The following is a 141,054-nucleotide window of genomic DNA, read 5'->3' on the forward strand; positions in this document are numbered from 1 at the left end:
AAGCTCTTTTTGGCAGTGCCCAATGACAGGACAAGGGGCAATGGGTGGAAGTTGAGGCATAGAAACTTCCATGGAAACAGGAGGAAGAATTTTTTCACTGTGAGGGTGACAGAACACTGGAACAGGCTGCCCAGGGGAGTTGTGGAGTCTCCTTCTCTGGAGATATTCAAGACCCACATGGATGTGTCCCTGTGTGATCTGGTATAGGTGATCCTGCTATGGCGGTGGGGTTGGATTAGATGATCTCTCGAGGTCCCTTCCAGCCCCTAACGTTCTGTGATTCTGTGATCTTCCCCTCGTCCCCTTTACCTTGCCCAGGAGGAGAGCTTGAAGTGCCCTGGGAGAAGGAAGAGGAAGGTGAAGGTGAGGAAGAAGAGCTCAGGGCACCCAAGCCCAGCCGAAGAGCCGGAGGGATCAGGAGGAGGGGTTGACAGCCGAGCCGGGGCTGCCAGGGGGCTCCTGCCTCCCAACAGGGTTGGGCAGGAGGAGCCTGTGCCCACTGTAACAGCCACCCTTCACCCAGGTGAGATGCAGCTGTGGGGGTCTACTGGCACCACACCTCCCAGAACCCCCCAGGACACTCTGCAGGGTGGTTTGGGGAGCCAGCAACACAGTGATATGCCAAACTGCTGGTCGTCATCCCTGTTAGTGTTGCTTGCAGATCAGCTGAGCAAGGTCATGGAAGTCTAATCAGGGAAGAGCACAGACAACTCAGAACATCTCCATGGAGGTGCTGGAGGGCTGTGGATCCCCCTGCAGCAGTCCTCTCAGTGATTTTGGTTACAAGAGCATCCTTGCCCAGAGGTGATGCTTCAAATTTTTTATTTCTCCATCCAGCACAGGGCACAAAAAAGAAAAAGAAGAAGAAAATCAAGAATAAAATCAAATCACAGGAACCTGCCGTGCAGCAGCAGCCCGAGGAGGTCTCAAGCACCTTTGGTTGGTATTTTACAGGAGAGATTTTGCTGAGAAATACTGTGAGGTCTGGCCTGTTGGCAGCAAGGCATGAACTGTGCAGGAGCCTTTGGCCATGGGCTGCTTGGTGCAGAGATAATGGTAGAAACAAGTGCTGTTGCTGGGCAAGGTGGAGGCTGTTGTGGAGTCTGGGATGTCCTTGTAGACCTCACTCAGCAGAGGCTGCCCACCTGGGCCCCAAAACTGGCCTCTGTATTGGTGCCTGACTGTTTCCCTTCCTCCTAGATTTATACCGCCGGGCGATGCTTGCTCTGAAGATGAGGCAGGATCAGAGGAAGCAGCAATTCGCCATTGTCCCCTGAGCAGGAGGGCATGTCCCAGAAGATGTGTGGCCTAGGGGACCCCAGACTTCAGTGGCAGGGGGCTTCTGCAGTGCTTGGCCAGGGTTGGCAGCCCTGGGCAGTGGGTCCTGGGGCATGAACAGCATCGTTGTCCTCTGCATGGATTGAAAACCAGCAATCTGTAGGAGTGAGCCAAAAGTACTTTTGTAAGATGCTTCTCTGGCAGCCAGGCTACAAACCCATTTGCAAAGGAAACAGTGGCCACTTGCCTACCCTGTATTAGCATTCCGTGGAAGTCTGAACCCAGCTGAGTCTGTGGAAGAGAGGAAGAGCAGAGCAAATATCCCAGGGGAAAAGCCTGTTTCTTGAGCTGGCTATTGCCCACGTGAAGCTGTCTTCACAGGTCAGGGGCTGACTCAGCCCCTCCTTCAGTTCCTGGCTGCTGCTGCGTGGACAAGTCTTATTTCCTGCTGGTGAAGGTGAAAGAGCACTCACGGAGGGTCTGCAGAAGAGCTTCACTCAGCCCCTCGTCCTCAGTCATGTCGGACAGGGCAGTCAGGAGCCCCCCCTCATGGTGGAGGAGGGCAATGCCCGTGTGCCTTGTGCAGCCCATCAGGGAGGATTTAGTTCAACAGCAGCTGCTGGTGGAGGCTCTGCAGGCTCCTTTCCCAGAATCGTTCCTCCTGATCTTGCCACCCCCCCAGAGTGGACAGTGATGACCTGCAGGTGAAGCAAAATCCTCTTGTGCCATTGACAGCCCAGCATTCTGCAGTCCTCACCAAGTCCTAATCTATGCTCAGCTCAGTGATGGGAGAAGGAGCAGCGTCCCCACCTCAACACAACCTGTCTGTGGCATACACCATGTCTGGCAGAGCCACTTTGTCACAGGGACTGGGATGTGCTGGAGAGCTTGTGCTGCCCAGCTCTGTCTGGGTCCATGTGCAGGGACACCACCTGCTAGAGCTGGAAATGTTTTACATAAAGGCAGGGGTGCAGCAGCTTTCCCCTCATGTCTGAAACAGTGCTGAGACTTGAGCAGCAGACTCTGCAGCAGAGCCTGAGTCACCTCTGCTCCCATCACTGCTGGTGAACTGGCAATGCCTGCGTGGTCCAGGGGAATTAAAACCAGTAGACTCCTTCCCTCAGTGGGGCTGAGAAGAGGAAAGAAGAGAAACTCCAGCCGCTCTGCCTTGTCAGTCTGCTGTAAAGCTCTGTCTAACTCTGCCAGGTTCAGCTGTCAGTGACTACAGGGGTTCATTGTGAGTGAGTTGTAAACAATGAGAGTGCAAACGAACACTCATCCGGAAATACAGTGCTTGAGAAACCCTTTGTCTCTGGCTGTGGGGATCCCAGCAGGTGCAGTGTGGTGGGCAAGGTGAGAGGGCAAAGTGGGGACCTGTGCCTGCAGCAAATCCTCCTGGGGTGGGCTGGCACTACACATGCCCCTGCAGGGACTGGTCCAGGCTGCCAGCCAGGCTCCTTTCACTGGGGTCATGGATGGACATGGGGAGAGAAAAGTAAAAGTTCATCCCCTCTAATGGATGCTTCTCATGCACCCACCAGATTTGGGAGGAGGCCAAGCCCCTCCTGAAACTCCCCAAACCAGCTCATGGCCATGCTGAGGCTAAGCCTTGCTTGCCAGACCTCTGAAATCATGCAGAGAGAGGGAGCTGAGTGGATTTGGGAACATTTGGCATAGCTGGCTGGCAGCCACCTCCCTCAGGTGCTCTCTGAGGTTCATGGCAGAAAGGCTTCTCAGCACCAGTGCTGGCAGCTATGCAGGGACACAGCATGCCCTGTGTGACACTCAAAGCCAGAGGAGATATCCATCAAGACAAGTCCAGAGGCAGAACTGGCCTGACTGGTACTGCTGGGCAGCTGAGTGAAACTTTCCCTGGAAGCCAGCTGTAAGAAACCAGTTAGATTGATCTAAGGCACTTTGCCCTAATGAAATGACCTGCAGTGAGTGGTACAGGCAGGCAGCTCAAACATGTTCCAACATCTAACCCCTTGTCCTGGTGTTTCCATGGCTGCAGAGAACCTAAATCCTACTACAATCAGGAGACAGTCCTGGTCTGCACCAACAAGGAATATGACTTTTATCTTCTTTAGAAGGTGAGCAGCAACAACTCCATCTTAAAAATTGTCTCTATGAAAGCCAGAAACATCCAGAAATGAGCTCTTGAGATCAATGTGAGCAAAGATAAACTGAAATATATTAAATAATGGCCACTCAGTGCCATGGGCTGGGCTGCTCCTGCTATGCATGAAAAGCAGCAGCTTCATCAGCAGGGTGCACACTTGGGACAGGCAGAGTGACCAGATGCTCCTTTTCCATCGTTCTCTTCCTGCTATTTGTATTACAGCCTCACAGCTAGATAACCAGGAGGGCAGGGGGTCTCTGGGAGGTATGGTCCTCAGTGTCAATGTCTGCTGCCAGTGGGGCAAGGTGCAGCTTTGCCCAGGCTGGTCCCAGCCTGCCCAATCTGCTGGCAGGTGTGCTGAGGCCAGGCATAGTGCCCAGCAGCAGTGCTTGCCTTGAGGAGATGCCCCCAAGAATGAGATGGTGATGAATGACATCCTCCCATGAGTCTTGGGTCTGTTGGAAAGTGCTGGAGCTTCAAACATGCTGAGAAGCATGAAGCAATGCAACTGCAACTGCCCTGAGGTGACCCTGTGGTTGACCTGGATGATCTTAAAGGTCTTTTCCCACCTCAATGATTCTAGGATTCTATGATCTTCTGTCTACTGATGCAGAAAGTAAATGGTGTTGACAGCATTTTTGTTCAGGGAGAACTGGAGCAACCTGGATGATACAACCATGCTTTACATTTAGACATTTTTATGTTATCTGGCACAACCTTCTTTTCAGGTTTCCAGAGGAGCTGTCTCAGGAGGGTCAGGTTAGGCAAAACCTGGTTTCTGCTTGCAGGAGCATTTTTGTTGTCTCTAAGCCTGGCATGCAGCAGCATTGCTGTAAAATGCTGATGCAGAAGTATGTGTGAATTTTGCAGGTCTGCAGCCCAGTCCTCCTTGAGAGTGCTCGTTTAGGGAACCTATGGTGCCAGCATGGCCACCAGCAGCTCTCCCCAAAGCATGGGTCCTTCTAAGACTGAGGGATGGAGGGAGGCTGCACTTGTTTGGGCTTTATGAAGTTGGTGATGATTTGTATGGTACTAGGAGGAGGTGAAGAGAGGTTTCAGCAAGTGCCTGTGGGCACACACCTACACCAGGGCATGACTGGACCCACCTTCTCATACCAACCTTGCCTTGCACAATGGATTTTCTCCAGGTGCTTGTTATTGCTATCAAAATTCAACTGAGTGAACCGAAACTGGGAGGCTAGGAGAGAGATCACTGCTCTTTTGAGACAAGGGGTGGGAAGAGCACTGCTTGGACCGCACTACAACCACTGCTGTGTACACACATCTCCAAGTTCTCCAGGCAGTGAGAAGGCCTGAAGGAGACCTGGCAGATGGACTATGTGGCAAGGCTGCTGGCCTCCTGGCTGCACCCACAGCTCTGCTGTGCTTTCACCCACTTCTTTACACTTTGCTTTCTGCCCACTGTCAGGGCTTAGCCAGTGATTACACTTCGTTTTCTACCTCCTCCTTGCTGCTCTCTGACTCCAGAAGAGGACTAGGAAGGTGATATTGACTCTGACAGCTCCTCTGAGAATCCTTGACTTGTCCCAAGTAAGTGGACAAAGCAGGAGGTCCTCCCATAGCAAGCTGGTGTCAGATGCACACTATCTCTCATGTTATGTTTTATTAACAAAAACTCAGTGCATTTTTCCCCCTTTATGAGACTTCCCAAGGCAATGTGACCCACCATGGGTAACTTCCAGTTTTTGTATGTAGAGATCCTTTGGGACTCAGCCTTCCTGACACTGACAGTGAGGATAGCCCATGATCTGAGGGCAGAAGGGGGAAGGTGAACCCAGTCCTGGGGTGCTTTGAACATTGATTTAAGGCTGTAAAGGCAATTCGGTGCAAGTGTGACTGATCCTCTTTAATGGGTGTTTTGCAAGGCAAATGCAAGGGGCTACATCCTGCAGGTTGCTGCACATGCTCCTCATTCCCCACCAGCCTCCCTGTGAATCACCTCAGGTGTTGTAGGGCATATAAACAGCCAGGACAAAGGTGAGACTTCCTTGGGAACAGAAACTAGGGCTTCTGATGGGTGAGGTTTTTCATGTGCAGCTCCTCCCTCCTCTGTTCCAAATTGAAGGTAATTAAAAAAACAAAACAAAAAAAAAACCAAAATAATTAAAAAATTCTTGTCCTGCAGCAGCAATGACTGTTTGGGAGGTGAGCAGCCTCTGCTCCCTGGCTTTGCTATCCCTTGGAATAGAGCTGTCCAAGAAGGCCAGTGGTATCCTGGGGTGAAGAAGAGTGGGATCAGCAGGTTGAGGGACATTCTCTTCCCCCTCTCCTTTGCTCTGGTAAGGCCTCACTTAGAGTATTGTGTCCAGTTCTGGGCTCCCCAGTTCAAGAGGGACAGGGAACTACTGGAGCAAGTCCAACAGTAGATCCACAAAGATTCTGAGGAGAATGCAACCTCTCTCAAAAGGAGAGGCTGAGAGACCTAGGGCTGTTTAGTCTGGAAATGAACAGCCTGAGAGGAGTCTTATAAATGCATATAGATATCTAAAGGGTGGAGGTCAAGAGGATGGGGTTGGACTTTTTACAGTGGTGCCTGGAGATAGGACAAGGGGCAGTGGGTACAAACTAGAACACAGGAGGTTTCAGTTGAACTTAAGGAGGAACTTTGCTGTGAGGTTGCGGAAGCACTGGAGCAGGCTGGTGAGAGCTTGTGGAGTCTTCTTCTCTGGAGAGATTCCAAACCCACCTGGGCTCAATCCTCTGCACCCTGCTCTAGGTGAACCTCCTCTGGTGGTGGGGTTGGACTTGATGATCTTCAGAGGTCTCTTCCAATGCCCACCATTCTGTGGTACTGTATCAAAACTGAGCCCATCAGGCAGAACTAAGGTGTGGGGCTCTCTCTCTCAGGTTACACTGTTGCTGCAAGCTGGTTACAGTATGTACATATTTAAATAAACACACAAGTAGAGGTAATGGACTTTAAACCTTGGAAAGGGTGTTTGGGTTGATAAAAGCCATGAGTGGACTTTTTTAAGCTTGAGAAGTCTGTTGTTATGTACACTTTCTCATATTTGCAGCTCCTACCCTCTGATTCAGGTGAGCTTGGTGCCAGCATGCTGTTGTGGCAGTTTCCTAGCTGAATCAGAAGGAAGTGTTGGGAAATATTTTTGTTGGGGAGTAACTAGAGCTAATTTTTTTTTTTTTTTTCAGATTGCTCAAAATACTGAGCTGAAAAAATGGCAGCATGTGGTACTGGGCTGCTTTCACCCCATGCCAGCTCTCAGGGGCTGAGTACATTGGGTAACACAGGGTTTCTTTCAGGTTTTTGTTATTAGTGATAGATCCTCTGTGTTACTACATGAGAAATGAGAGCTGGCGTGTTTCATGTCATATATTCTGTGGAACTGTTAGAAAAAAAACGAGGCTTAATTAGGTGAGAGTAACTCCCTGAGATTCTCTTGATTGTTATGAAGGAGGCTATTAAGACTTTGCAGGGAAAGAGAAGATAGTGAGGACTGGAAATTAAGAAATATGAAAACTTTCCCTTTCTAGGTTAAATGAGCCTTGTTGGAAACAATATTGCTGGCAGGAGGAAGGATATAATCAAATTTACTTAATGAACGTGTTTGTCTTGGGGCACAAGGGAATGTGATGTGATTTGAGGTATAGAGATTTGTCATATCATGTACCAAATATACTTGCTTCCCCTCCCCCTATAAAAAGCTTGTTTTGAAGTAGGGAAATTTTGTTAAGCAGAACTGGTGGTAGTTCTCTTTCATAAATTATCACTCTGTAGGTTGCTGCGTATTTGAATAGGTCATTTCAGACTATAAGGGGAAAGTACCTCATGAGAAAGACTATCAGTGTACTAATTAGAAGGGCTCTTGCTACAGAATATCACTGGCTTGTGGGATCAAGAGCCAATTTATTAACCAAGAGTTTGGATCTTAAAGTCTTCTGCAGCAATCTGAGCTCAGGCCTCATCTGAGGGAGAACTTTCACCTTATTAAACTGCTTTCATATCCCAGTGCAGCTGAGTTTAGCAAGATTCTAGCCCAGACCCCTGACCTGGGATGTAAATCTTTTTCTTGCTTCCAAGCTGTGCTCTGCATTAGACTTTACAACTCATCTTTCAGGCATAGTGCAGCTGCAGGAAGAGGTCTGGGGGAGGGTGGGGGTGTGTGTGATTTTATAGGTCTTTGGTTGATTGTTTGTTTGGGCTTGTTTGGGTGGGGGTTTTTTGTTTGTTTGTTTTCTGGGCTCGTGTTGATAGATTGCAAGGTACAAATGCTGCACAGGTTTGCAGCTACCATCGTTAGAATCCTGTGCCCTGTTCCAGCTGCTTGTGGAGTGACAAGTTGATTTAAAATGGACTTGGGATGGAGGAAAGCATGTGCAGATCCCCTTCCTTGATGGACACTGCAGTGTGGATGCTGCTGAGTCAACTCCATAGTGCTCAGTGCATACTCTGAATTTGCCTCTTCCTTCCTTTTTTCCAGGAAAGCTCTGGAAAGCCCAGAGCACTCCCTGAGGTCTGTGCTGAAGGTTGTGACTTCCCAGAGGAAGTCATAAGTTTGAAGGAAATGGTTTTGGCACAGGCTGTGACGAGAGAGTTTTGAATCTGGCACAGTGTGGTGCTCTCCACTGGTGCTTGTCATGCTGAGCTGATCCAGGGGGAGGAGATTGGATGTGCAAGCTCTGAGGGGAGCACTGAAGCATGTCTCCATGTAAATCCCTCTGCAGACAGTTATGAGCTTCTGTCTCTTGTGTGTGTTTTGCAAGTATGCTGCAATCCCTCCTTGTAAGACCCTTGACATCATTCTCTCTGGGTCATCCTGGCTGAGAGCTGCTTTTTGCAGGCACATGGGTGTTAGAAGAGCATGCAGCCTACTTATTGCAATCCTGAGAGCAATGAAGAATATCCAGAAGTGTCAGCAGCTGGGAGCCATAGGTAAGACTCTCAGATGCAGTGTTTGTGCAGCTTTGGCTGCTTTCAGGAAGCAAACTCCTGGTCTTATGCCTGTTGGCCAGCCCGTGCAGCCAGGGTAAGCAAGGTGGGTTTGAAAGTCTCACATGTGAACAGAGAGTGATTCTGCCTAGGATCTGCTGTCAGATCTTCTAATTTCTTGGGAAGCAACAGCTGTCACTGAAACAATGAAAGATCTACAAGAGGAGGGGAAAAAAAAAAGGTATTGTGTGTTCCTCCTTGACATCCCCCCCCCCAAGGAAGATAAAGAAGGGCTCCCAGCACGTGTTCATGTACCTGTGGGTAAAGACAGAGCCCTGCCAGTCTCTGCTGGGACTGCAGCAGCCCTGAACATGACTACAGACTTTCCTAGATGGAGATGGCCCTGAGATGGTCCTCATGAGGAAAGGAAAAAAAAAAAAAAAGCTTTAAAGCAGAGAGCTGTGGCTGTAGTCATGGTCAGCAGCAAATGCACTTTCCCTGATCCTCCTGCCCAATGTGAGCAGGAGCTCCACAAGCAGCAAGTCAATAAGGTGGCTGTGCCCTTAAAATAAATTACCTGCAAATCTAGATAGTTGGATTAACAAGATCTATTTCAAGCCATCACAATATTAAAGAAAAAAGTCTGCAGTTATGTCAAGAGGTGGGTGGGCCTTGCAGAGAAGTAATACATTTACATTGACTTCATACTTCGTTGGATATTACAAAAAAAATAAACCAGCCTGAAGACCTGGCAACTGTATGTTCTTCCGGAGACGGCTCTCATCCTCTCACTTGGCCACACGATGGCAGAAGAAGCAAAGAACAGCGCACAAAAAAGCGTTGGAGGCACAAAAAAACCAAAACCACCTCCAGTGAGGGTTTGCATGTGTCCTAAGCTTAGTGGGGAGACTGGCTCTTGCCTCCTGTTGAGCTACCAGCCGGAGAGTGAGGTTCAAAAGCCTCCCTCGCTGTGAATGTGAAAAAACAAAGGTTACAGGGCATGAATACTATTTTGTGAAAGGGCTTTCTGGACATTCCCAGGTTGTGAATAGTTCACAACAATCTGTTGGGTCACTTCATTCATGTCCTGGTTGGCAGTCTGCTGAGAGCTTGGCTGGTTTACAGTATATTGAGGTTTGGATGCTGGTTGAAGTGGTGATGGCTCTCAGCTGAGCTGTATTGTGTAAAATTCCCCCTGGGACCTGCCCCTCGTGGTCCACTTGCTGTAGGCAGGGCATGCCTGGGTACAGGATGAAGGCCCTTTTGGTGCTGCCTGTGCCATGTGTGTTATTTGCACTGGGGGTGGGGGTTTGTGGCATAAAAATGCATTAAAACCAGATTCCCTTGTAAAAGGCCTTTGAGCTGATAGAGTTGCTACCAGGTCAGCAGCTGAATCATGCAGACTGTTTCAGGGTGTGAAAAAGCTCAGTCAGGGTTGTTTTGCTTCCTCTATGGGGATGGTTTTGGCTGAGATAGGGATTTTTCTGATCTGATGCCACTGCATCAGCAGCCAGAGTGGGGTGGAATGACAGCTGCCTTGATTTCTCCAGTGAAATCTTGCCTTTGCAGGGTCTTTAGGGAGAGGACTGGATTTCAACAGTCTGGTTTGTGACAGGAGACCATGGTTCTGCTCTGACTGAGTATGGGAAGCCAAGTCCTTGCCTGTACCTGCTTCCTACTTGTGCTGACTTGCTTGGACTTGATTCATCTGGAAACTACCTGGAGAAGTCTCTCTCCAACACCTTAGCCACAATCACTGATGGCAATATATTAAAGATCAGTGCTGATCTAATGCTTCATTCAATATCACAGTTTGTCTTGCCTTTTAGTTCTAAGGCCAAAGAACTTTTAAAAACTGAAACCAGTTGCATCTCAAATTAAACTGGAGAGGGGCTGTGATCCGTACAGCATGAAAAATATAGCTGGTGAGACCAACTTCCTTTCTTACCAGTTAATGCAGGTGAAAGATGAGGACTATCAATAGCTGTGGCAATTAATGATGGAAGAGAAGAATACAGTGCTGCTTTTTTTTTTTTTTTTCTTTTTCTTCCTGCTGGGACAGGTCAGTCAGGCCACCTTGACTTTCAGAAACACACAGGTGCCTGACCCTGAAGCTTTGTGGTTCCCTGGGCATCACTTCATCACCTATGACAGGACACTGAAGCAGGAAAGATGTCTGCAAACAGCAACTCTTCTAGCCAACACAAACAGGCCAGAAAGACATCAGACCAGTATCCAAAGAGCAGTGTGAAAGCTGAATACAGCATGGATCCAAGTTTAATTCTGTTTAGTTGGGGAGGGAAGTCTAGAGCAAAACTGGTTAGGCATTGTAGTAACATTATACAATTTCCATTCATTATTATAAATGTTTCAATCTGCCTAGCATTGTTCCCTGGTTTCCTCTGTTGTGGTTAGGCTTTTGTGTGGAAATGTAACAGCACAGCTGCATGGAGGGTAGTGGGAAGGTTGCACTTAGGATTCAGATGAGTGCTGGCCGTCCCTTGGAAATGCTGCCTTGCTCAGTGGGGATGTGGGAGCTGTCAACAGCTCCCCTACTGCTGCCCTGGGATAACTAGGGTTAAAAATACCCTTCTGAGTAGGCTCCTGTTTGTCCAACACCTGACTGCTATTTTTGTGTTACCCAGGGCAGGCTTTCTGTGTGAGCTTAGATATATCACACTGTGTAAAACTGTCAGACAGTTGGTGCTTAAGCAGAGCAAATGTGACTGGTTTTAGCCTTAGTAAAATCAATATGATACTATTCTTGCTTTCAAAATGTCAAGTGAAATATCTCTGTGTGTTTTCCAGGTCTCTAGAAGCCCACAGCTGTTCCCTGAGCCCAGTCATGATACAACAAGGTGAGTTTTGCTCAGCTTCCATGGAGAAGCCTACTTCAAAATAGGAGCAATGCAGTATGCCAAAATGACAGCAACTTCTGGGCATCATGATGGAGCAATCCACCTACTCCTGGAGGTCCTCAGGGCTTCTGGCAAGGGACAGCACCAGGAAAACTCCCTGCCATGTGCTTTGCATTGGATAATACCAATGTCAAAAACACAACAGGAAAATGTAGATTTTTGTTAGGTTACATCTTGTCTTTCTCAATTTTGGTGGTTCATGTGGAAACAAATATTCTCATGCCCTGTGCCTGCTGGACTGGGGAGATATTCCCTTGAGAAAGCCCTTGCAGATGATTCTTGTTCCCACTCAGACCTGGAGGAAGAGCATGGTGGTTGGGTTATGTGCGGCTGAAAAGCTGGAGGCACCAGGGAGGGCTGGGCAGTTCTGGGCCCAGGGACTGGAAAACTGCTCCAGGGAATAGGCTGGCAAGGTCAGCCCCCCTAAACTGACTGAGGGTTGTTGTCTTGGAGCATGCACTGGCAACAGCTTGCAGTGAGGAAAAATGCTGAGGGACTCTCGACACCTTCCACAGAAAGTCAAGACTTGAGGAAGGTGGTCCAAGGATTGGCTATGGTATTTGCTTGAGCATGAAGGGTCTAGAGCACAGGTCTTATGAGGAGTGGCTGAGGGAACTGGGGCTGTTCAGCCCAGAAAAGAGGACGCTGAAGGGAAACCACCTTCCTGTAAGGTGGTTGGAGACAGGTGGGGGCTGGTGTTTTCTCCAAGGAAGCAGTGACAAGAGGAAACAACTTCAGCTTCCGCCAATGGAGGTTTAGGTTGGATATGAGGAACAGTTTCTTCCCCAGATGAGTTGTCAAGCCCTGGGACAGGCTGCCCAGGGCAGTGGTGGAGTCCTGATCCCTGGAGGGGTTTTTAAGCTGTGTAGATGTGGTGCTGAGGGATGGGGTTTAGTGGTGAGCTGGCTGTGCTGGGTTAATGGTTGGACTCGGGTCTCCTAAAGGTCTGTTCCAACCCAAGTGGTCCTATGGTTCTATCGGGGCAGTGAGTGGCCTTATGTGCCAGAGGATTGCTAGGCAGGCTGTGACCCCGCGGGCAGGGGACCTGCCTTAGGGACAAAACTGCACTTGGTGTTTAACCACAGCTCCAGCAACCGGCTCAGAGGTGGACAGAAGGTGTCCTATCCAGACTCTAGGGGCTGCAGCCCTTTCCCTCCATCAGCTCAGTCACGTTCACGCCATGCACCGGGCCAGCCCCAGACCATCGAGTGCTCCTGATCCACAAAGCTTGTCCCCGGGGCCGCTCCTCCTCCGCTTTCCCGGCCCGCCATGCTTCGGCAGGCCGCTGCGGTGGGCTGTCCCCCCGAGCCGGTGGGCTGTCCCCGGGAGCCGCACTACAGCTCCCAGGCTGCTCCGGGGCGGGCGGTTCCCGTCTGCTGGGCGGCGGGACAAAAGCGGGGGCGCGGGGGAAGTGCCGCCAGCCGAGCGGAGCGCGGCCGTGCCGTGCCGGGCCCCGCAGCGGCATGGTGCGCGGCCGGCGGCGCGGCCCGCGGGCAGCCTAGGAGCCGAGCCGGGCGATGCGGGGCCGGGCCGGGTGCCGCCGCCTCCGCGATGCTCCGCCGCAGCCTCAGTCGCCTGGTGAGTGCGGGGTCGGGGCGCGGGTGTGTACAGGGAAAAGTCCATTAATGTGATTGTTAATTGCCTTGTATCGGGCTTGGTTTCGCGGAGGGGGGGTGGGTGGACGCGGCGCTCCCGGGCCGCTCCCGCCAGAGCTGCAGCTGCAGCTCCCTCCCTTGCGAAACCTCCCGGCTAGGGCCCTGCCCGCGCTGCGGCTCTTCGCCACAAGTTGCTTTTGCTGCGAGAGTCCAAATCTTTCTGGGTTTTTCTTTCCTTTTATTTTTTTTATTTTCTTTTTTTGTTTGTTTGTTTGGGTTTTTGTTGTTGTTGTTGTTTTGGTTTTTTACCTGCCCTCCCCCCCAAAAAAAACCCCAAAGCTCAGCAGCCCCCCAGACCTAGAGGAGGGCACTTCCCAGTCCCTGGCAGCATGCACCCAACATCGCCTGGCTCTAGGCCGGGCGAGGTGCGGGGTCGCGCTCAGGGTGCTGCTGCTCCGCCGCTTCTCCACCCGCTTCGTCTCCCCAAACACGTTCAAAACCCTCCGGGTGCCACATAAGCTACTTGGGAGATTTCTCCGTGACCTCATTGCTTGGCCTGAACTCTGTAATTACTCATTTTTTCCCCTGCCCCGGCAAGTTCGTGGTAAAAAGCAGCGTTTTAACACCCTTCGGGAGCTCCTGTGTCTTTAGCAGAGCCGTTTCTTGCGCAGTGCGTAGGTAACAAAGTTCCTAGAGTTGGAGCATCAGGCAGATGCTGTGGGTACAGCATTTACACCCTTGGAGGCTCACCAGCTGCTTCCCGAGGCACCGTGCACCTCTTAGCACCTACTTACCTCCCAGTTACTGGGTTTTGCCTTCTGCTGGCCTATGCTGGGGGATGTATTTTCACATTCGCTTCTGGTTTTGAGCATTCTATTTGTGCTGGATCTTCAGGCGTCCAGCACAAAGGGACTCTAACCTTTTTAAGTCTGGAGGTAGCTCTGCAGAAGTTCTAAGGGGAAAGAAAACGGATAATTTCCCCATTTGTAGGTTGTATTTCTGTTGCAGGCTTTAGGTTAGCCCTGTAGAGTACACACCTACTGTAACTATTGTTTTGCAGCCCCAGGGAAAATGCATCAAATCTAGTCTCAGTGCACTGAGTTTTTTAATTGATGACTTTGAATTTAACTCTGTCTTGTGCTATGTGCTTCCTACCCTGCCCTGACTCAAGACTTTTTCTAAGTTGCGTCAGGAGGCATTTAGGGTACAGAGCATCTATCCTGTGTTCAGTTACAAGTGTTCTCAAATAGGCTGCCTCCTGTCAGCAGGTACCCACAGAGGTGCCAGCTCTCTCTCCCCTCACAGTCCTTCTGCACGGGGAGGGGATGTGCACTGCTGCTGGGGCGTGGTGTCCACCAGAGTGAAAAGAAACAATCCTGTGCATTGAACCCAGGTATTTCACAGAATGGTGGTGTTTGGATGGGACCTCTGAAGATCATCTAGTCCAACCTCACTGCTAGAGCAGGATCATCTAGAGTCAACCACTCAGGGACACATTCAGGTGAATTTGGAATGCCTCCAGAGATGAAGACTCCCCAGACTCTCTGGGTAGCCTGTTCTGGTGCCCTCAAAGTGAAGAGTATTTTCCTTATGTTTATGTCAAACCTCCTGCGTTCCGATTTGTGACAATTTCTAACTGCTTTGTTTTAGGCCAAACTGCTGCAGCATGTTTGGAAGGTTAGAGGTAGTTTTCTGGTTAGAGGAACAACTTTGCTTAAGGCTCAGGGCATCTACAGTGTTGTTGAGGGGTTTTAGACATTTTTCCACCTACTGGCTTTGTAAGTGGTGTTTGAGGAGCAACGAGCTGCTTGCTACCAAGCTGCTGCAGGTGGTGTGGGTCCCTCAGCCTTGGCAGATGGCAGCACCCACTGTACTGCTGCATCTCTGTCCTATCCCCAGCTCTGTGGGTCTCCCAGGAGGTTTGGGTCAATCCTCACTCCTGCTCTATGGGAGGAGAGAACAGCCCATGCTGATTTCCACGGAGGTATTCCCAATATGCCACCCTGCTGTTGGTCCATAGGAATGGCACGGGGCTTGTCTTGTGGCAATGGCATTGCAGAAAATTCACTGCAGTTATTAAAGGCTGTAGATTATCTGACACTTAAGGTCCCATAGGGCTGCTCAGACGTCACCTCTCCACTGCATGGTCTCTGCCAGAGGCTCATAGATACCAGCAGATATTAAAAGTCCTGTTTATAGGTGTACTTCACAGCTTATGCATGATGAGTGTGCCTTGCCCTATCAACATGACTACATGGCTCTGTTTCCCCCTTCCATAAACTTTTATCCTGGATAGGGTACAAAACAGGATGGTAGAAAGAGCAAGAAGAGCAGGGTGATGCATGTGGGCCTGCTTTGCTACTCTGGGGTACAGACCAACACTCTGCAGAAAAAAAAAAAAAGAGGATTCTGAGCTTCAGTTTACACCCACAGGGTGATGCATGAGGATTCTGAGTTTCAGTTTACTTCTCTGAAATCATCCCTGCCAAAAGAAGAGGAGCTGAGATCGTTGTAGGGAGGCAAGATTGAATTGCCACAGTTAATCCACTTGCAGGACATACTGTCAATTTGAAATATAACTTTAATTCTTTTTTGGAAATAGATTCTGGCATTGGAGCCTTTATTTTTAGTCTGGATGCTGCTTGTACAGCTGTTGTGGAGGGGATGCAGGAGTAGAGCAGGGAAGTGTGTCAGTGATCAGGGGGGGGTTTGGGTCTGTCTCCTTGTGCTGGGCTTCTTGCAGGAATGAAGCAAGTGCTGCTCGCTTCCAGACTTGCTTGCAGACACCTGGGAAGTGCTTCTCCTTGTGTGAAGCATTAGAGATAATGTGCATTTTTTCCCAGAATTACTTTTCCTGGGTTCATCCAAAGCATGGAGACTGCTGTGCCTCCAGGCCACAGCTGCACCTCACAGCTCTGCTGATGCTGCTAGGCTACTGCTGATCCAGACTGGTGTAGGAATGGAGAAATACAGAAAGAGAAGCTGCTGGTTTCAGTTATTTTCCCCCCATATTTGCTTTTATTTAAGCCCATCCTGGAAGTGAGCCCCAGGGGGTGTTGCTCTGCTCTTGGTGCAGAAGGGATGAGGTGGAGGGTGTAGGGGAAGCACCCTGAGGTGCACACCTTCCTCTCAGGGTGCCCACTTCTTGCTTGTGATGATGTTCCCACCTGGGCCTCTTGGCTTTGTGGTTAGTAGGGGTCCTTGCTCTGGCATTTTTCTTGTTGAAAGCCCAGGATAAGTAAGAAAATAACAATTGGTCTGTAACTGAGAGTGAAAGTCTTTGGTTTGTGTTTGTGCTATGTCTAACAACAGGACCTTAGTTGTGTTACTCCCTTTTAATTAAATACTTTGGGGCCTGATCCTCTTTGCAGCCTGTGCCCTGGTAAATCCCTGGTGTTTAGCGAGTCCTGGGCTGATCCTGAGCTGCTGGCTCCCGAGAACATTGCTTGACGTTGGAGGAAAGAAGATACCTCTTAGATGAGTGTGCAGGACTTGTCCCTGGGCTGGACCTGCGTTGTGACTTGGTGCCTTTGCCTTGCAGGCTGCTGCTGATGTTCTTTTGCTGGTCGTCTCCTGAGGGCTCCATCTGGCCTGACTGCCAGCAATGGGGGGTAGCCCCTTTGGCATTCACTCTCTCCTAGGACTTGTCCCTTGGTGTCCCTGCTGGAACACCTTGGGCTTACCCACTTCACAGTCCTGGGGGAAGGTAAGGAAAGAGAAGAGGGTTTGTTTTGTGCAGCCCTAAACCAGCTGCTGCTCTGAATTTACGTGGTGGTGCTGCTTTCTCATGGAGCTTTTCTATTTGAGGCTCATTTTTATTTATTTTTTTTAAGGGCATGCAAAGTACCAGGCAGGGTTGCAGCAGGACAGGCACTTGAAGTAAAGCTTTAATGTCACATGGAACTTGTCACCTCTGTGGGGGGCTGCCCCAGCCAGTTCCCCAGGCACTGCTTCACCTCTTGACTTTGCATCCCCTGGCTGTGCCTGCTGTGCTGCTGATGTTCTCGAAACAGCAGGGAAGGGTTTCTCTCACTGAAGTGCTTGCAAGTGTCACAAGTTTCCTTACTCTTCCCAAAGCAGTGAGGGGGATTGGTCCTGTCTCTGGGGGTGAGGACTCACCTGCATACAAAGCAGTGCCTGGTGTGAGATTTTGCTCTCTGCTTTAGTTTTTCAAAGCCCCTTTAGATTTTTTTTTTTTTTTTCCCAAAGGTCATCTGACCGTAAGTGCCCTCCAGCTCCACACACTGCAGGAGGGAAAGCTGGTGCTGCCAATGGAAGGAAGTTTGGGTCTAGCTGCCCCACCACAGGCAGAGGCATCAGTAGGACTGGCATGTGGTGATTTGCCTCCTTGTGTCCCCAAAGCCCTGCCTGGGGAGGAAGAGAGGCAGGAGGAAGGCCTCAGAGAAGGCGTGTGTTGACTCAAGAGCATGTGTGGAGGTTGGGGAAGTGATTCAAGCCTCAGAAGGAGCAGAGCAGATGGTGATGCTGAACCCTGTGGGGCAGGTCCTACTTAGTACACTGCAGGAAAATACCTCTATTGAGACCTATTCACATGGCAGAAAAAGAGAAACGGCCCAAAGTCACTTTCCAGAAGGGAAATAAATTCCCTGTTGGCAATGGGAAGTAGGCAAGGAGGAGGGGCAGAGGTTGGTGGGAATTGTCTCTGAGGTGCCTGGGAGCTGCACATTACTGGCTGCCACCCACTTGAACCCTGCCCAGCTCCTGGTGGGGGAAAGCTGGAGTATGTCTTGTGGGAGATGTCTGAGTCTGGAGTGAGGGACGCTGATTTACGCTCCCGTCTTTAGTTTTCACAGCAAATGTGTAGCGGAGTCTATTTTGGGACGCGGAGCACATCTGCGACTCTTTCACACTTGCTTTTCTGTCTTTTTTTTTGGTGAGCGTGAACCAAACATTACAGTGTGTGACTGCAGTTTCTATTCTAATAAAGAAGAGCATAGGTAGGAGTTGGAAGCCTTGAGAATTGCACTTTTTTTTTTTTTTCCCCCCTCCTAGTCCAGCCGCGTTCACACCTGGAGGGTGAGGTTGCGTGTCGAATACCTCACGCCTGACTGCCAACTTCTGCTAGTAGCATTTTGCTTTCATTAAACATGACAGAAACCTGCATGCAGCAAAGAGTGGAGCAGTGGCAGTTCTGCTTGGAGAAATCCCACACTTCAAAAGAGTGTGGATTTTAATGAAGTGGCTTGAATTTTTCATGACCGTTGCTGGAGTTTGTTTTGTAACTGAACGTGAGAGCAGAGTTCTGTGTGCTCAGAGCCAGTTCCCCTATAGCAGCCACAGGGCACCCTATGACTGACCACAGAGAAGACAACAGAGGCTCAAATTGGGAACCTGGAGCTGCAAAAGAGGCTTCCTGAGGGGCTGCAGACTTGGTGATGCTCCTACCCTGGAAAATGGGGACAGAGGACTTTCTCAAGTTCCTTTAACTGTTTAACATTTCAAAGCAACCTCCTAACCATAGCCTTACTCCCAGGAATAGCTCAACCATTTGGCTAAAAATAAATAAAAATCAAACAAAAATCAGCCAAGCAGCTGCATGGAAAAATATTCATGCATGCAGTGTGAGTTTGGAGAGGTCAGAAATGGCTGTAAGGAGGGATTGGAAAGCATTGGTCAAACATTAATGATACATGGTGCTGCCAGTTAAACCTGTGGCAGACAGAAACTTCTCTGTGGAGTGTAACAAGTGTTTGGAGGCTGTGTTTTATTCTTAACTCAAACCCGTTTTTGTCTGCAGTTGGTATTTTGCTTGGAATAATAATGATTGTCTGGGATGTGTGGGGAAGATGTGGAGCTGAGTTGCAGCTGAAGGCATGGTGCTTTGCTTTTAACAATAAAAATTGTAAAAGCAAACAAGCTGTCTATTAATAGTAGGCTTTTCAGCCTTGCTTTAATTTCATCCTGTTACCCTTGGTTTATGCACTTCCTTTCCCATTAAAACTGCTGTTTTCTGGCTGTGACCGTTGATGTGGGTAGATTTAGACTAGATATTAGAAAAATTCTTTACAGTGAGAGTGATGAGACACTGGAACAGGAAGGTTGTGGATACCCCTTCCCTGGAGGTGTTTAAGGCCAGGTTGGACAGGCTCTTGAGCAACCTGATCCAGTGGAAGGTGTCCCTGCCCATGAGCTAAAGGGTTGGAAGTAGGTAATCTTTAAGGTGCCTTGCAACTCAAATTATCCTATGAATTTATCTATGTCACCTCTAGTGGAGACATTTTTTTTTTTAACTGCTAGTTAAAAGCAAAGCTGGTGGAGAACATTACTGGAGTCTATCAGCCAGAAGAAACCTTCACACCCAAACTGGTTCTTGTTCAGCCAGTGATGATGTTTCTAGCCATGCAGGTTGTGTCCCTGTGAGCGTCTGCCTCCTGCAGTACCCATGCTTGTATCTTAACTGCATCAGAAAAAACAGCCTTTGGCTGCCAATTCCTCAAGGTGTGGGACTCCTCTTGGGGGGACCTTAACCTGCTGTCCTTGCTGAGAAAATGTGGGGTGGGCAAGCGGGAGGACACCCCTTGTGATACCTGCAACTGAGACCTGCCCGCTGGAGGAGCTGGCATCTCCATGGCAGTGGTAAGGGAGTCACTGAGCTGCCTCCTGGGTGTCTGGGAAGGCTGAGTTTTCCAAGCAGCTTGAACATGGGATGGCTGGGTGCACTGCTAAGCCATTTGCTTTGCCCTGAAAATGTTTGCTCACGGGACTTTTTGAGGGAGTTTCCTGTATTTAGTTGTGTGTAGGAAGCAGGCAGGGCAGAGGTTTTGCTGCTCAGCTGGTCACTTTGGTGGCCTTCTGCCCAAAAGTGCCCCCAGGTTCCCCACTAAGCTCTGCCTGGGGGAGCAAGTTAGGTTAAGGTGGGGAGCTCTTGCCCTGGATAGGCTATCCCAAGGTGATCTCAGAAAATGCTTTACTTATAGTTTGTGGTTTTTGTTTTTTTGTTTTTTTTAAATCTGCCTCTCATGGCTCATCTCAGAAATATTTCTGTATTTGCTGAGGTCTGCTGTTGGGAAGGATGGGCTGGTGTTTGCTGAGCAGGTTTTGCCAGTGTTGTATGCAGGGTGTTGTGGACTTGACACCTGCCTGTGCTCTCCCCAGCACCCAGACCTAGGCTTTGAGCTTTGCAGGTGTTGCCTAAACTGCACAGGAGCTGTAGAACCCTGCTCTCATGTCCTGCTGCCTCTGACACCACCAGCTCCTTTATCTCTTGCAAGTGGTGTCTGTTTCTTTTCCTTCCTATCCTAACACCAAGCAATATTGAGGTTTGGTCTGTTTCACTCTTTTCCCTCATTCAGCTGGAGATCTGCCGCTTTCTCTCTAACTGGGGGGCACCATGCAGATGCCAGGTTGCAGGCAGAACTGATCCCCCCAGCAACTCAGGGTGCCATGCTGTGGCTATCTGCTGCCTGCTGTTGGTTGAGCAGTGCTGCTGAGGAGCCTCACACTGCTGGGTGGTTGCTGGCAGCCAGTGCTGTGTGAAGGACACGTTGGTGTGGTGTGCTGTGCTCAGACCACTTCTTGCTTTGAGGGACACTGTGCCAGTCACAAAGTGTGTCCTGCTCATTAGAAATGGGTAATGAGGACACTGCTACTCATATTGATGATGATTGTCGGCCATTTCTGTTGTTTGGTTGGGGTTTTGTTATTTCTTTTTATTTTTACTTTAATTATTCCATAATAATCTCTCTCCTGTAGCTTTGCTCTCTGACTCCCTACACCCTTTCTACAGAGCTGGCTCCACAAGCACAAGGCTGCTCCCTGTGTAACCATCACACTGCAGGTTGCTGAATTATTTAGGGTTACCCAACATCCAGCCAGTAAGTTATTCACTAGCATCTGTCTGAAATTGGTTAAGTTTGATTTGTGTAGCTAGAATTTTGCTTTTTGTCTTAAACTCATCTCCAAGACTGGTGCATGGAGCTGTGCATGGACTTGCCACGACCCTTCCATGGCAGCAGAGTGATACCAGTACTGCCTGTATGCTGGAATAAATGGGAGGCTGCTTTAGGCATAGTTTACTAACTTGTAGCCTGGGGAAACTCTGAAACTTTCCTGTTTTAGATGATCTCCTACAGCCCTTGCCCTCACCTGGCTGCTGGGTCAGGAACAGCCTGTTCTGCCTGGAGGCTGCAGCAACTTAAATATATATATATATGCATTAAATATGCATGTATGCAATATGTACACATTAAATATGCATAGCAGCAATATATATACAGGTGCATTTAAAAAAAATTATTTTTGCTTAGAAGATTTCTCAGCCTTTGCCAAAATCCAGGGAGCTACCAGCCAGTGACTGGCACAAAGTCCTGCTGTGATGGCCTCCAAGTGCATTTGGATATGCAGGTAGGACAGTCTGGCTGGATAGGGAGAGGACCTGGCTGGCACAGCAAGAGACTTGCTGGTGGAAGGGCAGCAGTCCTGGGGTGTGCTTTCCCTGCTCTCCCTTGGTTTTGATGCTGTTGTAGGGATGCTCACTGCTGCTGCTCAAAACCAATGCTGTGAGAAAATATTTTTTTTTTTTTTTAGCTCCTTATGCAAACCCTTCCACACATGATCTGCAGTATGGCCATCTCACTTAGAATCAGAGATGTGTGGACTGCAAGACACCTCTCAGATCATCAAATCCAATCATTAACCCAGCACTGGTGCTAGGTCACCACTAAACCTTGTCCCTCAGCACCACATCTACATGGCTTTGAAACCCCTCCAGGGATGGGGACTCCACCACTGCCCTGGGCAGCCTAGGCTAGACCTTGACAACTCTCGGGAAAGAAATTGTTCCTTGTGTCCAACTTAAACCTCCCCTGCTCTTTCCTTTTGTCCTTGTCACTTGTTCCTTGGGAGAAGAGACCAACCCCTACCTATCTCCAACCTCCTTTCAGGGAGTTGTAGAGATCCAGAAGGTCTCCCCTCAGCTTCCTTTTCTCCAGCTTCAGCACCAACAATTCTGATCCAGTTTAAGGGCCAATTTAAATAGGATCACCATCAGCCTGTGCCCAGGGTTCCAGAAATGCTAAGGGCTCTCAAAGCCAGACAAAGCCCCAGTTTCCTTGTTAGTAAGAACCCCTGGCCAAGATCTTAGCTGTAGTGACAGCTCAGGGAGGGGATAGGACTCATTTTTGGGCACTTGTTGCATCTTGCTGACTGTAGTTGCTATTTTCCTCCCCAAAACTTTTGAGTCTTTTTTTTTTTTTTTTTTTTTGAGATAGAATTCCAGTTGAAGCCAGTTTAGGTTAAAAGCATGCCTGCTCTTGACCTCCAGCTGTAACTGATAGTGTTTGTAGTCCTGCTCTCCTTAATGAAAGCTTAATGCACTTATTTTTGATCTGGCTGTTTGTAAAGGGCTTTTTGTTTCCCTCCTGCAGCAGAAGGGAGGGGCGAGCTGTGGTGGTGGGGGGTTCTGCGAGCAAATCTGCCTTAGTTTTGTTAACAGCTTGAAGATTCCTGTTAACCTCCTTCTTGGGCTTGGATGAGTAATGGTTTGCTGAGGGCTTTTTGCTCAGTGAGTTCAGCTGAATTGTGCAGGATCTGTAGGTGGAAGGACCCTTGCTCTGGCCCCAGCCTTGCTTTCGTCGGGTGTATGCTGACAGCTTGGTAACTTCTAGCTGTGTGTTTTCAAAGGGGCAGCAGGCAGCCCTTTTGTCTGGCCTTATCTTAAAGTAAGCTGTACTCCTTAGCAAGATTTTACAAGACTGTTGAGGTGGGAAACAGAGGCAACATTCACTTCATAGCTGTAATTTTGGTTGCGATATCGTGGCGACCGCACTGGTTTGCAAAACAGGGATCCTATTGTTCTTGTGCCATAAGGGAACTAGAAAAGCTGAGTAAGATGTGCAACAAGCAAGACTAGACAATTTGAAGGGTTTCTTTGGTATTGCCATCCAAGATCTTTTCAGCAGTAATAAAAATTAAGTGCTGCTAGGCTGCAGTGACACTGTGCTTGGTCGCCTGGGTCTCAACTGGTTTAAGAGGGGAAAGAAAAAAAAATCTCACTGCTGGGAAGTTAAATGTAGGAGGGAAAAAAATCCCCTCTGTGAGCAGCCCTGCCATCTTTCATTATGATTTCTGTGTAATTCCTGCCCAGTGTTCTCACAAAGCCAGGTGACTGCTGCCTGTAGGGACAAGGGGTGATATGAGGTCCTGGGCACTGCTTGGAGCTGGGGGGGGGGGGGGGTCTCAGACCACACTGAGGGCACCCACTTGTCAGCAGCTTCACTCTTCCAAGGGCTACAAAGCCAAGCTTAAAAGGCAATACTGATTTATTGTTACTATTTTGGCTTGGAGGATGTTGCTTTGCATGCCAGTTTTGTTCCCTGAGTTGTGAAAGTTTTTATTATTTCTGGGGTTTTTTGTTTGCTTGCTTGCTTGTTTGGTTTGGGTTTCTTTTGTTTGTTTGCTTGTTTGAGAGGGTTTTTATGGGGTGTTTTCGTGTGTTTTTTGTGTTTGTTTTTTTTTTCTTTTTTTATACTTTTGCCTCTCTTCTCCTTCCTTGCAGCTCACCTTTTGTTTGCTCAGGGAGGGAGGCAGGCAGTAAAATGGGCTCCCATGCCCAGAGGGCTGTGGTGCAGTATGTCATTTCCAAGAGCTGGTTTCTTCCAGTGCAGTTGAATGGATGGAAGTGGGACTTTCCACTTGACAAGTACCATTCCAGTAAGTGCAGAGTGGGAAGATCAGATGAGTAGAGAGGAAACCTTGGGAGAAGGCACTTGTCTTGATAACTATGAGAGCAGGAACGCCCTTATCCCGGTGCCTGTCTAGGGAAAGTGGCGGATGGGATGGATGTGAGTCAGCTCCCAGGGTGCTGGCAGGATGGGCTCACTTCTGCAGCTGGCAGTACTGGGATGGACCACACCAAAACCACTTGAGCACCAAGCCCAGCATCCCAGGGCCAGCTCAGACCTCATCTCTCTGTCCCTGTGGATAAGCAGATTTCCCTCCTGGTGCCAAACGTGCTGCTGGTGTTGCTTGGTCAGCTCTGGGCAGTGTGTGCTTTGCAGCTACGTTACCCAGCCCAGTAAGAACATGAGCCAAAAGGATTTCCTGAAGATAAACAATTTTAGGCCACATGTCGAGGATTTTTCTCCTGACTGGGTGGATTGCACTGCTCTGATATCCTAGTATAACTGTGCTTGTAGCCCCAAGGGTAAAGCTGTTGGTTACTGTGGGATCCAGGGATGAAAGTACTCCCAATGGCATCTGGGGCATGTGGAGCTGATTTTGATTGTGGAGCAGGGGGTGAAGTAGATGATTTCTCTCTCTTATCTCCCTTTTATCTCCTGTTACTTCTATGGAAACATTTCTCTGCAGTACAGCAAGGGGAGTTAGAAAACCACAACTTTTACTTCATTGGAGTCAAAAAACTGAATCTGAACCAGCCTGAATGAGCAGCATGGTTGGACTGAGACCTCAGGTACCCATTGCAGGAGGTGAGGGCACCCTGTGATGCTGGTATGGAGGTTGGCCATGCCTGGCAGCCTGAATCTGCCCCCTCATCCCTCCCAATGGCACAACAGCCTTAGGGGCCAGCTTGACTGGCGTGTGTGTGTGTATGTGATGCAGACTGGGCTGACCTGGGTACCAGCCCTTGCTTCTAGGGGTTGCAGCAGTGCATCTTGGCAAGGGATTTGGCAGCCTCTGCCCTGGTGGGTGGGCGGCTGGGTCTGCTTACTTCCCAGGGGGAGACTGCTCTGGGAAATGGGCTCCTTGCTGGTCAGCCAAAGTCCAGCTCTAAAATGCTGAGGAAAAACTTTAATAAGGGCAAAATGTTTGTAGGTGGCAGAGGTCAGAGGGATGTCTGGCTGTGCTGCCATGCATAACCTAGTATTTAGGTTTTTTTTTTTTTTATTTGTTTCCATAACTGAAGAGCTCAGGATTTCAGAGAACCAGAAAGCAGTGGGAAAACCAACAAATTACAGCTTTGCTGGCTGATGCAAGCATGGACAATTGCTAACTTGGAGTGGTTTTTTTGTTTGTTTTTGTTTTTTTGGTTTTTTTTCCCCCTGTTTTCACTTACTTTAATTTTTGCCAGGGCAAATCACTGCTCTGAAGAGCTCTATGCCCTGCAAAAATAGCTGCTGATGAGCAGACATATGTGCACAGCTTGAGGTGGGGACAGGAGGGAGGTGGAGGGTTGAAGATGGGAAGACCTCATCGTATTTGCTTTGTGACCTCTGTAAAACATTTGGCTCTTATTCAAAGTCCTTTTTCCTGTTCTCAAGTCTGAAGTGTTCCTACAAGCCTGAATTTTATATGCCGGCAGCATGCTGGTCGAACTCTGCTTTTGGACTGCCAAAAATAAAAATGTGCTGCCTGCCTTTGAAGCTTGAGTGATGGTTTCATAACCCTGGCTGCCAACAGGGCAGGGAGAAAGAGTTGAGATCCTGAAAACTTCCAAAGATGGATGGTTGTGTTTGAACAGGACCAACAGCACGAAGCAGCAGTGCTGAAGTAATGTTATCTCAGTCAACGTCTGCTGCCTCTGGTCTGGGTTTGGCTTTCTGCATCATATGTGGATATGGCTTTCTGCAGGAAGCTACTGGGCTGAGGCTGTGGTGAGGGACAATGTGGCAGATTTGGGGGAAGATGCAGTACTGTGTGACTTGAGGGCGGACTGTCATTAGATGAAAAAAGCAAAACTCAACCAAACCAAGACCCACACCAAAAAAGCTCTTTTCAGCTGTCACCACTGTTTGTGACACTCCCTGAGTCCAGGAGAGGGCTGGACCCTCCTGTAAATTTATTATCTGGTTTAAAAAAAAAAAGCCTTGTATTTCCTCTCTCCACCCTTCTTAAATCTTTCAAGTAGCCCTTTTCCTGATTCTCCCCGCCCCACGGTGTCTCTGCTTTTATCGGTGGCTTTGTTGGTCAAGTCAGCTTTTCCAGGAGACTCAGCCTGCTTGGGCTCTGCTGTTCTCCAGTCTGTCGTCCTTGGTGAAGGTGATCCTCATGCAAGCCCATATGGTGAGACAGCATGTCCCCCTGGGACAGGGTACGTAGGGAAGTGCTCTGGCTGGGGCCCCTTGTGTCGCTGGGCACACCTTTGACTTGCATTAAGGATGTTGTGATCTGGGTTGATGCTGCTCTGCTGCACATCATCTGCGGCTTTGTCCCTAATGGGGACTAGGGATGAGGTCTGGGTGTTGAGCCCCGTCTTGTGTTGATCATAATGTAAAAAAAAAAAAAAAAAAGGCATTAGTCCTTTTGGAGGTTGGAAAGGACAGCCTTTAAGTGTTCCTTCCAAGGGTTCAGTGGTTTTCCCATGGCTCCTCTGTTGCTTTTGCTTGTTGTTCTGCTTGGTCTAGAGGCTTGCATGGTTACCTCCTGCTTAGCTCAGCTGGAGCTGGCTTTTCCCCAATGGTCAGTGCTTGGTGGTCCTGTTCTCTCTCTCTCCTTGAATATCAGTAGGATTTATCAGTAGGAGCTTCAGGCTCAAACGGGGCAGAAGGGATGCTAGTTGAAATTTCAACCTTTTGCTCTCCCAAGATATCAGCCCTTCCCTCTTCCACTTAGGGGTGAGCAGCGAAAGTCCCCTCCGGCGGGGAGCGAGCTCAGAGCTGTGCTCACCTTCAGCCCCTTATCTTGGACCTATGGGCTGTCAGTGTTTGAAATGCAATGTTGAGTTTTGTCCTCAAGGACTGTGTCATCGACCCTATCCCACGGGCACAGTGGGGTCAATCCTAATCAGTGGAGCTCTCTCTCTCCATCAGGAGATCTGCCTAAGAAATGTGGTCGGTGAGTGTGAGCATAGCCTGAGCTGCTAAATCATTAAGGGTTTTCTCCAAGCACTGCTTGGTCTTGCATAGAAATGATTTAAGGTCAAAGTCATAGAAAAATTGGCAAGAAAGTCTTCAATTAAAAATGTATCACTTGGGCTGCTGGATGCTTTGGGGAGGTTATGGTAAACTTGAGGAGGCTTTTTAACATTGTGGATACAGGTTTGTGGTTTGTTGTGTTTTTTTTTTTTTTTTTTTTCTGTGATGGTTCTGGGAATAACTGAAACAGGAGCTAGAACAGGCTGTTTTGGGAGGTGATGGTGGTATTTTTTGCAGGCTTTTTCTGTAAATCAGGTCGGCTCCTCCACTACTTTTGTGATAAATGAAACAATGCAGGAGTGATTAGACTTTAAACTATTCATGAGATCTAAGCCAAGTAATGTGATTTAATCTTTCTTCTGCATATATTTAATATAAGATATGATTTCATTCAAATGTTTGAGCTTTGTACTTGTACTGTATAATCATCTCTGGTTTTATCAGATTTTTTTTTTCAAATGCCTGTATTTTTTATTAATTTTTTTCCCCCTGTGAGTTATTTGTGTTTCCTTTGTGGCTTGGAGATATCTTCAGCAAACGTGAAAGGAGTATTTTTTGGTTAGTTAGCTCTGGTTTAGGTGCTTTTTGAAACTAGTAAATCAAATGGTAGGATGTTTTCTGTCTGCCACTATTTTTTTGCTGGAAATGGGGCCAGCAGGTAGCACAGACACTTGTTTTCCATATGGAGGATATAATTAATCACTATGTTTTGCAGCTGCCCTAGAAATAGCCCACTTAGAGCACCTCCTCATAAACAGTGGCTGCAGAGCACAGGGTCACCTCTCCTGTTGAACTCAGTCAAACTCCATTAATTTTTACTCAGGCTGGCTAATTTTTACCTAGTTTTGCAACTTTTATGAAGAGCTGCCTGGGTCCCGTTTGTGGTGCTGTGATGGATTCCCAGAAATATGGGAGGGTGGGTGAAGAGAAGCCTCTCTGAAAGGATGTTGTCCTGGGGCAGGACGTGTTTGTAGGGGAAGGATGCAGATGGAAAGGGAAAGAGGCATGAAGGGAGCCTTGCCCACAGTCAGGTGAAAAATTCAGGGGGTGCTATGGGCTGCAGGCATAATTTCACCACCTCTATGTAATGCTTCAAGAACTTCAAGTCATAAATGGTGTTGGGTCATTAGTTGCACCCATGTGCTTTTTTAGCCCTGGTCTGATGCCTTCAAATTGTACTTGTTCCTAACTCCTTAAAGAAAGATTTATAGCAAAGCCCAAGCCTTGCCTCACCTTCTTGATGTTTGTAGATGTCCAAGTTAATATTTGGACAACGTAGGAAAACGATGATCCCTAATGTCTCCTTTTTGGAGCTGCTGCTGGCAATAAGTGGGCTTTGTACAAAGCTGAAAGTGCAAGAAGATTGGGTTACACAAAAATATTTAGCAGAAATGTGTTCTGTCTGCATTTCTCCATGGCATGAGGATGGCTGTATCCCAGCAGCAGCACTTTGCCCTGCCATGCCTGCAGTGGTGCTGACCCTGTGGTTATTTATTACTGCAGCCTGGGCGCCTGGTCCTGCCCCAGCTGAGAAGCAAAGACAGATCGTGAGCTGCCAGCTCAGAAAGATGTTCCTGGCAGAACAGCTTCCCTAGCCTCATCTTTATCTCCTGTGATTTGTGTTTGATCTCTGGCTGCTGTCTTCCAACTGAGCTCCTTCAGGAGAAAGCTGGGTTGGATACTCTGCTGAGAGATTGAGTCGCTGATGGCCTTGGTTAAAGGCAGGGGGAGCCGAGCAGGAGCTCTGAAATGAAGCTTGAAACGTGGCAGGGCTGGAGCACCTCCTCTGTGGGGACAGGCTGGGAGAGTTGGGGTTCTCTTCTCATCCTGGGGAAGAGAAAGCTCTGGGGAGACCTTCTAGCAGCCTTCCAGTACCTGAAGGAGGCTACAGGAAAGCTGGGGTGGGATTTTTTACAAGGGTTTGTAGTGATAGGATGAGGGGGAATTAATTTAAGCTGGAAGAGGGGAGATTTAAGCTGGATGTTAGGACGAAATTCCTTACAGTGAGGGTGGTGAAACACTGGAACAGGTTACCCAGGATGGCTGTGGATGCCCCTTCTCTAGAAGTGTTCAAGGCCAGGACAGACAGGACCTTGAGCAACCTGGTCTAGTGGGAGGTATCCCAGGGGGGTTGGAACTAGATGATCTTCAAGGTCCCTTGCAACCCAAACCATTCTATGGTAACAAGAGACTTGCATCTTTGAGGCTGGTCTTCCCATGGTGCAAGCATGGTGCAATCAAAACTACCTCTTCCTGCTCTTGATTCCTGGTTTGTGTGCTGTCTCTCAGGCTGCTGCTTAGCATCTGCCAGCTGCTGGGAGCACTTCTGAGTTGCTGGGGTGTGGTATGGCAGGGAGGGGACTGGAGTCACCTACCAGCATCTCCACAGCCTCAGGGTTTGGTGGGAGGATGCAGTGTGGCTTCCCACGACATGGTCCTGAGGCTGTGGGCAGTCTAACTCCACTCATCTTTGGTGCCTCTGGTTCTCCCAGCGCTCCTGCAAGCACAATGCCTCGAGCAGAGAGGTGATGAAGTACATGTTGGGGGAATGAATTGTTTGTTCTTAAATAATCATTTTGTCAGGCTTAGCTCTAAACAGCAGAGAACAAACCTTTGTTTTTTGCTTGCACCAGCTGGCTCCTGCACCATGGGCTTGATGAAGCCCCACCAGGCAAGGGGGCAACTGTTTGAATTGTATCCAAGGAATATTTTCTTCCTTTTTTTTTTTTTTTACCATCAGAATTACAATTTTGAAGAAAGGCTGTTGGGGGAAAAGTCATCTAAATACTCTCCCTGCTAATCAGCATCTTTTATAATTTTCCCAAAAGCCTGGGTTGCCACCTAAGCCTCCTAAGTCTCTCCATTCAGAGCTGTTATTAAGATGCAGCAATCTATTAGTGACCCAGTGAGCTGCTCCAGGTGGGCTCATCAAAATAACATCTTTTAATTGCCAAGCTGAGCCCATGCCTCTCACCATGGGTGTTATTGTGGGAAGTGGGAAAAGTGGAGAGATGTGACTTGAAGCCTTTCAGCTGCTTGTATGGCTATGTGACACCAAGGGCTCGCCAAGGGAATGGGAAATGGAGTGCCAGGAGTGGTGGGAGTCTGGTTAGACCATGGAGGGAGGACTTCTGCTGCTGCTACCACAGAGGGTTTTGATGTCCCATGGAGGGGGTTACCATTATCTTTATAGGTGGTGCTTCAAATGACTGAAGGGGAGTTGAGGGGTAAAAACCCACGGAGGAGCTGGTGGTGATAACCTGGTAGTAGAGCAGAGTAGTGGCCTTGGTGTGAGCTAAGACACCACACCTGGGATTTGGCTTCTTCTCTTCACATGGTCCATGTTTTCCATGGCTAACTGTGGATAGTCTTGCAGAGTAGATACTTGGGGCTGTATTTCCTGGAGTATTTTAGCCAGGGCTTTGTTGCTTCCATGCCAATGTGTGTGTTGGCAAGCCCTCACCCCGGCTCCTTCCCATTGCTTGGCCGGCAGTGTGGGCAGGGGAAGTTCTTGTTTCCTCCCAGGGCTGGAGGGATGCTTGCCAGGCACACCCAGCTCCAGCTCCTGCCTGGGGACATGACAGGGCCTTCAGACTTGGGGACAATCTGTCTCTGCTCCCTGCTGCTGCTCTGGCATGGGTTGAATGGCTCTGCCTCCTGCTTCTGAGATGCAGGTTGGTGAGACCCACAGCTGCCACCTCCATAACACAGCAAATACATCAGGGACTCTTTTTTTGGGTCTGGTTTGTAGTTCAGATGATGTACTGTTCACTGCTGCAGGTGATGAGGCCGAGAAGGTAGCCAGCCCGAGCTGGCAGGTGGCACTCCCTGAATGGGAGCATGAACCTACCCAGCCTGTGTTTGGGGAGCTGGTTGCACCTGGTAGAGGTGGGGTGCTGGTGGCATCCAGGACGTGCTTGATAAAGGTAGTGGTTGGATTTGAATCACATAGAATCAACCAGGTTGGAAGAGACCTCAAGATCATAAAGTCCAATCAATCACCCAACCCTTAACTAATTAATTAGACCATGACACTGAGTGCCTCATCCAGGCTCTTCTTAAACACCTCCAGGGACGTCAATCCCACCACTTCCCTGAGCAGCCCATCCCAATGGCCAATCTCTCTTTCTGTGAAGAACTTTTTTCCTAAGATCTAAGCCTAAACTTTCCCCTGCACAGCTTGAGACTGTGTCCTCTTGTTCTGTTGCTGGTTCCCCAGGAGAAGAGACCAACCCCCACCTGGCTACAACCTCTCTTCAGGTGTGGATGGCAATAAGGTCTCCCCGGAGCCTCCTTCTCCAGTCTAAACACCCCCAACTCCCTCAGCCTCTCCTCATAGGGTTTGTATTCCAGACCTCTCCCAAGCTTTGTTGCCCTTCTCTGGACACGTTCCAGCATCTCAACATCTTTCTTGAACTGAGGAGCCCAGAACTGGACACAGGACTCAAGGTGTGGTCTAACCAATGTTGAGCACAGGGCAGGATGACTTCCCTGCTCCTGCTGGCCACACTATTCCTGATGCAGGTCAGGATGCCATTGGCCTTCTTGGCCACCTGGGCACACTGCTGGCTCATGTTCAGCTGCTGTCAACCAGTACCCCCAGGTCCCTTTCTGCCTGGCTGCTCTCCAGCCACTCTGTCCCAGCCTGTAGGGCTGCATGGGGTTGTTGTGGCCAATGTGTAGAACCCAGCATTTAGAAGTGTTAAATCTCATGCTGTTGGACTCTGACCATCTATCCAGCCTGGCAAGGTCCCTCTGCAGAGCCCTCCTACCCTCTAACAGATGGACACCTGCTCCCAGCTTGGTGTCATCTGCAAACTTACTGATGGACTCAATCCCCTTGTCCAGATCATGAATAATCTTAAAGGTCTTTTTCAGTTGAAACAATTTTATGATTCTATAACAAGGCACAGGGGTGTGAGAAGCTTTCTTACTCTGCTCTGAGCATCAGCTGCTGGAGGTCTGAGGCTGGTTGTAGCAAGAGCAGTCAGCACACCACACTTGGTTTGGGCATGGTGTAAAAACACATAGAATCATAGAATCAAGAAGGCTGGAAGAGACCTCAAAGATCATCGAGTCCAACCTGTCACCCTACACCTCATGCCTATCTAAACCATGGCACCAAGTGCCACGTCCAGTCCCCTCTTGAACACCTCCAGGGATGGTGACTCCACCACCTCCCTGGGCAGCACATTCCAATGGTCAACCACTCTCTCTGTGAAGAACTTTCTCCTCATTAAAGATGCTGAAGGCATGGGTGGGAGCAGGGGAAGGAAGAGCTGCTGCTTCCTTTGGGCATCAGGATCCATTGAATGGAAGAGCATGGCTTAGATTTTAATTGTGTATTTGATTTTTATACTTTGCTCTAGCAGCAGTTACTCCTAGGCCTTGCAGTCTTAGTGTGGTTGTTTCCAAAACATCTTTTCTCCAGCTGGGTTTTGCTTGCAGCTTGATAAGCTGCCTGCAATGGGCCCTTCAGACAACTGGGGTGCTGAGCCAGACATAGGGCACACCAGGACATCCACCCATGGCAGTCTGCCCCCATCCTGGGCAGCTAACACATGGTAGGGATTTGGCATTTTTGGCACCTGCCTTGGTGGGATTTCAAAGCAAACAAACTCTAGGGCTGAGGATTAATAAGGCTAAGTGGAGTATGAGTAGTATCTGCCAGTGCTCAAGCAGCTATGCTGCCTGCTAATGGCCTTCAACCATGAACAGTGCCAAATGTCTTCCCTGTTCATGTTTTAAAGCCCAAAACCTTAACTGTAAGATAACCTTAGCCTGCCCTAAGACCATTCTTTTTCCCCTGCCCCACTCTATCTGCTCTTAGTGGGTGTTTTAAATTCACTTAAAATTATCAAGTTCAACCTTGCAGAATGTTTCCTGCTGCTAGCCAGGTGTCCTCTCTTGGCTGCAAGTGTCTGTGACAGTGACACTTTATGTACAAAGTGGAACCTAGACAGAATGAAAAGCCAACATTTAAACTATTGCACAGGTTTGGTGCATTTGAAAATAGACTTTCCTGATCCACAGAGAACCTTGTGTACTGCCCAGCCTGCAGCTGAAAGCTGATGGAAATGGAGCCCACAGCTTTTCACCATCCACCCAAGAGCCTTCTTGGCAGAGTTGCTGGCCCAGGGCCCAAGTCATGAGTTTGTCAAGGGTTTTTAAATGGACTTATAGGATGCTGGAAATCTGATATTGAAGAGTTGAGTTGAAGTAGAGCCCTGTGGATTTCAGTGCATTCAGATCCCTTGTTTAGGATGTGTTGTTCTAGCACACTCTCCAGTGGATTGGAAGGAGGACCTGCCTTTAGTTTGCTGGGCATCATGTGTTCCCCTGGGAAGCCTGCAAGGGCTGTGGGGATGGCTGGGTCTCTGCTAGAGCCCAGTGTGGCTGTTCATGGGCTTCTGTTAGGATTTTGTGCAGGGGATGCTTTCCTCCTGCGGAGCCATTCTGAGTTTATTCTTGCTTCATTTCCCTTCATCCTTCCTCTGGCTGCTGCAGAGTAGGATGGCTGCCATCAAACCCAGGCTATCTGCACTTGTGCTAACTCTGACACTAAGCCATCTCTACTTGTGCCATCTCATTCTGCTTTAACTCCCAGCAAAACAAGTCCCCAGCACCCTGTGTGTCTTTGAGGAGTTTGTGATTCAAAACTGTCTGCTTTGTTTTATCTGAGTTTATCTGAGATTTTAAAATTGCAGAAGTGTATGTATTTTTAAGTCTGTGGTGGTGAGACACTTTGGGTGGACTTGAGGGTCTGACAACAGGAGAACAAGCATAAATGAGAGTGTAGTTTCCATCATCCTCTGTGGGGTCCTGGAATAAAGCCTGGAGCTGCTTTGGGAAGCTGGGGCAAGCTAAAGGACTCTCCAGGTTGGGACTAGGAATAGATGTATTGAAGATGAATTATATTCCTAATGGTTTGAAGTGCTTGGTGAATGTATATTCTCCTTCAAGAAGGAAAAATTGCCTGGCAGATGGGCACAGGCTGCAAGGAGAGATGGCAGCTGGTCTGCATAGGGCAGCAGCATGGTGAACAGAAGCGGTGACCTGTCCTGCTGGAGTGTAGGACATGCTGTGGTCCTGGGTAGTTGGTGGCTAAGCAGCAGTGGGGACCCCATGCTGCAAGCTCAATGTTGCCTTGGTTTTGCTCAATGACCTTGTGAGCCTCTTCCTTCTCTGTACTGGGGTGGAGAAGTGAAGTTTTCACGGATCCAGCTGTCTTTTATATAACAGAATGGTGCATTTGGAAACTGGAAGCTATTACATACAAATACTCGATGTTTTTTGAGCTAGTAGCTAATTTTTCCCTTTCCTGGTTGCCCAACAGTGTGCTGGGGAAGAGAAGCGAGTTGGGACACGTACTGTGGTGGTCGGGCACCGTCCTGTTTCGGAAACAGATGCGTACGTGGCACAGAAGTTCTGTGACAACAGGATCGTCTCCTCCAAGGTGAGCCTGCTCTGCTCTGCTGCTCTGGGAGCATCTCCCCTGTGTGCTCCCTGCTGGTGTGTTCACCCTGATGGTATGTGATGGAGGCACACTGAATTAGTCATGGAATCATAGAATCAAGGATTGTCTCCTCCAAGGTGAGCCTTCTCTGCTCTGCTGCCCTGGGTGCATCTCCCCTGTGTGCTCCCTGCTGGTGTGTTCACCCTGATGGTATATGATGGAGACACACTGAATTAGCTTCATAGAATCATTAAAGTTGGAAAAGACCTTTAAGATCAAGTCCAACCATAGCCTGACTACCATGACCACTAAGCTACATCCTGAAGCACCACATCTACATGCTTCTTGAACACCTCCAAAGATGGCAACTCCACCACCTCCCTGGGCAGCCTGTTCCAATGCCTGACCACTCTCTCAGTAAAGAGGTTTTTCCAAATAGCCAACCTAAACCTCCTTTGGCACAACTTAAACCCATTTCCTCTTGTCCTAGTGCTGATTACCTGGGAAAAGAGGCCAACACTGGCCTCACTACAACCTCCTTTCAGGTAGTTGTAGAGAGCAATAAAATTTCCCTTTAGTCTTTTCTTCTCCAGACTAAACCCTAGCTCCCTTAGCTGCTTCTCATATGATATGCTCTCCAAACCCCTCACCAGCCTAGTTGCTCTTTTCTGGACACGCTCAGTGCCTTTCCTATACTGTGGTGCCCAGAATTGAACACAGTACTCAAGCTGTGGCCTCACCAAGGCTGTGTATAGAATTCCTCAAGGATGGATATAAAAGTCCCTTAGCAAGTGGAGGAGCCTGGTATGTACTTTACCCCACAGTTCCAGCCTCTCCAATAGTATTTTTCCTTCTTGTCTGTCCCCTTGGGGGGTGCATTCCTGTTCCTTTGCCTGGATGAGAGCAAAACACATGGACACATTTGGTTTGTGGGTTTGCTTTTTTTGGGGTGTTTTTTTGGTTGTGGGTTTTGTTTTGTTTGCTTTTTTTTCTTTTTGCATGTTCACTGGCATCCTGTTTGGAAGGACAGGTTGAGTGTCGTGCAGCATTAGACAACAGCAACTCAGATTTGCAAAAAAGAGTGGGAATTATTTTATAAATGAATAGAAAAATATGATTCCTTTTTTTTTTTTTTTCCCTTTGGGTTTTTCCTCTCTTGAGATAGAACGAAAATAACCAGCTCTGTTTATCCCTTTGGATGAAAGGGGAAACATTCATAGGGTATTAATGCAGCTTTTGTTTATGGTGGAAAACTGTGATGACGCTCATCTGCCTTCTGCTTCACTTTTTTCCATGACATTCATGAAGCTGTTTCAAATGATTGGAAGCCAATTGGAGTAAAATATCAAACAAGTGGCATCTGATATTGTCAACACAGCTGGATACATATTGCTTAGGATTCAGGATGCTCAGCATACAGTTAGGCTTCAGTTTTACTCTCCTTGAGCTGTAAGGGGGGGGGGGGTGGGGGGTTTCCTCTCCTTTTTATACAGCTTAGACCTTATTTATTTTTATGTCTCTCTGCTGTCTGAGTTTATGCTGAGGAAGTTTGAAGTCTGCCCATATTTAACTCCTGTAATGTTCTCCTTGACGTTTCCCTGGCGTGCAAGAGGGTCCTTCAGAGAGAGGACACCTTCCCCTGTTTCAGTTCTCTCTGACAAATGATTTGTTTTAGCACTAATTTTAGTTCTTCCCTGATTTATTTTGATTGTTGTGTCCTTGCTCTTTTTTTTTTTTTCATTTTTATTTACTAGTCATGAACTTTTCTTACCTGACCAGTTTCTTTTTATAATTCAGTGGGCATCAGTCTTGAGACTTGGCTGCTCACTATTCTTTCTTGGAGGCAGATTGAAAGATCAGCTATTAGACCCATTTTTTTTTCCCCTGTCATTCTTAAATTCCACGTGTTTTCCAAAGCAAATGATTTGGCAGCCTTCTTAATGATAATGAAGCACAACCTAATAACAAATTAGTACGAACAACATGGCTTTTTTTTTTTTTTTAAATGCACACTCTAAGGTGGATTTTGGAATTTGAGAATACAAATCTCTGCGCTGTGCATTACCTCTTCATGAAATCAGACCTCTCCAAATGCCTGTCTAGAAGTTGTTTGATGAAGCAGAATCTGTTGGTTTAATTTTTTTTTTTTTTTTTTTTAAACCTTCGACCATCTCCAGGTCAGGCCAGGGCTGCTCAAGGCAGCTTGCTGTGATGCTCATGCTGGGTTAAAGGGAAAACTCCTTTCCTATTTGGTGCAGATCCTTCTCATTTTGTAGCCAAAGTCTGACAGTCAGCCCTGTGCCTTGGTCTGTTTGTGAGCCCTCCTCTCTCCCTGCAGTACACCCTCTGGAACTTCCTCCCGAAGAACCTTTTTGAGCAGTTCAGAAGAATTGCCAACTTCTACTTCCTCATCATTTTCCTGGTGCAGGTAAGGGCTTTGATGGCAAGGGTGGGGTTTATTTGCCTTCTGATGGTAACCACAGGTTGAACAAAAGGTTCCAAAGCGACTCTGGTGCTTCCAAGTGGTTTGTTTTTTTGCAGCTGGAAGCTGTTGCAATTCTAGCACACAATCCATGGCAACAATTAAAATGTTGAGAGATGATGTTTGAATGACTGATGAAACAATTAAAAAAAAAAATTCTTAATTCTTTAACCATTAAGATCAGTCAACTGGTGACAATATATTTGATCCTATGGAATTAAAATCCAACTTTTTTGTCACTTTTATTACTTCTGCTGCATAACAGTGCATTTTCCCAAGCTACATGATACTAGTTTATCTTAGCTCTAGTGAGTGTGAAGGCAAGCAGGAGAGAGAGGCTGTACTCAGTAAAAATCAGGAAATACATAGCATGAGTTTTGGGAATGTGTAGAAAGCTGCTCTGCACAGGCGATATTTATACCCAGCCAAACGTTTTCTGCTCTGTACCTTTGGTTAAGGGGCAAATCCTGAGCAGCTCTGAATACTCCTTTTCTGTTCTGTCAACCAAGAAAAGCAGGCTGTCAAAATGCATTTGGGAGAATCACTGCAGTGCATTTCCTCACCTTTTAAATCCTCAGGCCTGGGGCTCAGCAGATAAACCTGCTCTAGGGCTAAAAATGGGCATCAAAACTCTACCCCAGCAACTGAAATGGCACCATGCAGCTACTACACACAGCCTCCTGTTGGGTGGCTTCTGTGGGTTTTGGTGGTTCAGGTCTGGGGTATTGCTGTCTTCTAGGCTGCATGCTTAAAAGAGGAAGTGTCTAAAATGTTTTATCCTTTCAGTAGCAGGCTGTGGCTTATTACCACTGTGGTGGCTGTTGCAGAAATGAGGGATCCCAAGCTTAGGGCTGAGCATGACTGCTGGCAGTGTTGTATGAAGGGCCATCAGCTGGCTCCCCTCCATCTCTTCATTTCACTGGCACTGCTCCATTTTGTCAGAGTGCATTTGTAATTTGCCTTGAACTGCAGTGATGCCCTGGAGTCAGGCTGTCCTTTTTGTGTAGCTGGCCATTTAGTGATGCAGCATTACATTTTGTCTCCTGACCTTCTGGCTAGGAGGGAACCTGACACGTTCTTGATTGTTCTCTACAAAATCAGTTGCAGTTCAGCTGCTTACCTATTTTAGCACAGGTGTATGCAGATGAATGAAGAACCTGGCTGTACCTCCTTGTTTTTACTCCATGAGCATCTCTAAAATAAGGAAGCAGCCCTCATGTGCTATTAGAGATGAAACAAACCCAACCAAACAAAACCCAACCTGACAGCACTAATAGACTTGCTGCCCTATAGAGCAACCAACTAGCCCTGGGCACTGGTTGCTCTGGAGTTCAGACTTGCCTGAAAAGAAGCACTCAGGGCCACTCCATTCATTTGAAATACCAAGGGTTATGCCTTGATAAATGGCATCTATAGCTTAAATGCTGCTGCTTATCTTTAAATTCTTTTAAAATGATGGAATTGCCCTGCATGCTGTGAGGAGCGAAGTGTCAGGGTGCCTGGGGAATTGCCTGGTGCATCTGCTCTACCTGCTGCTGAAAGCCTTCCTTAAAATGTCTGTGACTCTCTGTGATTTCAAATTCAGCTCCTGTTCTTGAGAGAGCACATGCTTTAAACATAAAACCCCAGTTAGTGCCCTGATAGGGTTGCAAGTAGCTGTGTCTTAGGTTCACCTCTTGGAATGCTCAAAGGAAACTGCAGGTAAACTCCTGGTGGAAATGTCTGGCCTGGAGTAACCACAATCCAAGTGTGTTAGTAGACAGATCAAGCTGATAGCAGTAAGCTAATTTAGGAGGTGTCAGAAATGAAAAATGTCCCTTTTGATTGATGGAGATGACTTCTGGACTGTGATCTTGGTCTCGGAAACAATGAGTTAGGAAGAAACTTATTAAATAACAGGAGGGTCTTGCCTTGTCACTTTTAAGTGGATCCAAATGAAGCTGCTGAAGTTCCAAAAGAGCTAAAAATATCTTCAAAGGAGTCTTACTTTCCACCACCCACAAAAGGGAAGAGCAGTATCCAGCCGTGGGCTGAGCACTGCGTGCAGTTTCCAAATAGATAAATGAGTTATTTTGGGGACTTTATCTAGCATTTGTGTTTCTGTGTCTGTCATACAGTATTTGCATGGACAGAAATTGTATTGCTTGTTTAAACAAATGCAGCTGCATCTACCTAGTGCAAAGAATTTTCCCCCTGTGCAGCAAGAGGTCCTCTCCCTTGCCCTTCTCAGTTAAGAGTCTTTTCTATCTCCAGGGCCTGTCCAGTTTATCCAACTTTTGGTTGACTGGCCTGAACTTCAGTGATGCCACCTAGATGAGTGTTCATCATGTGCTGTATGCAGTGTGCCCATGTAATACTTGACCCCATCCTCACTCAAGATTAGTTCTCCAGTGTCTGGTTTGTACCAGACTTTGGACTTTGTGCTTCTGGAAATGTTTGTTGTGTTTATCTTGGCTTACCCTCACATGACTTCTACACCACTTACCTGGCTGCTTCTTGTGGTACATCTTTTCCGCTTCAGTATCCTCTGGTTCCCTTTTGATGCAATAGTGCAGGGTAAAGCTGCAGTGCACAGCATTTCAGAGAGTTAAAACTGTCCACGTAGCTTCCTCCTAGCTTATAAGAGCAGTCCTGTCCTTAATACAGCATTTTCCAGGCAGCCTAAAACAATAAATATCCAGATGCTGCTGTTTGTGAGCGTGCCAGGGAAGCACAAACAAGAGAAGGGAGACAAAGTCCCTTTGTGGGGACGCAAAGCCTTTCTGCTGAGCTTCCCCATCCCTTTCATCACAGCCTTCACCATCTGTCTCTCGTGCTCCTGTCCTCTCTGGAGAGGGCAGGAAAAATGGCCAATTCTATGTGGCCTGGTTTGAAGGGTAGGGTGAAGGTGCAATTTTTTTCTCCTCCTCCTATGTTATTGTTTTGTAGTTATGAACCTGTTCTGCCGTTCTTACTCTTCAGGCTAAGTTGTGCTAGAGTGAAGAAGAAAGCACTTTCCTGCAGCCTGAAGGTTTAATTAATGATGAAGGATCTTGGTCTTTGCTGTGGAGGTGGCTCAAACATCACTCCAGGCTGGGAAGGGTCCAGCCGTCTACCCTGAGGCTCTTGTCTGGTCACTCTGCTCAAATCATTCTCTGAAGTCTAAATTTGAGACCCTAGAGGCAAAATGTGGTTTTCTGGTTTGCTTCAATATTCATGTTCCATTCTGCAGTATATTTCCTTGGTAGTTTGGGCTGTTTTTCCTGGGTAAATAATTTGGGTTTAACCTCTGAGAGTCAAGATGGTCAAGATGATGTCCTCCCTCTCATAACCAGTCATGTTTTAGGGCTGAGATGTGCCCTGTTTCTGCTGCCCAATAGGAAGAACATCACTTCTTTGTCTCAGTGAAAAACTGAGGGTGTTTCTCATGTCATGTATTGCTGCTGCCTCTGCTCCATCCTCCTTCATAGCCTCAGTCCTCTCTAGTGCATGGCATGATGGGAGCAGGCTCCTTGGCATCTGCATTTTGAGTAGTATTTATGTAGCTCATCCCCAGCAGCCCATTCATCCAGGCTTTTAAGCAAGGTCAAATTTAGGTTTAAGTTATTTCTGATAGGGTTTTTCCTATGTGAGAATATCCCATGGCCTTCAGGAGGAGGTATTGCACTCTCATCAAGATGGAGAGCACTCCTAGGGACGCCTGTGCTTGTTCTTCTCATGTGCCCCTTCCTTCCCTTCCTCATCTGCTGGACTGCAATTTACCATAGTGGGATGAGGATCCTTTTCCCCACTTACTAGAATTTTTGTTTCTTCCTGCCTGAAAACCAGCTGTCAGCAATACTTTGTTTTTTCCCTCCTCTCTGCAGGTAATAGTGGACACCCCAACCAGTCCAGTGACCAGCGGCCTCCCACTCTTCTTTGTCATCACTGTCACAGCTATCAAACAGGTAAAAATGTCATTTTGAGGAGACGAAGATGCTGCTTGGAACATGTAATGGAGAAAAACTATGAGCTTGGTTTGGAATATACTTGGAAGTCACCAAAATGGGCTGGTGGGCTTGGTGAACCCCTTTGAGAAGGCAAGCTGTGTACACTGGTGCTTTTCAAGAGAGGCTGCATGTTGAGTATGGTTGTTGGTCTCTCTTGTTTTAGAAACGCAGAGCATCTCTCTGTACTGTTGAGAGCAAGCCGTGAGGGTCAGTAAAGGTCACTGCTGTAGTTTTGGCTTTACTTGGTTTTTTCTTCTCTTTTTAGAAATGTTCTCCGAGTCTTTGGAGGATGCAGACATGTGCTCCAAATATAGCCCACACTCTGCTCCTGTGTTGATCAGCGGGAAAGGACTGGTTCTGTTCCACCACTCAGTCCTGAAAATATGTAGGCCTTATCTTTATGTGGCATTAAAAGCCCTTTTTCCTCCCACCATGCACACGTGCAGTTTAAAATTTCCTCTCCAGAAGGAGTGAATGATAAAAGAAGCTTCTCCTTCAGGAGCCAAAAAGGGAGAGCTAGAGTAAAATCCATCTGCTTCAAACCTGAGTGTTTAATTCTTTCAGTAAAGACTGAAGAAGAGGAGTCTTATCCTCTGTTACCACAGGGAAGAGTTGTGGGGTGCTAAGTGTATTATTCACATTATCAGCCTGTTCTTGCCAATGCTGAGAAGAATAAAAACATGTTACAGTAATTTAGCTGCTCATTGCATGCACTGCATATGGATTATTTGTGTGTATTATTTTAACCTGTTCTGAATCTGTCAAATATGCATATGAAGGTTTTGAAAGAAATTGTTTCAGTCTGAGCTCCTCTGACTGATGTTTTGTCACGCATGTGAAGGAGGTCTGAGAACTACTTGGTTATTTTTTTTTTTAAGCTCTCCTCCTCTCTCCATCCCACTTACCCCCTCTCATAGTTCCCTTGCTTCATTAACAAGTTTGTGTTTGCTGTTTTTGTGTGCCTAGGGATACGAGGACTGGCTGAGGCACAGAGCTGACAACGAAGTGAACAAAAGCACTGTCTTCATTGTGGAAAATGCAAAGCAAGTGCAGAAAGAGAGTGAAAAAATCAAGGTAACCGTTAGCAGAACTTGCGTGTGGTTCTCGCTGAAGCTGCTGGGAACACGTGGGTGTGCGATGAGGCAGGCACAAGGGATGAGGGATGTGCTGTGGTTAGATCTGCCCTGCTATGCTCGCTCTCAGATGAAAGGCTTCGAGAGCCGTTCCCAGTTAAGAAGTGAAACTGCTTTTGTTTGATTGCTTTTGAAAAGCTGTCTCACAAAAGCTGTACCAGGGCTGACAAGTGACAGATCTGTCAGCGTTTTGCACTTCTCCAGGACAGGCAGTCCTCTTCTATTTCCAACTCTCCCAAGGACACCAGGAAAGTACACTTAGCTTTGACGTTAATTTATCACACCACACTTCAGACAAGTACAGTCTCTTACTCCACCTAGATTTAGCAGAGAAATGAATGCTAATGGTGCCACGTGGGCACTCTGGCTCAGTGCTGGGCTGGAGCAACTCTGAGCTCTGGAGTGATGCGTGGGGACTTGCACACTTCTTGAACCCTAATTTCCCTTTTAGCCAAGGTGATTTCTTCTAGGCTTCGAGAGAAGCTAAATCTATAGCCATCTAATGACAACCAAGAGGGCTTTCCACATATGTGTTTCCTTGCTTCCAGGTTGGAGATATAGTAGAAGTGAAAGCAGATGAGACCTTCCCCTGTGACTTGGTATTTCTGGCCTCGAGCAGCATAGATGGGACCTGCTACGTCACTACGGCGAGTCTCGATGGCGAGTCCAATTTCAAGGTGATGATGGGGATGGATTGGGCAGTGTTCAGGAGCCAGTGCTGTGGGGACTACTCAAGTGCCCAGAGCTGCCACTGAAGACAGTGCTTACACAGGAGTGGGATGTGCTTAACTGGAGGGTGCTCCAATGGAGCCCATCCCCATGGCTGCAGGGCTGTGTTTAACAGCTCTTCCCTCCATCTGCTCCCAGTGCATCAGCCCTGCAGCCCCTGGGGATTGTTTGTTTTCCGTTTGGTCTCCAACTGCCATTTCTGCTGGCGCTGCCCCAAATTGAATCTGTCTTTATTGGGATGATTTTGCTGCCTTACTGCCCATCACAGGCAGTGTGTTAGCGTTTCCCTGCTCCTGCTCTTTTGTGTCGATAAAACAGTGCCTGTAGCTGTTTTGACTCCCTTTCCTCTACCTGCCAATGCGTTTGTTATTTAACTGAGCTTTTTCCAGCAAGATCTGGGACTTTTTGAGGCAGTATGTCTGGATTTGTTCAGTCAATTTTTCACCAGTGTGAGGAAAACCATTGCTTTTTTCTCCCCTTCCTGGAATCAAGCAGTGAAACTTAATTCTAGCCTTGCTGAGGAGGAATCTTCTCTCCAGTTTTTCCTCGTTTATTCATCCCCCTCATCTCTAAACTAGAGGAAGAAGCAACAATAACAACAGACAAACTTCCATACCTCAGAAGAGACCAGCATTTGGTTGCACTCGTGTTTAATAAATGTTTATACAGATACTAGCAACTGCAGTAGTAGAACTGGAAGATACATTTGAAATGACATGATGCATTCTGGCACACTCTGAAGTCAGAGGGAATGCCACTGTCAATCTGATCTGTGTTGTATGGGCTCTGTGGCTCATCTCTTTATGGATGGCTCCTAATTGGTACTGGAAATGGTGTGTGGTAGCTGATGCAGTGCTGGTGCACTATACTGGTTCTGCTGATGAAGAGGGGTGAGACTTCGAAGTGGCTTGAGGGTAAAAATAGATAACCACATTAAATAAGCAATTGCTTCTTTGTCTCAGGTGTATTATATGCGTGAGTTGACATAACTTCTGCAGAATCTTGGCTCTTCCTTACTTTCAAGACTCAAGTGCAATGCTGAATTTCTCTATTAAGCACTGGGGTGCTGGGTTTTTCTCTGGCTTACGCATTCCTGTAGGTGCCTGGGAGCTGTCAGCTGTATGTTGATGATGATATGAGATGAAGATGAGTTTGAAAGGGAAGAGGGAATAGAAAAGCAAGTGCTGTTTGGGGAAATAGGTCAAACATTAGGAAGCAGAGCATACTGCTATCTGGTGCTATCACAAAGCTATCTGCTGCCTACCTGGTGGGGATTTTTGTGGTGTTTGGGGCCTGTCAGGTTGAGGTATGGGAAAGGTGGCTGGTTAAGTGAAACTGGAGCTGAACTATAAAAGGGATTTTGCAAGGGCTGCGTCTTTGAAGCACAGGTCTCCAGTCGTATGTTATCTAAAAGAACATGTGTTTGCTAAAGGCACTAAGGACTGAGGATGTGAGGATTGTGGAATTGATTAGGAGGCAGCTTTGAAGCATCACTCAGTAATTGCACAGCATCCATGGTGACAGGAGCAGCAGATGCAAAACTCCACCCAAGGGTTGGGTTTGGTACTGGGCACTGCAGGAACACTTTGGGGCTGAGTTTCACAATTGAGTCGAGGGATGGGTGTGTGTCTGTGCACCTGCTTCCAATAGGAAAAGCCAGGCAGGTTACCAAAATGGCTGGAAGGTGCCTATTTATAATGTCATGACTACAGCATGTGTAACAACGGTTCCGCCCGGGATGTACAAGGAGGGGAAGGCAAATGTGAGGAGAGGAGGAAGCTTTTTAATGAATTTGTTTATGAAGATGGATTAAGGCAGCCTGCCGTGACTTGGAGCTCTGAGTAGCTCCTATAAATAGAGCCTGGAAGGCAGCGAGTGGATCCTTCGTGGGCTTTCCAGTTAATTGTGAGAGATGAACCCTCTCAGCAGCAGCTGCTAAAAATAGCTTGGAGTCTGCCAGTGCACTGCCTGGTCCCTGGGCACTGGAGCTGGAGTCTAATTACCTTTAGGAGTGGGAGGATGCATGGTCCCCCAGAGCCCCTTCACCCCAGGGGTACCTGCAGCCACCTCCTCCCACCCCAACTGGGGAGGCAGCAGGTCTCTGGGGAGAAAGCAGTGATGATCTGCTTTTGGTGCATGCTTGACTGAGCAGATACCCAGCAGCTCCTTCTCCCTACAGTTTCTCTTAAGCTTGTTGAATTCAATTTTTATCTGAGACATGCTTTAGCCACTTTGTGGGAGTGGAGTGAAGGCTTCAGTGAGCTACTGGTGGTGACAAGCCTTTGCATGGTGGCATTTTAATTAACAGGCTATACAATGGGTGGTGTTGCTGGGGGGTTGTGCTGAATTTGCCTGTGCTCTTCTGCCCAGACTCACTACGCGGTGCGGGATACCACCGTGCTCTGTACGGATGAAGCCATTGATGCCCTCACTGCCACCATTGAATGTGAACAGCCACAGCCTGACCTCTACAAGTGAGTCTGCTCCTCCTGCCCTTTCACTGCCTGGTGCCATCTCCCTTCAGGCACCTGATCACCTGAGCACGTTGGTTAGGGGATATAATACATTACAGCTCAGCAAAACAAAGGACATTTTATTTTCATCAAACTGAAAGGTTTCTCGAGGCAGCAATAAGCTGTCACGCTTCTTCCATATGAAGAGGCAAAAATCAACACCCCAGATCATCAGAACTTGGTTTCTTTCCAGCAAAATCTTCCAGGTGCAACATTTGCCATGGTGCAGTAAACTATTTTTTTGTTAGCCCAGTTCTACCAATGGTCCATGTGCCTGTTTCTAGGCCATTCTGCTTCTCAGGTAAAATGCTTTTGGGCTGAGTGGCTTCCAGATGTAAGCAGTCTTTATGATGAAATCCCTTGAAGGAGGTTTGCTGGGGTGTGTTGCACCCTAATGGGTGTGTGGTAGATGTGTAAGCATGGTTGGGTACTGCTGCTCCACTACTGGATGGCAGCTGAGAAGACTTCCCCAGCCATGGGAGGTTCCTGGCTTCTCCCTGTTCTGAGTGTAGCTGCCCCTCTGAAGCACTGAACTACCAGCTGCACTCATTTACATGTTTGCTTTCATCTCTTTTCAGGGCCTTTATTTTTTAGTATGTCTGTAGTAGCTCTTTATAATGTTAATGTATTTGTAATAGAAGTTTCTCATGTTTTTACTGCAGATTTGTTGGAAGAATTATCATCTACAAAAGCAACCAAGAGCCTGTAGCCAGGTTGGTCTTGCAGCCATATATATTGCTGGCCCTTCTCAAAGAGGTTGGGCATCTCATTCAGATTTGAAGGATCTCATTCTTGAGAGGCCCACAGTTAATCTCTCCACTCTTCATTCTTCTACCATCCTGTGATTTTGTCAGAGCCCCTCTTGGGGAAGCAGAACTAAGCTGGTAACATCTTGATGATGGGGAAACAACTTTACCAGGCAATTGTAAAATACTGGGTTTTGAGGGAAAGCAGAAACTTAGTCAGAGTGGTTTTGGGGGGAAAAAAATAACATTTTTAAGTCATGAAAATCAGATGGCTGTCACTGGAGCTGTGTTGCCCATCTTTCATGCTCTGGTGGATCTACTTGGACCATAGAAGGAAGAGAGTCATGGATGGGGCTTTTGAGGAAGAATATAAGTATGAATGGGAACAAAATAAGCCATTGGCTTTGGTGCCATTGATTGTGCTGGAATGGACAGGTTTTCAGTGCTTTTAAAAGCAGATTTTATATAACTACTGGAATATACTCAGTCTGAACATATTGCACTTACTCCTCCAAAGCTTTACTGTTAATTCCCCATGATATGTGGAACTCTGAGCACCAGGAATGGCCTGTGTAAGATGAAATGGAAGTGTATATCAAGAGAACCAAACTCAAATAATGCCCAATTTCACACAAATCAATTAATCATATCTTGAAGAAGCATAAAAGCATGAATGGGAGCAAAATAAGCCATTGGCTTTGGTGCCATTGATTGTGCTGGAATGGGCAGGTTTTCAGTGCTTTTAAAAGCAGGTTTTATATAAGCATCTATTTAGCTTTATAAGCTATCTCCGGGTCTAAATGGTAAAGCAGTTTGAATGTTGATTGAGTGATGTAATCTTACAACTTTTTTATTTAGGTCTTTGGGTCCTGAAAACCTGTTACTGAAAGGTGCTACTCTCAAAAATACCAAGAAGATTTATGGTGAGCAGTTTTTTATCATTATATTTTTTGGGTTTTGTTTAAATAGTTCTGATAAATGATGACAAATGTAGATGTTCATCACTAAATCTGGAGAGGGAAAATATTTCTGTGCAGCCTGTCTGCCTGGGCTGCAGTTATATTCAGTATGCAAGCTGACAGGGTGAAATGAGGAGATGCTGGTTATATCTGCAGTGCTGCCAGGCTGTGCAGGTTGTGTTAATACACCTCAGCAAGCTTTTCTTTTTGCCTGAGATATGAAGTGTAGGGAGTTGTTCCCAAATCCTGTGCTGAAAACTTGTGCTAGAATCATAGTCCCAGCCACTTGTGCTTGAGGGTGTGATGGCTGTGGTGGAAGACTGATGTTCTCCCTGACCATATGTGATCTGTAGGCTCCGGCTCAGTGCTCTGGGATATCTACAATTAAATTACTTAGGTTTCTGTAGTTGAACAGTCCTTGGATGATGCCTCTTTCAGGTTTCATGTAAACTCTATTGCCCCTTATAGCTAAGTACAAGCTGGGTCCCTCTGGGGCTGCCAGACCTTTGAGCTCTGCTTTAATACCCTGTAGGAGTTGCAGTCTATACTGGAATGGAAACAAAAATGGCTTTGAACTATCAAGGGAAATCTCAGAAGCGGTCTGCTGTAGAAAAGTGAGTATTTGTGGGCAGAAAATCCATAAAAGCTGTTTGGTTTTTTTTTTTTTGTGGAGGACTTTTGCAGAAATAATCCTCTAATCTGCTGCCTTTTGCTTCAGATGCTCTCTGATTGCATGGAAAAATCTGTATATTTGATTAAGAATATCTTTCAAGAACCTACATTACTTGGTAGCTTTTTTTTCAATTTGAAAAAAAAAAAAAAAACGCAACAAGAAATAGTTAAAATACCTGACCCGACCCTAAAAACCAGCACTGTCGAAAGCACTTGTTCTGTAATTCCCTACTTAAAAGTAAGGAAGTCTTGTTGCTGTTATTTGCCTGATTTTTCCAGATCAAAATACCTGGAAGAATTTACAAAAGAAACTTGTTTTCCAGATCTATCAATGCTTTCTTGATTGTGTACTTGTGCATCCTGCTGAGCAAGGCTACCGTCTGCACCACTCTGAAATACGTCTGGCAGAGTAATCCATTTAATGATGAGCCTTGGTACAATGAAAAGACTAAAAAAGAGAGAGACACGTTCAAAGTAAGTGGATTTGTGTTCTGGCACCTCCTCTTTAGCTTCATTTATTCTGAATGGTTTTGTTTAATCTGATGGGGTCTGTTGCCAGCCCTGTTTGCTCACTGGAGGTGCCGTCATTCCCCCTTCAACCTCTCTTGCTGCTTGCTATTTCCTTCCTGCTTTTCTCATGGTTGTCCAGGGTGGTGCTTGCATGGAGCAAGGCAAAGCATAAATACTGTGTATTACAGAAATGCAGCAGCTGATTCAGTCTGGATCCTTATCTGAACTCAAGCTATCTTTCAGCTTTGAATAGCTAAACCTAAATTGAGGCCATGTCAGTCGGCTTCTTAACTCGCTGAGACACAGGCAGTCAAGCCTGAAAGAGCTGAGTGTAAGTGCGTAGAACTTGGCTGTTTGATGGATTATTGAGTAGGACTTGCAGGGTTGTCACTGCACCAGTTGTATCTTCTCCATAGCCTGACTGGTCTCAAGCCTTTTGCTCCCTGTTCCTAGTTACTTGAGACCAGAGTGAGCCTGTACCAATATATTTTTAGAGGAACACACTTGAATAAAACATTGTTTTGGCCACTGTGAAGCAGTCAGATGTAGTCTGGTACAGTACCCTCATAGAGCTGCAGAAGACAATGAGGTGTTCAGCATCAAAGGAAAATGGGATTTGGCCCTGCACCTTAGCTGTATTTGTGTGGGTTTTTTGGTTTGGGTTTTTTTTTTTGTTGTTTTTTGTTCGTTTGTTTTTTTCTTTTTTTTTTTTTTCCTGTTTAATGAATGTTAAAAGCAAAGCTGCCTAAAACCCCAGAGGTGTTGCTATAGACTGCCCCCCAGTTACACCTGGCAGGCATCCCATCATCACCTGCTCTTTCCATTGCAGGTCTTGCGGATGTTCACGGACTTCTTGTCGTTCATGGTCCTCTTCAATTTCATTATCCCAGTCTCTATGTACGTCACAGTAGAGATGCAGAAGTTCTTGGGCTCCTTCTTCATCTCTTGGGACAAGGAGATGTACGACGAAGAAATAAAAGAGGGAGCGTTGGTGAACACCTCGGACCTGAATGAAGAGCTTGGGCAGGTCAGACCATGCTCTGTTTGGACGAAAATGTGGATGGAAATGTCCTCCCTGATAGGAACCCTTGTTGTGGCAGTCCCTCGTGGTCCCCTCAGGGCAGAGCTTCAGCTGGTTTGGTGGCACTTTCCATTTAATGTGATTCTCCTCTCTGTGAAAGGGATAAGGTTATAAATAGTGCATGAAAGAACAGGAATTGGGTCATGCCAATTGTTTCCATATTGGGCAATATCAGGCTCAGTGCTCTGCACATCAGGGTGGTTTGCTTGCACTGCTTCAATTAAAAATTAAAACCCCTTTGTCTCTTCAAGGATTAACAAAAATGTCTGCCTACTCCTCTCTCTGGGCACATGCAGCCACAGCTCAGGCTTCCCTTTCTTCTCAGACTGAGCAGAGGATATGGATAGTGTCTTCTGCTTATATTTTGCTTTTTAAAGAAAATAAAAACACATTTGGAGTAGCAAATCCCTAATTTAAATAAGGGGCCAAGATGATAATCCCTCAAAGGAGGCAGCGGCCCAGCAGCAGCTGTATAAGCACTAGAAGCCTATAGCAAAGGACCCAGTAAAAAGGATCAGAAGAAAACAAAAAAGCCCAGAAATAGACTTTTTTTTTTAATGTTCAGGATTCTGCATCCAGCCACCTGTGCATAGGTCTGAAAAAGAAAGGAGCTGCTCTGAGGAGCTAAGTAGAACTGCCCAGTGTTGTAAACCCTGTGGGACACTTCCATCTTTTTGCAGGGCCAGATAAGGATAGAATCATTTTGGTTAGAAGAGACCCTTAAGATCATTAAGTCTAACTGTTAACCCAGCACTGCTAGGTCACCCCTAAACCACATTCCTCAGCACCCCATCTCCATGGATTTTAAGTATCCTCAGGGAGTGTGACTCCCACCACTGCCCTGGGCAGCCTGTTGCAGGGCTTGATAGTCCTTTCTGTAAAGAAATTTTTCATCTTCTACAACCTAAACTTCCCCTGGCACAGCTTGAGGCTGTTGCCACTTGTCCTGTCACTTTTTACTAGGGACAAGGGACCAGCACTCACCTCATTCCAACCTCCTTTCAAGGAGTTGTAGAAAGCCAAAAGGTCTCCCCTCAGCCTCCTGTTCTCCAGACTAAACAACCCCTGTTCCTACAGCCTCTCCTCACTAGCTCTGTTCTCCAGACCCTTCATCAGCTTTGTTGCCCTTCTCTGGGCTCCCTCCAGCACCTCACTGTCCTTCTTTGAGTGAGAGGCTCAAAACTGAACCCAGTATCTGAGGTGCAGCCTCCCTAGTGCTTAGCCCAGCAGCAGAGTGCTGTGGAGCTGGGGTGTAGCAAGGCAGCCTGGCTGTGTGCTTCTAGGTGGAGTACGTCTTCACGGACAAAACCGGCACGCTGACGGAGAACAGCATGGAGTTCATCGAGTGCTGCATAGATGGGCACAAATACAAAGACTGCATTTCAGAGGTGGATGGCTTCTCTCAGACTGATGGACCCCTAAAATATTATGGCAAAGCAGAAAAGGTAAGAAAAATCTGCCTGTTGATAACTGTTAGGATTTTGTGGTGAGTTCTTGCCTGGTTAAATGCAGCAGAAACTGGGAGGGAGGTGTTGGTTTGGGTTTGGGGTTTTGTGATTGGTTTTTTTGTTTGTTTTTTTTTTTAAACACACACAAAAATCCCAACCCTACTAGTATTGCGAGGTGGGCTCAGTGTGTGGCATCAAGCTGGTTAACCAGCTCTCCCTTCCTTCCTCTTGCCTAGAGCCGTGAGGAGCTGTTCTTGCGAGCCCTGTGCCTGTGCCACACTGTGCAGATCAAGGAGGCAGACCAGGTGGATGGGCTGATAGGACATCCAGAACGCAAATGCAGCTACATCTCCTCTTCCCCAGATGAAATTGCTTTGGTGAAAGGCGCAGAGAAGTAAGAATATGAAGATACTATTATTAATTTCTTTTATTTTTAATTCCCTCTCTGGTGAGGAGGAAATGAAGGATATCTGAAAGTGATAGACCCTTTTCTCCAGTCAAGACTGCAGCCTTCTCTGGGGACCATGTTGTGATCCCAGTGCTGGGCCTGACTCACAGCCTTGTGAAGCCATGTGAGGCTGTGTTTAAATGAGCTTTCTGCAAAAGGGATACTCTGCAGTGGGTCTTCCCTGAGCATCTTCTAGGGAGGCTGTGGCTTGCATTTACTGCTGAGAGCAGCCCTGAGGTGCTGCAGTGCCTGCCTGGGGCAGAGGCTCCTTTGCCAGAGCCCCTATGGCTATGTGTTTTAATCTCCAAGAAATGGAGACCACTTACTGTGTGCCTGTTGCACAGTCAAATTTCTTCCTTGGCATGCAGTAGCAAAATAATAGGGTGGGTTACTTTTATCAAACCCACGTTTAAATCTTGCTGAAGGTGGTCAAGGCCAGGTTAGATGGAGCTTTGAGCAGCCTGGCCTAGTGGAAAGTAACCCTGCCTATGGCAAGGGGGTTGGGACTAGATGGTCTTTAAGATCACTTCCAACCCAACCCATTCTGTGCCATTACCAGCCCCTAGGTTTTCTGTGGAGGCTGTTGCAGCTCTATATGCTTGCACATGGCTTGTAAATCTGCTGGAGACCCAGGGGACAGCATCCAGAGGCTCTCAGTGTCTGTGCTGCAGCACCCAGCTCTCCAGGTCATGGGAGTGGTGTCAGAACATCTCATCAGGTTCTTCATGGAACAAGCAAACGTTCAGCCAGCTTTTTAGCTCGGGCTGGCTAACTTCTTTGCTCTCCTCTGCAGTACAGAAGGTGAAATGAGAACACTGTGAATGTGTACTATGTGCCAATGGGTGTTTTCAATGTTGTTCTGTCCTTTTGTTTATTGACAGGTATGGTTTCACTTTTCTAGGACTTGAAAATGATTTCATGAAAATAAGAAACCAAAAGAATGAAACTGAAATGTAAGTGCTGCAGGGGCTGCTGAGGAACAGGGCTGCTGATGCTGCAGCTTGGTGGAGTTTGGTCAATGTGGCCAACGCAGCAAGCCCAAAGCTGGTCCCCAAGAGCTGTTGGGACTCTGCAGACCTGGCTGAAAACTTCTGTCCTCATCACAAAGCACAGCAAGGTGCAGACTGGGAGGCTTACATGCAAAATTCTGCTGGCAGTTTTAGTGACATCTAAATTCAGGTCAATTAGGTGCCTGCAGTCTCTTGCATGTATCCTTCATCCATGCCTAGCTGTGCAGTTGGCTCCAGGGATTCATGGAGTGGTTGCTCACCTCATGGACAGTGGCTAGGTCTCACAGTAGGGTACTGTAAGCCTAAACTGCATGTTAAGGCTTCCTTCCCTGTAACTTTTTTCTCCCTTCTGAGATAAAAATAAGTGGATTTTGCCCTGTGCTCACAGCCTGGGGCACATCTGAGAGTTGGTGACCTGATCCCAGTGTTCCTGTGAACTTGCCTTCATCAGCAAGTTTCACTTCTTGCTTCCCTTATGGTGAAACTCCTTATTTAAAAGCCAGAGCTGCTGCTGCTGCCTGTGACACATGGTACCCTGCTGGCTGCTGAGCTGCTGCCCAGCCTAGGAGTTCACCATGCTGGTAGATGCTCACACCCACAGCCCCGTGCTCAAAGCAGCACTGGAGGTGGCTTTTTCATTTAGTTTTCTTGTGCAGCAGCTGTGAAAAGTACATTGCCCAGTGGGTGTTGCCATTTGTATTGATTTCTGCAGCTTGTTGTTAGTGATTTTCTGTCTTAAATAGCTACTTTTCTCTTACTGATATTAAGCTCCCTTTTTTTTTTTTTTTCAGGTACCAGCTTCTCCATGTGTTGAACTTTGATCCTGTCCGTCGCCGTATGAGTGTCATTGTCAGAACCACCACAGGTACAGTTAATATTCATTTCTGGGTCCCCGTACACATGTGCACAAAAACAAAACACATCACCTTTATTCCTGTAACCCCGAAAAGCTAAGCTCTTAGGCTTCCTAAGTTAGGTTCATTAAATCCTCTTCTGGATCTGGTTGGGATAGAGTTGTTTTTCTCTATAGCAGTCCTTGGGGACCAGCAGCAGATAAGAGAATGGGACAGGGATGGGACAGCAACCCATGGAGAGCTTGCTGCTGCCTTGTTCCAGCCTGGAGGTACAAGTACAATGGAGAAGATGTGAGACCTTCCCATGAGCAGGATGGGTTTTCATGGGGGCAGCAGACAAACTTAGAGGTCACCATCCTTGTCGAGTGTCAGTCCCACAAGGTGTGAGATGCTGGGTTTACTCTCCCTGAAATAGTTGCCAAGTCTTCTAAACAGGAAAAAACCAAACTGCTTTGTCTAGCCTGTTGAAGGAATCATTCTCAGAGGCAGGTGGGGGATGCCCAGTGTCCCAGCCTGAGGTCAAACAAGGTTTTGCACAGTTTAATGTAAGGCTACATCTGGTAGGCAGCCAGGCTTTGTGCAGTTCCATCTTTAGTCCCACCACATTTCCTCCCTCTACATCGTTTAAGTCTTTCTGTAGCTTGTGATTGCTATAAACTGTTTATAATTTGCTTTTAGGGAAGTTGCTTCTCTTCTGTAAAGGAGCAGACTCCTCTATTTTTCCAAGGGTGCAGCAAGAAGAAATCCAACAAACAAAAGTCCATGTGGACCGAAATGCTATGGTGAGCATGCAGATGGAATTTGGCTGTCTCCTGGTGTTAGAGAGACATACTCCAAAAATAGGGATGTGACCTTGCTTTGGAGGGAAGTGTTGAAAATCTGAGTGTCATTTCACATTGTTTTGAAGCCAGGTTTCTTTGGCTTCCACCTTTATTCTACTTTGGATATACTTACACAGTCTTCATCACCGTTGTGTCCCAGCATCTTGTAAGCAAGTTAAGAACAGAAATAGCAGCAGGCTGCTTTCTTTGGTGGGAGAAGTGCCTGGTGCCAGTTTTGGCTGGATGCATGCTCTCAGCTCCTGTCTTTAGTTTGTCTGCCATATTATACACACATAATAAACATAACCATAGTTAACCCTGATGGGAAGAAGTTACTGGATCAACACAGAGAAGTTCATCTTTTGGCTCAAGTCAGTAAATGTCATTGCCATCAGGGTCAGTACTGACAGAGAGCACTGACAGTGGAGAAAAGCACTTAACCCTGAAGTGAGGAGCTGTAGGGTGGCAGTTTGAGGCTGTGGGTGCCTTTAAGAACCATAAATTTCAGACCCCCTGAGGGGCTAGGAGGTGGACAGGAAGATGTATATCATACCCATAAATCCTGCATCCCTATAAAACTGGCTGCAAAATCAATTTTCTTCCCTTACAGGGAGGTTTGTGTAAAGCTTTGACTTAGAGGGCTTCTGTGTTAAGCCCAGGCTATGGATTTTGGTGTGTTTTATGTGCTTTGCTATGCTTTGTACCGTTGTATGTAGTTGTAAATAGCATTTCCATTTAAACTTTCCATGTTATCTAATCCTTTGAGTGGTTTTCCTTTGCCCCTTTTGAAAGAGGTAAGAGAGCAATCTGTCTCTCCCTAAACCACATGTAGAAAAGCAGGGTTATGGCACTTGTCCAGTTGGTTTTTTTCCTTCTCTCCCCTTACTAGGATGGCTACCGGACGCTCTGCGTGGCCTTCAAAGAGCTGACTCAAAAGGAGTATGACAAAATTGACAGGCAGCTTAACGAAGCTAAGATGGCTTTGCAGGACAGGGAGGAGAAGATGGCAAAGGTTTTTGAAGACACAGAAGCAGACATGCACTTGATTGGGGCTACTGCTGTGGAAGACAGGTAAAGAGGTGGCCACCAGCAGCAACCCTGCTGTTCCCACGGTTTCTCCCTGATGTTGCGTCATGACCCTGACTTTGCTGTGGTGGAGCTGAGCAGTCAGGCAGATGCTGGAATTGTCCAGAGCCATTAATTACTCTGTGACACAGCCCACTACACAGTGCCCTAGTTGCTAAAATTGGCTAGTGTAGTAGGAATTAGGATTTATTAATGAAACCATGGAATTACTTGCACTTTGGAGACCGAACTAAGCACGCGGCGTTAATTTGCACATCAAAACAAAGCCAGTTTCGGGTGCAGTTATAGTAACTGCATGTGGAAATTAAACTCTTGATTCTTTAGCTCTCACAGTGTCAAGCAGTTATGTTTTGGGGTTTTTGGCTGAAAAATTGCAGTTGCTGACTTCTAATCCTGATTTCTCCATCTCTGGAAGTATTCAAAACCCACCTGGATGTGTCGCTGAGTGGTATGCTCCTGGGTGATCCTGCTATAGCAGAGGTGTTGGTGATCACCTGGAGTGCTGTGTGCAGGTCTGGAGCCCTCAAATATAGGAAGGGCATGGACCTGATGGAGAGGGTCCAGAGGAGGGCCATGAAAAAGATCACAGGATTGGAGTACCTCTGCAACGAGGACAGGCTGAGGGAGCTGGGGGTGTTCAGCCTGGAGAAGAGGAGGCTCTGGTGGGAGACCTAATAGCAGCCTGCCAGTACCTGAAGGGAGCCTACAGGAAGGATGGGGAGAGACTATTTACAAGGGCCTGCAGTGACAGGACAAGGGGCAATGGTTTCAAGCTAGAGAAGGGCAGATTTAGATTAGATATCAGGAAGAAGTTCTTCACTGTGGGGGTGGTGGAACACTGGAACTGGTTGCCCAGGGAGGTGATTGAGGCCTCATCTCTGGAGATATTCAAGGTGAGAGTCGATGAGGCTCTGGGCAACCTGATCTAGTTGAGGATGTCCCTGCTGACTGTGGGGAGGTCAGACTGGATGACCTTTGGAGGTCCCTTCCAGCCTGGACCATTCTATGATCTTCAAAGGTCCCTTCCTACCACTACCATTCTGTGGCAGTGGACTCTGCAGCATGGAGAAGATAGACTCCCTTCCCATGAGCTGGTATTTCCTACCTGAAAAACAAGGGTTGTACAGATGAAGTGTGAGCCAACCTGAGAAGTGATCTTCTGCTTCTGCTTGCAGGCTGCAGGAGCAGTCAGCAGAGACAATCGAAGCTCTACACGCAGCTGGCATGAAGGTTTGGGTGCTGACAGGAGACAAGATGGAGACTGCCAAATCCACCTGCTATGCCTGCAGGCTCTTCCAGACCAGCACCGAGCTGCTGGAGCTGACGGCAAAAATGGTGGGCGAGAGCGAAAGGAAGGAGGATCGGCTCCATGAGCTGCTGATGGAGTACCACAAAAAGCTGATTCAGGATGTTCCCAGAAACCGAGGAGGCTTGAAGAGGTAAGTGAGCAAGAAGACTTGCATTTTGGATGCAGATGCCAAGTTTACAGAGAAACAGAACCATGTGGTGGCTCTTGGGGGCAGGCTGCTTGCAGGCACTGTGGCTTGCTCCTTCGCTTGCTCCTCGTCTATGGTATGGGTTGGTTTGGAACTTAATTACACAGTTCCTTTAGTGAAGGGCATGTGTTAAATCCAAGCTTTTTAAGATTGTGAAGCCCCCCCAAAAAAAGGAATGGGAAACAGATTAATTCCAAATCAGTTTCTTTCCCACTAAGATGATACAAGTGGCTAGATTGACTTCTTAGTCTGATTTGATTTCAAACGTGTTCCTTGTGTCACAGAAGCTGGACTCTGAGTCAAGAATATGGCCTGATTATAGATGGCTCAACGTTGTCACTGATCCTCAACCCTTCTCAGGACTCCAGCTCTAGCAATTACAAAAACATATTCCTACAAATCTGCTTGAAGTGTACTGCAGTCCTCTGCTGCCGGATGGCCCCTCTGCAGAAAGCACAGGTATTCTGAACTGTCTGAAGCACACTGCTAGATGTGCTTTTAATCCATCAGCTGGGATCATCTTAATCAGCTAGACCCTCTCTGAGCTAGGTGTCTAAGCCTGGTCTGAGCTACAGAGCATGATGGGAACACACCAGTCTTCCAAATCCGAGTGTAAAATCTTTGTTTAATATGCTTACAGGAAGCCACAAACCCAAGCTAATTAAAGATAAACAAAACTCCCTGTTTGTGGTTTTTCCTTTTCCAAATTTGTCGTAGTGGAGTCCATGACTTCCTCAGGTCAGCTGATGCTATCCAAGCCAGATAAGCAGTGTGTTTCTGCCTCTCTTCCATGGGGGGAAGCCTTTTCCTTCCCCTGAAATGCTGGAGAGGTGCCATCTTTGGGAGAGCAGGATCTGGCAGAGGGGAAGGATGGGCTGCTGCTGCCTGGGATTTGTTTTTAAGAGCTGTCCTTCAGCCCTGTGCAGTTGGATCTTGGCTTTTGCTCTGACTGGTGACTGTGAAGGAAGTACAAGAGATGTTTTGTTAATCTGAACTCTCCAGGTGTTACTTTGCTGATGTAGGAGCTTGGTTGCTTGTCCTGGGGCCTCTTGGAAGTGGAGCAGTGTGTGTGTGGGGGGGGGGTGTCTTTAAAGGCTTTTAACTGAATTTCTGGTTTTTGCTGCTGTCCTTCTTTAAAATCTTTCAGATTGTGCGAATGGTGAAGAACACAAAAGGCAGCCCAATAACCCTTTCAATAGGAGACGGTGCAAATGATGTTAGCATGATTTTGGAAGCACATGTTGGAATAGGTAAGGCCCTTGGGAACAGCCATCTGACACCTGAGACCTGTCTGCTGTTGCTGGGGTTCACTGCTGACATGCAGTCAGTATTTCTGGTTGCATGTGGCTAAATGGATCCCATGGAAAAAATGCAGAAAGTCTGCTCTTGCTTTCTTTGGAGCCAGGGTTTGACTCCAGTTAGATGCTTGGAATGGGCTCCCTAGAGAGGTTGTGGAGTCTCCTTCTCTATGGACTTTCAAGACCCATCTGGATGTGTTTCTGTGCGACCTGTGCTAAATTCTATGGTCCTGCTCTGGCAGGGGAGGTTGGACTCAATCTTTGGAGGTCCCTTCCACCCCCTATCATCTCCCGTGATCATGAGTTGCTCACCTTTGATAGTACCTCTCATCATATCAGTGATAAACTGTAGCTGGTGCTGAAAAGCTCCATGGCCAAATTCAAGGTCAAGGCTGCTTGCTGGTCAGAAAAAGAAAAGGCACAACAAGCAAACTGCTGGGTGGTTACTGGGAGTTGCTGCAAAGGCAGTGCAGTGAAAATATCACTTTGTTAACAGCTGCTAGTAACTCCACACTGGGGACCCACACACGTTTCTGGGGGCTGGTGCTCAGTAATGTTGTCTGCCTCTGTGTGACTGACATCAGGCTGGTATTGGAGATACAGGAGATACTGGACAGTGTTTTAATACCACCAAAGACAGGTTGATGGAGAGAAAGGGCAGCATGTAATGAACGGGATCCCAGTGCAGTTTGTTTAGCTGTGGCTTTGGAGTGAACAAAACTGTCTTTCTTGAGCTCAGCCCTAGGGATGTCTCAGGAGGCTCGGCATCTGCAATGGAATTAACTGGGCTGCGTGAGATGCAGGCAAGCCTGGGGGAAAGCCAAGTCCTTATCTTTTATCAGGTTTGCTTAGATACTTTTTCATCACACTCTTTCATAGGAACTCAGACAGCAACCAAAACATAGCTTAAAAAACCCCAGAGGCAGGTCTGAGTGTTGTAGAGCCAAAACCACACCAAGTCTTGCAGCATGTTAGTGTTTTGATCTCCTGGGGCACCCAAGAGGGAAATGCAGCCTTTGTCTCGCCTCGAAATGCTGAGTGATGTGGACAAACCTAGTGGGTAGTAGCACTGGTACCAATTCCAGTCCCTTAGGGACTAACTTCTTTCCATGCTTCTGTCTCCAGGTATAAAAGGCAAAGAAGGGCGACAGGCTTCCAGAAACAGTGACTATGCTGTGCCAAAGTTTAAACATTTAAGGAAACTGCTCCTAGCCCACGGGCATTTGTATTATGTGAGAATAGCACACCTTGTACAGTATTTCTTCTATAAGGTAAGGATATGTGTGCACCTTCTTTCTTTACACTTTGAGGGGGGAAAAGGGGGGTTTACAAGAGAAAAAACTAGTAAACAGGAAACCCAAAATGTGAAAGCTGTTCTGTAGCTCTCTCTTCCTCCCCTAGATCAGTCTGTGTCTCTGCCATGCACCTGTCAGTTGAAAGCTGTGCTTACAAAGCAACGTGAGCATGGCTTTATTCCAGTTTCTTCTGCAGATACTAACTGCTCAGTGGGTTGGTTTTTTGTTTGGTACACAGGAGTGTCCTAACGTGTCTGGTATTGTAATGTCAGACACTAGCATCTGGTAAGAGAAAAATTGCTTGGTTTAAATTGGAAGTCAAGCACTTCCCTGCTAACCGTTCTTTCTTTCATTTCCCTAGAACCTTTGCTTCATTTTACCACAGTTTTTATACCAGTTCTTCTGTGGATTCTCACAGCAGGTAACTTTAAGTAACATCTCTGTAAAGCCAGGATAAAGAGCAAGTGACACAATTAGCTCTCCTAGCAGAGGCTTGACCTTTGGCCTTCTGTCCCTCCCTCACCTTGCTTTAGAGGATGGTGGGAACCAAGCTCATTGCTCAGCTCCATATCTGGAGCACAGTATTTTTGAGACCCATAACTGAAAAGACAGAAATTGGGTTTCTTTCCTTTCTCATCCACCACCCATAGATACCTTCCTAAACTAATGAGAGAGGGGTTTAGCTGGTTTGCAGCATTGGCTGCTTCCCCTTTTCTTAAAAGCTTTTGAAGGCTTCCTGTTTCTCCTCTGCTGCTCTTTTCTGCATGAAAGGTGTCTCAAAAGGAAGAACAGTTTGTTCTTTTATGACAGCCTTTAAAAGACACAATGAGTGTCATCAGCTTGCTTAGTCTTAAGTGAGCATCAGAGGGGGAGAGCCATGTGGTGAGTGAGTGGGTTCATGTGCTTGTAGGCAGGAGCTTTGGCTTCTGGGCTTTTGTGTCAATTTACTTTTGAGCTCAAAAGCCCCTAATGGTGAGGAAATGATAGAAGAGAATTCTCTGCTTGTCTTGTCAGAAGCAGTTGCTTTTTTTTTTTTTTTAATTTTTAAAATGTTCTTGTAAAAGACACTTGTCTTTAGAGAGTCACAGGAGACATCAGGTGTATTAATAGAAACAGCAGCACAAGAGCAGCTACAAAAGAGCTGTGATAAGGGCTGTTTAATCACATTTTGATGGAGAATGAGCTGGAGATGAGGCCAACCAGTTACAAAACTTCCCAGCAGTGGGAGTGAGGGTTCTGACCAGGCAGCCTGCAGGTGCCTTAGCCCTTGGGCATTGCATGGAGCATGACCCCTGTCTGATGAAGCTGTCCTGTGTGGCAGTGACAGGATGAGGGATGAATCCGTAGGGTGTGTTTGGCAGCAAGGACTGGAAATTTGTAATCTGTTCATGGGGAGACTTTTAAAATAGAATTTCTGTCTCATTTTACCCTTTCTTTCTCTTCTAAGCCTCTGTATGATGCTGCTTATCTTACCATGTACAACATCTGCTTCACATCTCTACCTATCCTGGCATACAGTCTCCTGGAGCAGCACATCAACATTGACACGCTGACCTCAGATCCTCAGCTCTATATGTAAGTAGCACTGGACTAGGCAAGCCTGTGCACAACTTGATTGTCCATGGGTTAAGTTTTTTTTGGTGGAAAAAAACTACTTTGAGGGTAGTAGAGCTCTGGAACAGGCTGCCCAGAGAGGTGGTGGAGTTTCTGTCTTTGCAGACTTTCAAGGCCCACATGGATGTGTTTGTATGTGATCTGCTTTAGGTGATCCTGCTCTGTCAGGAGGGTTGGACGTAGTCTTCAGAGGTCCCTTCCAACCCCTAGCATTCTGTGTGATTCTGTGAAGCAGGAGTCCTTGTCCTGTTAGTGATAGGGTCACCATGAACTGCAGAAAAGGCTCTCCCTCTCCCTGCTGGTTCTGCTGCTGCTACATTATTGCTGAGCAATGTTCTATTCACTGCCTGTTTCTTCTTCTTCAGGTTCTCTAACAGTGTCTGGGCTAGCAAATTGTCCTGCTGGGTCTCTATAAGAAAAATAAACTGAGGTGGAATTATTTATATGTAAGAAAAATCAAGCTGCAAATGTGGCCAGACCATTCATTTGTGTTAGCTTTGAGCCAGGCACATGGACCAAGCATATCACAGAGCATGTAATGGATGGAGGGGAGATGGAGCTTTCAAGAGAAAGAGATCCATTCATTTTCAGAAAGACAAATGTCCCTGAAGTCCAGCTCAGGCAGGTAGTTTTTCAGCTGGTCTAAATGGATATCCTTCCCCAGGCTCCACAGGCCATATCCCTGCACCAGAACCTGTTACCAGCTCTGCTCTTTGATCCATATGCTCAGAGTTTTCTGTCACGTTGCCATGGAAAGCCCACTTTGAAGAGACTTTGCTTTGCTGGTTGCTTCCTCCCCTTCCTTGGATGCAACTGGGAGAGACTCTGACCTCCCACAGAGAAACCAAGACATTTACATCTCCTCTCCACCCCACCCATGCACATGTACTTGTGTGCCGCCTTTCACAAGAGCTAAGGAAGATGCTTTTTTAGTGAAGCACCTGTTCATGCATCACTCTTGCTGATTCCCTTGCTTGGCAGTAAGCTCAGCACCAAGTTCACCCCTGTGGAGAGACACCAGGCTGGGGCTGCTCCAGCCAGTGACCTGTGCAAGCCCTGTTACCTTAGCCATGGAGGAGCTGTGTGTGGCACAGGAGCCATGCTTTTGCAGGGACAGCAAAGGGAATTGGCAGGTACCTAAAGAGGGCATGGGGAAGTTACTGTAGGGTCAGAGGAAACGGCCTCAAGCTGCACCAGGAGAGGTTTAGGCTGGATATGAGAAGAAACTGCTTCTCTGAAAGGATTCTCAAAGACTGGAACAGGCTCCCCAGGGAGGTGATTGAATCACCATCCCTGGAGGTATTTCGAAGAGGCAGAGATGTGGTGCTGAGGGACATGGTTTAGCACCAGCCTTGCTAAAGTTAGAGAACAGTTGGACTCGATGATCTTGAAGGTCTTCTCCAACTGAAACAATTCTATGATTCTAGGTACAGAAAAATCAGCTAACGCAACAAGAGCTGTAAGGCTCAGAAGGGACCTGGGTGCTTTTGAAATAAGAGCTCAGCTCCATGACTGATGAGAGCTCTGTGATCCTCTGCTGGTACAGCACGATGCCACCACCTGTATGTCTAAATAAACTGGGAATTGAATATCGTGCAGTACAGAGCAGCGAGACCAAGTATACCTGGTGGGCTGCCTGGTCTCTGGGGGTCTGTCCATCGAGGGCAAACAGATGAATTGTGCAGCAAACAGCTTTAGTTTGAATATTCATGACTCTGCCTGCGCTGCTGAGTGCAGAGCAACCACTGTGCCTGGGCTGTGAGAGCTGAGCTGCTGCAGTGCAGATCTGCTGGCTGCAAAGAGCCTGTTTACGATGAGCGCTGCAGGACACAAATGCAAATGCAAACAGAGCTCCCACTCAGGAAGCTGGTTGTATTTTCTATCCTTGCAAGAAAACCCACTTACAGTCTGCTTTACCCATGTCCCTTACTTGTACCCAAATTGCAGTGCCTTAGAGAATCACAGAACCATTTTGATTGGAAGAGACCTTTAAGAACATCGAGTCCAACCGTTCTCCAACTCTACCAAGTCTAAACCATGTCTCTTCTAAACATCTCCAGGAATGGGGATTCAACCACATCCCTTGAGAACATGTTCCTGTCTTGGAGAACCATTTATGTGGAGAAGTTTCTTCTAATATCTAAAGCTTTTTTCAGGGGTGCCCAGTGACAGGACCAGAGGCATTGGGCACGAACCAAAACAGATTGTTTTTACTGCAGAATCATGCAGAGGATTCAGCAGGTTTGTTTTGGAAATGGCAACTATAGGACCACATCAACACACTGGTTTGCAGGGTGCCTCTTGCTGAAAGTGGATGTGTTGCTTTAACAGTTATGAAGAAGAATTAGAAGAATGGGGGAATTTTTTGTTGTGCCATAAAGATGCTTTTGTCCCTCATCAATGTTCCAGTTTTAAAGATGGAAAACTGAAAAGATGATGTTGCAGGGAACTTTAATTCCTTTCTGCCCTCACAGCTGCTCTCCACTCCCTGGGCTTTGCCTGTGGTCCGTGCAGAGCTCTGCCCATAGCACATCTGCTCACTGCTGCCTTCGTGCCAGATCTCATCCTATATTCAGCCCAGAGCCTGCTGTTACAATCCCCATGTTAAAACCACCCACCATACGATTCAGGAGGTTATTTTCAGCCTGTGCAGAAAAACACTACTTCCAGGAGCAGGGCTTGCAGAGCTTTTCTCAAGGAGGGAGTCTGCACATTCAACAAAGAGGAAAACATACCGTGGATTCGCTGCATCCTCTGTGGCTCTCCTTTGCCTTTAGAGTTCACCAGTGAATGTCAGGCACTGTGGGCAGTGCTGGGGCTGTGAGAGGGGCTCAGGACAGTATTAGAGCTGTTTACTTTGGGCTGGCTTGGATTTTAATCCGAGTTTCCTAGAGAAGGACAAACCAAATGAATATGCTGAAGCTCTTATTACTCATGACCAGCAGCTGCATATGGCAAATGTTTTTTGTCCCCTGTACACTTAGCAGGTATTTGTGTTTTACCTTCTTGTTCCCTAGAGCAAGGGTTTGCTCCAAAGCCTGCTGAGAGTGGTAAGATACTGGAACAGGGTGCCCAGGGGTGTGGTTGAAGCCCCATCCTTGGGATGTTCAAGATCAGACTCTATGTGGCTCTGGGCAGCCTGACCTAGTTGGGAGTTGTTCCTGCTGACTGCAGGGCAATTGGGCATGGTCCCTTCCAAGCTGATGGAATCTGTGATCACCTGGCTGTGTGGGGGTCTTTGTAGCACATCCCCAGCCTGGTGGTGATGTTCTTGTTGCTCCATCTCTTGGCAGGAAGGTTTCGGATAACGCAATGCTGCAGTGGAGGCCGTTCCTGTACTGGACCTTCCTGGGTGCCTTTGAAGGACTTGTGTTTTTCTTTGGGGCTTATTTTCTTTTTCAAAATTCATCATTGGAAGATAATGGAAAGGTAACACCACCAAAAATGAGACAAAAAAAATGAGATGAGTCTTTCTCCTGTGCACTGCCTCTTTTATATGCCTGGCAGGGAGGGTCTACATGCTTAATCTGTGCAGTGTCTTGAGTCTTGTCCAATGGTGTAGCCTTGCTTATGGTGTGATTCTGCAGCAAATGCTTGAAATAAAACGTTTTCCAGATCACTATGGCAACAGGGCCAGAGCTGGTTATACTCACTAGGTAAAACAACTAGTCCTGCACACAGCTTTATTCCAGCTTGGTGAGCTTTGCACAGCGCTATTCCACTCTTCTGCATGGTCTCAGGTTATTGACCCAGGGCAGGAGCAGTGTCCATCCTTCCCACCAGCATGCCACATGAAATTTTGGCATGGGTTTGGCTGGTTACAAGAGACCAAATTGCCCCACCTTGATAAGATGTTGCTCAGACATGGCACAGGACTGCTTGTGAGCAGTTGGGGAAGGCTGGTGCTGCTTTTGCTGCCTTGTGGAAGGCAGCATCTGTTTGCACCAAGCAGGCTGTTCTTCTCCCTGCTGTGCCTGCCTGCTTGTGTCCCTTGTGTCAGGACAAGGGCTTGCATCAGGACGTGAGTGAGGTGTGGGAGCTGCTCCAGGCTAACACACACAGAAAGCAGGGGGAAAAGGAAAAGATTTAATTTTCTTTTTTTGTATGTCTCTGTTTCTGGTTAACTGAGTACAGAGCAAAGCATTAATGCAGTGTTGCTGCCACGTGTGGTGGCATGGGCTGTTTCAGGACATATTCCACAAGGCAGTATGCAGCAGGATCAGGACAGTGATTGCCCCCCTGCACTTGGTGCTGGTGAGGCCACACCTTGAGTCATGGATTCAGTTTTGGGGCCCTCACTACGAGAACATCACTGAGATGTTGGAGCATGTCCAGAGGAGGGCAAGGAAGCTGCTGAAGGGTCTGGAGAGCAAGTCTGGTCAGGAGCAGCTGAGGGGAACTGGAGTTGTTTAGCCTGGAGAAGAGGAGGTTGAGGGGAGACCATGTTCTGTACAACTCCCTGAAAGGAGCTTGGAGTGAGGTGGGTGTGGGTGTTGGTCTCTTCTCCCTAGTATCAAGTGCTAGGATGAGAGGAAATGGCCTTAACTTGTACCAAGAGATGTTAGGAAAAAATTCTTCACTGCAGGAGTGGTCAGGCATTGGAACAGGCTGTCCAGGGAGGTGGTAGAGTCACCATCCCTGGAGGTGTTCAAAAACATGTAGACAGGGCACTCTGGGCCATGGTTTAATGGCCATGGTGGTGCTAGGTCAGCAGCTGGACTTGATCATCTTGGAGACTTTTTCCAAATGAAATGATTCTGTTCCTGTAATTGTGTTATCAGGTCTTGGCTGATTAAAAGCTTCTTTACGCCATCATTTGTTACCCTTGAGAATAATTTAGCTTTTTTTTAGCGGTTAATGCTTGGAGGAGAGCTGATGAAACATTTCTGTGCACACATTGCACCAGTGCCAATCTTCATGGCCCCAGCTATACGTAGTCAAGCCCCTATAATGTAGGTTCAGTGCTTTTCTCTATTTATAGCTGTTCTGGTTGTGTTTGGATGAAACACAAAGCACTGATGTGTTCTGCAAGTGCCCTCAGAAGTCAAGGCTGTGTGGCACTCCACCAAGATCCATGGTTATGTCCTGTTTTGTAGACACTTATGCCTGTAGGAGCTGCTAGCAGCAACTGCTCATAGTTCCCATGTGTACTTGATTGACTCTTTTTGTGCTCCTATTGACTTTAATTTTTAATTTTTTTTTTTTTTTTGCGTTTTTTGGAGAACTTTTACATTTCACTTTCTGTTTTTGATGTATGCATTCAGATCTTGACAGCCTTTGGTAAGCATCCCTCCAGTTCATTGCTATCATTTGGATTTAGAACACAGTTCTCTGCTTTCCTTTGTCGTGCATAGTCACTCGTGTCTGCAACCCCCAGCTGCCCATTGCTGCCTTCTGCACATGGGGCTGAACCCAGGCGATGGGCAGAGGTGTTGTGAGAAAGCAGAAACTGACAAAATTGCCAAGAAATCATGAACTACAGGTGGTCTAATGACTTGTATCCCCAATCAACATTGCTGTTAGTAGGAGGGTTGTACCTGTCACTGTCACCAGCTCTGGGTCACCCGTCCGTCTGGCACTGCATGGCACAGGGTAGCATAGTGGGCTGGCACCTCTCTGAGGATCAATCTCTGTAGCAGTTCCTTCATCCTGTCCTTCTCCCCTACTCCCTGCTTGTACCTCATTGTCCTTTCTGTGCCTCTCTAAGGAGATGGACCCAGGCACCTGTGGCAATGTAATGTGTTTTTCAGGTTTTTGGGAACTGGACCTTTGGGACGATTGTTTTCACTGTGCTGGTGTTCACTGTCACTCTGAAGGTGAGGAGCTTCCTTCTTTTTCAGTCCCTTCTTGCAGTCATTTTCCAGTGCATGTGTATGTGCTGCAGAATTGTGCAGTAAAAATGAAGTGCCTAGGAATATGTTTCCCACCACACCTCCAGCTCCGCTTCCATAAAGGCAGAACTTGCTCACTGACCTTTGTGTAGTCCCTGGTCTGTACTCCTGGGCTGTGTTGATCCTTAAGTGTTTCTGTTCAGTACTTCAAGGGGAATGTCTTTTAAGCAGGGACTGTTGAGGCAGGACAAGGGGTGATGGCTTTAAACTAAAAGAAGGCAGATTTAGGCCAGCCAGATACAAGGAAAATATTTTTTGCTCTGAGGGTGGTGAGACACTGGCACAGGTTGCCCAGAGAGGTGGTAGATGCCTCATCCCTGGAAACATTCCAGGTCAGGTTGGATGGGACTCTGAGAAACCTGATCTAGTTGAAGATGTCCCTACTCACTGCAGGGTCACTGGACTAGATGACCTTTAAAGGTCCCTTCCAACCCAAAGCATTCTATAATTCTATGCTTTGGTTAAATTACTTTCCTATTTTTTGCCCTCTTTTGAGAACTCCACTTAGTTACAGTTGACTTTCCCCCCCTGCTTTCACCCTTTGATGCTTAGCTCTAGCAAAAGGAAAGAAGCAACAGAATTTGGGTTTGTCTACCTAGTTTCAGACACCACTGTGCATTGGAGGGGTCAGAAAAGCACATCTGCCAAATCATAATGGCAAAGCTGCTTTGTTTCATGGAGCTTTCCAGGATGAACAGTTTGCATAAGACCTTAGGAAAGGTCTGTTATGGTTGGTTCAGAACAGCAGGTGGTGGCAGCAGGTCACTGCAGGCCCTCTAGCCTTTGGACATCTCTTTCCTGTGTCATCAGTGGTTGCATCAATTCTCTCCTATTAAGAAGTGTCAGTTACAATGGGAAACTTGCTGTTTCTCTGTTGGCATCGTGCCAGTCTGAAGATACTGAAAATATTTTGCTCTGGTGCACATATGCAGTGGGGTTGTGACTTGGAGAACCTTCTGCCTTAACATGAAACCAGTCTGAAATGTGATGTGAATACCATGAAATGCACTCTGCATCTAATGCCTCTTCTGTCTCTCTGTTGATTCACACAGCTGGCGTTAGATACCCGATTCTGGACGTGGATGAACCACTTTGTGATCTGGGGCTCCCTTGCCTTCTATGTGTTTTTCTCATTCTTTTGGGGAGGAGTCATTTGGTGAGTATCTTCTCTTCTTCTCCCACATGGTGCTTTCTCAGGGGGAATGCCCAGCCCTGGCATGCAGCATGCCTGTGTTTGGAATATCCTGAGACAGGAATGGGGTATGCAGCTATCCTCCTTACTCTGCTGAGCAGGGAAGAGATGATGCCTCCATCCAATGCCTACCAAAAGCTGTTGCATGATGAGGTGTGTTGAAGGAGGTCTGTCAGCCCATCAAAGGGGTAGTCTGAAAGCACATAATGCCCTGGGCACTGTCCAGGTGCTTGGCTTTGGCAAGAAGCGGTTTGCTTTTCTGCTCATGAGGTTGTTTCTGGTGCTGAGGCCCTTGTCTTTATTGGGAGATTCTGGGGTAAATATTTCAGGATCTGTTTGCATATGTGGCTGGGAAATAAAGGAAAAACTGATGATGGAAAGGGACAGGTGAGGCAGATGCAGAGCAAGAGGACTTTGCACTCTGGGGTACCTTGAGAGGGAGAAATAAGCAGGAGAATGTGTAGATCCTGCTGCTGAAATCCTGGGCCTGAGTAGGAGAAGAAATTCTCACTGATCTGAGCATGACCAGGATTTTTGACTTAATGTCTTGCAAAAGCAGGCAGGTAGTAATTCACTACAAATACTAGCTTTCTCCTTCCCATGCTGGAGTAGATGTTCATGCTGATGTTCACACTATCTCCCATTTTACACCTTTGCTTTGGTTATTGGCTAGATCCTTGATCCAGCAGCTTGCTAACAGAGATGTGGAACTGATAACATATTTTAATTGGAGGTTCATAGGCTCTGTTTAACTCTTCAACATTCCTAACCAACAGATCCAGATCTGTGATCTCACAAGATCCCTATGCTGAAATGTCTGATTTCTGCTGGTGTTTTTAACTTTCATAGCTCAATGTTTGAGTTAAAACAACTGCTTTGGGATCCTTGTCATGAGTTATGAGGCATTTTTCACAAGCACCTGTCAGTTTCCCTCTGTCATCAAGGCAGGGGAGAAAGGCAAATAACTACCACAGAGTCTCTGGATGTCCACCATTGAAAGCAGCCCAGAAGCTATAGCAAAGTCCAAAGCTGAAAGGGTTGTTGATAAGATGAATAATTTCTTTCAGTGATAGCAGAACTCAAACCTCTCTCTCCATCTTGAAATGAAGCAGATGTGGAAGATGCAAAAACCATTGTGTAAGAGGACAGGACAGTCCTGCAGAATTAGCACAGCTGAAGGCAGGGGATGTGGTGAGAGGATGGGCAGTGTGTTTCTGTGCAGGCTGTATCCATCCCCATCTGAAAGGGAGGTGTTACTGCTGACAGTTTGATCTGAATCTGCCTTTGACCTCCTTGAGAAATTCATGTTAACCAGAATTTATTTGTATCTTTTTGTTTTTCAGGCCTTTCTTGAAGCAGCAAAGAATGTATTTTGTATTTGCCCATATGCTGACTTCTGTTTCCACGTGGCTGGCAATAATCCTCCTGATCTTTATCAGCCTTTTCCCAGAAATTCTTCTAATAGTTTTAAAAAATATAAAAGAGAAAAGTCATCAGGTAAGGAACAAGATGATGTATTGCACAGTCCTTTCTTGCTCTTAAGCACCAGATGAACCTGTAGCAGTACTGTGTACCACTCACCTCTGAAGGAAGGCTTTCTAGAATCTTGCCTTGCTCTCACACATTGCAGAAATATCAACAAGCTCATCTGAAAATCCTGCCTAGGTCTGTAGTGAGAAGAGCCTCAACCCCTGCCTTTGCCTAGTTGGCTTCCCTGGGTGGCAACCTGCCATCTCCTAGAAAAGTACAGTAACCCTTTTCCAACCTGAGCTGATCATCAAACCCACCATACTGGGTCCTGAAGAAAAGCTGTTCATTGTTGTGTCAGAGAACACCCCCTCGATGTGGGGTGTGTCTTCAGGTGCCTGTGCAGGGGCTACAGGGTCAGGTCTTGTCACATTTGGCCCTTCCCTGAAATAACTGAGGGCTTGTACCATGGTATTAGCCTGCGATGTCCAGGTCTCCTCAAAAGCAGTGTGGTTCCTGAAGAGCTCTCTTCTACTGCAGAGGAGGAGGAGGGGGCTCGTTTTAGAAATGTAAACCATCTCCAAGTTTTCTTCATAACTCCTGCAAACACTGAAAGCCAGCACTGTCAATCTCCCTTCTCACACCATGCTGAGAGCCTCCACTGCCCCTTGCTCTCTGCCCAGAGGTGCCAAGCATCCCTGCTGCACTGTCTCCCTGGGCAGCCCCTGCTCACCCCAGCTGTCCCTCTGCTTTTCCTTGTGCCTCTCCTCCCTCCTGCAGCCCCTCTCTTTCCCCTGCAATGTCAGCAAGTCCTGCCTTTGGTCAGCCTGAGATGTGTTGCCTGCCAGCCCTTCTCAGTGGGTTTGCATGTGCTTAGGTACTGGTAGGGCATGGCCAAAGGGGCATGAGCTGGTGTGAGGTCACCTACCCACAGACACCCAGCAAATGCTGACACTGAGGGTTTGGCTAGAAGGGATGGCTGGAGTCAGCCATCACTCCCTGGGAGCTTAGCTGCAGGGTCTGGCCAGCATAGAGGTAGCAGTGTACAGAGGTGGCTTGTGTCCTGCCAGCTGAACCCCAGACCAGCTTCATGGCAAACCTCTGCTCAGTAGGTCTGACCATGTCCCAGGAAACCATGGGATGACCTTCTAAATACTGAGGTTCAAAACAGACTTCTCTCCTTGAAGCTTTTCTATCCCATGAAGTTTCAGTGCATTTTCATCACCTGGGATCACTTGGTTATCTCTGGTCCCCCTTTAAAAACAATTCTTATTTCCATTTAAAGATATACCAAATGAAGCAGTGAAGGTTTTCCCTCTCCCAAAACACTTGAAGTATGGACTTAGCACAGTGTCGCTGAACTAAAATAAGTGTCTTCAAGACAGCCCCATTCCACTTCCCTAAGCCATTGAAATGGAAAGCCACAGAGATGGTAAAAGGGCGGTGGAATTTTTTTGGGGCTCTGTGTAATTTCTTCCAGTTCAGTATGATTTAAAAGTTTTTGGCTTGACATCCCTATTGAAATGGCTGGGAACCAGCTGCTGTCAGCTGTGAACATAGGACAGTTCAAGGATAGTGACCTGGAGGGCAGCTCACCTGAGAGATGACCCATTTTTTTTGCCTTCAGCTGTTGTCCAGAAGATCCATTCCCCCATCCAATACTTGCTTTCAAGAGTACTTCACATAGATGTTTAAAAGGCTCTTCTGAACTCGTTTAGCAAAGCAAAATAAGTGTCAGCAAGAGAAATCTCTGTGTACGTGCATAGCAGACTGAGCACAGGCTGAGCCACATTGAAGTGTGCATTTGGAGTAAGAGCTTCAGAAAATGCCTGAAGCAGGCACCAGCTCTAGCTGTCTTGTGTCAGCAGACACCCAGATCAGTCACTTTGCAGTCACAGATTGCATCAGGTTTTGAAGGGACTCTCAAAGGCCATACTTGTCCAACTCCCCCGCAGTCAGCAGAGACACCTCCAGGTAGATCAGGCTGCCCAGGGTCACATCAAGTGATCTTGAATATCTTCAGGGACAGGGCCTCAGCCACATGCCCAGGCAACTTGTTCCAATGTTTTATCACTCTTACTGTAAAGAACTTCCTCCTAATGTCCAACCTAAGTCTACCCTGCTCCAGTTTCAAACCATTATGCCTTGTCCTTCTAAGCAGTCCCCCCCCCAGCCTTCTTGTAGGTCCCCTTCATATATGGCAGTGAGGTGTAGTTATACACTGAATTTGTCTAGGCATCTAAGACCAGGTAGGTGATCTCAGGTCAAGACCTTTTTTTGCAAATCCTGACATGAATGTTGGAAGAAAAAAAACAAACATCAGTTTCCCAAGGGGGGCAAAGTCCAGAAGGTTATTTAAGTGTCAGGACCCCAAACAGGACAGCCAAGGGACCTCTCTGGAAGATGAGGCCAGGGTGATAGACATTTGCCCTTGACCTCAACAGGACCAGGTTTCACTCCAAGTTTCCTATAACACAATGCATGAGCTCTGCTCAGTCTTTATTGAGTTTTTTGTGTGGAAATTTTTTGTTGTTGTTGTTTGGTTGTTTTTTGGTTTACTTTTTTTAAACTGCAAGGCACATTTGTGTTTCCCCTGATTTCTGCCTTTCTCTTTCTTTTACTGCAATTTCTGTCTTTTGTGCTGTTGTGAACTAGGTAACGAAGCGCCTTCCTTCCTCAGGAACATCCACTATCTTCATGCTTTCTCAAACTTCCAGCAATCACAGCTTTTCTTGGAGTGAATAAGGTGATTTCTGAGTCACTATGTGTTGCTTGCTCTATGGCTTTTTTCCTCCTTCTAATGCCTAACTCCTGAAAACTCCTGTTTAGATTTGCTCGCCTAGCTAAACCCTGCTTTCTTCCCTCTGCTCTTGCTTTAATTTAAATCTTTTCCTTATATAGTCTGTCTCTTCCTCTTTCGTCTCCTGCTGCACCTCAGGTGGGTAAGCTGATCATAGTCAGGATGTCCAAGTGGAGGTGGACATGGCCAATGCTGATTACACTTTCCTTCCCTGCTGTAGTTCTGTGTTAGTGGACTAGACACAAACTTCTTTAAGGCATGGGACAAGGCAGACTCAATATTTATTGTCCTCTGGATGACTTGGCAAACACTTCAGGCTTGTCTGAACTAGGAGAAGCTGCCCAAGTGCCCATCTTACTCAGTCCACCCCACTTCTTAGTATTACTGCTGCTGTTTGTACAAATGAGTAACCCACTGCACTCAACCCTCCCAGCAAGTCTCAGTGTGGGACTTGCTGCCCATGAAGATGGTGCAGCTACTCCACAACAAAGTGCCCTGAAAACATCTCCCAGATGTTTGGTTTCACTGCTGGTCTCCCCTGTTACTCAGTATTATAAAAATATTGGTCATGAGGAGGTCAAAGATGGCTTCCTCCAGCCTCAAAAGTACCTGTAGCATAAACCACCAAGCCTGAAGTTCACTGTTTCGGGAAGCAGGTCTAGATTCTGAACACTTTGTGCCTCTTGAACTGCTAAGCTCATCCAGTATTAATGGGAGTGTGTATTGCTACATGCCCTATGAGATGATGTAGGTGTGAGAAGGGGGAGGGTGTGTGTCTGTGTCCTACATTGTTCAAGCACTAGGCAGGGCCAAGTGTCACCTGTGCTACAAGTTTCTTTGCCTCGCTGTTGCAGAGCAGCAGGAAGGCACCTGACCCATTGTCGACCAGACCTTCTGTCAGACCACTTCTTTTAAGAACATTCTCAGATGAGTCTAATGTGTTGTAACAGGTACCCTGTCCAAAGGAGTTGGGATGGTTTTAGGTGGTGTTGATTAACCCAATGTAACCCCCCTCAAATCAATTAAACTATGGTTGGTTCTTATAATCATCTTGACTGTCGGTGTGGGGCACCTGTCCTTGTGGAATGGAGATGCAATGCTTGGGATGCATTTTAATTTGGTGATGTCTTATCCAACTTCTTCAGAATCCCAAACTCTTCAGAAATATTTGGGGGCCCAAAAGCTGGAATGTTTGGAGGTGTGTAAACAAATCTTTCTATAGAACTGGTATTTTGGTCTAATATGAGCAGAAAATATAATCTGACTTTTATAACCACTATTTACAGTGAAGTGTTCAAACCCCAGCTATTAAAATGATTCCAGTATTGCATCTGAATAGTATACAAATCCCTTTTCCTAGGGTGCATGCTGATCTGTCAGCTAGAAATAAGTACATTTTAATTCATCTGCATAGATTGAAGCTAAACTGTGTCAGTCTATGGTGTGGTGGGCATGTCTCTGTATGTGTACACACACAGAGAGCATCCTGCTACGAGTTTACTCGATTTTTAAACATCCCAGTAAGCCAATAGCAGAAAAGTGCCTGATGGAATTCACAATCTCACTTTCAGAGGTGTTGGTTAACTGCGTGTGGTGTCCGCTGCAAACATAAAACTCTGCAGATCTCTTCTAGCTCCTCTGTAGAGTTATGTGGTTCTGCCTTAGTACCCACAGCTGCTCCTAAAGCAGTGGGGTTAGTTGGAATGGCAGCTCCGGCGGCCAGCCTTGCCAGAGCTCCAGATGTTACCTGACATAAGCCCGGGTTGCTGTTTGCCAGGGCACTGCTGGAGAGCTGACGTTAGGTGGTGCTCTCTGCTGCCGTATACTGGTGCAGACTGGTGGGAGGTGGCTGTGCTGGGACGGCATGGGAACCGCAGGGGACAGCGTGGACACATGCCTCCTAGAGACTCTATACAGCATTCAATATTCATTTAACATCCTGATGGTTGGTTGTGAATGATATTGGGCACTTTTATCATGGGCTAATCGTTCTTCTTCTATAAAAAAAGGTTTTGTTTAATTTTTTTTCTCTAAAAATGAAGAGAGCAAAGCTTTCTGAGCTTGGCAATGTGACAGCTGCAATATGTGTGCCTTTTTCCTTCTGATTTTTGCAGACTGGCCCCTTTGATCTGCCCATGTTAGTCTCATACAAACGTATAGAGAACGATTATGTGAAGACTGAAGATGCTGTTGCTAACTTGGCAGAAAAATATCCTCTCAGGATACTTTAAAGTGCTCCTCACAAACACTGTATATTGCCATGCTGTAGGAAAAAAACCAACAAAACCAAACCATGGTTGGAACCTAACAGTTCTCTTTAATACTACCAAGTACAGTAAGCAGCCATGCTGATAAAGCAGTAGCCAGGGCACTGGCTCCACGGTACCTGTTTGTCTTTGGGCTTGGTGGCTTCCCCACCCTCCCCAACAAACAAATTCTGCCAAATCCTACATCACCGGAGGCTGAGAAAGCATCTTTAGGAATTCATCCAAAACAGCATGAATTGAAGTGCAAGAGAGCAATGCCAGCCCCATTTCACACGGGGGCTTCCTCTGCCTGCTGCAGACCTGGCCAAGAGCAGCTGAAGTCTCTTGCTTTGCCTGACCAAAGAAGTAGCACAGACTTTTAAACCCAGTAACAGCCCCTGAAGGTGCCAAGGAGGAAAGCCTGCTCCTCATGTGGAAGCTGGATGCATCCCAGAGAGCACCTTGCCTGGTGCTGGGGCTGTGGGCCCCTCAGAAGGGGCTGCCCCTCCCAGCCCGTGGGTTGCCAGATGCACATGGCAGAAATACTTGAAAATTTGGGAGAAATCTTGGCTGATGGAGCAAGATGTTTAGTCATGTGTCCCTTCTCTGGGTACGACTGGAAGTGGTCTGTGGTCCATGTGGAGACCTGCTGGGAAGTGCCTGAGCATCCTCCTGCGGCCAGCTTTGCTGGTGGGCTTGTCCATATGGAGGGTGAAGAAAAGGTCATTTTCCCTCATGCTGTGGCTGCTGGTGGGTCGAAGGAAGTTTCCATGGGGGAGGAAGGAATCTCAAAAGCTGGGCTGTGCCAGGCTTTCAGCCGTTTTGCTTGGGCTGCTGTGGTTGTGCTTACCTTGCTGCACTGTGCAGCAGCTTCAACACTTTAAAGGCCTGAGTGACAGTGTGGTCCTTGGGTGATTCCCCAGGGATGTGGACCTGTGCCTGTGCACCTGCAGGCATATCAACCTGCATCTTGAGTTATTTGCACTAAGAAAAAAGGAAGCCAGTTTAAAAATAAAAGGAATACATGAACCTGATGTCATTTTACACTTCATTTGGGTTTTAAATTGGCATGTTCTTTTTAAATTGACCTGTACTGTGGCTGTGGGAACTTTCCTCTTTAGGTTATGCCCAGTAGAGCTGAGATGCCTGACTTCTGATATGTGTAAGGTTCTTTAATTTATTTTGTTTCTCTCTGGATTCTTCATATGTGGAAAAAGCAGCTTTTTTTTTTTTTTATGTTAAGTCCTAAGCAGTGATGGAGCACCCTGCTTGGTGTGACATTTCCCCCTCGTGCTGAGCAGTGCAGAGGCACCACTGTGAGAAGCATTCAAGTCTCATGTCAGCAGTAACAAGCTCCATGCTGCAGCTGGGTTTGGCTCCTGCTTGCTCAGGCTTTGTGTGGCTTACATGCAAAGAAACAACACTTTCTGACTAGGTGGAACATTCGCTTTATCAAATTTCTCTGGCAAAGGACTACTAACTTTTGGAAGAATCGAGTCTTGCTTTCTGGCTGCTGCCCATGAGATCTGTCTTGGACTCTGATGGAAGCAGGATGCAGATCATCTGCTGGTGAATTCTGAGGTGCATCAGAAGGACTTTTTGCAACGGGCATTACCTGTTTGGGAACAGGGTATGCACAGTCCCTGTGGCTGGCTGGTGGCTGCTCTTAGATCTGCCCAGCATGGGAGGGGACATACAGACAGGACCACTGTATTATACACGCTGCACTGGCCTCAAGTGGTGTTTGCTGGCACCGTGTTAGCAACCACAGCTCCACTCCTTGCTGCATGCAAGTAAGGAGCTACACTTCCAGCATGTGTCCCATGGGCAGAACTTTTATTACAGATACATTTTTTTTCCTTCTCTTTTCTTTTTTTGTTTTCCCCTCTTCCTATCTCATTTCATGGACTTAGAGTTCAGCTTGCAGACCTTGTCCCATTCTCAACTTTTCTTGCTAAAATGTGGTGCCTACAGCTCAAGTACAGGATGAGTCCAATGAAGATATGCTCTATATGCCAAATCTAACCTTTCTCCTTAAATACACACTTGCTGACTTCTGTTTACATAACCTTTAAAATGCAGGCACTGAAATGCCTAATTCCTGTGATTCAAAACCATTCCAAGCCCAAATGGTCCCAGGCCTGACACTTTGCTTTTTGGTTTGTTTGGTGTCTAGCTCTACGCTAGGGTCCAAGGCTGTTCCCGTGAAATTCAGATGGAGGTTTTGCTGGTGACCTTGGTGTGAACAGAGTGAAGCTTGCCATGTATGTGTGAACTGCCTGAATAAAGCCACTTAAGCAGGCTCATTTTTGCAGCCTGTCTCAAGATGGAGCCTTCTAAGAACCAGATTTTTCTCTTCCAATTTCCAAGTGTCCTGTCTCGGGATGGAGCAAACTGTTGGAATAGCTGCATGTGCAAACCCAAAGCAGGTGTGCTGAGAGGCAGGTTGGAATTAATGTGAAATGTCTTAAATAGCAGCTCTTTAGGGATAAGTTTTTCTTGGGCTTGGATCTTCAGCTAGTGCACTGGTGTAATGCTGGGGATGGCAGGACAGCCAGGCTTCCTGGGACCTGCAGAAATTGCTGATCCTCATCATTCAGCAATGGCAGAAATGAAATTCCTGTAGCAATGGATGATATGTGAAGTTAGGGGAAACAAGAGACCCTTTTTGGGGTTAGAAAAGGGAAGAAAAAGTAATGGTGGTAACTATAAGGTATAAGGCAGCAAGGATGCTGAGGTGGCAGTGATCAGACAGCAATGCTTTGGGCATTGTCCATGTACCATATACATCTGCACTCGTGCTCATCAGTGAGCTTAAAAGGTCAGTACAGACTTCTCGGTGGAAAAACTTGAAGGAAAATAAGGTTGGCTTTTGGTTTGGTGTTTTTTTTTTTTTTAAATTTTTTTTTTCCTAAGAATTCATTGCAGTTTAACCACTGGCTAATGACACAGAAAGATAAGACAAGTAATTAAGGTTCCTTCTAAAGCTCACATGATAACGGAGGAACTTGGTGTAGTGGTAGCTACTCTTCAAAAACTAATCCTAATTGTTATGAGAATATTATAAAGGACTTGGAATTGCATCAAAGCTTCTTAAAATTGAATTTGTATACACACAGTTGAAAACCTGACTTAATACTGCACCATTTACCCAATTTCCCAGCTATGAATTTTATTTTATTTACAAAAATAAAAAAATAAAAAAATCCATGTAGTATATAGAAAGTGTAAATTCTTATACAGGCAATGAGAAGATACATTTTATGCTTCTTGCAATTAAAAAAAAAGAGAAAAAAAAAAGACTGCAACCTTACATTTTTTCACTTAAATGCAATTTTATACATTTATGTTGCTTTAAATAAAGGAAATTGAATGTGAATGTTACCTTTTATGAATGCAACTTGCTCTTTTTTCATTACAGAAACTTTTGTTTGAAGTAATCAATAAACTTTGGTATGTTGTTCTGATTAATATACATTTGTGGTCTGTCTTGTCTCTGGAATGCTCCTGGTGCCAGCAAGGCCATACTGGGTTCTCTGATGTGCAGCAGGGTTTGCCTAAGGAATTACTGATTGCTTCTCAGATATTTTTACTTTTCCAAGAAGGTGGAATCGTAGAATTATTTTGGTTGAAAAAGACCTCTGAGATCGCTGAGTCTAACCATGTACCTAACACCACTGTTCCTGCTAACCCATGTCTACACATTTCTTGAACACCTCCAGGGATGGTGGCTCCCCTACCTCCCTGGGCAGCCTGTTCCAATGCCTGACCACTCTTGCAGCAAAGACATTTTTCTTAACATCCAACCTTAAACCTCCCCTGACACAATTTCAGGCCATTTCCTCTCATCCTATCACCTGATAGTGGGGAGAAGAGACCAAGCCCCACCTGGCTCCAACCTTCTTTCTGGGAGTTGTAGAGGGCAATGAGGTCTCCCCTCAGTCTCCAAACTATATAATTAGAGTTTCCTCAGTTGCCTGTCACCACATCTCCACACCCTTCACCTGCTTTGGTGTCCTGTGGACCTGCCCCATCACCTCAACGTCCTTGTAGTGAGGGCCCTGAAACCGTAGCCAGTACACAAAGTGTGGCCTCACCAGCACTGAGTACAGGGGGACAATCACTCCCCTGGTCCTGCTGGTCACACCATTGCTGATCCAGGCCAGGATGCTGTTTGCCTTCTTGGCCACCTGAGCACACACTGGCTCATGTTCAGCCAGCTGTCAGCCAGCACCCCCAGGTCCTTTCCTGCTGAGTAACTTTCCAGCCACTCTGCTCTAAGCCTGTAGCTTTCCTTGGGGTTGTTGTGACCCAAGTGCAGAACCCGGTCCTTGGCTTTGTTAAACGTCGTGTCAATGAGCAATTCCAAAACAGCTGCTGCATGTAGCTACCCTGGGTACTCTAAACCCATTTTTATCCAAAATAATGTCAAATTAAGAAAATCAGTCCTGTAAACTAAGTGAATAAGTTAACTTTGTGGAAGAGTTGAACTCAGAGCTTTGTCTGATATTTAGAAACTGAGTAAAACAACAAAAAAAAAAAAAAAAAAGCGGAAATGGGTAAAAAAATGCAGGTCCGTATGCCTGACTTCTAAATGTGCATAAAGAGTGTGTTTTAAATGCTGTGCATTGGTTCTCTGTGTGGTGGCTACCTGTAGTTAAAGAACGTTTGTCAGTTCAAAGTCTAGATAAGCACCCCAACAAGGATTTGTCTGTGGTTTGTGAAGTGCCTGGAACTGGTGAAATTGAGGCCAGGTATTTGCTTTGATGAAATTCTGCGAAAGCAAGACTCAGCAGGTTTATATTAGACCCAAGAAAAATCTATAGACATTTTTTTGGTGGTTGCTTTAGGACATGGGTCTAATTCAAACCAAAATGTTTGTAATGAGAAACTTGACAGTTTGAACAATTCTGTTTTGGCTGCTTTGGATTCTTCAGCTCCCATCAGCCACTGGAGGACAGATGGCTGTGCTATTTAAAACAAACTATAACCTTTAAGAAGCAGCTTGTACTACTGGAAACCAGAGACATGCATTGAGAATCTTAATAGCCTAAGTGAGGGAATAGTGAAGATCATCTGAGGAGCTGGAAAGGCTTTTACTCCAAGCTGCCTGCCTGGGCTGATGGGACCAATGTAGTAAATGTAAGCAATTGGGAGATGGCTGCAGGTCACTGGCTATTTCTGAAATCATAGAATGGTGGGGGCTAGAAGGGACCTCCACAGATCATCTAGTTCAGTTTGCAGAGGATCAGATCCAGGCAGGTTTGGAATCTCTCCAGAGAAGGAGACTCCAGCACCTCTCTAGGCAGACTGCTCCAATGCTCCAGCACCCTCACAATAAAGAAGTTTCTCTTTAAGTGAAACCTCCTGCATTCTAGTTTGCAGCAGTTGCTCCTTGTCCTATCATTGGGTACCATTGAAAAGAGCCCAGCCCCAGCCTCTTGATGATCTTCAGCCTTTAGCTATTGATCAGCATTGATCAGATCTCTCAGTCCTCTCTTCTCCCTGCTAAAGAGCACCAGGTCTCTCTGCCTCTTCTTCTAAGAGAGAAGCTGAAGTCCCCCTCAGCATCTTTGTAGCCTTTGATTGGACTCTCCCCAGTTGTTCCTTGTCCTTGAACTGGGGAGCCCAGAACTGGACACAGTACTCCAGGTATGGGCTCACCAGGGTGGAGTAGAGGGGGAAGAGAACCTTTCTCAACCTGCTGGCCACACTCTTCTTAATGCACTCCAGAATGCTGTTCATCTTGGCTGCAAGGGCACGTTTCTGTCTTGTGGTGACCTTGTCCCCCAGCACTCCCAGGTCCTTCTCCACAGAGCTGCTTTCCAGCAGGTCACCCCTCACACATACTGGTGCAGGTGGTTGTTCCTCCCCAGGTGCAGAACTCTGCACTTGCTCTTGTTGAACTTTGTGAGGTTCACCTCTGTCCAAATTAGCATTTAAAACACTCATGCAGTCTTTCATGTCAGGAAGAAGAAGCAATGTCACTTTGTAAGGTGATTTTTAACAAGGACAGCAATTCCTTCAAAGGCAAGGCTGCTGACGTGTGTGTGGCTCTTGGGTTGTGGAGGGGCCACAATGTCCCCATCCCTGCTCCCATGCATCCCTTGCAGAAGGTGTGTCTGCAGTGTTCTCACTGCTGGGATCGGGTGGCTGTGTCAATGTTCACAGGTTTGGGGATAACCTGCTGAGCTGGAAAACACGCTGTGGCCTGGAGACAGGGTGTGTGTGCACCTGTGTGTGTGTTCCCATCCCAACCTGGACTTGGAACAATGAATGAGGTGGCTTTGGCTGAAAAAGTGAGAGTGGGAAAGTGGAGTGGAGTCCTTTCTCACTATTGACATAACAGGTGTCATAAAGTCCTGGTCCTGGTTGAACTTGTGCTGGCTTCAGTGGGGCCAGGATTTCTGCCAGGCTGTGGAGGCTCTGCTCCTCCTGGAAAAGCTTGGAAATATCCTGAACTGGGTGGTACACCTGGAAATGGGATGCTGCTTCCTGGTGCACATGGAATCCTCCTAAACACCCTGGTTATGAAAACCAGCCAGAGCTTAGCTACTGTCCCCCACAATACTTTGATGTCACTATGCTTATGCCAGAGGTGAACAGTTCCCTTCAACATCAGTTTGATTCCAAACTACCCTTAGTCAGCTCTGCTTTTCCAGTTCTCAGCATCAGCCTTAAAAACAAAAATCAAAGCTCTCCTGTCCTGCTTTGCTCATTGGACTTTTGGTATGAAAGACCATCACAGCTGGGGCTCAAGGGCTGAGTAAGTGGCACAGAGAAGATGTGCAGGTGAGGAGAGGATCAGCAGAGAAGGCTGATGGGGTGAAGGTGAAAGGGTAGTAAGGCATTGGAACAGACTGCCCAGGGAAGTGGTAGAGTCACCATCCCTGGAGGTGTTCAAAAAATGTGTAGACATGGTAATTCAGGACATGGTTTAATGGACATCATGGTCATAGGTTAAAGGTTGAACTCGATGATGTTGGAGGTCTTTTATAACTAAATAATTCTATGACCCTGTGATTCTCTTGTGGCATAGGGCAGAGGTGTTTGCAGCAGTCTTCCAGGTGGTGTAGCAGAAAAAATGGGATTAGGGCAAACCAGGGAAAAGCACTGCAAGAACTAAGCTCTGGAGTGATGAGAGCAGGGCTGTATCTTGGAGAAATCATTTGGCACCCACAGGACCACGTGTGAAAGCTGGGACAGCAGGCTGGATCGAGGGTGACAAGCTAAATTACCTCATTTAACCCAAAAGCCTTTTCCTCAACAACTGTCAGAGGAAGGGGGTTTTTGAAGGAGAGACTAGGAGATGGGATGGTCTGAGCTGATGGTGATGGAAAAGCATTTATCCAGGCACTTTCAGAAACCTCTGAGAGATGTCTCCTGCAATGCAGTGGGGCTGGAGCAGCCCTTGTGCTCTGCACAGTCCCACCATGAAGTATTGAAGCAGCAGCTTTGTGAAGATGCAGAAGTGAAACCTCTGCTTTCTCCACACTGTATGTGCTGGGGAACATAGCTGATACAATCATTCAGATCACTTTCAAAAGGTGATTGCACCATTGTGAAGCCCCAGATGTCTGTGCTTGCCTAAAATGAAGCATTCTTGTTTGACTAACCAAGTAGAAATAGCTGTCCCAAAATGATTTGCAAAAATCAAATAATGGCACTGGTCCCTACAAAACATTCTAACTTTCATCTGAAAAGAAAAAAAAAAAAACTAAAAATAAAAATAAGAGAAAGAGAAAGGAAAAAAAAAAAAGAAAAAGGAAAACAAGAAAAAAAAAGAAAAACTAAAAGGAAAGAAAAAGAAGAGAAAGAAATTTAAAAAAAGGAGGATTTTGAATTTTACTTGAGGAATTTTTTGCACCTGGAATTAGTGAAATTAGTAGGCATTCTCTCTACATCTTCTCCCTAAGATTTAAAGATAAGGAATTGCACCCACACAGACAGGCTGAGTAGCTTCTGCTGGTGGAAAATAGCAACTCGACAGTGCCTCTGCTGAGTGTGTTGCTGGAAGAGCTGGGCATTTACCATGGAATGCCCTAAACCAGGGACTGTAGGCAGCCAGGTTTCCAAAGCAAGAATCTTTGTGGCCATACAGGCTCATAAGGGAATGTTGGAAAGGAAAAGCCATGACCAATTATCCCTCAGTCTGAGCAAACACAGCTTTTCCATGCTGGAAGCTGGCAGGTTTTGTCCTATGCCAGCTGAACTGGCTGGAGGAGGTGCAGCATTGGGGTGTGCATCTGCCACCCCAGCCTGCCTAGGGCTCAGGTATGGTGAGCTGGCTGCAAAGACCTGATCCACAGACACTCTTCGTCATTTTGTCTTGTATTCAGAAAACAAGAAATGGATTGCTTGGCAAATGTGAGGCAAAGTGCAGCCCTCTCTCCTACTGGCTAGCCTTACTTTTCCCAAACCCAGTGTCAGCAGGGGGTATGGCTTGCTCAGGTGTGGTGAATCCAGTTACAGCAGAAGAATCAAAAAGAGACTTCCAGCACTTGGATGGGCCTCATTTCTGCAGCAGCTATTGGGAGTTTAAGGAAAACAGCATTCCTGTGATAAGAGTGGAGAAGGAATGCAGCGTGGCTGTCCCTCTGTGCTTGAAGCCTTGCAGGTGGCTATTTTCTAACCACATTTTATTGCTTTGCACCTGAGTTGGATTGTTTGATGAGTAACTGCACATGGACTCTCCCTGTCACACAGAGAGATGCTTTATGACCAGGCAGAAAATTGACTTTTCAAACAGTCAGGGAGGATCTGTTGTATTATAGACAAGGAGCACTGAGGAATGAGTAGCTTTCCCTGGAAAAATTCTGTTTCAGTGTAAGGAGAGACATGGTCCACCCAAAGATGGTGTTTTTCATGCTGCCATTGCTAGACCTTGGGTCCTAAATTAATAGCTCTTACTGCTGAAGTGTTGGAAAAAGGCTGCTATTATAGTAAGGAGCATAATTAAAAGGTTGTTTTGGAAAAACAGGAACATCCGCTCCTCTGTGCTGCCTTCCCGGGCAGCTCAGCCTGCTGAGAAGAATGAGTTGGCATCGTTTGAACCTCTGCAGCGGGGAACTGAGGCTGGAGCTGTGCTTAGAGCTCTGGCCAGCTTTGGTTGTAAGATGGTTTGATGTAGCTCTCACAATGCTCAAGGAATTTGCTGGAATGCTGCTTACAGAGGATGAAAACACTTTTTTTTTTTTTTTTTAATAGCACTTAGAGAAGTGCTATAGGCATTGAGGTGGGGAGCTGCAGGGTGGTGTGCTGGGGGACACTGGAGTAGCAGAAGGTTGAAAAGTAAACACATAGAAAAGATTAAAAAGGAAATCGGGGGGGCAGGGATAAAAGAAAAAAAAGAAACCCAGTTAAAAAAAAAACAGAAAAAAAGAAAGGAAAAGAGAAAGGGGGGGGGGGGAAGGAAGAAAAAAAAAAAGAAAGGAAAAAAACACACAGAGGGGAAAACAGGAAAAAATAAAGGAAAAAAAGCAAAGCCAGGGAAAAACGGTAGGGGGAAATAGGAAAGACAAAACAAGGAAAAAGGGGAGGGGAGGCGGGGAAGGGAAAAAAGCTGCAAAAAGAGCAAAGTGCCGCGGGGGCAGGGGCGCGGTGGCGGCAGGGCGGTGCGGGCAGCAGGGCGGAGCGGCCGGGGGGCGGTCGGAGGCTGTGGCGGGGCCTCCCCCGCGTTCCCCGGCCCCGCCTGGCCGGCCGCGCGGGCCCGGGGCGGCGTTGGGCTGCCGGCGGCGGAGTGGTGCCGCGGGGCATGGCCCTGGCGCCTGCCCCCGCTCCGGCCCCCGCCGGGCCGCCGCCGGGGGGCACGTCGGCGGGGGAGATGGAGAGCTACTACTGCCTGCTGCGGGCCGCCGCGTTGCTGGAGGCCGCCGCCGCCGGTGAGTCCCGGGGCCGCCGGACCCCTACGGGGCCGGGCGCGGGTCACAGGTGTCCGGGGGTTCCCCGCGGGCCGAAGGGCTCTCCCCGAACATCCCTGGCGCTGCGGGGAAGGCTCCTGGCTCCCGGCTCTGCTGGCAGCGGGGCGGGGGAGCTCCCGGAGCCCCGCTCGGCAGTCGCTGCCACTCGGGCGAAGGGGCGGACGGGGGCTCAGGGTGCCAGGGGTCGTGGCGCTCCGGTGCGGCTGCCTGGAAACCTCCTGGGGGAGTTCGTGGCACCAGGGCTGGTGGGGACTTCGGGCGTCACTGGTTTTGGTGGATTGCAGAATCGCAGGGTCGTTTCAGGTGGGAAGGACCTTTCGGATCATGGGGAAGAGCAGGTTCGGGGGTTAGGGGAAGCTGTTTCACTGCTTCCAACGTGTCCTCAGTGCAGCCTGTGGCTCAAAATGCATTTGGAAGAAAGGCAACTGTTTGGTGAGCAGAAGGGTGCCTGCTAGTGCTAGTCCCAGTCCCCTTCTCAGATTCCTCATGGCCAAAACTAAAGTCTTCCCTGAGAAGCTGCCTCTTAACCTGATGGCTGTGATGTGCCCTTTCCCGGTTTTCGAGGGGAACAACAGTAGATGTGTGTCAAGTGTGTGTCTCTGTCAGACCCCCCTTCACTTGTTCTCTCCCTCCCTCCTTGGTCTTCAAACATCTTCCAGCCTCAGGCTCTGCTGGGGAGGGCAGGGAATTGTGCTGGTGTTGCTGTGGTTCTGTGGCCGCACACCCTTAATGTGAGAAGCAAATGCAATCTGATCCCTTGCCCTTAGCCTGTGAGCTGCTCTTGTGCCTCAGCCATGTTCCCTCTGATGGGCAATGATCTGGTCATAAACTGTGTGGAGCCCTGATGCTTTTATAATTTCATTTACTTGTGGTCAGAACAGGGCTTCTTTGCAGAGAGATCCTTGGTAACGCAGGACAGGTGGTAGCATCTTGGGTGGCTCCAGCCTCACTAGTGGATTCCTACCTTGTCAGGAGACGATGGCACTCATCATTCCTTATTTGCTCACAGCTGGTAGAGAGCTTGGAGCTGTGCTAGGCGCAGAAAAGACACACACAAAATAAGCTTCCAGTCTAATTCCAGTTTCCCTGACCTCTTTGCAGAGCCCAGTTTGGGGCACAGGAGGAATTTACTGGGGAGTAAGTCACAAGTGAGGACTTTACCAGTGTGTCACCTGCCCCTTGGGAGCTGCTCATATGCGTGCTCTCCTAGGATGGTGCCCACCACAGCACCTTCCACTCTGCTGTGGGCTGTTCTGCCCACCAGACCTGTGCTTGTCTCTGTCTGCCTGCACCCTGCCGGTGGGGTAGGAAAGTGCAGACAGTGATGGTGGTCAGTTAGCAAAGGATGTTACTCGAATGGATGGACTGAAAAGGAGTCTGATCCTCCTTGTTTTGGTAGGAAAAGACCTCTAAGATCTAAGATCATCAAATCCAACTATCAACCCAACACCACCAAGGCCTTGAAACCATATCCCAAAGTGCACATATTTCTTGAGCACCTCCGGGGATGGTGATTCCACTTCCCTGGGCAGCCTGTTCCAGTTCCTGACCACTCTTTCAGTGAACACATTTTTCCTCATCTCCAGCCTAAACCTCCTCTGGTGTAATTTCAGGCCATTTCCTCTCATTTTACCACTTGTTACCAAGGAGAAGAGACTGACCTCTACCTGGCTCCAACTTTCAGGTGGTTGTAGACAGCACTGAGGTCTCCCCTCAGCCTCCTTTTACTGATGTTAGCAGTGAAGCACCCACACCCAAGCTTGAACAGGAGCAAGGTGGCACAGGGATGGGGACGCAGATGGGGAATGTTTTCTGTGAGCAGCGTTAATGGAAGCTGGGTGAAAGCGGGCAGCCGACTTCTCGTGAGCATGAGCCCTGTCTTCCAACCAGCTCCTGGCAGATGACCTTTGTGTAATGCTCATATGAAATCAAAATATCTCCACAAAGGCAGGCTTGTGTGGTTATAGCTACGGGATCTGGACATGTGATGTGGCATTTACATAGATTCTTAAAATGTGATACCGGAAAAGATAAGAGTTGAGTGACGTTCTTAAATCGTGAGATTAAAAATACAGCAGAAGTGGTGTGTTGTGAGGGTTTTTTTCCCCTCATTGCTGATTTCTGAGCATTCATCCTGATCTGAGGCTAGATTTTAACCATTTCCCTTCACACTTCAGTACTGGAAACCTGTTGGTCATTTCTATGGAAGGTGTCTGGCTTACAGTGAGATATAAGCCTGTAAATCCCAAGCCTTTTACAACCATTCTCATCTTTAAAATGATTTGGGCTCCCATGGATTGATGCAGGAGCACAGGGCCAGCAGCCCCCAAAAGCTCTGCACCACTGTCAGTTGGACCCCTTTGGGTGGACCACAGAGGAGTAGTAGTCTGGTAGCAGTCAGTAGTATGTGGGACGTGCTTCCTGCCCCTACATCACGTTTGCTACAACTGCTGTTTAATGGTTTATCATTCATTTACCAGGACAAAAGTGAAGTGACAGCAGGGCTGTGTGGGAGGAAAGCAGCTGAGGTGTAAAATATGGTGGGGGAAAGAATGAGCCTTTCCAGAGTGCCGTCTTTGCCACTGAACTTGAGGATGCTTGGGGACATGAAGCGACTCCTGCGTGCCTGGAGATGAAGAGTCCAGACCTTAGATGTTGCTGCTGGGCACACTTGTGGTAGGAGCCTTGTGTTAAAGTTGGTTTGGGCAGGTAGGACTTGCAAGAAAACCCCAGAGCCACAAGCTGGGCAAGCAAGCACCCTCAGCTTTGTCCTGCAAACAGGCAGCTTCATGCTGACTGACATGTGTCACCATGCTGGTGGTCATTTCACACATACAGCACACACAGCTTGGGCCCCTCAACTTGCTCCACTGCCAAAGCCTCAATCATCTCATCTGCCAGCTTCCCTAACGCAGCAAAATGGAAGGCTACTGCCAGACTCGGGGCAGAGGAGCAGGAGAGTGAGGAGCTGTGGTGGAAGTGGCTGGGTGTGCCTGCCCTTGTTTTCCTCCCAGGCGATGCTAGCCTGGGTTTGGCAGTGAGGCTGAGTCAGGAGTTCCTCGGGGACCTGCAATTACCCATCTGCTGCTCCGTGGGTGTCTGTCCAAGGGCTGGGTGGTGTGAGGCAGACAGTGAGCACCAGTAATATCTGCCCCTCCTTGCTTTCCATGCCACTGCCTTTCTCCTGCAGCAGGAAAGTGGTTAGCTGGAAGCGAGGATGTGCTTTGGCTTGGCAGGGGAATGGCAGAGTTGACCATTTCCATTTTCAGTTCAGGAAAAGTTTGGGTTAGTTTCCCTCACTTAGTTTCCAGGGGATGCCATTGTGGGAATCTGGCTGTACAAGTTAGTTTCCTGGCTATGAAAGCAAAGAAATTGTTCCAGTAACTTCAGTGAACTCAGTCCCAGGTTCCTAGACAGGTGAGGGAGCTCAAAGATTTACTGCCCCTATGTCTCCCAGGAGTTCCTTTGTGCACAAAGCTGGAATTTGGCTTGGAATAAACCAAGGCTTGCATGGTGTTGTCTGATGGTGAGAAAGTTGGTGATCTTTGTACGTTTTTATTTGGCTTCAGATGTCTTTTGTGCTGAGTGGACTCTGGACTGGAGGCTGGTTATGTTGGCTGGGCAGGTGTGTACTGGTGGCAGATGCTAAATGCACCCTCTCCTGCACAGCTGAGAGACGTGCATGGTGCTGGTGTGCAAACAGCTGTAAACTCTTTCCTCAGCTTCCCCTAAGGGAAGAGTGACTGAAATTGGGAACAGGAGAAAATTAGAAGTACACTGAAGCTCCTAAGTATTAGAAAAGCAAGCTTCTCTACTCCCACACCACGTTTGAATCCACAGGGGTGGGTGTTAAGAAACTTCTATTGCAGTAGATGTAAAGTCATGTATAGCTGAGCTGGCTTTCATCTTCCCAATTTTGGCTTAGTTTGGGGTGATATGAGAAGACAGTTTTTTGATTGGGCGTGAAAACATCAGGGTATCCAGTGTTTTGTTCTCTCATAGTAGTGGATTAGCCACAGGAATAACAGGAGATAACATATAAACCTTGTAGCTATTTAGCTTAATTTTGCTTTGCCTTTTATGGGTAAAGCTTCCACAGTTTGCCAGATGTTAAAGCTAAATTGGAAGAGATTACTCCCCCCAAAATCCTCCATGATTTCCCCCTGGATCTTTTAACCTCCCCACAGCATCCTCCTCCTTGCTGTCAGCACTGCTCAGCCATGACTCCTGGGAATCATAGAATCATAGAATTGTTAGTGTTGGAAGGGACCTCAAGGATCATCTAGTTCCAAACCCCCTGCCATGGGCAGGGACACCTCACACTAGATCAGGCTGCTAAGAGCCACATGCAGCCTGGCCTTAAAAACCTCCACAGATGGAGCTTCCCTCCACCTCCCTGGGCAACCTGTTCCAGTGTCTTACCACCCTCATGGTGAAGAACATCCAATCTGAATCTACCCATTTCTATTTTTGTTCCATTCCCCCTAGTCCTATCACTATTTTACACCCTCAAAAGTTCCTCCCCAGCTTTCTTGTAGGCTCCCTTAAGACACTGCAAGTCTACAAGAAGGTCTCCTTGGAACTTCTTATCCAGACTGAACAGCCCCAATTCTCAGTCTGTCCTCACAGGAGAGGTGCTCCAGCCCTCTGATCATCCTCGTGGCCTTTCTCTGGACACGTTCCAGCACTTCCAGGTCCTTCTTTTAACAGAGGCTCCAGAACTGGACACAGAGCTCCAGGTGTGGTCTGAGCAGAGTGGAGCAGAGGGGGAGAATCACCTCCCTTGCCCTGCTGGATATGATTCTCTTGATGCAGCCCAGGATGTGATTGGCTTTCGGGGCTGCAAGTGCACACTGGAACTCTTCTGCTCTCTCCAGCTCCCCACACTGTATCAGAGGATGACTTCCCTATGAATATGGGAGGAATGGCTGCACCTTGTCTGGGATCCTTCCCTGGCTGCACCTGGTCCTGCCAGCAGCGATGGCCCTTGGTCAGCAAGAATGAGGTTTTGCCGGTTCTGTGTGCCGGTGAGCGCCCACGGCTGTGCTGGTGCCCTGGGTGCTCCTGCTCTTTCCCAGCCAGTGCTTCCCTGCCAGTGGTTGCTGGAGGAATGCCCAGGAGCAGGAGGCTCCTGCTCCAGGGCTCAGAGGCTCAGGCCTGATCCAGTGTGGCTCTGCACACGCCTGGCCCCAGTGCCATCTGATCCCCCTTTGGCTGCCCCGACCAGCTCTTGTGTAAGGTGATGATTCAGCTGGTCCCGTGAGGACATTACTCTGTGGGGCAGGCATGCTGCCTAGATGGTGGTCCACAAGCCTGGACTGTGCTGAGTTAACATTTTCTCCCTATTGCTTTTCTTTTTTCTTAAAATCCACAGGGTTTTTCTCTTGCATTTGTACTCTTATCCTCACTGTACATAAACCTAAGCCTTTTGAAAAGGTCATTCTAGTTTTTCAGAAGCTTCACCCCTTTTGTGGCTGTATGGTTTCTTAGCCAACCATGCTTCCAGGCTTGGGTGGTGGAGATGGCTGCCTCTGCTGAAACCATCAACTGCAGATAAGCCCTGGAAGGCCTCAGTGGAGAAGCAGAGCCTCTGGGTCAGAAGGAAGGACCATCTGGTGCCATATCCTGCCTCCTACGCTGTGCCGGAGCTGGTGCTTGGGAGGAAGTGAAAGAAAGAGCTTGCAAATAGAGTGAGCCTTTCCTTAAAATATCCTCCCCAGTCTGACAAAGGATAATTTAAGCAGTTGTCAAACCAGGCATGGTGACCAACCCATCGTGCCTTGTGATGGACTAACCCTCCTGGGGCTTTCCACAGCACTTTTGAATCCCTGAGTGGTTTTGCTGTTTCCTTGTCTGATGTGACTGCTTTGATTTCCTATCTGTGGCAGGAGGTGGTGCACCTGGTCAAGTTTAAACCATGCTTTCACTGGGGCATGCTCACACCTGGACTTTTACTGGGGCAGCTCAGCAACAGGGGCTGCATTTGTGCCCAGGTGCCCATGGAGGGTGGTGGCTGCAGCAGGGAGCCAGTGCTGGTGGCTGTCCTGAGCAGGGAATGGCTTTGCAGGGGGTGGGTCCCTTTGGAATGGTGGCTGCTCTGTCCTGTCTGGCTCTCAAGGAGGTGTTTCACTGCTCACCTGCCTCCAAAGAGAGTTGTCTAATGGCCACCCATGCCTGGCTGCCAGCATCACTGTGCTCCTGGCAGCTCCAGGGATGGCCCCACTGCCACCTGTAGCCTGGAAACCAGAGTGTATTGCCAGCACCAGAGCCACCAGCTCCCTCTAAATACACCCTGTCTGTCCACAGCTCCCGTCGTGTTCCTGGGGTGCAGCCCTTCCCACAGCTCTGCCTTCCCTTGTGCCCTCTGTTGTGCCAATGCTCTTTCCAGGGGGGGTTTGAGGTGGCATCTCAGCCACCCTTTAGGGGTGGGTTTTGCAGACACCTCTGCCAAGCTGATGGTGTCCCCAGAGATTCACCTGTGGCAGGTGGAGGCTTCCCATCAGGCTGTCGACAGATGTTTTGGGACCAAGGAGCCCCAAAGCATCAACCACATCAAAAGATGCACGGTCAGCAGGTCAAGGGAGGTGATTCTGCTCTTGTGAGACCCCACCTGGAGTACCACATCCAGCCCTGGAGCCCCTAGCACAAGAAAAACATGGATCTGTTGGAAGTGTCCAGGGGAGGCTACGGAGATAATCAGAGGGCTGGAGTACCTCTCCTACAAGGACAGGCTGAGGAAGCTGAGTCTGTTCAGCCTGAAGAAGAGAAGGCTCCAGGGAGACCTTATAGCAGCCCTCCAGTACCTGAAGAGTCCTACTGGGGAGGGGCTGTTTATAAGGGTGTGTGGTGACAGGACAAGGGGCAGTGGTATTAAACTAGAGCAGGGTAGGTTTAGGAAAAAGTTCTTTGTTATGAGGATGGTGGAAGGGGTTGCCCAGAGAAGTTGTGGACTCCTCATCCCTGGGAGTGTCTAAGACCAGACTGAATGAGGCTTTGAGCAACCTGGTGTAGTGGGAGGTGTCCCTGCCCATGGCAGGGGGATTGGAACTAGATGATCTTTAAGGTCCCTTCCAACTCAAGCCATTCTATGATTCTGTGCTCTTCCTTGGGATGAATCCATCATGTTTTCCAGAAAATGAGGCATTTCTACACCTGAACTCATGGCTAATCTTTCTCTCCAATTGAAAACCTGCCTTCAGCTGGCTGTAGTTACAAGCCAAGTGCTGCAGGCTGAGCCCAGGGATCAGGGCATGCAGGTGGTCCTGTGCAGCCCCTGCACAGCCAGATATGAGCTGTCCCCATGGGCACGGAGGGGACAAAGGGGCTTGCAGCAGTGGAGGGTGTTATTGAAGCTTTCTGCCATAAATATTTGATGGGTCTTTTGTGTTACTGGCTTGGCACAGGGGAGGGCTGCACCACCTGAGATTACAAACCTGGGAGTGTGCCAAGTTTTAGTGCAGCTGCAGAAATTGTTGTTCTTACACCTGGGGTGGCTAAAGGTGCTTCTACTCCATGCAACAGGACCTCTTTGCTACAGGTACCTCCACATACAGGGAGGTACACACACAGGGATACATGAGCAGCTGAACATGGTTTTGGTGCATACAAGGGTGTGTGCAGCTCAGAGCTGCTCTTAGAAGTGGCTGATGATCACACATCTTCTGCAGCATACCTGAGATCACTTGCAGATCCAGAAGAGGATTACACTTTGCACCATCAAGTCTCAAGTTTCTTTAGCAGCTGGAACTTCTTGGGCATGGAGAGGAGATTTGTTTGATGCAGGGTATGCTTTACTGCAGAGTGTTCCTCACACAGGGAAAAGGTCCCCACAGGTCTAAATCTGTTCCCAAGCTGTTACCTCATCTCTAAAGGTGTAATTGCAGCATAAGGCTGTTAACTCCCAAGTCTTCTGCAGCTCTGAATGACTGGTGGAACTGAGTAGGAATGGCTCTTATTAGCAGGCTCCTTTGCTGGTTTGCCCTATGAACCTTGAGAAGTCCCTGCTGTGGCATCTCTGAGCTTCTGTGAACCAGTGTGCTGCAAACTCACTTGCAGGGTAAAAAGATTTCTTGGCCTCAGGGAGAAAGCCACCAAGTCCTAGCTGGTGGACTTAAGGGCTGATCCTGAGACCTTCAGTTCTTTGGTGCATCCAGAAACCACTCTTGTGGGATGTGGATTTTCTTAGCCAGGGTTAGTTCACCAGGGGTTTTAACACCTGCCTTTTGATGCCAGCTCTTGCACAACGTGTGCAAACGTGGACACCTCCATCAGCTTGATGAATGAGGGCTGCAGAGAACTTTTCTGCTGTTGTCATCAGCCATGCTGGTGGTCCTTTGCTAACATTGTGCCCTGCTGGCACTTGTGCCTATTGCCATTTGCAAATAAAGAACTGGAGCCATGGGAGGCACAATTTGCTCCTGACTGCTGAAGAGTTTAATCTTAAAGTTAGGAAGCAGCCTCAGGACCTTGGCTGTTGTTTCTCTGCTCAGACCAGGTCCTGTGAATGATGTTTTGGTGAACGCAGCAGGTCTTGTTGAAGAGCACAAAGTCCTATTCTCAGCTACATGTTCTTTGATGAACATGCAGTTTGGCATGGTACCTCCATCAGCATTGTGCCCTTGGGCAGCCACCAGCCCCTTCTGGCTCTAGTTCCCATGAGCACTGTGCAAACACCTGCTCTGTGTGTACACAGCATTGTATCCTGCTCCTGGGCAGGTGTGGAACAGGATAGAGAGAGGTGGATCCAGTGAGGAAATGGCCTCAAATTGCACCAAGAGGCTGTTTGGGTTGGATCTTAGAAGCTGCTTCTTCCCTGAAAGGGTTCTCAAACACTGGAACAGGCTGCCCAGGGAGGTGGTTGAATCCTCATCCCTGGAGGTGTTTGAAAGAGACAGAAATGTTGGGCTGAGGGATGTGTTTTGGAACCAGCTTTAGTACAGTTAGAGAATGGTTGGACTTGATGATCTTAAAGGTCTTTTCCAACCAAAACCATTCTGCGATTCTATGTGGAAATTAGGATCCTACTCCATGTATAAGCTTGTTGGTGAAGCCACCACTTGGAGACTGTGCAACTGGAGCATGATCCCTGGAAGATACTGGGTGAAGTGGTGCATGAGCAGTAACAGCAGCTGCCTGTGTGCCTCCCTGCTCCTGCGTTGCTTCTTCTCCTCTTCCAGGGACTGGCACTTTGTCACTCTGTGCTGTTGGACAGGCTTTGTGCAGACCTCATGCAAGCCTGCCCTTCACAGGAGGGCAGTTTTCCAGACAGTATAAAGTGGCATATTTTTCTTTAATAACTCTCTCTGTCTTCTTTCTGGGCATGGTGTGCTGATTGGGACAATGGTGAGGGCACACCTGAAGTATTTAACAAGGTAAAGTGCTGGATCCTGCACTTGGGTCACAACAACCCCATGGAAAGCTACAGGCTTAGAGCAGAGTGGCTGGAAAGTTGTCCTGGCAGAAAAGGACCTGGGGGTGCTGGTTGACAGGTGGCTGAACATGAGCCAGTGTGTGCCCAGGTTGCCAAAAAGGCCAACAGCATCCTGGTCTGAATCAGCAACAGTGTGGCCAGCAGGACCAGGAAGTGATTGTCCCCCCGTGCTCAGCACTCGTGATGCCACACCTTGAGTACTGGCTTCAGTTTTGGGCCCCCCTGCTCCAAGAAGGACATTTTGGTGCTAGAGCATGTCCAGGGAAGGGCATCAAAGCTGGTGAAGGGTCTGGAGAACAAGGCTGGTGAGGAGCAGCTGAGGGACCTGGAATTGTTTCATCTGGACAAAAGGAGGCTGAGAGGAGACCTCCCTGCTCTCTACAACTCCCTGAAAGGAGGTTGGAGTGAGGTAGGACAAGAGGAGTTGTACCAGGGCAACCTGCTTTATTATGGTGCTTGGACTAGATGATCTCCAGAGGTCTCTTCCAATCTCCACCATTCAGTGATTCTTGTTGTGTATTTGGGTTGAATCCAAAGTCTTTTAAAGTTGCTCATCGAGAAGGTAAAGCGAGGCTCAGCCACTTGCTGGTCGGGACTGCACTGGGGTGATGGGGACTCAGCTTTCCTGCAGCAAGCTGGGGCCCTGCCCACTGCTGTGGGATGGATTTCTGCCATTCTTCCTGGAGGAGCTCTTGGGATTTTGCAGATAATTAAATGCCAAGTGAAGCTGTTCTTATCCAAAGTGAGTGCCCTGAGCTATGGGCTGCAGGGTCCCTCCTTTGGAGTGTTTTGAGTGGGTGTAGCAATCTGGACTGAGCTGAGGGGACATATTGAAGCATGGTACATTGGTCTTTCTCCTCAGATACAGGACTGTGCTTCTGTTCTTTGCCCCAGTGAATTTCTAATTTTGCAAAGTGGAGCAGCTTCACAAAGTGGAGCAGGTTCAGGAGGAGAAGCTGAGCAGGCCATGCTCTGCTTTGTGCAGGGTTTGTGGCTGGGGCATTTTGCTCTAAGGGATTTCTGTTCCCACTCCTGTGCAGAGCTGATGAGACAGGATGTCTTAATCCTCATGCCCAGCCTAATTTGTGCTCCATCAGCTGTTCTGGGAGGCTTATACTGACACTGGCCTTGGACAGGGTGCTCCTGGCAGCTGGAACAAATGCTCTTCACTGAAACTCCCCGAGCACCAGACCTTCCTGCAAATGCTGTTGGTCGGTGTAGGTCTGTGTTATGGCTGTTGTTAACCTCAGAGGAGCTTTCTGGGACAGGTGGACCTTCCTCTGGTGGGACAGCCTGAGACAGATGGTGGCTGATGACCATGGTTAGCCCAGGAAGTCACCAAGAGAAGTGGAAATAGGTTGTAAATGTGCTGATTTGCAGGCTGCCTTGACACCAAAAAATGCTGCTTTGTTGGGTGTAGATGTTCAAATGGACAAGCAACAGAGAACAAGCAGATCACAGAGAAGCTCGATGTGATCCTTCACCCTTTCCATTTGATTTCACTTCAGTTTTATTTCCTAGACTACAGCAGCAACCCTTACATGAAAAGCTGTTCTTCATTCATGACAAAGCCATCTCCAACTGGGTTTGATAGCTGCAAACAATATTTGGCCAGTGTTGTCAAGTGCTTGGCAGATGTCAGGTAGTGATAGGACTGGGAGGAATGGAGCAAAACTAGAAGTGGGTAGATTCAGATTGGATGTTAGGAAGAAGTTTTACACCATGGGGGTGGTGAGACACTGGCACAGGTTGCCCAGGGCGGTGGTGGAAGCTCCATCTGTGGAGGTTTTTGCAGCCAGGCTGGATGTGGCTGTGAGCAACCTGATCTAGTGTGAGGTGTCCCTGCCCATGGCTGGGGGTTTGGAGCTAGATGATCCTTGGGGTCCCTTCCAACCCTAACAATTCTGTTTCTATGTGTCACACAGCTGCTGTCTGATGGTGCTGTGGGCCTGCAAAGTTTGGAAAAGAAAAGAAGACAATAGTTACCAAAGAGCAGAGCTCTTCAGAGTTTAACTGAGTTTTTTACAAGAGGAGTTTGGACTCAGACTGTAGCTGTCCCCTCTCTGAATATCATCAGAGACCTCTACAAGATGTGGAATTCCCACTGTGCTTGAGTTGTTCTTACAACTGCAGTCCATGCCTTGGTCTTGAGATATGTTCCTGTGGAGAGGACCCAGCAACATATTCTGGGCTGTGCAAACCAAATGATGGGCACTGAGCAGAGTCAGTGGGGTTCCCTGCTGAGCCACATCAGTTTTTCTCAGAGGGGTAGAGAGCTTTTGTCTTTTCCATGCTTAGCTTCATGTATCCTCCAAAACTGTCATGGCAACGCTCTCCTCTGTGGAGGAGTCTCTGAATGTGCTAATTGCAGCAGCATTTTATAAATAATCAGTTTGGAGCCTGTATAAAAAATGTCACTATTGTGACAATTGATCATCCAGATGCTGCTTGTTTCCTGAAGCCTGAGGTCATACCAAGCATGTGGAGGTGGCAGGGTGGTTTGTCAAGTGCTCAGGGATGCAGTAACACAGGATGAGGGGCTCACACTTGGTTTTTGTAACAGCACAGCTCTGTTCTCTAGTAGCTGGTGATCACAAAGCCTCTTTTTTTAGGAGGAACTAGTAGGCTTGAATGAAACCATGATTTCCTTCACCTTGTGCAAAAGGAGATACAAGCTGGCTGTGCTGGGCAGTACCCCAGGGTCTTTTCTGTCCTATTCCAAGAGTGCCCTGCAAATAAGAAATCCCCAGTTTGCTAGGGAACATCAAGGGGAGCTTTGTTTGAGAGGCGGATGTCTTTGGTACCCCACTGCCTTTCTCTGCTCTTTTTCCAGAGGTTAGTGTTTGAGGACAGAGGTCGTGCTTCTGTGTAGGATTCAGAGCAACGTCCAACTGATGTGCCTCAGGCACAACCACACGCTGGGGAGTTTGGTGCCAGCACTTCATTTTCCTTAACATTTGCTCAGGAGGTTTTGTTTGGTGGCCAAGGCAGAGCGAGTGATGAGTTGGCTGAGGAGTGGCTCTAATGAGACCACAATCAGCCTGTTGTTGTGCCTTGGCCTTACCAAAAGGCAGCCATCCTGCTCCTCCTTCACTTGGGTTCTCCTAGCCCACAGAAGATGGTGAGGGTTTGTAAGGGGAAGTGTTACAGAATCAATTATTGAGGCTGGAAAAGGTCTCTGAGATCATCAAGTCCAGCCTGTGACCTAGCACCATGACATCAGCTAAACCATGCCACCAAGAGCCACATCCAATCTTTTCTTAAAGACTTCCAGTGATGGCAACTTCACCACTTCCCTGGGCAGTCCATTCCAGTGCCTAATCAGCCTTTCTGTGAGGAAGTGCTTCCTAATACCCAACCTAAACCTCCCCTGGTGCAGCTTCATACCATGCCCTCTTGTCCTGTCACAAGTTGCCTGGGAGAAGAGCCTGACCCCCACCTGACTACAACTCCCTTTTAGGTAATTGTAGACAGTGATAAGGTCCCCTCTAAGTCTCCTCTTCAGGCTGAACACCCCCAGCTCCCTCAGCCTTTCCTCATACAACTTTCCCTCCAGCCCCCTCACCAGTCTCACTCCTCCAGCCTTCATTGCCTGGAGTAAAGTACTCCTGCTTAGTTATTTTAGGTGCTCATCTTAGGACTGCTCAGAAGGGTGCTGAGTGCCTTCCTCCCCTGGGAAATGAAAATCTCAAGTTGTAAGGATACTGTAGGAATTTGGGTCTCTATCTCTGTGCCAAAGTCAAGAAAGAAGCTGTCAGTGGGATAAAATGTTGAGGAGCAAGGTCCTTGCTGGAAACTGTGACTCCTGAGCATGGTCACAACCCTTTGCACCTCAAACCCAAAAATGCCAGGTCCCCTAGCCAGCATGGCCCTGGTGGTACTTGCCCAGCTGATGGGCAGCTGATGGTCTTGGTCTGCACCCATGTTTGCAGAAGGCACAGCACAGCATGTCCTACTGCAGCTCCCCCCAGCACAGGCTGGATTAACACATCACTTGGGTTTTGCCATTTCTGTGATGATCACTGGGGTCATGGACCCCAAGACTCAAGGAAGATGTGAGAGAAGAAGCACCACACTGTGGGCTTTGGAGATGATGTTTCATTTTTGGAAAGCAGGGGCTGAAAATATCTGTGGAAAAATGCTACTTTTTTTCCAATTATGGTTGTCTCCAGCTTAGTTTAAGGCTGAAAGTTGTTTGTTTGTTCTCAGTGAGAAAATGCCTTGTGAAACTTTTTAATGTCTTTTTTTTTTTACCATGCAAAGGCTAACCTCCTTTCCCCACCATGTTTCCTGGATGTGGACTTTTGTCTTGACCCTCATGTTTAGTCAAGACCCTCATGTTTAGTATCCTCTACATAGATGTTGGAGATCATTAAGTTATTAAATGTGATTTTTATCAGGCTAAAACTATTGAGCTGGGAAAAAAAAAATCAACTGCTAGAGAAGAAATTTACTGCCATTGCTTGTCCTCAGCTTAGGTGAAGTAGTTGAATGAGAGAGAAATATTTGAAGTATCTTGCAAGATGAACTTTAATTCTTACCATGACCAATTCTGACACTTGTAAAAATGAAGAATGTTTCTGTAGATGCCAGTGGGACTGAGGCTTGATCCTTAGCAAACAGAAATAACATTTTTATCTACAAGAGGACAAACCAGAAACGTGTGCATGGAAGGGCAGAGGGCTGCCCATGGCTGGTGGGGGGAACTGCAGGAGCAGAGTTGCCCCAGCTCATGCAGCTCTGGACCATGGTGTTGCAGCTCCCTGCAGCAGTTTAAAGGCTTGAAAAATCCTTAAATGAAGTAGAAATGACCAGAAAGCTTTTGGAAAAGTGAAACGGAATAAATATTGATTACGTTGGAGTGTGCTGAAGTGTGCAGGCTGTGTGGTTTAAAACAGCTAAAAGATTACTCCCTGGGACTGACTCTGTGAAATAATCAGTGGTTAAAATTTGATTATCAGAAAGCACAAGGACTTTAATCTGTATAGATGTGCTTTAAAACATTCATTTGCAGGAACAGGGATGTTTGATTTTGAGCTATTGTTCCATTTACAGGTAATCCAGAAAAATGTTTACCAGCTAGAAGCAACTCTTATGTTCAGTCAGTCTGGTTTTTTCCTTTCCTTCTCCCAGGGAAAGGTGAAAATTACATATGTTGATCTGATCTGCTTCACTGCCACTGAAATGGTCAGTGTGCTAAATATGGTATTGAAACAGCCTCTCCCATTATTTAATTACAAAGAAATCTAATAACTGAACCTAAGACCAACAGCTTTTCCAGTGCATGTGGCCCCATGCCAGAGGAAAACATGATTTCAGAAGCTTATTTGCTCAAAATTAAAGACTGTAACAGTCTGAAAACCCAACCCAGCAGTGGCTGCTGCTGTTCCCAGTGGAGTCCTCAGCCCAGTACTCCACCAAGCCTAGGAAGCACTGGGGAAATTTGCAAAACAAGGGAGTAAAATTCCAAAACACAAAAATTAACATTGGAGATGCCCTGGTGAGAGGAGAACACTCCAGCTCCCAGCAGTGTTCCCTTAGCACATTTGGTAGAAAACATTTGCTGCTGACCTGTGGCATTCGTCCTGTTAGAGCCATTAGAAACATCAGTTTCTAGAACTATCATCCTTTGTGAGGAAATTTCATATATAATTTATCATTGAATCAGAGAATGGGTTGGGTTGGAAGGGACCTTTAAAGGTCATCTAGTCCAGCCCCCTGCAGAGAGCAGAGACATCTTCAACTAGAGCAGGTTGCTCAGAGCCCCATCCAACCTGACCTGGAATGTTTCCAGGGATGGGGCATCTACCACCAAACTGGACAACCTTTTCTTGTTTTTTACTACCCTCAGTTTACATCTGAGCTTGCTTGTTTGGGAAGTTTGTTTAGGGAAGCTGGGTTCAAGTCCCACCATGGGATTCACACATCGATACACACATTTGCTTTAGCCTTTTGTTTCCTTTTGACTGCTACTTTTGCCTTTTGTTTTGTTTTGTTTTTTGTCCCCCCAGAAGCCACAACACCCATCTGTGCAAAAGACATCAGTGATGATTTGATGAAAGAGTTTGCTTTTCTTTCTGGTGAGTACAATGAACTTCTCCTGAGTCTTGCTCTCTGTGTGGTGATTAAATATTCCAGACGAACTTCTGAGCTGCTTGGCTAAATGATGCTCCAGATGGGATGTTATCCATCAGGTAGGCTCTAGTGTCACCAGGAATGTTGTCAATAAAATATCAAGGCAGTTTGAAAGAACATCCCAGGTTTCTGTCACAAGCCATACTTTAAAATATTCTTACCTTCAAACACTCCATGCATTAATGAGTACTCTGCTTTGAAATGCATTTCTGTAGGTTCCAGAGCAGCCTGCTGATTTGTCCTTGTATTTCTGGCTTCTTTTGCTGTCCCATGCAAAGTACACTGAGTAAATAAAGGAAGTATCTGATACTTGTTTCTACCACCCATGTGTGTGTGCTGTGCTTGAAACTGCAGGCAGGATTCAGCCCCGTTTTGCTCTTCTGGTGGTGTAAAAAGACCTCTATAGCCATGGCAGGGTGTGTACTGATCTGACTGGTGGACCTGGGCTTTGCTGCTGGCCCTCCTTGAAAGCACAGCCAGGGAAGCATCCTTGTCTTTATTGCAGGTGGCCGAGGGAAAGACAAGGCTTGGATTATCACCCTCCCCGACAACGCTCGCTTCAACGAGGTGCCTGAGGAGATCGTATCTAAAGTCTTAACATACCTCACATCAGTCCCCAGGTATGTGGCTCCTTTCTAGCTCCTGCCTGTGGTGAGGCCTGGGTCAGGCAGGGGATCTTTAGGGTAATGCAGTGAGTGGGGGTGAGGGTCATCTTCAGTTCTCAGAGCAGGTAAGAGGGAGAAGATGAATGATGCACGCCATTACGGGGCCCAGGCGTGGTGCTTCATTTGCTGGTAACTGCAGAGGAAAAAGTGGACCTCATCTTTATTACTTGTCAGCCTGCCTGTATCATAAATTTAGTTTATTAAGTTTCTAATTAACAGCAAGCTTTCCATAAGCTTTGACATGTGTCACCACTTAAGTATGCCATGCCACTGCAGAATAATATTTTGACATGGACAAATAGAGAGTCATTAGCCTGGAAAAAGAGAAATGTAACCAGAGGAAGAGGCTAATTACAGGAACAAAGGTTTGGGGTCCCCATTACTGGCAGTGGCTCAGCAGCATCCATTACCCACCTGCGTCTTGGGGTTAAGCAGCTGCCAGTCTGCTTGGGCCACATACTGGGCTGGATGCTTAGATTAATGGCCCCCCTCTTTCTTGCTGCTGAGCCTGGTGACTCAGTTGCCTGGAATACTTAATTTCCTTGAATAATGCCCATTTTGGCAAATTTCTTTCTTTTTGTCAGCCTGCAGGGAGAGCAGGTTGACAGCAGCTAGATGGGAACTAGATGGGAGCTTTCCATCAGTGGCTGCCTTTTACCAGGTGTTTAGCAGCTAGATGGGAACTAGATGGGAGCTTTCCATCAGTGGCTGCCTTTTACCAGGTGTTAAGCAGCTAGATGGGAACTAGATGGGAGCTTTCCATCAGTGGCTGCCTTTTACCAGGTGTTTAGCAGCTAGATGGGAACTAGATGGGAGCTTTCCATCAGTGGCTGCCTTTTACCAGGTGTTTAGCCACCTCTGCAGGAGGTAAATAAAAGCTTCTAATTCCTCTGTCCTCTTTTTGGAGGGACTCTGAGGTTTCTTGGGCTCTTGGCACAGAGGACAGGAATGTGCCATGGTGTGTGCTTGCCAGAGTTGTTTCTCCTTCGTGCTGTGCAGGCAGCCCATGTCTGTGCATTTGCACTTCCCAGCTCTGCCTGGTTTCTCCAGGGCTTCTTGTTCCATATGACTGTAAACACCCTGGCATTAGCATGATGAGGAGTCTTGCTGTCCCTGTAATGGGTCAAACTCAATCAAGAAACTAATGAGAGCTGTGAGCTTGCTGGTGATTCAAGTATATTCAGCATGTTATTAGTAAACCCACTTTAATCATGGTTCTCTGCTCCTCTTACCACCATAACAACCTGCCTCAGTAATTGACCATCTTAGAAGCATGTGCTTTGTAATGCTTCAGAGTCTAAAAGGTCATGGTGTCAGGGAGCAAGGAGAAACATCACACAGAATTGGAAGGCATGTGTCAGCTCTGGTACCCTTGGATACAGTACGTCCCAGTGGCATCACATCATAGGATCAGAGTTCAGGCTTTGGACCAGGAAGTCATTAAAAGAGGTAAATATTTGACCTGAGTGTCAGAGTTAGCTGTGGATGTACCAACAGTTCCCTGTAATGGTTGGACTTGATGATCTTGAGGGTCATTTCCAACCATAGTGATTCTATCATGTACTCATGGATGAGTATGGGCATATCAAACCCATCCACACAGTCCCTTTCCTTCACAACCAGTAGCAAGGACAGTGTATTGTCCTCCTGATCCCAGTCTGAGGAAACTTCATGGAGTGTCAGGTTTGTAGTATTTTGAGAAGCATTTTTCTCCCTGAAGGAACGTTAGATAAAGGAGATGGATGGTGTAAGCTACTCTTCACTCCACAAAGTGTGTGCAGAAGTTCAGTAGAAGCTTAAAAAAAAAAAAAAATAGCCCCCCCCCAAAAAAAAAAATCAGTTGAAGTCAGTTCTGGGATGTGTAAGATTGTTATTACAAAACCTGTCCTAATTACAGTTAAAGTAAAAGAAAAATAAAATAAAAAAATCCTGTTGTATCCAGCATTGGTGCTGCATCACCTTGAGCACTGGGTGTTCTTCTGGGCCCCACAATTTAATAAGGGTGTCAAGGTCCTTGAGTGCATCCAGAGGAAAGCAACAAAACTGGTGAAAGGGTTGGAATAAATCTCCTACAAGGAGTGGCTGAAGACTTTGGGCTTGTCTAGTTCAGAGAAAGGAGGCTGAGGGGTGACCTTGTTGCTCTCTGCAGCTTCCTGAGGAGGGGACATGGAGAAGGAGGTGCTGAGCTCTCCTCCCAGGGATCCAGTGATAGGATGTGTGGGAATGGTACAAAACTGTGCCAGGGAGGTTTAAACTGGACAGTAGGAAACAAGTCTTTAGCAAGAGGGTGGTCAAACACTGAAACAGGCTTCCAAGAGGAGGAGACCAGCTTTTCAGTGTTTAGACAACCTCTGCATGGTTCAATTAGATGGTGAAGTACAAAATAATTTAGAGAAGTAGCTGGTAACACAGAATAATGGCACAGCAAAGGGTGCTGTTAGCTATAAATACCTCTGGATTTAGATACTAAGCTGTGAGTCCTGATGGCTGCTCTGATCCCACCAGCCAGGAGGAGTCTCTCAGGCCTGTGATAAATCTCACAATGACAGACTCCAGGATCCAATTTCAAATCCTCCTGCAAAGCATCCCAAGTCTTTATTTTTAGTCATGTGTGTCTTGCCACACACACAAAATTAAGGGTAAGGGAAAAAAAAGGTGGCAAGAAGTTGTGACCTGGAGAGGAATAATCCTTGATGTGGTTATCTGTCTCCATCTTTCTGCTGCTGCATGCAAATGAACTCACCCTTTGCAGCCTTGGTGAAGAAATATTGATTTATTTTTATTGTCAGTCTAAAAGGTACATCACAGGACTGGAAATCTGATAAACCTGCAAGGCCTAGCTTGCAAATAGTCACAGATTTGCTTCACTAGCCCCAGAATAAATTAAACATTTCCCACAGTAGGTTTCAAGGCTTTTGGACAGCTGGGAACTTAGTTCTTTGTGTCTGTAGGGAGGCTGATAAAAGTCAATTAGCATGCTCAGAGGCTGCTCTCTGAACATAACCTTGTCCTGAGTAAATGGCACACTTTGGTGTTCTTTTATGAACTGGCAAAGCACTACAGCCTGTCTGCCTTCTCTAAAGGACTGCATTCTGGGGGTTTGCTTCAGGTTTGATTTTGATGACAGCAGCACTGTATAAACACTGTATTTTTAATTAATTGTTTTCTTCAATTGCAGCCTGTTGGGAAATACTGTGGGGAGCTGAGGAATTGTTTCTGCTAAGGACAGAGACCTACCTTTTAAAGTTTTAGGGTGTACTGAAAAGCCAAAGGGTTCTACCTCAAACAAAAGGATCCTTTTGACTTCTTCCTGCCTGCACAGGTTGTTTAAGTCATAGTGGGGGTGAACAGAAACCTGTAGAATCATCTCATGTGGCCAAGATTGTTTTAGCTTTTGGCTGAGAAGTCATGCCTGATCCAGTTCATGAGGTGTAACCTTCATTACATGGAGAAGTTCTGTGTACAGTCCATGTGTGAAGCAGAATCACAGAACAGTAGGGATTGGAAGGAACTTCTGGAAATCATCAAGTCCAACCCCCCCTGTTAAGGCAAGTTCACCTAGAGAAGGTCACACAGGAAAAATGTGCTGTTCATGTTCTCACCTCTTTTCTGATACAGCCCAATGGCAATGTATAAATTCACATGAAACCTGTGACCTTAGAGATCTGTAAGATATATTTTTAGGTCCAGAAGATATATTTGTAGGTCCAGAAGATATGTTAGTAGAACAGCTTGGGATCTGGGTGCCTCTATGTATCTTCAGTCAATGGTTTTTATGAGCCAAAGGGAATGGGTTTGTTGTTTTCTCAGCACAACTTCTAATTCCTTTGAAATGCATTTGTCAAAGGTCTGGCTATCAGAGAGCAGAGCAGCAAAATGGGCAGTGAATGAAAGCTCCCTCGTTGGCTTTGACTCTCTTTTTCTTCTGTAGTGAAGTTGCCAAGCGTTGTCTGCCATGTGATACCTCTGAGTAATCCACCATGGGTTGTCCCTTGCCAAAACACAAGAGTTACTGAAGATGGTGCCTGTGGGAGGCTGCCCAGTGCCGATATCTGACCCAGCCCTGGGGAGCCAGCACGTGTACTGGGAGCCTCTCTGCAGCACCGAGACACCCAGCTAGGGTGGCATGGGACATGGCTATCCTATTTCAGCATCCACAGAATAAATATTGTAAATATTACCGAAGTAGCCTGTAAATACACTCACATCAGAGGGCTTGGTTACAGCCTGGCATACCATTACCTGTGTGCAAACACAATTCCAGTTTGTAATTCAGACTGGCCTGGAGTGTGTCTTGTCAGGACTGGAGTTGGGCTGAGCCAGCCTGGGAAGGTGATACTTGAATTGCAGACTAGGCATCCCCAGTACTGCTGGCTTGCTTGGTGAAGTTGGAGATTTCAAAGCAACTGCAAGGATTTGGGTGTCAGAAGGGATGTCAAGAAGCCTGTGCTTGCCAAATGCGTTGGGAAGTGCCTCCTAGCAACTGCTGCCTCTCCATTGGAGACTCAGTAGGTGCCAGGAAAGCCCCAACACCCTGTTTTAGCACCAGCTCCCCCCCTGCCAAGCTGGCATCACCCTCTTGGCTTTGTATCGCTCCTCTTGCCTTGTGCCAAAACAAGCCAGGAATCATCTCTTGGCTGCTGTAACTTGGGCAAGCAGGTAGCAAGTTCCCTCAGAGGGAAGAGCTCAGTGGTGAGAGCAGGGATGTGCATCTTGGGGCAGCAGGTGGTGGAGGCTGCTGGCCACCTCTGAGCTGCTCAGCAGGAGCACAGCTGCCTCTGATCTCTACCAAGTCCTGCTCAAGAGCGGTTTGAAGGATTTCAAGGGCCATCTGTTTTCTCCACCAATCTATTATCTCCACCTCCTGCACAATTCCAAGGTGATGCTTAATCCTGGCCTAACCAATAGGTCAGTTTCCTAAATTTCTTGCCAGAGTCTGCTCAGGGAAATCTTTCCAAATAAAATTTTGACACTCATGGAAATGTCATTTTTGCGGGGGGGCAGGGGGAATAGACTCACAGTCTCCCAAAATGTTATCTGGTTATTGGTATTTTATTGTCTCCTAGTCAACATGAGTCTGACACCAAATTTATCCTAATCCTGGATAGAAGATTGGACACATGGACATCGGTCAAAATGACTCTCCAAAAAATAGCAGTAAGTCCTCTTTAATGTTAATTTCTTTTACTGTACTAAGTCATTGTGCTCATTATGCATCACTTACAGAAAACCCTGAGAACCAGGAACAGTGGTGCTTGTGCTGTCTCTCTAGGTAGTGTTTTGTTTTATGGCCCTATAATTAATTCAGACGCAGCTCTGTGCCCCATTTGAGTGCGTAAATAAGCAGCTTGAGTACTGGCTGATTCATTTGCTTGGTTTTGTGTTTTTTCCATAGTGGTTCAAATGTGTTTTGTGCCATGTTATGTGCTTTTGATGAGTGGAGAATTGGGCTTCATCCATGCTCTTTCTAGACACGTTACTAATGAGACTATATTTTTTCCAGTAGTCAGTGACTGAAAGTGTTAGGGTCTTAAAGCAAGCTTCATGAGCATTTGTATGTGGGCAAGAGTGGAAAGATGTGTTTTAAATGTGTATGTGTGAGTTCATTTATTTTAAACATCTGTTTATCAGCTGCATATCATTTGTACAATGAGGGTGGTGAGGCACTGGCATAGGTTTCCCAGAGAGGTGGTAAATGGCCCATCCCTGAAACCATTCCAGGTTAGATTGAACAGGGCTCTGAGCAACCTGCTCGAGCTGAAGATGTCCTTTATCTCTGCAGGGGGGTTGGAATGGATGACCTTTAAAGGTCCCTTCCTACCCAAAGCATTCTCTGATGATCATAACCTGTCTGACCATATCTCAAAGTTAGCTTTTTGCAGCTCAGCAATTCATTGTGTCTTAGGGTATCAGAGCTTGGTGTTACAGGAGTGCTTGCAGATATGAAAGAGTCATGTTTAGAGATGCATGGATAGGTAGGAATCCATAGATAAATGCTTTCCCAACCAGACCATGCCATGTAGGTAAGTTAACAAAAGTATTCTGGGTGTAGTATTATTACCTTTGTTTCTGCTTATAATCATTGAAGAGTTAAAGGCATTGAGCCATCTGATAGAGAATTAATTGAACAGTATGTACTGAGAAAGAAATCTCTTCCCTACTCTTGATTAGATCTGATAAAACTAGATCTTCCACTCTTTTAGGGAGTTAATAGTGGTACAGCTGAACTTGATATCAAAAATGACTGGCTTTGATGGCTTTTTGCTGACAGGAAGGGTTACCTTTCTGCAGTGTGCATAAGAAACTCGTGGCAATATTTGGGTTCTGATTTTCCCAAATGCTACAAATTGAATTTCCAAGTATGGTTACCAAAAAGAAGCAGCAATGTCTAAAAAGTGGTTCCTTAAAGTTATCATCAAAATTCAGTTCTGCTGCCAGTGTGTGAACAGGTGCTAGGGCTGGGAGCAGCCTTTAAGGATGGTGGTGTTCCTTTGCATGGTTTGGAAGTTTCACATATGAAAGAATCCTATCCTGATATGTAGCTTTGACAGCAGGGTCATTAATTTTGTGTCCAATAAGTGAATTTAATAATTTTGTGACCTTTGAACATACACCCTCGTTGTGTACTCATGTGGGCTGTGTTTCCATGCAGAGAACTTTGCCAATAATGCTGTCCATGTAGATAATGTGGAGGTGCCCTAAACCTTAAGAACTGGAAATCTTGCCTTAAAAACAGGGGGTATCTTTGTTTCCAGGAGGTGTTTGGGTGGACCTGCCTTTGTGCAGCCCACACACAAAAAATCTCAATTTCTTTCCAATCATAAACCATAATACATACTGCAGTAAAAGAGCTTTACCCCCCAGATCTTTGCATCATTTTGGAATACAGAAGTGCAAATAAGCTGAATTTGAAATAGGCAGGGTGCCCTATTTTTTTTTTTCAGCATATGTGTATGTGATTGCAGCTCTGCGCTTGTGCATCTGATCTGGAAAAAAAATGTGTACCAGGCTGTACAGATTTTAATTTAACTCTTTCTGTATGTCTCTAATTGCTTGGCCAAGCCCTGCTCATGCTGTCACCACTTGCTTTGGCAGGCAGGGCCCTGCGGCCAGGGGGCAAGCCTCAGGTTTGGGCAGGAGCATCATTCCTTAGCCCCCCTCTCCGAAATCAGAAACATTTTTAAAGCATCCCGTCGGCATTTATCGCGGCGGGAGGCAGGGAAGGGTGAAAGCTGTGAGCTTGAGAGCCTCACTCCTCGAAGGAAAAGAAGCTGGCCCCGTCTGCAGGCTGATTTTTGGCATTCCACCTTAAAACCAGCCCGGCGCTGGGCAGCAGCCGGGAGCGGGTGCCGGGAGCCGGGTGTCAGGAGCCCTGCTCGTCCCTGCGTGTCCCGGCAGCGGTTCGCAGCCTCCTTCCCACCCGCGGCGGCGGCCCCGGGCCCGGGCCCGGGCCGGTGGCGTTGGCGGGGCGATGGCGGAGGCGAGCCCACGGCGGGGCGGGCGACGGGCCGGCGGCACTGCGGTAAGGCTGCAGCGAGCGGGGCCGGGCGGCGGCGGCGCGGAGGCCGGAGAGGCCCTTTTGGAGCGGGGAGGGAATGGAGGGAGCTGGGACAGTGGCCGGAGCGGCTTTAATGGAGCAGCGCCGGGGGCGGGGGTGTGTATGTGTGTATTTTTGGTGCTGCATCTTCCGTAGCCAGGCTCTCCTTGCATCGCTGCCCTGCAGAGCTGCTTCCAGCGCATCCCTGGAATGCCGCGGGAAAGGCTTTAGTTGCTGGCTTGCTGGCAGGGAGAGCCTCTGCGGAGGGGGGCCCCGGCTGTACCTGGTGCACCAGCGGGGCTGGCAGCATCGTTCGGGGGTTAATGGTGCAGGCGGCTGAAGAACGGGAGCAGAGCGCTGTGGAGTTTGGCTCTGAGGGAAGTTAAGGCTCCAGTTAGCGGTACCCGGCATTTTATTGTGTGACTTTGCCTTTAAGGGACACCAGAAAGTCATTCCCTTCAGCACCTGTGTAAGGACCGCTGGCCTCAGCCTCCCTTGCCCACAGACAAGCTCACTGCCAGATGCAACTTTTTCCTTACGTTTATTGATTTCTGACCTCGGGGAACTTCAGGGAAGAACATTTGCTGAAAAACTGAATGTCTAAAATTGGTGAAAGTCACATTAAATGCATCAAGATGAGCTATTTCCACTATAGGAGGTAATAGCAGTGATGCTTTCAGTGTGTGCCCTTTCTTGTGCTTTAGTAGCCTGGTTCATCTCGATGGATATTAGGAAAAATTTCTTTACAGAAGCAGGCTGTTCAGGGAGGTGATGGAGTGACCATAGCTGAAGGCATTCAAGAAACATGTGGACGTGGCACTTTGGGACATGGTTTAATGGCCATGGTGGTGTTAGGTTGATGATTGGACTCAATGATCTTAGAGGTCTTTTCCAACCAAAACAATTATGATTACATCAGGCCTCTCTACATGGTTATAGCTGAGTGTGCATTGAAACAAGTAGCTAGACCGGGGCCGTAAGGTGTACACCTTTATGTCCTCAAGGGGAGGAGCGCTCTCAGCACAGTCTTTGGCCAAGGAGATAGTTGTGAAACGTTGCCAAATGCCTGATTTAGTGGAATCTTCCTGGCAGTTTTCTGTCTTTCCTGGTGTGCTGCAGAGGAATAGCAGAGCGCAAAGGCTTTGGAGGGGTTCTTTTAAGTGCTTTGTTACATAACCCCAAGTTCGTCAAATGCACAAGATTCTCTGTGGTGTTACAAATAACAATAAGAAACATAAGGCAAGATGAAGGACCCTTTTGTCCTTGCTTTCTTGAGCATATTGTATGGAAGGTGGTTTTTTTTTTTTTTTCCCCCAGCAGTATCACCGGAGTTCAGTTTCTGGGTAACTTCTCTCTGCTTCACTGCTGCAAAGAACTAAAGAGCTGGAGTTGTAGCCGTGATCAGAAAAGATACAGTGACCTCAGGAATGTTATCTCTGTCTTTATTGGTCTGTCCTTATTTTTTTTTTTAAATTATTATTTCATCCTTTCTTTTAGGTCTTGTAAGAGGGCACAGGACATGGTTTGATTTGTGGATGTCTCTCTGCAAGCTTCATTTTTAGCTTTTTTTGTTAGTGTTTTTTTTTTTGGCTTTTGCATGCTTGAAGTACATTAGGTGTCATTTGCAAAGCTGCATTTCTTGTTTTGTATCTACTCACAAGTGCTGATCTTGATCTTGATCATATATGTATGAGATCAGCTGAAAAATCACTAAATGCTTTTTAAACTCTATGGAAATCAAATCACTTGCCCTGGAAACACAGCTACTGCTGATGTGAAATGTATCAAGGAGCTAAATGGATAGAGTTTAGTGTGTGCAGAGCATGAAGTTGCATCAGAGTTTGCCCCTGTTGTGGATGTCAGAAGGATGTGAATGCCAGGTCATGGTCTTCTGTATGTTGTGTGGGACTTGTTGGCATCCTGCATTCACAAACCCAAAGGTGTCCCAAGGCACAGTTTGGAGACCCAGGCCCTTCCTCCACGGAGTCAGCTCTGGGCACAAAGCATGAACGTCACAAAGGACATTGGAATGGGCTGCCCTGGGAGGTGGTGGAGTCACTGTCCCTGGAAGTGTTTAAAATAAGACTGGATGAGGTACTTAGTGCTATGGTTTAGTTGATTAGATGGTGTTGTGTAATAGGTTGGACTTGATGATCTCAAAGGTCTTTTCCAACCTGATTAATTCTATGATTCTGTGTGACTTGAAAGAGTAGGAGAGGGCAAAGCAGACCCATCTCTGCTTGAAGTGCTGAACAGGGTTAAAAGGGACAGGAGATGGAGTGAGATAATGGGATAAGACAATGGGAACATGCATCTGTGACTGGTTGTTCTTTCCAAATCTATTCTTGATGTGTTTTTCAGGAGGTCAGAGTCAAGGTAGGAGCCTAAAATTCAGACAGTTGATCACACTGTTGTGTTTCTTATCTGGAAACAGTGATTTCCCCCAGATCTGTGGGAATTCACCATTGTATTCACCTGCTGGTGGACGAAAAGCTCAACATGAGCTGTCAATGTGCACTTGCAGCCCAGAAAGCCAAGCAGAGCCTGGGCTGCATCAAGAGAAGTGTGGCCAGCAGGTCAAGGGAGGTGATTCTCCCCCTCCACTCAGCTCTGGTGAGACCCCACCTGGAGTACTGCATCCAGTTCTGGAGCCTCTATTACAAGAGGGATCTGGACATGCTGGAAGGTGTCCAGAGAAGGGCCACCAGGATGAGCAGAGGGCTGGAGCACCTCTCCTGTGAGGACAGACTGAAAGAGTTGGGGCTGTTCAGTCTGGAGAAGAGAAGGCTCTGAGGTGACCTTCTTGTGGCATTTCAATATCTGAAAGGGGCTACAAGAAAGCTGGGGAGGGACTTTTTAGGCTATCAGGTAGTGCTAGGACTAGGGGGAATGGAATAAAGCTGGAAGTGGGGAGATTCAGACTGGACATGAGGAAGAAGTTCTTCCCCATGAGAGTGGTGAGAGCCTGGAATGGGTTGCGCAGGGAGGTGATTGAGGCTCCATCCCTGGAGGTGTTTAAGGCCAGGCTGGATGAGGCTCTGGCCAGCCTGCTGTAGTGTGAGGTGTCCCTGCCCATGGCAGGGGGGTTGGAACTGGATGATCCTTGTGGTCCCTTCCAACCCTGACTGAGTCTATGATTCTACAATAAACTCATAACCATGCAGAAGGATTGTTGGCCTCACAGTCACACTTGACAACAGTCAAGTCATTTTGAGCCATTAACAGCAGGGGTGCAGGGCCTGTCTTGAAGCAAAAGCATCCTATCCTTTGAGGTTTGCAGCTCTTGGTGGCTCCTTGGTGATGTCTTTGAAAGTTTTTTTTGGAGATGCTCCTGTTGTCCTATCTGCAGAGAAATGTCCATTGAGAAATTGCCAGGATGAGGCAAACATGGATATAATGGTGGGTGAGAGGGAATGACACATGATGGACTCACAGCTCAGCAGGAATGGGCACAACATTGCTGTGAACACAGGCTGTCAGGTCTCTTTGTGGGTTGTCCTAGTGCCATGGGATGTGCTGGAGTGTGAAGAGTGTCAAGGACTAGCCAGGTCAGCCAATAGGCCTGGAAAGAACAATAGCAGCATTGACTGGGTCCAGGAGAGAGCCAGTGTGGTGAGGTGGAAGAGGCAGCCAACTTCTCTGGGATGTGCTGGAGGATGAGCATTGAGCTTGCCAGAGGCTTTCCAGTGAGATATTAATGCTGTAAATTTTCAGTTCATTCAAAATATCTGCAAGCCTGTGCCAGTTCTGGTGGTGCTTTCCTCAATGAAGCTTTTCAACATCCCAGGCAGAAGTTCTTCTCAAAGTGAGGAACCTCTCCAACTCCTTGGAGCTACCCAGTGGATGATGTTCTTTGTAGTAATACGGGAAACTCAAAAATCCTGAGCTGAGCAGGGTCTCTGAGATGGCTTTGTCTTCAGAGCTGCATCTAGTAGCAGGGCTGTTAGAGGGCCTGCCTTGTGTTGTCTTGCAGGAGAGCTGATCTTTTTCTAGAGCTAATGAGACAAGCATTGAAGCAGAGAGCTGAACCTGGATCTCCTGCAGCCTCTCCCCTACCCTCTCTTGGGAAAGACCTGTCTCAGAGCTCTGAAGGTCAGGTGACTCCATGGCCAGGTTCAGACCTTGGACCTGTGTGCAGGTTTGCTGGGGTTGGAAGGTGGTTCCTTGTGTGCCTGAGGCTGGCAGCTGTTTCAGAGACCTTGTTTGCTAAGCAGGTGCTGTGTGGCAGAGGTACAGCACCCAGGGCTTGGAGCCAGCAATACTGGCTCCAGCATTTCATGGTTTGCTTTTGTTTCAAATGCCATTTCTTTGTCCTTGGCACCATTCTTGTTGACTTCCAAAGGGTATGAATTTGGCACTTCATTCACATGAATTTCTTGGTTTTTTTTTTTTTCCTTCTCCTACTTAAAATAACAGCAGATCAATATATTGAGTTTAGGTGGTTTTTTTTTGAGCCTTAAAGCCACTACCCATTCCTGAGTGGCGTTGTGGGCAATGGGAGCTACAACCTGACCTTTCCTACACAAGAAAACATAACAAATGGGTCACAATGCAGTTCATGGATGTCAGATCTCAACTGCAAATCAGGGTTTTTTTTGAACAACTCTAATGCCTGTTTACAGAAGCAGTCTTTATTTTGAAGGCATAGATTAAGTGCCCTGTGGTTCAAAGCACCTAAACATGTTCATTACTTGGTATAGCTGCTACTGTCACATTTCATGGAGGAGAATAATGTAAGGAGGATTATATGGAGAGAAGTAACCTGCCCCGGCAGGACCTGAGAGTAAATCATATGTCTTAATTAACTCTTAGTTATTAGTTCTGGGCTCCCCAGTTCATGAAGGACAAGGAACTACTGGAGAGAGTTGAGCAGGGAGTCACTGAGATGCTGAGGGTACTAGAACATCTGCTGTTTGAGGAAAGGGTGAGAGACCTGGATCTTTTTAGCCTGGAGAAGAGGAGACTGAGAGGGGATCGCATCAATACTGGTCAATAAAGGGCGAGCGTCAGAAGGATGGGGCCAGACTCTTCTCAGTGGTGTCCAGTGACAGGACAAGGGGCAATGGACACAAACTGGAACACAGGATGTTCCATGTAAACATAAGGAAAAAAATTCTTCACTTTGAGAGTGCTGGAACACTAGACCAGGCTGCCCAGAGAGGTTGTGGAGTCTCTATAACTGGAAGCATTCCAAACCCACCTGGATGTGTTCCTTTGTGATGTACACTGGGTGATCCTGTGCTAGCAGGGGTGGTGGACTAGAAAACCTTCAGAGGCCCCTTCCAACCCCTGTCATTCTCTGGTTCTGTGTAACTCAGTTCTTTGCATCATGCATTTATCTATCATTTAGTGATGTGACTCCCACTTTCTCAAAAATTCTTTGTCATTTTCAAGCACCCTTTTCACAGCTCTATTTAAAAACGCACCTGCCAACCGTATGCTTGAAAAAGGCTCCAGCAGTGTAGACAGGAAATTCCGAATCCTTACCACAAATTAAATGTTGCCTTGTAATTACCAGAGACCAGAAGAGTACGCTTGATGCAGTTATGGGGTGATTAGCAAGTTTGGCAATCAGTTTTGCCTCCTCAATCTGTCGTTGCTCTCGATGTCCCAGCCCTCTCTTCCCTGCTAAGTTGTGCTTTCACTCCCCAGGTTAAAATGCTGAGCACAAGATGTAGTATTAAAGTTTAGGATAAGTGGCTCTCCAAGATGCACAGCTGGACTCCTGCCTCCTCCAAAGGGAAGAGGGACTAGACAACCCTCCTGCAGTTACACCCCATGTCTCTAAACCACTTACAGTGTTTTCCTCCTGAAAATAAGAAAGAGCTATCAGGGGCAGTCAGAAAAAAAAAAACTAAGATCTGAATATAAGAAAGACCTGAAAATAAGAAAAGGCTATCAGAGGCAGTCAGGGGAAAAAAAAAAACAAAACTAAGGTCTGAATGATTTCCCCTCTTTTCACGGCATTTGAAAGCCATTTTTGGACCTTCCATATCCCCAGGTTGAATGCTGTCTCTGTTTCCTTGCAGGCATCTTTCCCAGGGAACCTGCACTTGGTGATGGTTCTCCGTCCCACGGGGTTCTTCCAGCGCACCTTCACTGACATTGGATTTCGGTTCAGTCAGGAGGATTTTCTGCTCAAGTTACCGGTATGAGTGTGCAGAGATGTTGTGCCTGTGCATGACTGACTGGAGGCTGCCTCTGCACCTTGGGTAGGGGGATGACAGTTTCTCACTCTGCAGGTACCTACATGCAGAGTAACCTGAGCGTCTCTGGCAGAAATGCCCTATTTCCAGCAAACCTCTCTCCACCAAATCTCTCCTGTAGCATTTTTCAACACCTATGTGCACGGTTTGCTCCCCACAGATCATATCCATGCTAGTGGGTGGTGATCTTCTCTTCTGCATGCTTCTGTGGAGGATAAAACCATGCTTAGAAATGTGTTTAATGTCTGCAAAGTTAAGAGAAGTATCTAGTGAAGCATTTGCTATGAATTCCACCCATCCTCACCCCATTCATCTTGGTGTAATCTCCATACCAGCATCATGTTGGTATTTGTTCCTGAAAAAGCAACTGAAATGGTTTCATGCTCTCGAGTCAAAGCTTCCAAGACTTTTGAAGCCACCTTGATTTATAGAACATAATTAGAATAGTTGAAAGAAAAACCCCACACTTCTGGAATCTGAAGGTGACACAGTTACAAAAGCAGAAGACAAACCAATGTTTTCCTTTAGGAAATAATGTGATTGTCACAAACATTGTGTTTTTCACTCTCAAATGATTGTCAGTTGCATAGTTTTGAAAATTCCTGGCTTTTTGCAGAGCAGATCAAACCACACAAAATCTCATGGGTACATATTTCTGTGAAACTGGCTATTGCTTCATAACTTTTGAGGATGTACATATATTTTTTTCCCAGATTACTGGTCATCCCTTGCAGAAACCTGCATTACTTTTGCTTTCAGCTCTGTTCTACAGTCAGGTACTGCAGCATCTCACTATGCTTTGCATTTAAGGAAGAAAGCACCTGGGAGATTGATCAGTCTTGGCTTATAAAACCAGACAAAGACATCAAATAAAAGCCATATTAAGCCAAAAGTGTAAGAAGAAAATCATGCTGTCAAACAATGCTTAAAGCAAACCCATTTTTTTAGGTACATAAAAATATTAGTAGGCTTGAGGCAAGCTGGTCGAGAGAGGTTCTTCTCCTCCCCTGTTCTGCCCTGGTGAGGCTGCATCTGGATACTGTGTCCAGTTCTGGCTGCCCCAGTTCAAGAAGGACAGGGACTTGCTGGACAGGGTACAGCAAAGGTCTACAAAGATGCTGAGGGGACTGGAACATCTCTCTTATGAGGAAAGATGGAGAATTAGGTCTTTTTAATCTGGAAAAGAACAGATTGGGGGGGAATCTCAGAAATGCTGATCAACACTTAAGGGGTGGGTGTCAGGGAATGAGGCCAAGTCTTTTTTCACTGGTGCCCCATGACAGGACAAGGGGTAAAGGACACAAATTTGAACACAAAAAGTTACATCTAAACATGAGGAAGAGCTTCTTTAAGGTTGATGGAGCACTGGAACAGGCTGCCCAAAGAGGTGGTGGAGTCTCCATCTCCGGAATCATTCAAAACCTGCCTGAATATGTTCCTGTGTGACCTTCTTTAGGTGAACCTAAAGGCAGGAGGGTTTGACTCGATGATCTCTGATGGTCCCTTCAGCCCCTGCCAGTCTGTGATTCTGTGGTCTGTGTGTGACTTGGGTAGAAGGGATGATCAGCCCTCTGATGGTGCTGCCTTGTTTGCAGGTTGTTATGCTGAGCTCAGTTAGTGACCTGCTGACATACATTGATGAACACCAATTAACCCCCGAGTTTGGAGGCACCCTGGAGTACTGCCACAGCGAGTGGGTCATCTTCAGGACTGTGAGTACTGGGGCTGAGCACTGGGCTCTGGGCTGTTTGGGGTTGATTGAGGAAGGTTTTCTAAAAGTAAGGCATTGGGTAGCTGGAAGGAAGCCCTAATGCCAGCTACATTTCCTCAATCAAATCTGCAAAGGGGTCTAGTGGCATTGGATTTATCAGGGAACTGGGTGATTAACTCCATCAGGCTGCTTTGGAAACTGCTGCTGGAAGATCTGTCTTCTTAAGCCTTTACTGAAATGCCCTTAAAGGTTGAGTCAAAGTAGGCTTTCTTTTTTTTTTGATTAATGGTTGTTTTATCTCATTAATATCACAAATGTGTTTGTGAACCAGGACAATTAGACTGCTCTTTGCATATTGACTGAATGCAGACAATTCAGAAATTTACTTTTTTTTTTTCTTTAATATTGCCAAGAATCAGGCATTTAGTTTCCTGAGCTGTGCCTTGCCCTGTGTTTCTATGCAAACTCTTAGTTTCCAGGGGGACTTTCACCAGGTTGATGACAGGTTGGATTCTCAGTTACCTTCCCAAGAAATCTAATGAGAAATATACCAGGCACCCCTGTGCCTTTTGCCCTGCAACATCATCCACAGCAGCAGATGTGGAGTTCAGTATAAAGACAAAAGAACAAGACATTGTAGCTGGAACACCTCAAGCTGTTGCTTGTGCCATTGACTGTGTGCCAGTTTGCACTCATGCACTGCCAAATGAACAAATGTTCTCAATTTTTTGGTTCCTAGTTTTGTTCTTTTGCATGATGTGTTAAAAGTGATAATGGCATCGCTTTCACACTTGGAGACAAAAATGACAAAATGAGTGACACAAAATATGAATCTCAGAAGAGCAGAGTTTCTAGATCAAGCCTGCATAGGGTAGATGTGTCCATATTTAAAAATCTCTCAAAATTCCCTTGTGTGCTTGTAAAACGTTTCCTGAAAAATCCATGGAAAATTCCATGAAAAAAAAAAAAGAGAAAATATAGATCTGAGGGAACTGTGAGCAGGCCTGGGAGAGCCTCAGCTTGCCCTATGGTGTGAGAGACTTCTGGTGTCCAGGGCTCCTGCTGGCTGGCTGGGCTGTGCTGGGGAGGTATCAACAGCACTCATTTCTATCCCACTGTCTCCAGTTTGTCCCTGGCAGGCTGCTTAGCTCCTTCCTTTGTTCTCTTGCTGAAGCTGTAGATGAGGTGGCTGTGGTACCACGTTGCCTTGTAACCCACCATTTGGGCTTGCATAGCTGGAAACATCCATCATGAGAAGCCAAATACAGCTCCAAAGCCCTACTGTCTGGAGGTGGTTCCCAGTGTGGGTTAACCAGAGGAGAAAAATAGAAGAGGAATTAGAGGAATTTGTGCGGTGGCTTCTATAATAGATCTCCAAGATGAATCCTGTAGTGGCTTCTGCTGTAGATCTCCAAGATGAATCCTGTAGTGGCTTCTGCTGTAGATCTCCAAGATGAATCCTGTAGTGGCTTCTGCTGTAGATCTCCAAGATGTGTAGGAAAAAAATCTCAGAGTGCACAAGAACAGGCAGCAGAAAGCAAAGCATACCCAATACTATGCTTATTTAAGTCCCTGATAGGGATTCAGCCTGCACTAAAAGCCACCTGGCTGTGTGTTTGGTGGCCACTAGCTGATGTCCTGCAGCACATCAGCTCCATCTGCAGTGGACATCCCACCCAGCTCTCTCAAAGCAAGCTGCTAGGCTGCCCTGCAGATCTCATCCTCGGCCCTTCACCTTATCTTAATGAGCTGTAGGAACGCCCTGTGTCCCAGTCTGATTACAATTATCCTCTCCCACCAGGCAATAGAGAGTTTTGCGCTCACAGTGAAGGAAATTGCACAGATGTTGCAGTCCTTTGGCATGGAGCTGGCAGAGACTGAGCTTCCAGAGGACATGTACTCAATCGAGCGCATCCTGGCCCTGCGCACCGAGAAGTACTACCAGCTCAAGGTAGGGCTCAGCAGCAGCTCCAATGCCTGCTTCCAGCCCCTCCTCACACAGCAAGACGGGGTTTCTGGAGTCTGCCTGTTTGTTTGGTGCCCACTCCTCCTTCCCTCCCATGCATATGTATGTGCTGACAGCCAAAATAGAGCACAACGTGACTGTTTCTGTGTTACCCTTACGTTTGTCATCCACTCGAGCCAATTACCCTGCCAGCAGCCAGCAGACTGTCTCAGCTGCCACCTCGTTGCTGGCTGAAGAAGTTGGTGTCTGCAGTGTGCTCTTCCTGTGGGCTTTGCATGCCTGGGTGGTAGGTTTCATCACCTGGGTGTTTGTCCTCCCTGCACTTCACCCCAGTGGCTGGAGGAAACTGCACCAAAGATCATCAGCAGGTCTGGAGGGATGCTTTGTCCCCAGGTCCCTCCACATGATGCACCTTCAATGAGGGGACTTAAGGCAATGGTGCTGCAGAGCACCCAAGGTGAAGGTTTTGTGCAAGTGCATTGTGTGGAGCATTCATGATCATAGAATCATACAATGCTAGGGGTTGGATGGGACCTCTGGAGATCATCTAGTCCAGGCCCCCTGCTAAAGCTGGGTCTTCTAGAGCAGGTTGCATAGGTGACTTTTGAATGTGTCCAGAAAAGGACACTCCACAACCTCTCTGGGCAGCCTGCTCCAGAGCCCAGGCACACTGAAAGTAAACAAGTTTCTCCTTGAGTTCAAGTGAGATCTCCTCTGTTCTAGTTTGAACCTGTTGCCCCTTGTCCTGTCATGGGCCACCAGCGATGTGATGGGACCAGATGTAGTCCCTGTCTTTCTGTGAGGCTTTGTGTTCCCTCCTAAACAACACTTGTCTTTAATATTTTAAGACCTTTTTTTCCAACTATTTGTGATTGTGAATGATATTATAGGAGTTAGTGGAAGCTTTAGTGCAGCCAGCTGCTGCTGTACCAAACTGTTGTCTTTGCTGATCCTGCATCTTTCCGAGGACATTCTGGGTCTGTCCCCAAACCCTCACTTGAGAAACAATTCCTGTGTTAATAGCAGTGCTGAGTGGCTGAAGAGTGAGCTCCTTTGCTTTATGACTAGGTTCATTTACATAAATCAACGAAGTGCAACTGTGTTCATCTGTAGTCATTTGTCACGTGACAGTGAGTTCCCAGAAGGCTGCCTGTAAGAAATATGCAAATTGAGATCCAAAGTGTGCTGTGTGTAGGCATGAGTGTATGTGCCTATGTATAGAAAGTGTTACAGATCCTGCCAATAGTCTTTTATTCCTTCTTTGGCAGTGAAGAGCTCTGTAGTATAAACTAGCAGCTGTATGTAGTGCAGTGTGGTTTATGGACTGGAACCTCAGGCTTAGGACTTGGGTCACAACAACCCCATGGATGCCCCAGGCTTGGGGAAGAGTAGCTGGAAAGCTGCATGGCAAAAAAAGAACTTGGGGGTGTTGGTAAACAGCTGGATGGAGGTGAGCCAGCAGTGTGCTCAGGTGGCCAAGAAGGCCAACAGCATCCTGGTCTGGATCAAGGAACAGCATGGCTAGTAGGACCAGGGAAGTGACTGTGCTCCTGTACTCAGCACTGGTGAAGCTGCACCTCAAATACTGGGTTCAGTTTTGGGGTCCTCACTCCAAGAAGGACATTGAGGTGCTGTAGTGTGTCCTCCATGCAGCACAGGGCAATGAAGCTGGTGAAGGGTCTGTGAAGCATGGCTGAGGGAACAGGGATTCTTTAGTCTGGAAAAAAGGAGGCTGAGGAGAGACTTACCACTATATACAGCTTTCTGAAAGGAGGTTGGAGCCAGGTGGGTGTTGGTTTTTTCTCCTTAGTTACGAGTGATAAGGTGAGAGGAAATGGCCTCAAGTTGCACCAGGGGAGGCTTAGATTAGATATGAGGAGAAAATTCATCATGGAAAGGGTTCTCAAGCTGTGGAACAGGATGCCCATGGTAGTAGTGGAGGCACAATCCCTGACAGGATCTGAAAGATGTGTAGCTGTGGTCCTGAGGGACATGTTTTGCCAGCTTAATGGTTGAACTTGATGATCTTAAAGGTCTCTTCCAACCTTCTGTGATTCTGTGATGGTATGGCCAAAGTAGGGGGCAAATACTGGCTACACAGTGTAGCCCTGTGTGTGAAGCAGTCAGTAGTACACACATTGTGGAGAAATAAAACACCCCACGTGTTTTCATTTGCATATAAAGCACAGCAGCACTCACTGTAGGCATCTGTTGCTTTTAATGCCTTGTCTATCAATTTGAAGTATCAAACCCACTCTCTGGCTTATAACTGAAAGAAAGTCTGTTAGCTTTTTTCTTTTGTTCCTTCTAAGACCACAAAAGATGAAAGCAGATGAGAAAGTGTGCACAGATTGTGAGGACAGCAAGACATGGGAGCCTTGTCTCTCTCCTGACAACCCCCAGATTGGTACAGCCGATTCCTGCATTCAGATAATGACTCGATCAGAGGAATTTATGGAGCTGAGATACTTGAACAGAAGCAGCTGGTTGCAGACATAATGCAAAACTCACAGAAACTAATTAAACAGAGTAACCAAGAAATTAACCTCTTTGATATACTGAATGGGGGAAAAAAAAAAGTTAACACCTGTTTGGCAGTCAGGCTCCTCTGCTGTACGTATCATGGAAGGCTTTGAATGCAGAAGGGAATGTGGGGCTCTGGAGAGTGGGCCCCTCAATACAAGAAGGACATTGAGGTGCTGGACTATGTCCAGAGAAGGGCAACAAAGCTGGTGAAGGGTCTGGAGAGCAGGTCTTGTGTGGAGCAGCTGAGGAAGCTGGGGTTGTTCAGTCTAGAGAAAAGGAGGCTGAGGAGAGACCTTCTCGCTACAACGCCCTGAGAAGAGGTCAGAGCCAGGTAGAGTTTGGTCTCTTCTCCCTAGTAAGAAGTGATAGAATGGGAAGAAATGGCCTCAAGTTGCACCAGGGGAGGTTTAGTTTGGATACTAAGAAAAAGAGTGGTCAGGCATTGGAACAGGCTGCCCAGGGAGGTGGTGGAGTCACCATCCCTTGGAGGTGTTAAAAATGCAAAGACATGGCGCTTTGGGACATGGTTTGGTGGGCCTGGTGGTGTTAGGTCAGTCATGGGACTTGATGATCTTAGAGATCTTTTCCAGCTTCTATGGTTCTATGTAGGAGGATGAAATATCAGTCACCTGCAGTCTAAAGCATGCTGTATAATTCCTCCTCTCTTTTGAGTCTACTGTCAAAAGGAGATAGAGTTTTTGCCTTGCGCTCCTCTTCTGTGATGTTTTAGTGATGCAAAATGGTAGTGGACACTTTGTGTGTGGGAGAGGAGAAATTCCCATGGCTGTGTTCTGCTCTGGGCCTTCTGCCCTGAGGATGCTCTTATGTTTAGGCTGCTGTGAGCTGTCTGTGGCAGGCAGTGTTTAAGCAGGTCTGTACTTTCTGAATCTTCTCCCTGAAGTGGTTTTGCCTTTGTTTCTCTTATGATAGAAATCTGGCCACCTCCTAGGATGGGCTCTTATTCTTCCATAGCTGGATCTCCAACGGAGCTGTGCACAGATCTCTTCTTCCAGCTCAGTTCATCAGCCACTTCTTCCTTCTGACCTGTATTTGCTCTCTTTTTCTCTGAAAACAATTGACTAAATGCCCGTGTTTGCTTTGGGGCTGAGCCCAACGCAGCAGAGAGCACCTCAGCTGATACTAATGAACACACCCAGGATTTCAATTTTCTCTAAGTGGAGCTTACAGCAGAAGTGCTGACTTGCCTCTATACATAGAGGCTCTAGTAAGTGGTGCCCCATGCTTTCAAGCTCCAGCTTTGTCCCATTATGGGATGCTCCTCCTGAGATGACCTTGGTGGAAAAGCACAGCCTCCAAGCTACAGAAATACTTGCTTGAATACATGGACTTGTAGATAGAGATCTCATACAAACCTACTTACTCACCAAGAGGGACCTGTTGTAGTGCTGTCCTCCTGCCTTTTGGATCATTTAGTGGTCTGATGTTTTCATGTGTGCCAGTTTTGACCTGGCCTGGAGACCAGTTCATAGAATCATAGAATCAAGAAGGCTGGAAGAGACCTCAAGGATCATCGAGTCCAACCTGTCACCCTAAACCTCATGACTATCTAAACCATGGCACCAAGTGCCACGTCCAATCCCCTCTTGAACAGCTCCAGGGATGGTGACTCCACCACCTCCCTGGGCAGCCCATTCCAATGGCCAACCACTCTCTCTGTGAAGAACTTTCTCCTCACCTCCAGCCTAAACCTCCCCTGGCGCAGCTTGAGACTGTGTCCTCTTGTTCTGGTGCTGGTTGCCTGGGAGAAGAGACCAACCCCCTCCTGGCTACAACCTCCCTTCAGGTAGTTGTAGACAGCAATGAGGTCTCCCCTGAGCCTCCTCTTCTCCAGGCTAAACAGTCCCAGCTCCCTCAGCCTCTCCTCATAGGGCTTGTGCTCAAGGCCTCTCCCCAGCCTCGTTGCCCTTCTCTGGACATGCTCCAGCAATTCAACATCTTTCCTAAACTGAGGGGCCCAGAACTGGACACAGTACTCAAGGTGTGGCCTAACCAGTGCTGTGTACAGGGGTACAATGACCTCCCTGCTCCTGCTGGCCACACTATTCCTGATGCAGGCCAGGATGCCATTGGCTCTCTTGGCCACCTGGGCACACTGCTGGCTCATGTTCAGCTGCTGTCAGCCAGTACCCCCAGGTCCCTTTCTGCCTGGCTGCTCTCCAGCCACTCTGACCCCAGCCTGTAGCTCTGCATGGGGTTGTTGTGGCCAAAGTGCAGCACCCGGCTGGGTCAGCCTTCTGCAGCTCCAGGGCCTAACCCCATATTAAGGGGGCTGGAACATCTTCTGGGAGTCCTCTGGTCTGATGGATCCTGATTCTTCATTTCATACAAGGAAACCAAGGCAAGAAAATCACAAAATGAGTTGTCCTTACCTCATAAAAAGTAGCCTGAATCAGAATTTTTTTTTCCATTATGCAGGAAGATATTACAGCAGTCACAAAAGAAGGGAACTTGCTTTTGAGCAGTTTTGAAGAGCCTGACCTGGGGGAATGCAGTGAGGACCAAGAGCACGAGAGGCCTGGGGACTGGGAGACCGTGAATCGGTGAGTGTGCTGTGTTCCTAACTTGCTTGATTTTTGACTTGGAGCACCCAGCTTATTTGAGTGCAGAGGAGAGATGTATTAGTCAGGTCACTATCAAACAGCTAAAGACAAAATGAATTTTGCTCCAGACCCATCCAACTGCTTCTCTCAACTTTGAGCTGCTCCAGCGTTCTCACCTCACTGATACGATGAGGCAGTGGAGCAGATGCAGGATTGTCCCATGCCAGGCTCCAAGGGGAAGGGAGATGGCAATAAATGCTTCTAAGGTGCTGTCATCTGCAGTAATGATGTCATTAAAATTCTCTCTGAGGTCTTCACAAGTCATACATACACATCTGTTGTCTTCTCCTAAGAGCTTGGGTCCAGAAGCTCTGGATAAGCAATGTCTAAGGCTTATCTATCTCTGCTTATCCTCTCTTTGCAAATTGATCCAATCCTGTCTTTTTTGTGTGCTCAAGGTTACTTGGTCAGCTGCATGAGATGGAGACTGCTTTTGATGGCTTCTGGGAAAAACATCAGTTAAAAATGGAGCAATATTTGCAACTGTGGAAGTTTGAGCAAAGTTTTCAAGAGGTACGATCACATGCACTCCCATAAGCAGAAGGAAGAGTTGGAGATTAAAAGGAGGGGAGAGAAGTTTTTATGCTTTTTCCTTTGAGAATGTTTAATTTATGCTGCTGTTCCTTGACCCTGGCAGGTCCAGCTAGCTTGGGGGGACCACTGTGATTCCTCCTTCCAGAGCTAATTTAGGTATCATTGCCTTGTAGTCACAAAGATTTTTGCTGACAGAAGTATCTTTGAATTTAGAAATTAGTTCTTGGACACTAGTTTTATGATTGGATTTAGCAGTCTTAGCTAGAATGTGATTAATTTTGGTCTGAGAATGATTTTCTGCCTGTGCTTTGTAGCCTTTTGCAGCACTCTTCTCTGTGTCTAGGTCAAGAATGCCATTGAATTTTTAATGAGTCAGCAGGCGGAGCTGCCCGACACTGGTGACAGTGTTCCCCAAGTGAAGCAGAGGCTCAAGGACTTGGCTCATTTTGATGGTATGGCTCAGGTGAGATAATCTTTCACAGGAGGAGACACTAATGAAACACAAGAGGCATGTTCTGCATTTGTGGTAGGTGGTGTTTTCTGCAGCGTCCTGGTTCTGGTGCAATTTGTTGGTAAATGGCTGCACAAAAGGATTGATTTCGTGTCTCTGCTCTGCACAGCAGCACTATCATCACTCTGAAAGCCAGGAACAGGGTATTTAATTATCACAGTTAAAATAAATTGCTGAGCCACCGTGAAAATCCAGAACAGATAAATGTCTGAACATAGGGGAGGCGTGGGAGTTAATGAGCTGGAAGAAGAATTATTTATATGTTAAGTGCTTTAGCAGTGCTAATAGGCAGAGACTTGTTACCAGGCACATGGAGAAGCAAAAAAGTTGCTATCTTGATGTGCCTGTGATTTGAACATAGCATATGGATGAAGACTAAGAGATGTAGGGGAGAGAAGAATGAAGAGAGATGATTCACAGGAGCCCAACTGACTTATGTGACTTCTCTAAAGAGAAGTGCTTGGCCAGCAGGCCAGGGTCAGCAAAGAAATCCTGAGGGATCTGGATGTCACCCTCAGAAGCTTCTTTGACAATCAGAGCCCTAGGGGAAAAGCCTAAAGCTTTTTGACCATTTGGAAGGAATGTCTGTGTAGAGAGAGAGGAGGTACAAAAGACCAGGCAGAGAAGGTGCAGCAGGGACACGATCCCAACAGAAAGCCAATCCTGGAGGGGGTAGATGTAACCATTACACTGACCAAGATGTGCAGACAAGATAGTGTTCTCTGCAAAGGCTCTGGTTTGTATTAACTCCTCAAATTGCCTTTTGTGCTGATGAGCTTGGTGTGCCTAAACTGGACACCAGCTGCACTTACGTTTTTTTGTAAAGTGCAGTTCCTGGAGACAGCAGCAATACATTGCCAGCAGCCATTCACAGCATCTCTAGTTTGGTGCCATACTGTTTTCTTCTTCATCCCCTTTTTGGATGGCAAAAGTTCTTTTTCCCAGATGATGAGTGCCATTTCATCCTGTGTATAGCCACCCATTCTGGCTACTCCTAATGGCAATCATCCCCATGTGGACCTGAACTCTGGTAAGAGAAGGAAGTGCCTGTTGTTACAGGTAGATGCTTTGGCACTATTTCAGTCGGTGTGCAATCCACTCTCTTGCTTTCACTGAAGGATCTGATAGGGAAGGCTCAGGTGGTGATACTACATGGACACCAGCTCGCAGCGAATCATCACTACGCACTCAACTTGATCTGCCAGCAGTGCAATGAGCTGCGGCACCACTCCGATGTCTTGTCTGATGAGATCAAAAGGAAGCAGATGCGGCTGCAGAAGACCTTGGATCTTCATACCCGCCTTCAGCAGGTAGAGTTCAGAGACACACTGCCTTGAAAAGTGGATAATTAGCTTCTCCATGGGGTTAGCTTCTCTGCTTCTTAGCTGGAAGCATCTGCAATTTGCAGCTAGGCTTCAGCAGTTCGTGGTAGGGAAGTTTTCCCCACAGACTGGAGGTGTGAGTGCTTCACCCTTCACTCAGCTGGTTAAGTTAGCAAACAGATATCTGCTGGTGCTCTGAATAGTCAGCAGAAAGAGGTAGTCATCTCCAGAGGGCAGTTGAGAACACTGAAGTTCAGCTGCTGCTGTTGCTTGTGCTTTCCTGCTGCCTCCATGCATTAATGGACTTTGGAAGTTTTCATACCCAGTGCACCTGAGGCAAAGCTTTCAGATAAACTCCAGCCCTTCTTTGTCAGCAGTTTCCTAAGAGTGAACGTAGCTGACTGTACAAGAAGGTGACAGATTGGCAGATTGGTGCAGCTGCTGTGTGCTAGCGTGGAAGTGGAGTCCTGTGGCTCCAGCACTCGTTGATATCTTAATCAGCATCAAAAATTCATTTAGGGAAGTTTACAGTAATTATGCCAGAAGGCACATGACTGTAAGTTGCTTGAGGCCATTAAGAAAAGCAGTAAAGTTTGAACCTTTTCTATTCCACCGTTTTGGGGATTGGGGAACTTGAGTTTTCTCTCTATGTGCTCCATTTCAGTGTTGCACTCAAATGTGGGGATGGATGAATCCTCCACAATCTCTCCACTGCAGGGCAGTCTCCTCTCCTGGGCTGCTCACGGTCCTCCTTGGTGCTGGTGGTCTAGCCCCTGGCCTCTGCAGGAACACACCATGGTCCTGCTCTCTACAATCTCCATTGCTGTTCACAGCACTGGAAGTCATTCTTGGCTGCAGCATCTTCACATGCCTGTGCACACCACAGTTGTGTGAGTGCCAGCTGAAACCCAGCCTGGCTTCACCTATTACTTGTGCATGTTAAATGTAGAGCTACAAACTGCAATGCTGAATCTTAATTTTTCTACAACCATGACTACTGTTACTGTCATCATTCCTCACAGTCAGGTCTGCACTGAGCCAGGTGTTTATCTCAGGAAACCTGCATGTCTCATCATGAACTCAGTAGTGCCCCCTTCAGCTTTCTGAGGTGGATTAACAAAGATCTGCTTATCATTTGGTTCAGCTATGCACTGAGTAGTGCTTCTTTGCCAATTAAACCACTGGTTTTATGCAGCTACAAGTGGGAGCACAGCTTGGCTGGGTATGTTGAGGACTGCAGTCACCCTCCAGAAAAAATGTGGCCTTTCTACTTTCTAATCAAAGGAATAGCTGCTGAGATCTTCAGGACTACTAATTAGCTTCATGCTGAAAACAAAGATCTTGCCAGTGGTATTCCTCATGGGAATCTCGATTTAGTAGAGGTGCTGCTGGTGGGCTCACCCTGTGTTTGTCCTGTGCTGGTACCAGGCTCTGCAGTGTTGTGATGAAGGTGCCTACCTGCTTGCCAACCAGCAGATGGATAAGTGCCAGTCTAAAGAAGGTGCTCAGAAAGCTCTCCAGGACATAGAAAGGTTTCTTGAAAGCTCTTCAGCCTACTTAAACTATGATCCCCAAGCCCTACACTACGATTTTGAGTCAGTCTTAACATCAGAATTGAAGGTAAGCAACCTGTCCATTTCCTAGTTACACAAGTAAAAAGCAAGATGGGCTGTTGTGGTGGGCTTTAAAGTCCTCTGTTTTGGGTCAAAGTGCAAAATAATGGTAGTGGTTTGTTGACAGGAGTCTTTTTCACTCTCTGCAGTGCCAGATACAGTCAGTGCAGGTCAAGCTTGAAAACGTTCGAAGCATGTTTGAGAACCGTCAGTCTTGCTTCAAGAAGCTGCTGGATAAACACGTGAGGCCTGTCCAGTTAGTGGCCCCTCGGCCAGAAAATCCACCCAGATCAAAATCTCCATTGTTCTCTCCTAAACATGGTAAGATATTTTAAGTTTATGGTTATTTTCAGATGATAATTTTGCTTTGAGGCAGGAAGAGTAAGGCTAAAGGTAGGTTTTGAGAAACGCGAGCCAGCTGTGTGCCCAGGTGGCCAGGAAGGCCAACAGCATCCTGGCTTGGATCAGCAATAGTGTGGCCAGCAGGAGCAGGGCAGTCAGTGTCTCCCTGTACTCAGCACTGGTGAGGTCACACCTTGAATACTGGGTTCACTGCAAGAAGGACATTGAGGTGCTGGAGTGTGTCCAGAGAAGGACAGTGAAGCTGGTGGAGGATGTGGAGAACAGGTCTGGTGAGGAGCAGCTGAGGGAATTGGGGGCTGAAGGGAGACCTGGTTCTCTACAACTCCCTGAAAGGAGATCGGAGTGAGGTGGGTGTTGGTCTCTTCTCCCTAGTGACAAATGATACAATGACAGGGAATGGCCTCAGATTGCACCAGGAGAGGTTTAGGTTGGTTACTAGGAAAAAAGTCTCTGCTGAAAGAATGGTCAGGTATTGGAACAGGCTGCCCAGAGAAGTTCTGGATGCCTTCTCTCTGGAGGTGTTTCAAAGCCTGGTTGGATGAGGCCTTGAGCAACCTGGGCTAGTGGAAGCTTTTTCTGCCCATGGTTTGGATCTAGGTGGTATTTAAGGTCCTTTCCACCCCAAACCATTCTGATTCTATTTTCAGTTCTTCTCAGTGCAAAAGGAGAGCTGTAAACAATGCACACTTCCAGTTCTTCTTTCCTAGCATCTTGCTGGGCTGAAAATTGGTGAATTAGTGGTAGAGGGGAAAAGGGGAAGGTTTATAAATTTATTAGCATACTCTTCTCTGTGGCTGTCTTGAGCTGGAAGTGACATAAAGTTAGACTGATGTTTGCAAAAGGAGCTTGGAGAAAGCAGAGCTCAAATCTCATGAACAGAAATGAGCTGGGTGCTTAACTCCCTTTGATTCCTTGAGGATGTTTTCCTTAAATCCCAATTGTGGAATAATTACTGCCCATAAAGTACAGATTCTGGTTGAACTGAGGTCGCTGTGTCTTCTGCCCTGATTTGGGTAATGGGATGTTGCACAATATTAGCTTTCAATAATAACATTAAAACTTTCATTCTTGGCAGCCCTGTGTGTATCTCACTTTAAAAGCATTCCAAAGTAATATCCATGATTGTTAAGCTAGAGACATGCTAAGTTATGTGGGAATATTAAATTCTGCATAAAGCAGTTACTTCATGTTCAAACACAATTTTATTTTCTTTTTATGATGAATTAGTGAATATTGGTTACACTGAACTGCAGCAGTGTCATGCAAATGGTAAAAAGTGGCTCCAGCTTGGGCAGTGACTAATGTCAATAGCCAGGCTTCTGGAGGGATGGGAATGAAGCTAGATGCAGTGAGGGGACTTAAGCTACTCACCATGCAAGCCTGTGCAGCAAATAAATCCCAGACTTCCTCTTCCCAAGCTGATGCCATGTTCACTGGACCACACTGCCCCCTGAACCCCTTCCATCAATCAGGCAAAAATCTCTAAAGCTTCAAACCAGAGCATTGCCCATTTTACCTGACACCACTTCTCCAGCTTCCTAGAATCAGGAAAGTGTTAAGCAGGAATTATAGGCTTAAAGAGTAGGGGTAAATGTGTGGCTACCTTTGTGGGATGTTATGAAACCATCATCAATCAGCTGCACGTTTTTTCCAGCAAAGGCACTCAGCCACCTGCAAAGCACAGGTATCCTCCATTAATCCTCTTCCTGCAGGAGAAGATCAAGTGTGTTGAAATGAGCAAGCTGGGAAAGACAAAAGGCTCCTCTTTGGAGAGATCATGCCAAGAGAGCTTTTTAATAAGGCCTCTGATACTAAACATCAAACTGCTGCAGGCCTGCTGACATGACACATGCTGGGCTCTGCTGGGAGTGCTTTGAGATAGATGAGTTTCATGGCATGGATTGAAACCAAACCACCTCTGAGCACATCACTTTTGTCTTCTCTTTCTTTTCTTTCTTTCTTTTTATCTGTGGGCAGATGCTTCCTCTTTCATCTTTGCCCTGGGTTTGAAGCCTGTCTGATAAATGTGATTCTAATTTTCAAACCACTTTTTTGGGGGGGAAAAAAGAGTAAACCTGTCCTGTCCCAAGCCATAAAACCTAGTGTTAGGATAGGCTGTGGTGAGGCCTGAGGACTGCAGTAAACTCATTCTTGAAACAGAACACTGAGCTGCAGCTGGTGATCATCTCCTGTGCAACTTCCTATTAGTGTTCCTTTCCTCGCAGTAGGTCTTGCAGTAGGACCACTGGCAAGTCTTCACTTCTTTTTGGATCTTTCTATCCATGATGGGTCATACCCCATGCACACCTCTGACCTGCTCTCCAACATCCAGAGCTCTCTCTCATTTGATGTGTTCACACATGGAGGTCTAAGGTCTCACCACAGTGTGATGATACTTAACAACTTTATCCTACAGCAGTCCCATCAGAAGATGGAGTGCTTGCTATTCACCTGGATTCACATTCCTCTACATCCATTTCTCTCCCTATTTTTTCTGACTTTCTGCTTCACAAAATGTGGCTCTGGTGTCAGCACTGTTGAAATAGTAGATCTAGACACAGCTGCTGTTGCATCCACATGTACTGGGATAGCTTTTTTCACCCTAAATGGGAGGAGTTCACTAGTTCAGATTATTATTGTTACTGTATTGGCTTTTAAAATTGTTGTTGTTGTTGTTATTAATGTTTGCTAGCCTCTTTTTTTCTATTTGTAAGTTAGGTGCATGTTGCACATCAGAGTGTGTGTCTTTTTTGGTCTCAGAATTTGGTGTAGCCTTTAGACCTGCAGCTGTGCATGTGGAGATATGACTGAGGCTGGAGCCAGAGTGGTGCTGGAGAAATTATCACCATTAATCTTGTGGGGGAAGAGACTCTTTTGATGAAGAATTGCCTGAGTGACTATTCTGGAGCAAGAAGCATTTGGAAGATGCTGTATAAGTCACTGGGGAGATCAACTTTTTAATTTACCTCTGTAACCTTAAGTACTACAGCTAGTAGTTATTTACTGATAACAGAGTAATTCTCTGAGCAACCTGATCTGGTGTGAGGTGTACCTGCCTGTGGCAGGGGGGTTGGAACTAGATGGCCCTTGAGGTCCCTTCCAACCCTGAAATTCTATGATTCTAAGGTGGAGAAACAATATCTTGGCCTACATTAATAAAAGGGCTTTCTGACAGCATCCCAATAGGTGATGTTCCTTTTGGTAGTTGGATTGGATGTTACATTTTCTGTCATTTGCACAGGCTTCACAGACTTTGTTAGAAGTCAATTGCAGTCTCCACTTAATGGACATTTTTGGGTTGTCTGATTATTTTTCACGTTGTGAGCTTTCTGTGGTATTTGGGGTTAGGATTGTTGTTGGAGATAGATGCCTTTTTGTTTTGTCAGCTTGCTTGTAGTGTCAGCTAACTAATTACTCATTCGTAAGATGCAGCCCATTTTTCTTTGTGACTTCTCAGGTTCTGTCTGAATCACCTCCCTCACTATAGATGTATATTATATAATTATGGTTCTGTTGTTTCTTTTTTTTTTTCTACCCAAGGTATGGATTTTAATTCCAGTTTGAAATTTTCATTTGACCTCTCTCTCCCTGGGAAGAAAACATCAAGAAAAACTCCAAGTTCTCGCAAGGTAAAAATTATTCTTGAAATCTGAATGAGTTTTATACACTGAAAAACAAGAAAGAATTGATAGTACTTAGACTTAGGGTTGGAAGATGCTCTTTATTTTTTTTTTCTCCTTTGAATAAAACCCAAACTCCAATCTTTCATATCTATATGCTTTAGTTGGATTAATCCAGCACCTGAGATTTTATTGGTTTTCCAAGTCACAGACATCGATTTCCTGTGTGTTATTCCCTGAACTTTGTGTAACGATGATGTCTGTTAGTAAAACTCCTTATCCAGAGCTATTTTCCCTGTGGAAACTGTTCTCTGGTCCCTTCACTAACAAATTATGTTACCGTTTTATGCAGCAGGAATAGTTTCTAGGAATATTTGCCTACCCATTGCACTCTGTGCCCTTCTAAAGTTCTGTATCCCAAAGGATTCCTTAGGAAGAATTCCTTTGTTTAATGGGACATGGTTTAGTGAGCATGGTGTTGTTGGGTTGATGGTTGGACTTGGTGATCTTAGAGGTCTTTTTCAACCTTACTGATTCTATGATGCTGTGGTTCTGTGTGGCTTTATCCTACCTCTGCAGTGACCTCTCTGCAGCTTTTCCCAGTGCTTCCCATTTCTCTTCCAGATTGAAGTGATGCACGACTATCAGGAAAAACGGAATTCCTTGCAGTATTTTATTTCAGACAGTGATGACAACTTGGATATACTAAAAGGGTAAGCTTTTTTTTACATCACTTAAAATGATTCTGGCCAGTCCTTGCCCCAGCCACTTGTTCCTCTGGCCTGACCTGGGTGTGGCATCTCTTGTGCTTTAACCTCCTGAGGTTCGTGGGGTCAGGCTGTGTTTTGGGCTTGTTGAACTGCACTGCTTGCAAGACATAAAATTAATGTACTTTCTTCTTTTTTCCTGTATTTTAGCCATGTCATAAATGAACTTATAGAAACTGAGAGAGTGTATGTAGAGGAACTCTTCACTGTGTTGACGGTGAGTGACTCCTTTGGATTGCTGATTGCTGTTTCCCAGTCACTTGTACAAAAGGGCACCTGCCACTCTGTCAAACTAAGCAAAAATGTGATAAGGCAGGTTTCTACCAAAATGCCAGATCCAAAACTAGTCAAAATTGTCAAGTTTTCTCCCTAGCTTTTCTTTGTTGGTGGCATCTGTTGGGAACAGTTGGTGTCAGGATGAGCTTTTCATTTAGAATGAGGGAGAAACCTTCTGTTTGTACACACAAGCCCTGGTAATTAGTTTTGTCAGTGCCTGGAAGAATGTACAAAAAGCTGTTGTTTTTAACTGTTCCATAATTTCTTTTGTCTTTTGGAGATGAAAAAAAAACACCTGTATTTTATCCTCTGGAGAATTCTGTCTCAATACTCTGAAGTTCATGGACACATAAAGTATGTGTCTGTAGAAACCAGGTTATAATTCCTCATACTGCCATTTTAGACACTTCTCCTTTGTTCCAAAATAACTCTTGCTGATGGCCAATGCAAGGTGGTTGTTAAATAGCTTTCCCCTCCTGCATTTCTCTCACCCAAGAGCAAGCAGGATATAAATCTGTGGGACTGCAGGTAGTTACATGCAATTACCCTGCACTGATTGTTTTTTTTTTTTTGTTAAACCACTCTCTCTATGATGAAGCAGTTGGCAGGTATGTGGATTTATTGTTGTGCATATTAGGTCTAGAGAGAGCAAAAATGGACAGACTCAAGTTTTCTGAAAGCAGCATTTCCTTTTAAAAAAAAAAAAAAAAAGGAAGGCTGTTTGCAGTGGTTAAATATAAATGACTAATTTTCCAGATACTCATCTTCTACTGCACCATTAATCAACTATGAAATGTCTGCTTAGTATCAGGAATACTGATTCCAGCCATAATGAGTGTGAGAGATTAATTTGGAAAGCCAAAGAAGATGTGCTGTACATACTGAAGACATTTTTGCAAACATTTTTGCTGCTTATGTTAAAAGGACCTCAGTTCTGTGTGACACTTGGTGCCTAGCATGGCTAGCTTGAGCTGTGGCTAATGGCCACCTCGATGTCTTCTGGTTATGACCTCTGGTCATGCCTTCTCCCAGCCCTTCAGATAGGATGTTTACTACCTCTGGTGAATGTTTTTGTGTTGCTGCAGTGCTGTAATTTCACTGAGGGGAGTTGTAAATTGTCTCCTAGTTCCACCTACCACTTCGTAGTGCAGTGGTGTCCCTTCCAGCTCCTCCCTGCTTGGGAGGCTGTGATTTCAAAAGGCAGGTGAACCTACAAAGAACAGAAATCCTGAAGCATCAAGGCAAGTGAGACCCTGGTGCTCAGTGGGTCTTGTACAAGAGCAAAAGTCCATTGATTTTGGTATTTGATCTCAAGCTGTCTCTGCTTTGCAACAAGTCGCCTCCTGCACTGGTTCTTGTGAGGTTGTGTATAACTGCATACCCCATACAAACATGATGTCACTCCTCTGCCCCACAGTCAGAGCAACAGATGTGCTCAACCCAGACAAGATTCCTTCAGGACCTCTCTTGTAGTCCAGCCATAGCAGGGAGAAAGTGGCTGTGATTTGCCCTTGGTAAATGGAGTGCATCTCCACAGTGTGGCCAGCCCTATGAGACCCATCCCAAGCCCCAACCCCACATGCTGAAGGACAAGGGTTTAAGAGACAAAACCAAGGAAATAAAAGGGATGTTGCACTTTGAAACAAAGCAGATCGTATTGAAAGTCTGTTCACGTCCCCTTTTCATCTGCCTTGAGGGTGATGCCAAGCCAGGTTCCTACCAACTGAGTGATGAGCCCCTTTTGCATCCCACAGGGCTACAGAGCTGAGATGGATAATCCTGCCATGCTCATCCTCATGCCTCCCGTGCTGAGGAACAGGAAGGATGTCCTCTTTGGGAACATGCCTGAGATATACGACTTCCACAACAAGTATGATGCTGACTCTGTTCACCTTTGTATCGGACTGCCAGCCTGTAACACTCACCCAGCCAAGCCATACCTCGCTGACTGCTGCCTTTTTGTCTCTCCTCCTTTCTCTTGCAGAATTTTCCTGCACAGTTTGGAAAGCTGCCTGGGAGCACCCGAGAGAGTAGGATGCTGTTTCCTAGACAGGGTGGGTGACTCATTTTCACTTCCAAAGCAGACTGGAAGGCCAATGTTTCTCCCAGGTTGTCGCACTCAGCCAGGTCTCAGTTGTGTCAGCTGAGTAAGACACTTCTGATCCCTAACACCAACAGCAAGGAGGGAGCGTGGGTGGGTGGCCGGCAGCAGATGGGGCAGAGCAGCAGTCGTGACTACACTGCGGTCTGCTGTGATTTCCCAGCAGTGCTTTTTTTTTTTTTTTTTTTTTTTTTTTTTTCTTAATCCAAACTCTGTGACTTGTAGATACTCAAACTGGCAGCAGAGATAAAAGCAGAGTGGCAGTTTGAGCGTTCAGCTCAGCTGGCTGCCTGGCAGGTTTTGTGTGCCTGTTCGTGACTTGCCTTTGGGGCTTCCCTTCCAGCGAGAGGATTTCCAGATGTATGAGAAGTACTGCCAGAACAAGCCCCGCTCGGAGTCCCTGTGGAGGCAGTGCTCTGAGAGCACCTTCTTCCAGGTGAGCTGATTGTTCCTACCCAGGCAGGCTTCAACCTGGGACACACACTCACCCTAAACACCCTCCTCAACTTTGCAGTGTGTTCTATACGCTATTCCATGGAAGCCTCACAAAACCAGCAGAGTTTCTTGTACACAAGGAGTTGAAGGCAGATCTGTTCATTCTGTCATTCTAAATGTAGGATTTCTACAGGCACCATATGACATTTTTTGCACAAAATCTTCAAAAGTCATCAAGCCATACTAGTTGTGCTGTTGGGACTACTGCTTATAGTTGGTGCAGAACTTAATCCACTGGGATGGGTCCAGAGGGGGCCACAAAGATGATCAGAGGACTGTGAGCCCCTGCTCTGTGGGGACAGGCTTGAGAGAGTTGGGGCTGTTCAGCCTGGAGAAGAGAAGGGTCTGGGGAGAACTTATGGACACCTTCTAGTACCTGAATGAGGCCTACAAGAAAGTTGTGGAGGGACTTGTCATGGGCTTGTAGTGATGGGATGAGAGAGAATGGATTTAAGCTGGAAGAGGGGAGATTTAGACTGGATATTAGGAACAAATTTACAGTGAGGATGGCGAGACACTGGAACAGGTTGCCTAGGGAGGTAGTGGATATCCTCTCCCTGGAGGTGTTCAAGACCAGGTTGGATGGGACCTTGAGCAACCTGCTCTAGTGGGAGATGTCTCTGTCCATGGCAGGGGGAGGTTGGAATTAGATGATCTTAAACGTCGCTTCCAACCCAAACTGTTCTATGATAATCTGAATTCTGTCTTCCAGGAATGCCAAAGAAAATTAGAGCACAAACTGGGGCTGGATTCCTATTTGCTCAAACCAGTGCAGCGCCTGACAAAATACCAGTTACTTCTGAAGGTATCTCATATTCTGCTCTGAAGGGCCATCAGGAGATAGATTTGTTTTCCAGTTTGTTTTATTTTTCAATTAAAGACTACCTGTAAATAAGTACTAAGATTTAGATTACACAGTGCTTATCTTGGCTCTCCATAGTGACTTGCAAGAAGATAAAAATTCACATACCTGAAAAAGGAACAAGTGCTTTCAACAAGCCTATTTTTAAAGGCAGAGTGACTTTGAATCTCTCCAGAGATGCAAAATGACAGAAGCACTGCTGGGAAAACCAAACTAGAGATGATCATGAAAGTATGATGAATGAAATATATTATATTGATGCATCTCTTCTTCTTCTCGGGTTGTTATAGTGCTTATAATCTTTAATGCATTTATTCTTGTGTCCCATGTCTAAGGCAGAGTAGTGCTGTTATTCCCACTCTGTAAAAGGGAATTAGCAATGTGGTAGTGGCTTCTGAACCCCACCTTTTAACCTCTTGAATGAGAGATGAGTATACACAAAATGTAAGTGGGCACAGGAGATGTGAAATGAGAGTAATTTTATATCAGTGATCTAATTCCCTAACCTGTGTTCTACTTATTGACTCGAAGGCTCTGGATTTCATAAATTCCAGTCTGAAGACACTCACCTGCTGCAATCTCATTTGAGGGCATATATGACATGTTGGCAGCTAATGGAAAACCTGATCCTTGTTCTCCATTTCTTACAAAGCAGGAACACACAACACAAAGAACTCAGACGAGCGTGATACTAATCTATAATCTGGCACTGTCCTTGAGGACCCCCAGAGAAGATGGGCCATGCTTCAGTGATAGGTTCCACACCTCATACTGACTGTGGTTTAGAGTGAGTCTTTTTGCCAGTGACATATGAGAAAAGAAAGTGTGGTGGGTTGAAAATTGGCACTCCCCCAACCTTAACTTTGCCAGACCAGCCCCATTGGAAGCAAACAGAAGCTGTATTTACAAGCCAAACTGCAATCTACAATGAAATGCAATGAATATGTACAAATATACAATATTTACAGATATTTACAATTAACAAACAGCACAAGGACCCCCCTGGCCAAAGACTAGGGATGCTGCAAAAGCTTCTCCCTTCCCTGCCTCCCTGTACAAAAGGGACAAGAGTCAGAAGCAGAGATATTAGACTTAGCCAAAACAATGTAGCCAAGGTCAAGCAGAAGTAAGTTAGTCTCTCCCAGAGTGAAGAAGTGAGAAGAGAGAGAGATTGTTTTGGGAACCAAATCTTATGGTAGGTATCTCTCCAATGGGATTGTTTAGAATAATCATTATTTTCCTTTTTTACACCCAAGAGTGATTTATTTGCATTTTACTATTTTCTGTTCAAGATCCATGAAAAATTTTAACGGCATAGCCTAAAACTACCACAGAAAGTCAAGCAGTGCAGGTTGCTTTTGGGCACTGGAAACTTTGGAGATGGAGATGGAAAAACCTGCTTTGTTCAAGTGTGAACACGTGCTCTCCCATTTCTATTTTCAGGAGCTGCTGAAGTACAGCACGAGCTGTGATGGAGTTCAGGAACTTCAAGAAGCTCTGGTTGCAATGTTGGATTTGCTGAAGTCAGTCAATGACTCTATGCATCAGATTTCAATAACAGGATATGATGTGAGTAGATTTGGGTAGTGAGAGACCTTGCATGAGGTCAGATGATGCACTGGGAAATGATAGTGTCCCAGAATGTGTGAGCTGAAAACTGCTAGGTACAGGTGACAACCTCCTGTCTGATTTCAAGGTTTTAGAAACTGTCTGCATCCCCAAAGCCTCACAGTGCCCATACTTGCCACCTTGTGGTACTTGAGAGTATTTTTCCAGCATGAACCTTAGCTCTCTCGTGGCTCACCTTACCGTTCACCTGGGTGTCTTCATAGCATTTCTCATGCAGCATTTAACTAAGTGCTCTCTGAGGCTGATTTTGATCCTTGCATACTGAAGTGGTTGTCTTTTTCCTAGGGCTTCAGGGAGGGTTGAAGGGATTGCTTTCTAAGCTGCTGGTCCCAGTTCTGGCCTCCTTGAGAAGTTCATCCTCTGAGACCTCAATTCAGGTTCAGATCTCATCTACCCTTCCTCACTGAAGTAGCCAGGGCCCTTTACCTGGACTTTTGTAGGAGCTTTAGAGTTTTTCTATCTTTCTGGTTCTTCCAGTTGCTGACTTGTATCCCTTCACATAGATTTGCTACAGCCCTGTGTCTGAGACCTCTGCTACCCTCCTAGCACCATGCCAGCACTCCAAAAAAAAAAAATCGTCTGATCCTTCCAGGAAGACCTATTCTTAGGGTGACATGCTTTGGAACAGAGCTGGCCCCGTTGCCTGTCATTGTTTGGACATTGTAACTGATGTCCTTTTCTGTCTTTTTCATTTGTCATACTCTGACCAGGGTGACCTGAGCGAGCTGGGGAAGGTATTGATGCAAGGATCTTTCAGTGTTTGGACAGGGCACCGAAAAGGTCCAACAAAGATGAAGGATCTTGCCAGGTTCAAGCCAATGCAGAGGCATCTGTTCCTGTATGAGAAAGCCTTGGTCTTCTGCAAGAAGCGAGAGGAGCATGGAGATGGATATGACAAAACCTCATCCTACAGTTTTAAGCATTTTTTGAAAGTAAGGACTTTTTAGTTTGGGCCATTGCCATGTGTATTGTAAACCAATAACCCAGAGAATATCTTTCCTCCAACACAGGGGCTTGTTTTCTGCTCTCAAGGCCTGAAATGACTCATATGAAAGTGCCATGCCCGTGAAAGGCTGTTGGTTGTGATAAACTGTGAGAACCCCCACAGATGAAGCAGCAGCTGAGAGAGCCCATGGAGTCACACATGTGAGGGCATCTGCCAGGGAAATGGAGCTGTGGGCAAGTCCCAGGGATGGGAACATGCCTTCCTCCTTTCCCTAGTCTGCTTCCTAGGAGTGGGATGAAGACATGAAACTGGGGAGGCCTTTTGCATCTCCCCCAGCCCACCTGGGATAGCAAGGAGCCTCCTCACACCACTGCTCCTCAGAGAGGCCCCTTGGGCTAGGCTGCTCCTGAGCCCTATATCCCAGCCAGGAGGATACAGAGATGACTTTTCTTACTTTCTCATTGCCTTTCTTCTTTGGCAGGCTCTAACTGCAGCTAAAAGTACAATTACCAGATGAAGAGAGTAGCCAGTGGCAAAATGTGAAGGACGTAAACAACTGTCCCAAGCCTATAAATGCTAACTGTTATCAATAAAAACCCTAAGCTGTTCCTCTGAAAGAGACCTTCTGGCATGTACTGCATGTGATGAGCACTTCTGACATCAGCATTTTGTGTCAGTACTGTGCCTTGATAAAGAAAAAACTCAATATGAGTTTATCTTAGAATAGAGAAAAAAAGGGGCACTGCAGGTCCCTGATCTCAGCAGGATCTGGGGAGGGAGATGCCATGAGTATCTGGAAAGCCATGCAACAGCAGATGAGTCTTTTCAGCTCCAGTGCACGTTACAACCTGTGTATTGAAAGCAAATCCCAGGCCATATGTTTAGGTACTTAAATGTTTTTCCCAAACAGCATCATTTTCTTCCTGAGAGCTTGTTTCCCTCTTGTACTTGCTTTGCCATACGTGCTTTTGAAAGAACTGAAGGGATGGTGTGGGGAAAGCTTGCTCAGAGGAGAAAATCCTGCACTCAGGAGTTCCAGGCAACATGGCCATTTTTTTTTTTCTTGCCCCAGGAGGGCTTGTTTTCCAGTTATTTGTCTTGCCACACTGAGGGGCTGGGGTTAAAGAATCCGTGGATGCTTCAGGATTACATCTGCACACATCTGTTTGCAGAATTGCTGTCCTGAGGGTGAAATCCTGTTTCTGGAGCTTGACATTTGTTTGATTCATGGGAGCATCAGGAACTTGTTTTTCTTTCCAAGAATGTTTTCTGGGGATTCAGAATCAAAGCAAGCTGTTGGGTAGAAGCTGTGTAGCTGGACGTCTGTTAAACAAACAGAAGAACCCCCTCAGGATAGTATTTCACATGCTGTGTAAAATATCCTGTGGTAAATGCCTCTTCAGCTGTGAGTCAGTAACTTAGAAGACAGAGGTTCAAAACTCACTGCAATGCCAAGGAAATCAGTGTGCCTCCTACCACAGTGGCAGGCAATCCAGATGACTTTGAACATCTCTCCTGTGAAGAAAGACTGAGAGACCTGGGGCTGTTTAGTCTTGAGAAGAGAAGGCTGAGGAGAGGGAAGCTTGTCAATGTCTATAAATATCTGAGGGGTGGGTGTGCAGAGGAAGATGCCAGGCTCTTTTTGGTGTTGCACAGTGATAGGACAAGGAACAACAGGTACAAGCTGGAATACAGGAGGTTCCACTGCAACATGAGGAGACACTTGTTTATGGTGAGGGTGATGGAGCACTGGGACAGGCTGCCCAAACAGGTTGTGGAGTCTGCTTCTCTGGAGACTTTCAAAACCCACCTGGATGCTTTCCTGTGTGGCCTGCCCTAGGTGATCCTGCTCTGGCAGGGGGTTTGGACTCAATGGTCTCTGGAGGTCCCTTCCAACCCCTAACATTCTGTGATTCTGTGAATGCCATCCCAGAGCTCTCCACTACCCCACCTTGGTCTGCATTGCAAAGAGCCAACAGATGAGGGACCATAAATCCTGGTCAGGGAAGGAAACAGAATTTCAAAATCCACTAACAGGAATAAGCAGACCTGGCACTTCCCTTCATATCTTCATAGCAGATTATCCATAATTTCTAATATCTTGATCCCTGGGCAGTTTTGTAGGATCTTCTTGGTTGGACTTGATGATCTTTTCCAACCAAAACCATTCTGTGATTCTGTATAAACTGGTATGCCAGGGGAGATGCACAGAACTAGAAACTGTAGAATAGTTCAAGAGAAACTCCTGTGTTGCAGTTTATACCCATTGCCTCTTGCCCTATCACTGGGCACCACTGTAAAGAGCCCAGCCCCATCCTCATGATCTCCACTCGTTAGCTATTGATCAGCATTCAGAAGATCCCCTTTCAATCTGCTCTTCTCCAAGCTAAACAGCCCCAATTCTCTCATCCCCTCCTCATAAGGGAGATGCTTCAGTTCCCTCAGTATCCTCGTGGCCTTTCATTGGAATTTGTCCAGCAGTTCCCTGTTTCTCTTGGCCTGGGGAGCCCAGAACTGGACTCCAGATGTGTACTCCAGATGTGACTTCATTAGGGCAGAGTAGAATAATATGGCAGGAATAATGTGTGTAGAAAAATAACACACCGTGCATTTATAAAGCTTCTTAAGCCTCATCAGAGAAATTTCGTACTGAAAGAGTTATGAGATGACTTTTGAGTTAGTTCCACTGATTCCCAAATGATTGTCCCCTAAAGTCCATTGATTGGTTTCAGAAAGCTTTTGCAAATACAGCAAGCTGGTGGAAAATCAAAGGGATAAGTCAGGTAATGGCTTTCGGTTGCCTCTGAAATTAAAGTTGATGAAATGTGTTAAACTGGGTGGAAGCAGGTTTGCTTAACATGCTGCAAAATGTCTGGATTCATAGGGGAGAGGGAAAGATTTGTAGTGTGTTTAATGTTTTGGTTCTTCTGGATTTGCAGATGAATGCAGTTGGAATAACTGAGAATGTGAAAGGAGACCATCGGAAATTCGAGATCTGGTACAGTGGGCGCGAAGAGGTCTATGTGGTGCAGGTTTGTGGCCCCAAGACTCTGGATATTTGCACATCCTCACAACACCCTTAAGGAAACTTCTCCCATTGCTCTTTATGGGATTACCAAACATTTAACTTGCATTTCTCCTTCCTCTTTGTCCATGTCTCAGCAACTTATCCTTGGTGTCCAGTAAAAGGCATCTTAAAGTGGAGGCAGAATTGCTTCTTGGAAATAGAGCCTTTGTTCCAGATGACATCTCAAACAGACCAGTAGTTTTACTGGGCTTAAGGGTCTTATGTTGCTGAGCTAGGAAATAAGCCTCATCCTTTTTAATGGAGCATGCCACAGGCACCTCTGCAGCTTGATGTCAGAACTGCTCCCAGGGCAAAGGCTTCTCCTCCAAGATGCTACCTCCAGTAGCCTTTCACAGAATCGT

General features: G+C 46.9%; 2 protein-coding genes across 2 annotated transcripts in view; both read left to right on the forward strand.

The window, feature by feature from the left end:
- The first annotated feature begins 12,744 nt into the window (after positions 1–12,744).
- ATP11C (ATPase phospholipid transporting 11C) lies at positions 12,745–73,854 on the forward strand. The gene is made up of 30 exons (XM_054388574.1): positions 12,745–12,805; positions 30,435–30,580; positions 33,991–34,110; positions 36,449–36,538; positions 40,438–40,518; positions 41,527–41,634; positions 42,242–42,370; positions 44,793–44,896; positions 45,598–45,648; positions 46,540–46,604; positions 47,173–47,254; positions 47,636–47,786; positions 48,652–48,849; positions 50,187–50,348; positions 50,588–50,745; positions 51,681–51,752; positions 52,601–52,674; positions 53,342–53,445; positions 54,374–54,555; positions 55,746–56,009; positions 56,351–56,525; positions 57,214–57,316; positions 58,490–58,635; positions 59,021–59,080; positions 60,107–60,234; positions 63,567–63,702; positions 66,024–66,089; positions 67,217–67,320; positions 68,700–68,853; positions 73,738–73,854. Exons 1-30 carry the CDS (start codon positions 12,745–12,747, stop codon positions 73,852–73,854), a joined length of 3,591 nt encoding a protein of 1,196 aa, XP_054244549.1.
- Positions 73,855–99,238: 25,384 nt separating this feature from the next.
- The window catches only part of MCF2 (MCF.2 cell line derived transforming sequence), a 51,507-nt gene continuing 9,691 nt past the window's right edge, over positions 99,239–141,054 (forward strand). Inside the window, exons 1-22 of the mRNA XM_054388422.1 lie at positions 99,239–99,299; positions 99,860–99,974; positions 105,086–105,176; positions 113,586–113,705; positions 115,358–115,474; positions 117,275–117,424; positions 122,402–122,526; positions 122,985–123,099; positions 123,464–123,583; positions 124,750–124,941; positions 126,382–126,573; positions 126,716–126,887; positions 130,470–130,558; positions 131,174–131,262; positions 131,467–131,533; positions 133,347–133,462; positions 133,577–133,646; positions 134,037–134,129; positions 134,901–134,993; positions 136,494–136,619; positions 137,390–137,611; positions 140,565–140,657. Coding sequence (XP_054244397.1) covers positions 99,275–99,299; positions 99,860–99,974; positions 105,086–105,176; positions 113,586–113,705; positions 115,358–115,474; positions 117,275–117,424; positions 122,402–122,526; positions 122,985–123,099; positions 123,464–123,583; positions 124,750–124,941; positions 126,382–126,573; positions 126,716–126,887; positions 130,470–130,558; positions 131,174–131,262; positions 131,467–131,533; positions 133,347–133,462; positions 133,577–133,646; positions 134,037–134,129; positions 134,901–134,993; positions 136,494–136,619; positions 137,390–137,611; positions 140,565–140,657 — 2,592 coding nt within the window. The 5' untranslated portion in view covers positions 99,239–99,274. The remainder of the gene's footprint in view (positions 99,300–99,859; positions 99,975–105,085; positions 105,177–113,585; positions 113,706–115,357; positions 115,475–117,274; positions 117,425–122,401; positions 122,527–122,984; positions 123,100–123,463; positions 123,584–124,749; positions 124,942–126,381; positions 126,574–126,715; positions 126,888–130,469; positions 130,559–131,173; positions 131,263–131,466; positions 131,534–133,346; positions 133,463–133,576; positions 133,647–134,036; positions 134,130–134,900; positions 134,994–136,493; positions 136,620–137,389; positions 137,612–140,564; positions 140,658–141,054) is intronic.

Source organism: Indicator indicator, chromosome 17 (assembly GCF_027791375.1).
Source record: "Indicator indicator isolate 239-I01 chromosome 17, UM_Iind_1.1, whole genome shotgun sequence".
Classification (NCBI taxonomy): Eukaryota; Metazoa; Chordata; class Aves; order Piciformes; family Indicatoridae; genus Indicator; species Indicator indicator.

Excerpts from the sequence above, each read along its gene's own strand:
- ATP11C (XM_054388574.1), top strand. The coding sequence starts at position 12,745 with ATGCGGGGCCGGGCCGGGTGCCGCCGCCTCCGCGATGCTCCGCCGCAG. Across the intron at positions 34,111-36,448 it reads ACAGGATCGTCTCCTCCAAG|TACACCCTCTGGAACTTCCT; the intron begins GTGAGCCTGCTC and ends CTCTCCCTGCAG. Across the intron at positions 59,081-60,106 it reads TCTGTGGATTCTCACAGCAG|CCTCTGTATGATGCTGCTTA; the intron begins GTAACTTTAAGT and ends TTCTCTTCTAAG.